A 144,179-nucleotide genomic window follows, 5' to 3' on the forward strand; every position below is an offset into this window, starting at 1 on the left:
GATATTCTACAAACTAAACAAAAAACTGAACCTAAAAGAAAAATGCAGAAGTTATCGGTTGAAACAAATGTTATTGTAATTGAACTGCAGCAGTTGAGCTAACTCCCGCCTTGTGCACCGGTTAAAACCATTTATTAATTAAACATATTATTTTAACAGTTGAACCCCGTGTCTATTTGAACCATCCTGGTTCCCTATGTTGAATAGACAGAAGGGCTTAGCAACCTGAAAAACATAATGTCTGAGTGTTAGGCATTCGTTACTGCATATACTGCTATTTCCTGAAGAGAGAGAGAGAGAGAGAGAGAGAGAGAGAGAGAGAATATTAAGATCAATGCACACAAACACAGGTTGCAAAGGCTAAATTTAAATCCTGGTTCCAACACATGGCTAGGTGTGAGGGTTTGAGGGTTTGAGGGGGTAAGGGGCAATTTAACTAACAATAGAGAGGCGAGTTGCCTTCTCAGGGGGATGGGGGGGGGGGGGGGGTCTGACTACTGGACCTGTGAAGACTGGGACAAAGGGAGTGGGGGGGTTTCACGAGCGAGAGAGAGGAAGAGGGAGAGAGAATGTAACACCGTAGTTGGGCTCCCCGCTGCTCTTGGTCTCTGCAAGACCCAAGATGGCGGACGTCTGGACAAAGGAAACCCACGTCACGAAGACGCGCCGTCTCTTTAACACCACGTGGTTACACTCTACGGCTGCGTTCTATACTAATCAAAATTGCACATTAGACTTAACTGAACCGGGAGGAATCAATCCAATTTGAACTCCTTGGCCAAGCCTCCGTTTTAATATGCAACTAAGCTAGATTAACGTTAAAAACCTGACCTTTCCTCCCCCCACCGTAAAGAGTTTGGAAGTTTATGGTCGGTAATAAATATACCTTATGGTGGCCCGGCTGAACTCGAAGCTTATCACCAAATAAATAACACTTAACACACTGGGGGTCCCTTTGTGCAGGTGTCACGTTAAAATTGTACCGGGGGCGAAAATTGTACCGGCCTACGTCATCGTTTGTTTACATCCTGACAACCTGACAACCTGCCCGGAAACAGACGACGCGATGCAGAAAACATGTTTCCAAACGACGAAATAACATAATACAAAGAGCGGATCGCTATCTGTATTAAGATAGATAGCGATAACACTTGTTTTTACTTTATATTTGTATTGTATTTAATTGTTTAATCGAAACAATAAAAAAGTTTGCCCGCAAAACGGGCGATCGCGTCAAATGACGCGTCAAATCACGTGGAAGGTTCTTGAACATTCTAGACTATGAAACCTGCTTAAAACACTCAGTTTACTAGCTAAATTCGATTAAACAATTCAATACAATACAAATATAAAGTAAAAACAAGTGTTATCTAGCGATCCGTTATCTGTATTATGTTTCAAGAACCCTCCTACGTCATTTGACGTGATCGCCCGTTTCGCGGGCAAAACATTTGTCATTTGACGCGATCGCCCGTTTTGCGGGCAATTTTTTTTATTGTTTCGATTAAACAATTAAATACAATACAAATATAAAGTAAAAACAAGTGTTGTCGCTATCTATCATAATACAGATAGCGATACGCTATCTGTATTATGTTATTTCGTCGTTTGGAAACATGTTTTCTGCATCGCGTCGTCTGTTGCCTGGCAGGTTGTCAGGATGTAAACAAACGATGACGTAGGCCGGTACAATTTTCGCCCCCGGTACAATTTTAACGTGACACAGGCTACCATTGCCTTATCAAACAGCCAGGAGCGCCCAGGTAAACAAAGGGATGGGGAGAGGGGGGGAGAGGGGGTACTCGTGTGTAGGGGGCCTGGAGGGGGGGGGCGGTGGGGACTTCACGTGTGTAGGGGGTCAGGGGGTAACGACCGGACGGTGGCTAAAACAAACTTACACCTAAATGTTCTTATAACCAATCCTATTTCAGATTTAATCTTTAAAACAATGAGTTATACTTACCTCAGACGTGTGGGCCTGTTGAAGTTGTTTTAGCGTCGCGCCCGCCGAGATTCTTGGGACTTTCTTCCAAACGTCGCGGGTCACCAAATATGTTGCATTTTCTCGAAGAAAGTTGTCCAATCCCGGGTTGCTTTAAACTCACTTCATTTATTATAAAGTCGTCGGCATGTTTCGGCATGGTAAATGAAGCTATACGGAGGGAATTGAATCTAAAGAGTGGAACACGTGTGAGAGATAATAACTCTGGCTACTATGGGCCACGGGCAGAGGCCCGTGACCCTTCGCGGGTGTCGCTGCAAATCTCTGATCTATGGGCCACGGGCAGAGGCCCGTGACCCTTCGCGCGTGTCGTTATTAATCTCTGGTCTCTTCACACTGGGTGCACAGGTAAGAGACCGTCAAGTGGGCGTGGCCTAGTGGGCATGGCCGGGGTGCCGTAATGGCTTCGGCTTCTTCGTATATATAAAAGTGCTGCTATCTGTGGCTGGAGCAGCCTCCAATAAGGTATTGCTCCCCTTGTGGCTATGTATGGTATTTACGGCTTATATGTTTGGTTCTGCTTCATTTTGGTCTATGTGTGGGTAGCTTAGATTCTTAAAATACGTAACACTTCCTAATAACTATAAAACTAAAGATCAGACACAATCACTGAATGAAGATTATGCAAGTAAAAAGTATATTTCTTGCTAGAAAGGTTATTAGAAACACGTTTAACGCTGAATCGATCCTAAAATATTGCATTTCCCATTCAGATAATAAAGATCATACACATTCACTGACTGAAGATTATGTGAGGGAAATGTACATTTCTCGCTAGAAATGTCATTAGAAACACGTTTAATTGTGTATCTGTCCTAAAATATTGCATTTCCCATTCAGATAATAACGATTAATATGGCTACGCGCGTCCCGAGCAACCACGAGCGTCCACGAGCGGCCCCGAGACTTCAGAATGTCGTTATTTGCATGACCGCTAGAGGCGCTAAATACGCTCCAGTGGGTCGTAATTTGGGGCGGTACAAACGACCTATGCGGTCGTATTTTCTAGGAGGACAGGCTGATCTCTCCATATACCTCTGACTATATCTCTATCTCTGCATCTATACTTCTATCTCTCTATATGTATATCTCTCCATCTATCTATCTTTCATGATATATCTCTCTGCATCTATATCTCTATCTCTCGCTATTTATATATGCTGAATTTGAATCCTTTGTGAAACAAATTAGAACTGTAACACTGTAATACAGATCTCTGCGTTTGAAATCCTTATTTCAGAAGCGCAATGTGTGCTGGCGTCTGACAGGGATTATATTGTCCGTTGTAGTTCTGATTAGGAGACCGAGAAAGACTTGCGCTCCTCTAAAGTAACAGGACCATTTCTCCATTTTCTAACAACGTATTTTTAGTTAACGTCATTCGTCATACGTCATTGTACTTCCGGATTAGAGCACTTACCGGCGTCTGGATTGTAGACTGCCGCTTCTGTCCCTGTTCGCGTCTATCGTTTTCTAGTGTAGTCTTTTGTCTTATCCCTACGTCTCTGTGTTAGTTTACTTCTTTAAATCTCCGTTCCCACTTATCCGTTCCTTCACTCCTGGACTATCAGCCGCGTTAGCCAGCTAGCTAACTGTCGGCCTGTCAAAACTTATAATCGCTGGATCCTTCTGTCTCCTGAGTGTGTGGATTGCTTGCTCTGGACCCGGGTGGGTACGGTTGTGTGTTTGTGGTGGTGATTGTGCCAACCCGGGACTGACCCGCTGCATCCCTCACTAACCCGGCTGTCCGCATGCACTGCGTGCCTCACTAAAAAAACAAACATTGGCCCAGCTGTCAGGCTACCCAGCTGGCGCTCACGGGGGGGAGCCCCCACTCCCCACCGGCTCGTCAGCTGCAGCCTAGTCGGATGCCGTCATGGCACGGTGGGGCTTGCCTGCCGCACGGGTAAGGTCTGGGGCAACCAACATCACCCACTCCACCCATCTAACTCCATCACCTGGTCCACTGCTGCATCCACACAACTCTCTGCCTACCAGCTTCTAGCTAATCAGCTACTAGCCATTGACAATACACTACTACCCAGACTTCTTTCATCTGCTGTCATGTCTCATCTCCATCTTGGATTACCACTCCTGCTACTCCAGACTCTTTGGACCCTCTCCTCTACTCCACCAACTTCTCGCCCACCCGCCTACACTGCCGTTGACCTTCACCGCCCTAACACCAACCATCGTCTCCCTGCTGCTGCTGCCACTGCAGCTAGCAAAGCCGGGGTCCTTCGCCGATGCCGCTACATCCATCGAAGTTCTGGCCCTTCTCGCAACCAACATCTCCCCCATGGCTCACCTATCCCCTCACTCTGGACTAACTCCCGCCCCCCCGTCACCCCCATCTGCTGTACTGCACACCTCAACAACCTTCGTTCCCCCTCCCCTCCTCCCCCATCCATCTCCCTTGCACTGCTGAACTGTCGCTCCCTCTCCAACAAATCACCCGTTATATCTGAACTGCTACTGGACAATAACACCGATCTGCTCCTCCTCCTGGCAACAGCCCCTGGACTTCTATGCTCTCAATCAAGCCACCCCTTCCAACTACAGCTACATTGCCAAACCCCGCCTCTCTGGCCGAGGGGGAGGCGTTGCCGTTCTCCATAAACGATCCCTGCCCATCACTGAACTGAACCTCAACCTCCCATCTATCTCATCCTTCGAACACCTTGCCTTCTCCCTCCCCAATTGTATCACTACTGTTTTAATTTATCGTCCGCCGAAGCCTCACCCATCCTTTCTCTCTGAGCTATCTGAACTCCTCACTATTGCATCTTCTCTCTCTTCCCGCCTCCTACTTACCGGTGACTTCAACATTCACATTGACCAATCCAACGCCCCACTGACATCTGACTTCCTCTCCCTTCTTGACTGTTTCCACCTTACCCAACACATTGACTTCCCCACCCATACCAAAGGTCATATCCTGGACATAGTCTGCTCCACCTCCCTACCCATATCTAACCCCCATCCTATCCCCTTCCCACTGTCTGATAATCTCTGCATCCTCTTCTTCGCTCCGCTACCTTCACCCCATAGTCCCAAAAAGCGCTCCATTTCCTACCGCAACAACAAATCAATCAATCCACTCTCACTCTCCCAGCTCATATCCTCTACCTTCCCGCCTGACTTTGCCCCCTCTTCCCCTGATGACTACGCCAGCATGCTCAACACCATCCTTTCTGACTCCCTCGACTCCCTTGCCCCCTGGAAAACTTCCTCTGTCTCATTCACCAACTCCGCCCCCTGGTACACCCCGGAACTCCACACCATGAAACAGTCTGCCCGCCAACTGGAACGACTGTACACACGAACCCGCCTCACTGTTGACGCCGAAGCCTACAAGCTTCACATCTCCTCCTACCGCGACGCCCTCCAAGCTGCTAAATCCGCCCACTTCTCCACCCTCCACCCCCACCCATCAACAGCACCAACCAGAACCCCCGCATCCTGTTCTCCACCGTCAACAAATTGCTCCAGCCACCGGACATCAATCCACCCTCCTCATCTGACCTCTGTAACTCTTTCCTCCTCGCCTTGAACAATTAAATCTCCCAAATAAACAGCTCCCTGACTGGTGCCCTCAGTAACCCCTCAACCCCCACCATTCCTGTCATCATCCCCCCCCCTCCCCCCCCCTCCTCCCTGATCTCCCGCCCTCCCCTCCTCTCACTGCCTTCTCCCCTGTTGACTCCTCCCACATCTTGGACATAATCACTGCGTCCAAGACAACCACCTGCTGTCTAGACCCCCTCCCAACGACTCTACTCAAGGCTTGCCTCCCTGTCCTCATCCCCCACCTCACCACCCTCTTCAATCAGTCTCTATCCCTTGGTCATGTTCCCTCTGTCTACAAACTTGCCTCCATCACCCCCATTCTCAAAAAGCCCACCCTTGATCCTGCCGACCTCTCCAACTACCGCCCCATCTCCAACCTGCCGTTCCTCTCCAAAATACTGGAACGCATTGTCGCCGCCCAACTCCACACCCACCTCCAGTCAAACAATCTCTATGAACCCCTCCAGTCTGGCTTCCGCCCACTTCACAGTACCGAAACCGCCCTGGTCAAAGTCACCAACTCACCTCTGCAGACTCCGGTGCCCTCAACATCCTGCTATTACTTGACCTCAGCGCAGCCTTTGATACGGTCAACCATTCCATCCTCCTTAAAAGGCTGCGCCAACAGGGTGTTGAGGGCACTGCACTCGACTGGCTCACCTCCTACCTCACCGATAGGCAACAGTTCGTCTCACTCTCTGGCCACACATCCACCCTCTCTCCTGTCACGCAGGGGGTCCCTCAGGGCTCAGTCCTCGGCCCCCTTCTTTTCATCTGCTACCTCTTCCCCCTCGGTCACATCATCCGTGAACTCAACCTGGACTTCCATTGTTACGCTGACGACACCCAGATCTACATCCCCATCAAACCCACCCAAAATCCTCCCCTCACCCAACTAGAAACCTGCATCTCTACAATAAAAGCATGGCTGACAGTCAATTCCCGCAAACTCAACAGCGACAAAACAGAGCTCCTCCTCATAGGCACCAAATCCACTCTCAATAAAACTGGACCCATCTCACTCACCATCGACACCTCGACTGTCACTCCCTCCCCCCTGGCCCGCAATCTTGGTGTTATCATGGACCTAGTCTCGCAAAGCCAGACCAAACTACAGCAAGTAGAATGGTCTGGAGCCACGCTACCTCGAGCCGTCTATCCGTGGGGAAACTGGGCGGGCCTGTTTTTATTTCTTTAAACCAATCACAATCGTCTATGGCGGGGCTAAGCCCGGGAAGCAGCAGCGGTGTCCATGCAATATAGAACATCTTTCTTCCTCAGCAAATGCTGTAAGCAAATCTTTTGCAGTTCTTTGCAATTTTCGACGGAAAGAGCCAAACATGCCAACTTTACAGCGCCGTCAAAGTCCTCTTCAACACTCGCCATACTGCCTAGTTTCCGAGTTTGAGGGGGAGCAACCGGAAGGGGAGGAGTCGCGGCCAAATCCGACGCTAGGCAATAGACGCTGTCCACTTCCGTTCAGCCAGACTATCATGGACCCTACCCTCTCCTTTGTTCCCCATGTCAGCTCCACAGTTAAGACCTCCTACTTCCACCTCCGCCGCATCGGCAAAATCAGACACTGCCTGTCCCCCCCTGCTGCTGAATCCCTTATCCACGCCTTCATCTTGTCCCATCTTGATTACTGCAACTCCCTCCTCACTGGCATCACCTCTCATTCCCTCTCATTCCCTCCACAGACTCTGCTGCGCGCCTTCTAACACACACCCGGTCTCGTGAACACATCACTCCTGTTCTCTTCACTCTCCACTGGCTCCCCATCAAACAACGCATCAACTTCAAAATCCTCCTCCTGACCTTCAAAGCTCTCCACCACCTTGCCCCGCCCTACCTCTCTGACCTCCTCATCCCCCATTGCCCCTCCCGAACCCTCAGATCCTCCTCCACTCTCACTGTCCGACGATCCAAATTCAAAACCTTTGGTGACAGAGCCTTCTCACGAACAGCACCCCGACTCTGGAACTCTCTCCTCCAACCTGTCCGCGACTCTCCCTCCCTTCCCATATTCAAATCCTGTTAAAAAACATACCTCTTTTCCCAAGCCTATGACCTCCCCTACCCATAACCACCCTTATCCCTATCCCTATCTATTATCACACTCTACCTTGCTTCTGTTCTCTGTTGTGCTGTCTTCCGCTTGTCCCCCCTGATTGTCATCTCCCTCTTCGTGTTTTATTTTGTAATTTTGTAACTTTTCAAACGAAAAAAACAACACCTCCAGGCCCCCCAAGATCGTTTGCGCTGACAACTCCGAACTGGAGTTTGTCAAGTCCTATAAATATCTAGGGCTTTGGCTGGACTCTTCCCTTTCATTCTCCACCCATATTAATAATATTCAGATTAAAGTGAAAGCCAGATTGGCCTTTCTCTTCCGTAACAAAGCATCCTTCACACGCTCTGCTAAACTTACACTTGTTAAAATTACCATTCTGCCCATCGTTGACTATGGTGATACAATCTATAAAATGGCTTCAAAAACAGCGCTACACAAACTGGACGTTCTTCACCATTCAGCTATCCGCTTTGCCACCAATGCTCCCTTTAATATACACCACTGTGAACTTTTCAAACTGGTGGACTGGCCCTCGCTCCAAACCCGTCGACTCCGACATTGGCTTCAGTTTATTTATAAGACACTCCTGGGCAAGACCCCGTATTACCTTTCCTCCCTTCTCCATCCCTCTAGAAGCACTTACCGTGAAACTCCTTTCATTTTGCAGCAGCTTTTGACTGGAACAAAATTCAAGACACCCTCAAACTTACAGCTTTCATATCACAGTCTGCCTTCAAGCAGAAACTTAACTATGTCTTAGTAGACCCCCCCTGCTCCTGTTGATTCCACTGTTTTCTGCATTACACCCTTCACACACAATATAACATTGACCCATCTTAATTATTATTAATAGTGCATTGGTGTTTTCTATTTTCTTTCTGTACATAGGTTATGTATTTGTATATCCGTTTTATATTTGTCTAAATTAGTCATGCTTGTGTTTTTGTTATTTGTACCTTTTATTCCTGGTGGGGCCTCTTGGACCAGATCAATATTGTAAATAAGAAACTGTTCTTAATGTTTTATCTGGAAAAATAAAGGTTAAATAAAAAATAAATAAATAAAAGCGTCTTTGGGTCATTGAAAAGCGCTATAGAAAATGAATGAATTATTATTATTATTATTATTATTTTAGAATAAGTGGGAGGGCTGTGAGGTGGGTGCATGGTGGGTCTTTCTTCTTTTCCTGCTCCGTTCCTGCAGACCGTCAGAACCACAAGGAGCAGAGCCGCGAGTGTTGAGGAGGTTGGCTGATGTCTTCATTTGTACAAAATTGGCTCTTCAGGTTATAGAGAACAGATCCTGTTGATGGTCACCGCTGCAGAACACATGTGGATACTATTCCACTCTTAACCCAAACCCCCCCCCCACCCTCGATTCCTGTCCGACCCCTACCACCCAGCACTTTCACTAACACACACCTCCTCCATCCACATCCTGAGCCACATCCTCATGGTCTCCACATGCTCAGACACGTCCGTCCTCCATGAACGAGTGGTTTTGATGGGACTAGCGTCTATGTATGTCTTTGTCTTTGGACCTGAGCCTCTGCAGCACACAGCGACTGTGCACAACGGCCCCTGAGTGTCACTTCCCACCTCTGGCTACTCAACCCATCTCTGCACGTCTGGCCTCCCGCTCTGCTGCCACTGGTCTGCGGGGCCCTTGTCCTCTCCTGCAGCCGGGCCCCGCGGGGCCTCTCCTCCAACCGGACCTCTACTTCAGCCGGGCCCCGCGGGGTCTCTCCTGCAGGAGGACCTCTCCTGCAGCCGGGCCCCGCTGGGTCTCTCCTGCAGGCGCACCTCTCCTGCAGCCGGGCTTCTCCTGCAGCTAGGCCGCACGGAGCCCCTCCTACAGCCGGGCCCGAGGGGCCCCTCCACAGCCTGGTGTTGACCCCGCTGTAACTCTTTGCCGTATTGTCATGGCCTAGGGTGACAATGAGGGAGGACGAAGGCGTGATTCCATTCAACAATAATCACGGTTTGTTTGATAACCCATAATGAAAAGAGATCAAACCACAACAGTTGCAGCGTGGCAAGCAGGGGGAGATTCCAAAAAAGAAAGGGGCTGGACTGCTGGAACAGGGCGTACCATATAGGCCACAAACAAGGCGACTCTGCCCCTCTTCATCAGTCCTAATTGGGAGACAGGCACACCAGTCCTAATTGGGAGAAAGCCGTCACACGTACATTGCGGCCGTCACACGTACATTCTGGTTAGAAAGTGAAATAGAAATGAAATGAAGACGTTTTGATTAAAGAGGACGGAGAGGAGGGGGAGAGGGAAGCCCACTTACACTCACTATACAAACATGAATGTGACCGGGTCGCATCCATGTTTCTCTCTCCTCTTGCCCCTCCTCTACGTCCTCTTTAATCAAAATGTCCTTCATTTCATTCTGGCTCTCACAACTCAGACGTTGTGCAGTCGTGTGTCAGGTGTGAATAAGGGGACACCTGACCATCTAAACGGGATCCATTATCCACCGTTGAGAAAGGCTGCATTTCATGCACTTGTGATTGACATGCATGGTGGATTCCCACAATCAATCAGAGAAGCAATGCCCTGATTGGTCAGAAGTGAGCCCGGAGCAGTGTAAAATATGAATAGGCTCATACAGATGCAGAACAGGGGAGCCGATTAGCTCTGGCACTTTACAAATGGCATTCAAATAAAAGCCCTTGAATCATACCTACAGCGCCTTCAACATGAATAATTTAAACAGCAGAAAGAAAACATGTAAAAAGAGGATGAGAAGAAACATAAAGTTGTACATTGCACAGTGGTCACAGTGCTGGATACAGACAAGCTGGATACACGGCGGTGGCCGTAATGAGCAGACGAGCCACATGAAAGATTGCACATTAGAATGCACGGTAGAGTGAACGTTAGAGCGCACGTTAGCCCAATAAAAGGACCAGCTGGGAATGTGGAGAGCTCCACTGGACTGGCTAGAGTGCACTCAGCACTGAGCTGTGACCTCTCAGTGGGGGGCATCAGTGGGATTGTTCCCACACAGGGGCGGGCCGCCGGACTGTGCATTGATGAAGAGGGCGCTGGGAGCCTCCTCTAGGCAGGATACGTGATTTCGTGCTGCGAGCCTTTTAGTGAGATCAGAGAGTGTTGAGAAGGACAGTAATGAAATATTTGGTAAGATGGATATAAGAAGAGAGACCCTCAGTGAATTCAACCTGGTCCACTTGACATCGGGTAGGTACATGACAGTGGTAGACCTACCGTAAAACTTAAAAAAGATGGGAAATGCTAACATTTATTATTTAAGCATGAATATTCCTACCGTATGTAGGCCTATACACATTATCAGGCTATTGAATAACGCCCACACACAGGGTGGCGGAGTGGTTATCGGGAGAGTCAGGAGAATTCCCGGTGGGCCGTTAACGTTTCGGGGCTGTCGGGCTGATTACTGCGGGATAACAATGTTGCGTTTATAAAAGTTCCTTGCAGCGCCGTCCGGTAGCCTGAGCAGTGCGCCCGCATCCTCTCACTCACTCAACACAGCCGCAACACTAACAAACTGTCAACGTCGCAACCAAGTCGATTTTGTCTAGAGGGGAGTAACTGAGCGGCCCCTCCCGAAGTGGTACAGCCCAGGTGGGCCTTGAACTGCGATTGGTCAGAAAGAAGTAACAGCTAATGACAACATTGAACACTCGTGCGGCTCGAACAGAGTGACACACATGCACACACACACTTTTAAGGAGTTTTTCACCCGCTCCGTATCCTTGCTTGCCCCAAAAAGTTTGTGCGGTGTGCTTGTTGTTTTGCTTCCGGTGTTGCTAGATCCAGTATGGTGTTGTAGTTTTTCTAACGTGATTGCTAGACAGCAGGTGAAAAAACGACAACGTTTGCCAAGCCAAAAGAGTGTTAATCACGCGATAAAAAAAATAACGTTACCGTTAAAATTGATTTACGTTAACGCCGTTAATAAAGCATTAAACTGACAGCACTAGAAAATATATAGCGATATTACCGTTTTTCTCAGTCGCTTTGGTACATTTCTCGAATCATCCTCAACATTTGCAAAACAGTAAATGCATTTCTCAAAACAATTCGTGCAAATAGCAAAACACCATGGATTACCTGCAAAAGCCAATCTCTTGCTCAATATCCTTGGTTCATCGCTCAAAATTAAATATCTGTGTCAAAGAACATGTCAGTGCCATCAGAATGACAAGTCCTTGTGTCATTGTGGACGGGTAAGACAGTCAAATTGCTTAGTCATGTTGTCAATATAACAGTGTACTCTGGAGGGATGGTCTGATGTAAACTATGGCTAAAGTTTTGAAGAAAATTATTGTAAATTGTAAGTTACACCTTAGTGTATGTGGGAGATTGATTGCAAGAGACTGGACAAGATTCACATTTACTCTTTGACTGTTTTTACTGTCATTTCTTGACAGACCATGTCATTGCTAGAAATGTGAAAATGTGAACAATTTCCTAAAAAGAGTAAACTGTACATGCATTGCTGTAGGAATTACAGTGCAGTCTTCCTACACCCCCTGAATGCCTGTCTGTTGGGCCACAAATTCTCATTCTCATGCAGCCTCACTCCTCTTCCTCTTCCTCTCTCTGGCTGTTGTCCCCGTCCAATTCCATGTCATTCCATTGACAATGTAACATTGTGTTGTGCTCCAGCTATATATATACTTGCCAGTTCATGGTTCATGAGATGCACCTTGGAGCTATTTCAGTAAACTGGTTGATCTAACGCTTCACACATTTCCCTTCTTTAGAGAAAGACAAGATTCACCTGGTAGCAATTTACAAATTCAATTCATTTAATAAGACTGATTATCCCGTTTATTCTAGTTTTTGTACTATTTATATATTCATGCGTTTTACAATCAAAATATAAAGTTTTTCACATAAAAAGGACGGATCTTAGCTGCGACTTGGCAACGGGAGGTATTCTAGGCCGCTGAGCTATGAGCCAGAGAGCTAACGTTATCAATTGTGCATATTTATAATTCGAAATTCGTCCCAGCCTTTATACCACAGATACTCTAGGCTAGGGTCTATAGCATATAACCGCGTTGTCTGATTACAGTTTAATTCATTTTTCATAATTCACCAGCTCTCGTTTTGAAGAATAATCAACACGCCATTTGTTTCAATTGGAATCGTGACGGTCTATACTTTCAACATAAACTGTACATAGTTATGTTTCAAAATTCGTCACAGCCTTTATACCACAGATACTATGGTATATAGCATATAACCGCGCTGTCTGATTACAATTTAATTAATTTTTCACAATTTACCAGCTCTCGTTTTGAAGGATAGTCACCTCGCCATTCGTTTCAATGGGGATCGCGACGGTCTATACTTTTGTAGCCGAGCGTTCTGGGTTCGCCTATACTGTAGTATTATAGAAAACAATGAACGGGACCAGAAACGAGATAGTGTGTTCAGCAGCCAACTCTGCTTCACTTTAATCTCAGACACACCCACGCAACACATCAGCCGTAACACTTCCCTGAAATTCCCCCCTACGGCAACTCACGAGGGACACACCTCCTTTTCCAAACAAAACACAGAACAGTCTGTTACATACGTCCCCTCCTCAATAAGAAACGTCCACGTTTCACTTGAACAAAACAAAACAAAGAAAACCCCAAAAAAAAAACAGGGACAAAACAAAACCCGTATCAAAAAAATTAAAATAACATGTGGAGAGTATCCCCCCAAATTCCCATCACCTGTAATCCCAACAGAACTACAATACAGGCAACACAAATAATCATACATACATTCCACATTTTCATCAATTTCAATCCCTTTTTTTTTTTTAAACCAGCAAGCTTTCACTGCATTGCCCAACCCAGAACACAATAACTTCAAAACATGACAAACTCCCGCAAATGGGACGGAGGTCGCTCCACTCGCCCACTGCGAGACTGTCCGGATCTGAGCTCCGGCGAGTTCCCACACAGTCCATTGTCCAACTCACCAGCCCGAGGCTGATCCCTGCTCTGTGGGAGCGAAGACTCAACCACAGGACGAGACCCAACGGCAACAGGAGTGGCAGAAACAGTCTGTGCCGGCATGGCAGAGTGTACGGTTTCAGTCTGTCATGATGAACCACTTGAGCCCGCTCCATCGGGTCGAGAGCGCTGATAATGCGATATGTCAGTGCAGCCTCTCCACCAGAAACCAGCACTTGCACGACCCGATATGGGCCCTTCCAGTGCAGTGCCAGCTTCATACGTCTTTCCGTGGGGTTACTCAGCCACACCAGCCCACCTACACTAAAGGGACGGTGGCAGCTACTTTCGTCATAGTACAGTTTCTGTCTCTCACGAGCCTCCGCAGAGTTAAGCCTGGCTGTGCTGAAGGCTGACTCCAGCCGCTCTGCAATGGTGGATGCATAATCCATCTGGGACCCAGTGCCCCGGGAGTCCAGAGCACTATTAGGCACCAGCAATTCAGCAGGAACCCGGGCCTCACGTCCGTGCATGAGGTAGAAGGGGGTGAACCGGGTGCTGGCATGTTTAGAGGAGTTATATGCAAAGGCGACTTGCTTCACATAAGTGTCCCATTCACCTCCATGCGAAAGCAACATCTTCGCCAGTTGATCGATCAAAGTCTGGTTGTGACACTCCACCATGCCATCAGATTTGGGATTATAGGCAGTGGTGCGTGTTTTCTTAATCCCCAGCCACTGAAAGAGGCTCTGCTTCGACCTGCCGGCCCTGGTCAGTGTGCAGGATTTCGGGGACACCATGCACCAACACATAATCCTCAAAAAGGCAGCGCGCGACTGAGTGCCCTGTCTGATTCGGTAAGGCATACAGGGCAAAAAAATTAGTAAAGTAGTCCTCCAGAACTAAGATGTACCTGTTCCCCCGAGATGTCATGGGCAGCTCCAGAATATCTGCGGCCACCCTCTGCAGAGGACGGTCAACTTGGGACCCCCCCATAGGAGCCCTCGGCCTTGGGACTGGGCTCCTGCGAGTCTGACAGGCCCTGCATTGCTCACACCACTGTCTTATGTCCCTCAACATGAAGGGCCAGTAGCAGGATTGCCTGGCTTTCTCCCACACACGTTCAGCGGAAAAGTGTGCAGCAGCCGGCCCCCCATGTAACTGTTGAAGGATCTCAGGAACAACAGCCTGAATCAGCCAGAATCCGCTTGTCTCCCGTTGTTTCAGGCAACGCCGTGCGGCACAGCAGCCCCTCAATCACCGACAGACGGTGAAACTCAGTCCATAACTTCCTCAAGCTGGCAGAGGAACCCCCGGGGAGTCTACGAGGCCGCCGCACCCTGCCCTGCTCCAACCAAGTCAACACAGCACTAATGTCAGGGTCTTCACGCTGTTCTGACCGCAATTCAGCTCCACTACCACAAAGTGAATAGACAGGAACTGGCTCTGTTTGTGCCCCGTCTGCAGGCGGAGAGTGGTCAGACATCTCCACTGAGGCCACGGTGTAAAGCCCGGCTGAAGGAGCATCTGGCTCGACAAGGTCTGGAGACACGGGTCGGCGGGACAGAGCGTCCGCATTTTTGTGGCGGGTGCCATCCTTGTGGACCATGACCCAGTCAAACGGGTCCAACTCCAGCACCCACCTACACCTCCGTCCAGTAGGGTAATTATCAATGGCCATGCGCCTAAGGCCTAGCAGAGGGCGATGGTCAGTGATGATGCAGAACGTGGCTAGTCCCACATAGTGTTTGAACTCACGCACTGCCCACACCACAGCCCATAGTTTCCTGTCGAAGGTGGACCATCTCTTCTGTATGTGTGTGAGGGCCTGGCTGGCGTAGGCAATCACCTTCTCACAACCCTCTTCATCCTGCGCTAGCACTGCCCCAACAAAGTCTTTAGAGGCGTCGGTGTACATCTTGGAAGGAAGTGCAAAGTTAGGTAGTGTTACCACCAGAGAGGATGTAAGCACTTGCCTGAGGTAGGTGAACGCCGCCTCACACTCATCTGACCACTCAAAGGGCACATTCTACCCTGCCAGCTGGTTCAGTGGTGCAGCGTGCTGGGAGAAATTACGCACACATCTCCTATAATAGCAGCATAGACCCACAGAGGCCCTGACCTCTGACGGGGTGCGGGGGGTTGGCCAAGTTCTCACCTTAACAGTGTTCCGCGGGTCTGGCTGGAGACCATCACTGGAGACCACGTGGCCCAGGAACACGACATGGTCCCTGGCAAAGTGGCATTTCTCGGGATTCAACTTCAGGCCAGCCAGCTGGATCCTAGAAAGGACTTCAGCTGTAAATCAGTATATCATCAAGATATACCACACAAATGTGCCATGACAGGGCCCTCAGAGTGAGCTCCATCATTCGTTGAAACGTGGCTGGAGAATTGGTCAGACCCATAGGCATAGCCCGCCACTGATACAGGCCCCGGCCGGTGGTGAAAGCTGTCTTCTCGCGATCCTCCTCAGCCATTTCTACCTGCCAGTAGCCATTCGAAAAGTCAAGCGTGCTGAACCAGGCCGAGCCAGCTAGAGCATCCAGGCTATCATCCACTCGCGGGAGGGGGTGTGAGTCTTTGATCGTCACTGCATTCAGTCTGCGATAATCAATGCAGAACCTCCACTATCCCCCTTTCTTCCTCACAAGTACCACTGGAGATGCCCAGGGGCTACAACTCTCCTCCACAACTCCATCAGCCAGCAGCTTAGCCACCTGACGTTCAATCTCTGTCCGTTTCCCAGGTGCTGCACGATAAGCACGCTGCTTCACAGGGGGGTGGTCCCCAGTCCTTATATGGTGTTTGATCAGTGTGCACCTGCCCGTGTTTCTGTCGCCTGGCTGTAAGGAGGTTAAAAACATCAGTGAACCTCTGCAGCAACTCAGCCAGCTTGGCCCTCTGCTCAGCCGTAACAGGAGACTCCTCCAAGGAGACAGGGCCTGCAGCAGCCGGAGGCACAGCTGGATAATTGACGACGACACGAGTTGGCATCAAAATGTCACTCTTTTCGACTCGGTAAAACTCACCCCGGTGTAGACCCTGCCTGAGTTCAACCGCCTCCCCTGTGGGATTGAGGATGCGGGCTGAGGTCACACCATTCCTCATACTGCTCACTGTACGAGCAACCACCAGCCCCGTTGTTTCTGGAATGTTAGGCTCCAGATATCCCTCGAAGTCTGCAGCAGGTTGACTAGCTCCAGCAGGAGGGAGAATGTTCACTGGCACCAGAGCCTCACTCAGCGGGGGAATGGTCATGACGACAGCGAGAGATACGTTACAACAACTTGGGACCAACTCTCCACCCTGAAGCAGGGGAACAGAAACGTCCCATAGTTGTAAAACACCTCGCCCCAAATCCAGCAATGCATGATTCTGCATGAGCACATGGAAAGTGTGCTGCCAGCAGGTCGGGCCCAGACGGAAGGTGATCTCACTGGTACCCACTCACTGGTGTGACTTTTGTCCATTAACTGCCCGAGAGTCAATATAGTTCTTTTTCAGGGGCCTGTTTCGCAGGGCAGGGACTGACATACGGAAGTCTGCACTAATCAGTGACACCGAGGCCCCGGAGTCCACCATCATGGGAACCTCGGTGCCTTCAACCACACCCCTGACGAAAGAAGTTGAGTGGCCAGTATAATCCATACAAGCAATGTCATTGGAAAAGTCATGGCTCAAGGGACCCACCACAAGAATTAGCTGGCGTTTGGGCCTCGACACCAGCTACCGGCCGTTTCCCTGATGGCCGTTGTCAGCATCCTGCTGTCGTGGCAGGAAGTCCACGCCGCGTCGCCTGGGCTCGTCCTCACGTCGCCTCGGCTCGTCCTCACGTCGGGCTCGCCAGTTGGGCTTCTACCCCCAGGCGGCCTGGAGGCATCTCAGACGGATCTGAACAATAGCGGAAAACCCCCCTGGCGTGGGGACCGCCCAGGCTCGGGGGAGCGGCCACGGTGTTCCTCACGAGAGCCTCTCAACTGGCAGCCCCCCTCGCCACAGTTAATGTTACAGCTTCCTCCTGAGGGCGAGCGAAACCTCCGCCCCCTTGTGTCAGTATCCCCCGCCCTCAGTCTCCGATTTTCCTCATAAAGTTCTTTCATTCCCACTCTCATGGTGTGCATGTCCTCTGTTAGCTTCTCAACAGCTCTCTGGAGACCATCAGAGACTGACACGGACTGTACAGATGGGCTCCCAACACCGTAGGCAGCAGCAGCAGTACTCACATAGTCTCTCTGTAGGGTCATTCTGGAGTTCTCACATCGCTCCGCCACATGTAAAGCCTACTCCAGGTCCGTGGCGCCCATCTCCAGACACTTGGCCTTCAACGGCGGGTCAAGACCAGCCAGGAAGCGCCGAAACTTCTCCTCCCTCTGTGCAACACCACCATAATCCGGAAATGCCTCTGCGACCAGCCGGCTCACATCAGCAGCGTACACCTACAGGCTTTCACCAGAAGCACGCGCACGGGCTGACAGGCTTGCTCTGAACCGGTCCATTAACTGTCTCTGTCCAAACGCTGTTCTCAGCCTCTCTTTAATCGCAGCATAATCCGACTTGGTCGCATCAGGAAGACTGTCCCACAGCAGAAAAGCGGACTTGCCGAGACGAGTAGGAAGAATCCTCACCAGCTCCTCCATACAGCCGTGGCCGCCCCCTGCCGTGGCGCTGACGGCCACCTCCAACTGCCTCGCCCAGCTGAGGAAACTCTGGGTCCCATCCCCGGTGAAAGGAGCAGGCAGGTCGATGTTAACAGCTCCGCCCGGCGAGTATCTGCCCAGCATGCTTGCAGTGGGTTTAAAAGGGTCCTCGTCTGCACTCCACATGTCGACAACGTAACGCCCCGTCTATCACGCACCACGTGAGGTCAGCCAGCTAGCTATACAGGGGCAGCTAAACTAATAACTAACTAAAACTAAAACTAACACCGACACGGCGCCGCAGCAGACTAAACGCACAACGAAACACAAACAGCGCTGCCACCAATGTAGCCGGGCGTTCTTGGTTCGCCTATACTGTAGTATTATAGAAAACATTGAACGGGACCGGAGACGAGATAGTGTGTTCAGCAGCCAACTCCGCTTCACTTTAATCTCAGACTAGTGTTGCCACCCGTCCCGTTTTTCCCAGAATTGTTCTCTTTTTTCACCAGCTGTCCCGGGAAAAAATAAATCTCTCCCGGGATACAATTTGTCCCGTTTTTTGGGGGGAAATGCCAACACCTCATTTGATTACTTTCGTTCTGTAGTGAGGCCCCGTCCACACGAAGCCGAAACGGGCGAAACCGTCAAGCGAAACCGGTTAGATCTGTAGAAACGCTGTAGTACACATTCTAGGGTGAGACTCCGTGTGCTCAACAGTCATTGGCTAGAGGGTCAAGGGGTGGGGCGATGACGTACAAGACTTTTGCGGTTTCGCCATGAAATCGGCTTTGTGTGGACGGGGCCCAATACGGTTCCTGTGCTTATATGGCTCTTAAAATTTTCCCCGTTTTCTTCCCGTCTATGCGTACTTGACCGTGACGCCCCCATTCTTGCGCTCCTCAGACAGAGCGGGAACACAATTTCAAACGTAAACATATTAAAGGGGAGGAAAGTCACTCAGTGTGAGTGGAGTCGAGCACTGCGTCTTCATTTGAAATGGGAGGAGAGACTGATGAGGAAGGAGATGGAGCAAATAAAACATCCAAGCCACCAGTAAGAAAAAAAATGATTTACAAGTTACAATCCTGACTGGGCGAAACTTTCTGAGTTCGAATGGGTACGGCCGACCCAGGGAGACCATTTTTCAGCCACGTGCGTTTGTGTCCGGCGAAAAATCTCAGTAAAATATGAAGGGAAAACGCATTGGAAATCCACGCAAAAACAAAAAAACATCAAGTTGTGCTCTCAAACAAAGAAAAACAAGCAGCCATTGCAACTTCTATGACCAAAAAAGCTTCACCAGAAGAAGACAAGATTGCAGCGGCAGAGCTTTGCAGTGTTTACCATGGAGTGAAACACGGCCACAGCTACTTATCAACGGATTGCGGCAATAAAGTAAGTGCGAAGATCTTTAATGATTCTTCGATTGCCACAAAAATGTCATGTGGAAGAACAAAAAGTGAGGCTTTAGTTCAGAATGTCCACCCCTAGCTCCTTACAGCCAGGAGCATTTAGCCACAGAACTGCAAAAGGCACCATATTTTTCTGTGTGTTCTGGCGCATCAAACTCGGGCAACGCAAAACTGTATCCAATATACTGTACAGTATTTCCACGGAGAACAGGGCGTTCAATATGGGCTGTTGGAATTTTATGAAGACCCCAAAGAAACTAGCCGTGCTATCTATGAGCAAATTGTGGACATCACAGAAAAAAATGCGCTGCGTGTAAATCAGATTAGCGCATATGGAGCTGACAATGCATCTGTGAATTTTGGCAAGTTTTCCAAAACTGAAAGAAGTCAATCCACACATCATGAAGGGAAATTGCAAATGTCACTTGATCCACAACACCCTGAAAAACGCTACAGGTTATGATGCTGAAGCTATTGTCTTAAAAATCCACAGCGAATTCTCATGCTCAGCCAAAAGAGCAGATTCTCTGAAGGAGTTTTGCGAGTTTACTGCAGTACAGTATAAAGAAATACTTAGGCATGTTCCAACCCGTTGGCTATCTCTGTTGCCTGCAATTCAGCGGATCTTGGAGTGTTGGCCTGCCTGGAAGTGCTACTTTTTGTCATTGGGAAAGAAGGACTGTCCTGACATTATTTGGAGGGTTATGTGCAAAAGTGCTGCTGATGCTTCTGCCAACAGCAGCGATGAGGATGAGGTGACAGTGTTTGAGTGTGTCCTGCTGTTCCTTCACAATATCATGCAGGAGTTTCACTGCGCCATTCTGAAGTTGGAAAATGAGAGTGCTACTCTACTTGACATTCTGGAAGTAATGAGTCGACTGCGCAGCCAACTAAACTTGCGCCGTGCAGACAGGTACTATGGTCATAAAACAAAGCAAGCAACCCGAAAACTGAGTGCAACAGAACAATCAAAGTTTGCAACACTGATTGTCTGCTTCTTTGAAAAGGCCATTCTGTACCTTGAGGCTAACTTTGATTTTGATGATCCAGTTTTATCTCACACGAGCTGTCTGCGTCTAAGCGGTCCAATGGAGTGGGATGCACTCGAGGGATTGGTCAACAAACTAGCTCTGGACATAGATGAAGACAAACGGTACCAGGACTACACTGTACTGAACAGTGTCTTTGAATTCATCCCAGAAAACCTGGCACTGTGGTAGAAATGAATGATTATATTCTATGGTAAACTGTGATTATTATGCGGTCTTTTATATATATTAGTGGAAAACACACGGTGCCTAGGTGTCTGGGTTTAGAACAGATGGAGCCCCCCTAAAAGGAGCAGGGCTATCTTTGCAGACCATTTGTTGTCTATTTTCTGACCATTCAGGTTAAAGTGGATTTATGACTGAATGGAGGCAGACACCTCAAGGAGAAGCTGTTCTGTTTGTGTGTATAAAAAGACGCCGCAGTTTGTGAACGGCAGTGACTCTGCAAACCCACTCAGGCTGTTGTCGTTGTTGTTTTTCTTCACGATAAAGTCTTTTTCAATTCTTGCTCCGGACCCCTCGATTTCTTTTACACTCTCTCTTAAATTAGTCTAAGTGTTTTAAATCTCGATTAATCTCCGACAGCACCAGACAAGAAATGGGTGTTTTTTTTCAAGAAGGCGCAAACTGCAACCGAACTGCTCAAAGTGGTGTCTTTTGTTTTCGCTGTACCTGTCAGTAACGCCTATACTGAGCGTGTGTTTAGCCACATGGAGGATGTCTGGTCTATCATGCTTGGAGTTTAAAGCGTTCATCGAGGGACAGCACGGACTACTGAAGGCAGCAAAAGGGGATGCCAAATACACATGGAAAAATAGGTGAGTGGCTGCCCAAATTCATTAAGTTAAAATGTTTGTAGTGCATTATAATATAATATTTTCATCTGTATTTTTTAAATTTGTATTCAATGTAGAAAGGGGCAGCAGCAGACACATGAGTCCAGAGTGAGTGCAGGCTCAAGTGCAACCTTGTCAGGGAGAAAATCAGTGTCAGGACGACAAATAGGTAAGGAAAGAAATAAGGAGTCTTACAACTGTCAACCTAGTATATTTTAATGTCCAATCATGTTTTCATCTGTATTTTTTAATCTATTAATGCAGAACAGAGTAGCAGCAGCAGATCAAGGAGTCCATCCAGTGCAACAGAGTCAAGAGCATCTGTGTCAGAGAGTCAACCTGTGTCAAGAAGAAAACAAAGGTACAATAAGAGAGGCAACAGGGATTCCTATAACTTAGTGTAGCCTAGATAACTTGGTAGTCAACAGTATGCCACCATGTATAGTTAACCTAGTATCTGCAATGCAAATATGCTACTGTCACATCCTCCACCTCCACTGCATTTAATTATTTTTTTATTGGATATCCATTTACAGCAGCACAGTAGCATAGCTATTCTTCCTGGAGACCATAAATACAGTTATATTAACAATACATTCCGAGTCTAGTTTAAACATAAACCCATACTAATCTAATCACGTGTAATCAAACACACACACACACACCAAAATAAACAAGAAATACAAAAATATAAATGTTGTAATAATAGCAATGTTGAAAGATTTGTCTCATGTGATGTCTCTCTCTCTGTGTTCTAGTGTGTTGACATGGCTGCTGGACAGAAATTATCTGCTGGTGTACATCCACCCTGGTGACCCCTGAACGAATACATTTATTAACATGACTTTGTTTCTGTCTCCCTTGTCCGAATTGTATGTTCATTGGTCAGTCTGAACTGGTAATAATGCCCGAGCCCTCCGCCCCAAACATTTGATCGAGTGTCCCTTTTTTTCCCAAATCCAAGGTGGCAACCCTATCTCCGACACGGGACTCTCTAAATCGACGCCACTTCGACCTGGGCGGGACTTTACGTCCTACGTCACTCGCTATGGGTTTGCATGTGTGCGCGTAGCCGTTTGTCTCAGGGATCTGTGCACGAACTCCCTTGCACTACAGATTACGAGCGTCAGTGTCGTACGCGATGGAGGGTGGGTGACATTCCTACAGTCTGTGATGATAGGCTATATTTCTACAAATGACTTCATCAAAACTTTGGACTTTGTTATTGTAAGAAATATTGTGTTGCAAAAACACTTTGTGTCTTACCCTTAGCGTTACCCTAACCTTAACCCCAGTAACATTTCTTCATCATAAACTACAAGTTACGCAAAATGGCATACAAACATCCAGTCCAATATGAAAGAAAAAAGCTAGCTTCATTAAGGAATCGAACCCCTTATCCCCGCGTTAATGAGTTGTTCTCTGACCACTAACCCATCAGGTCTTAGTACATGCGATTCAAGAGTTAACCACTTGACAATCTTTAAACTTCGGTTGCCTAGAAATTGTAAAGACAGTGATGTGTGTACATTGTGCAAGTATCCGTCACTCGCGATGTGTGTGCAGTCCAAAATGAAAGAAAAAACCTTGCATCACTAGGGAATCGAACCCCCAATCATCAGTTGGTCGTTGGTAACTGTAAACAAAGAGATCGCATTTTGTTTAACTGCTAACTAACAAACGGGTTTATGCGTTCACTGAACAAAGATTATGGAAATAAAAGACCACTTTTCCATCAGAAAAATCATCAGAACCGTTATTACCAACCCATAGACACTAAAGCCAAAACCTTTCTCACATGCACACCCATCGCGAGTGACGGCTATGCGCACACATGCACACCCATAGCGAGTGACGTAGGACGTAAAGTCCCGCCCAGGTCGAAAGTGGCGTCGATTTATGCCGCTTTTCCACCGCACATGTAGCTCGACTCGACTCGACTCGACTCGACACGACTCGACACGACTCGACACGGTAGCAGCACGGGTCGTTTTCCACCGCAAATAGTACCTCCTGGACGTGGGCGGGGTCGGCTGCGCGAAAGGGCCATGACGTATTTTTGTACGCGACGCAAACAACACCTACGCAACCCACATATGGACAGAACCCACATAACAACAATGGAGGACATCGATAACATTACTATTATTAGCTGGCATGTTGAAGAAGTTGAAGAAGTGGAATATGTTGGCTGCGGCGCTGCTATGGCTGTTACCAGCATGGTTGCCATGTCGCTCTCGTGACTTCGTCACACTCTCTGGCCAATCAGTGGCCGGCCGTCTGCCGACGTCACCTTTTAGCATCGGCTCAACCGCTTGGAACCTAGAGCGAGGCGGTACTAGAAAAAGCAGCCACTTCAGGTACCAGATACCATGTTTTCGCGGTGGAAACGCAAAAAATGCGAGCTGAGTCGAGTCGAGTCGAGTCGCGTCGAGCTGGTACCATGCAGTGGAAAAGCGGCATTAGAGAGTCCCTCTCAGACACACCCACAACACATCAGCCGTAACACTTTCCAAACTTCCCCCCTACGGCAACTCACGAGGGACACACCTCCTTTTCCAAACTAAACACAGAACAGTCTGTTACATTTTCAACCTAAAGTGTATATATTTAAAATTTGAAATTCGTCCCAGCCTTTATACCACAGATACTATAGGGCAGGGGTCGGCAACTGGCGGCCCGCGGGCCATAACTGACCCGTCAGACATAATATATGGCCCGCCAGATTATTCAGAAGTTGTATGATTTTTTGATTTTTTATTGTAGAAGAAGAATAGAATAGAATATCTAATGTCTTAAATGTAAAGGCCAGGATACAGTGAACTTTTTTCTTTCCAAACCGTTTTTGAATTTAATTGTATCAAATCCTGCTAGTACTCCCGGAAGGTTATAGAGACACACTCATCACGGGCACGAGTAAGCTGCGAGGGGCGCAAGTAGCGAGTAGCGTCTCTGATGCTACTTCGCCTACAGCTCTTCTAACGGCGAGTAGGCTAGGAACGGAGGTTTGTGTGTGTGCGCAGTGAGTCGGCACCCGCCATGGTGTGTATATGTGCGTGTGCGCAGTCAGTCAGCACCCGCCATGGTGTGTGTTTGTATATGTGCGTGTGTGTGCGCACAGTCAATCAGCACCCGCCGTGGTGTGTGCGTGTGTGTGTGTGTGTGTGTGTGTGTGTGTGTGTGTGTGTGTGTGTGTGTGTGTGTGTGTGTGCAGTCAGCAGCCGCCGTGGTGTGTGTGTGTGTGTGTGTGTGTGTGTGTGTGTGTGTGTGTGTGTGTGTGTGTGTGTGTGTGTGTGTGTGTGTGCGTGTGTGCGTGTGACTGTGTGTGTTGTGTTGTGTGTGCAGTCAGTCAGCACCCGCCGTGGTGTGTGTGTGTTTTGTTACGTGAAGTGTTTTAAGAATGGTTGGCTGCTTTTTGGGTGCGCACTAATGCCCTCTCTCCAGCATAAGGCCTTTCTACACTGCCAAACCGGTTCGGTCGAGGCTTGGCACGCCCAGCGATTTCACCGTCTTATTTCAAGTTTCCTGTGTAAAACCGAGGGGGTAAAATCCCCCGTTCGTCACGGCGCAGGCTTTCTTGGTTCATTGGAGAAGGCGGGGCTGCGCATGGAGTCTAGCCCTCTTGAATAATTTGCATATTCCGGAATGTTTTTATTTTTTTATGAATGAAGACAATCGCATGCAAGAATGAGTTCACGTCTGAGTGTAGGCTACAAATGCGAATAACTATTTACAAGTGCAAAGACGCCAACATATTCTTTATTTTGCTGACCACTTTGGGTTAGGGACGGGTTAGGTTTTTTTATCCCGACAAAAGCCTCGTAAGGACAGTTCCTCTCTGCGTCTCTCTATAGATCGTACCGTCTTTCAACTTCTTTGTTTAATATGACTGCATCACCTTCTCTCACATGATCAGCAGCTCGCGGATTTCACTTTCTCTCCACTGCTCATGATGATATCGCTGCGTTGTCTCTGTGGAGAGACCTCTACCCAACGTGACCAGGCATGACATTTACGTGATTAGGGCATACTTGTTTATATGCACGTCTTTTAAGAGTCATCTGGTGCTTGGTAGGCATGACTAAGCCAGCTAACGGGCCTGCGTCGCAGTTCCAGATGCAATTTCATTAAGCGTTCCACAGCATTGAGAAGAGCCATGTATTAATTTAGCGATAATGTAAAGAACGCTGGTCATTATCGGGAAAATAAGGGCTTATTCGATAATGACCGGCGACGTTCTATACATTAGCTTATTACACGGCCACTTGCCAGAGCGATAAAATAACTTGGGTTAATAAACAAATCACAACAACCAACATGAATTTGAAGTTTTATTCATGAAAAAAACTATTTACAAAAATAAAACGTGTAGGGTGTGTTTGCTAGAGTCAAAATAGTCACAGCCAGTGGCGATTTTGGTTTGGAAACTCTGGTGGGGCCCATGCAGGAAAATATTATAACGCAATCCAGAAATACCACACATTACTACCATCACAAAAAAAACAGTAGCAAGTGACAGAGGGGACCAAAATTGCAGCTGAATAATGCCATCACTCAAACGCGAATCTGACAACATATATTAGGCTATTATAGCAATAGCACCACCAAATGGCAGCGTTCAAGATCTCACAATATCAAAACTCAAGAAAACAACAACGTGGCAACAATAAAAACACAACGGGGCACACCCTTTACACAGCAATCAATATACAAAGCCACCACTCACAATATACCAAAAAAAGAAGAAGTATGGTTTAAGTTGCATTAAGTTTGCAGGCCACCATACTGTACAATTAACAATGAATCTAGCCTGATAGAGTGGTTGCCTATTCAGACCTGGATAATCCTGGTTGAAAATTTAAGTAATTTTGGGCTAAGATGGTAATTACCTGTGCTTTAAGGACAGTGCTGTCTGGTCTCCTTTGTGTGGCTGAGGTGAAACACAAGCATTTTTTTCCGCTTGAACAACTCCTGGTTGAACGATCTATTCTTGTCCTTTCCCTCTTGAATAATGATTAAATCCGTCGGGCGATGTGGTCCCAAACGTTTTATCTCCAACTTCTGTTCAAGTGCTAAATCTCACATGAGACAGATACTCAACACGATTCATCATTTAATGAATGAAACGTCCATTTGTTGTTATTTACTGTAACAGTAACTGTAACAGTAACTACGTTAGCCAGCTAGCTAGATCTGATCGGCTCCCGCCGTAAACCCCGCCCTTTCTACAAATCAGCCAATGAGAAGAGCTTTGGGGCGCTAAACTTCCAATATCATCCGACTGCAGACACAAATGGGCGTTCCCGTGTCGTGGGCGTTCTCGTTCACGCAGACTAAAACGCCCCCCCGGCGTTCTCGTTTACGCAGGCTGGAACGCCCAGTTCTTCTTCGTCGATCTAGTAGTATGGGCAGCATAAAACTGACGTTAGCGCCCCCTTCTTCTTCGATCTTGTTATACGGGTACGTTAGCCAGCTAGGCCTACAGAATGTTAGCTTACATTTATGCGTCGGATCTCGGCCCAAACTTTGCATCAAACTTGATGCAACACGATCATTACAGGGAGGCTCCATGATCTCATGTTCATTATCTTCTGGGTTAGTATAGGTAGGGTATTAGATATAAGTGAGATGTTTGATATAGTTGTTTAAGAATATGCCCAAATTAAATAATGAATAGATTAAAATAACACTTGGGACATTATGCAGTTCAAATCCAGTTACCACCAGACACTATGAAGGCTCAAACAGTAGACCATTTGACTCCAAGTGTTCACTTACTTTTCCCACTGAATGTTTTCAATAAAGACAAAATACAGTAATTGCTCTGTAACAATTAACCTTACAACATACATCGTAGGCACAAATGCATGTTATACATCGTATAGCATTCGTCACAAAAACAAAAAAGAAAGGAGTAATAAAATACCAGCATTTCTGGGCAGATACATTTACTACAGTAGTATGTACATTTACAAATGAAAGGGATTGCAAAAAATGACGTCCCAAATAAAACGAAAAAGGAGTAATAGAAGAACATTATGCTAGGCAGACATCTTTTATGACAAACCTGCCATATGCAACGTGCCTCAGTACCAGAGGTGCGCTTGGCCAATTCTTTTTTGAGAAGCCTTTGAGGCGTAGCGCAAGGCCACTGCCACAGCCTGCATTGTTGTAAATCTTTCTAACCGTTATGTATATGAGATTGTCTTTATTAAGCTTAATGTCCCCTGCCAAACTGTCATTTATATATATGGAAGGATGGAGAGGCTTGATTAGTTCTCGGAATGTGTTTGAAACCCTGTTGAACACGCCACGCATCGCCATGTCCAGTCTCAGCGTCTCTTGTACAAATTGCTGAAGGACTTCGGGTGGTAAGAATGGCCTGTCCTCTGTTGTGCCAGATTGGAGCGTGTGACTGAGATGGGGAGATGGAGAGGGTGAGCTTGGTGTGCCAGCTAGTCCTGCAGGGCTAGAGAGAGCGAGAGAGCCGAAAAAGAGTGAAGGAGAGCGAGAGAGAGGGAGAGAAACAGGGATTATAATCAACCTTCAATTCAATCACACAAGCCCAGACCAACACTACCCACACCATTAAACAAAAAGGCAATCACTGATCGATCAAAAGTCTGAGAAAGAGCAAGAGAGAATATACGTAAATAGAAAAGTATGGACATAGTATGCAATACCTATCACTGCTTAGTGATTGGAAGGTGTGACTGAGATGGGGAGATGGAGAGGGTGAGAAGGAGCCAGCTAGTTCTGCAGGGCTAGAGACAGAGAGACAAGTGTATTGGCTACGATCTTCGTGAGCACAAAAAATAAATAAATAGCAACATGGACACAGTATATAAACCTTTCAAGCATAAAGGTCTCCAACAGCTGTCCACACCACCACCTCCTGATAGAGAGCATGTCCCCCTGAAAAGTAAAGTTATGCATTAAATGACTTCATAGCCTGATACAAATCCATGTTACAGTACTGTTTAGCAGTGTACTATGGCAGTGTAAATTAAGATGTAGCCATATCCTCCCGTAAGTGCAGTACCTGAAGACAAAGTAATGTGTATGACCTATGATGCATGTTAATTGTAGCCTCCAGTAAGGATGACTAAATTATTAAAAGCCTTATATTTCATGCTACACATCTGATTGAGATTTGAAAGAACTCACCTCACTGAAATCATATTGCTTTTGAGGGTAGAATACATTGCGTACTGAAATTAACATACAAATGAGTTAGTTGTTTTGCAAACTAGTCATCAGTCATCATTTCTGAAAATAATGCATCTCACCATCAGCATAAACACCCCACAGCTGTTGCTCTGATACTGGTGAGGTGCGTCCTGTGGTGGTAAAAGGGGAATGTGATTTGTCAATGATTCTTATTAGTATATAATGCCTATAAACTATAAAGTGATATCCACCCTCATTTTGTAGCTACATACAAAAAGTGCACAATGCACTTTCAACAAGCATTTAGCAGCAACCAGGGCCCATCAGCGTCACATAGGAACACTTCATTAAATCATAATAAACAATCTAGAGGCCTGCCTGTCTACCAGTGAATGCTACTACTAGATGCAATGAATCGTGCGCCAGCCACACGTTTTACCTCGTCAGCCAAGTAAAGTCCCTTCCATGGTCCATTGGACAAAGCATGTGCCAGGGTACTGAAAAGGTTTGGAAGACGTGTAAGTTGCAATTCATATGCATCATCATCAACACGCATTCAGTACACACTACGCTTCGATTTCACCCAAGGAGGTAATAAAGTAGTAACTTCGGGCACATCTGTCATCTGTTTTTCAGAGTGCTAACGATCTTTATTCATTCGTTGCCCCGCGACCGAAATGACAGAATTCTCTGATATGCCATGCATGTAAACATACTAGTTATTAGTTTAGACGTTTACATGCAGTTTAATCCGATGCGTGTGTCACCACAACGAAGCAGAGTGGCCGCGATTTCATGCCTCTTACCATGCCAGCTGACACCTTAACATCCAACTTAACAATGTACTTTGGTAATGTTAACCTCACAGTAAAATAATCGGCAAAGCCTTCGCTGCAAACTTTACCCTACCTACAAACCGTCTTAAACGATGCTGATTTCTGAATAGTATATGCAACGTTTATGGACGAGATAGCATAGCATTCGCTGCTACCGAACCATGCTTGTCACGAGTATTTATATCGGATTCGAATTCGGATACAACGATACCACAGCTAAATCAGTGATTTAAATGAGAATGCTTCACAGCCAATCTTGTCAAATAAACAATATCATATTTACTGACAATCTCTCATCATAACCCTTTCGTTTTTCTGGAAAGTTACTACGAGGTAAAACCGCCAAAAAAGGAAGGGTAGCATACCTTGCGAAACTCACTCACCTCTTCTTGATTGATCGATGAAACGCAACAGGAACGCCTGATGGGCGTTTTTGTGTCACGACGGGAACGCCCGATGGGCGTTTTTGTGTCATGACGGGAACGCCCAAGCCTGCAGCTGGACCCTTCTCTAAACTTCTGGCCCCACCGCCGAAACAGAAGCGGGCGCTGCGCACGCGCTTGCTCGCGCAACAGCACCAGTTTTCTACACTGCAGCAGACGGGGCCATCTCGGCTGTGCCCCACCGAGCGGAAATGACGAGACGGAGCAACGAACTATTTCACACACAACTACTACACTACAACAATTGCGTTCATCAAATTAAAACTGCGGACATGTAATTAATTATTAACAATTAATGTATTATTAACTTATGCTCAATGACATTTTTGAAAAAAAAAAGAAAAGTATAATCGTGCCCTGCACGGCAGCGTTCTCTGGTGGGGACGTGCCCCACTGGCCCCTAATGCAAAGACGCCACTGGTCACAGCTCATCTTGAGCATAGATGTCTCCTGGTAGCGGGGTCCTCCCTATGTTCCCCGGGTCCTATGTTCCCCGGGTCCTATGTTCCCCGGGTCCTATGTTCCCCGGGTCCTATGTTCCCCGGGTCCTATGTTCCCCGGGTCCTATGTTCCCCGGGTCCTATGTTCCCCGGGTCCTATGTTCCCTGTTTTTCCCAAAAAGGGTCCTATGTTCCCCTGTAGCAATACATACCGGGGAGTAGGGCTGGGCGATATGGGCCAAAATGAATATCTCGATATTCTTTTACTATATCTCGATACACAATATATATCTCGATATATTTTGAATCTCCTCTAGAGCACATCATAAATGCTTGATTCAACCATGTCTGGCATAATGTTACGTCAGTAATAATTCTAGTATTCCTGAAATATAAGTCTGCATGTAGATTACATGAAACAACATATTGTTTAAACTCATTAGTGCTTTCTATTGAAACAATTTAGAACTTGCACATAAGAAAAGGAAAATCACAGCAAGTTAGATTTACCAACACAGCATTTATTCAAACCGTTAATTATTTATGAACTGTTTGCATAATAATTATTATATATACACTGCCAGACGACGGATCCAATGCTATTCTTTTTCAAAACCAAATCCTCAGTTTCCATCCTTTTTTCTCTCTCTCGCTGTTCTCACTCACCGGTCGGAGGTACACACACCTACAGCAGCGTGCCGTCCAGACTACGTCACACACGCGCGTCCATGAGAATCTCGCGGACTCGCAACGGGCGGGGGGAGTGAGTGTGTTTGTGCCATTGCATGTCTTTACCTTTTGTGGAAGACGGAGAGACGTCGGAGGCGCACAGAGCTTTTGGCCGTGATATTATACAATTATATTAAATTATATACTATTATATATAGAGCTCCGGGAGTCGCAAACGGCAACAATCACTTTCTCCTCCATGCTGCAGTTCACCCCGGACTGCACTGCACTGAGTTGGCCGGTTGAACGCTGATTGGCTGTGTCCGCCTCCGGATGGCCGTAGCGCGGGGAGCTCTCGTAGGGATTAGGCTTCTCTGGGTTTGTTTACCGGCGTTGCTATGGTTTCCGGTCTTGTGTGTTCTAACGGTTTATTAGGTAGGCCTATCTAATATATCTCTCTCTAATCAATACTTCATTCACTGCCTCTTCCGTGGTCATTACAATATTATGAATAGGCTGCGTCGGGTCCTCCGACGTCTCTCCCTCTTCCACAAATGGTAAAGACATGCAATGGTGGTTATCTGGCCGGAATTTGGTAGTACTAATGGTGGAAAAAGTAACAGACTGGGGAACATGGGACCCTTTTTGGGAAAAACGGGGTACATAGGACCCTTTTCTTAAAAGGGTCCCTATGTTCCCCAGTCTCATAAAAAGAGGGGAACATAGGACCCGGGGAACATAGGACCCGGGGAACATAGGACCCGGGGAACATAGGACCCGGGGAACATAGGACCCGGGGAACATAGGACCCGGGGAACATAGGACCCGGGGAACATAGACACGCTCCCCTGGTAGCCACGGTACTGCCCATCTTGTGCTGGGTAATTATCTAAGAAAGAAAGAGAACAACATTAGCAAAGCAAGAAAAATTATGCCTTGAATAGCCTACACAGCATACAACATTACACAGGCTTCAAGCTAACGGAACGTAGCCTAACGTAGCTCTGCCAATAAGATCGGGTACTTTTTGATAACTACATTGTCACGTTCCCCGGGACTCAAACTATTGTAGCCAATGTTTTAGTAATAAAACAACATCACTTACTCTATGCTCAGACGTCTGTTTTTCCTGTCGGGCTTAGGCTGGCGTTTCCAGTTCACTTTCTGGGTCCGGAAATATGTATCCCATCTGTTCAGATGAAGCGTAAAGCCTAGGTGAGAAGTTACACAAACGGCCCCGTCCTCGCCAGATTCAGCCATTTATTAGACGAAACTGGCATCGCTGAAATTCAAGTACTCTGTGTTAGTGTCTATAGGCGAAAAAGAGCAAACCGGCGCGCTCTGGCTCCTCGTCCTCGGCAACAGGCAATGCTTGTTCAGCTGCATCCGCATCAGCCTCCTCCTCTCCTATTTGTACGAGTCTATTCTGGCTCGTACAAATAGCCCTAAATGTCCGAATCCAACAATAGATTTTCAAAATCCACTTCGGCTGTTTCACATTGCAAAATTGTTCTCTAGCTAAGCGGTGAAGAAGCATGGCGGACATTGTGTTTGCATCTCGTAGCCTACGCGAGCTCCCGCCCCCCCCTCATTCCTTATTGGTGTTCTCACAAACTTGCGGAACCATTGGTTTGTATGCCGCCTTCAAAGCAGCTCGGAGGTTCGGAAGGTCTTACGTGTCTTTACGTAAACCTTCCCTTCTTCCGAAATAAGAGTGTTCAGGAAACGTTTGTAGGACATGACATAAAACCGGAAAAACCTGATCGTTCGTGAGACTAGACTTCATAATAACAACAAGTATGGATGCCTGCAGGGACCTCTTTGCGTTCTTTGCTGAATCAGATGAATCCGTTATTAGGACTGCTTGCGATGGTTGAACATGAGGGGGAATTTATCAGTTGATGTTTATAATCTAAGCTATAATGTATCGTCGCTTAGTGCTTGCTGCAAGTTCACTTTAGTCTATCAATGAAATGGGCAGCCATTGTTGTGACGTCAACTCTGAGGCTCGGGTTGCTCTACTTCCGCACGAATTTCCGAGGGAAATCTCAGATTTAACAGAGTGTTCAAGGTGATTTCCTCCTATTTTAAGGTCCCAACCTCCGAAATTCCAGGAAACTCAGACTGTTTTGAAAGCACCAGTAGTCCTCGCCCCTGCTAGCAGGCAAGCAAAGTTTTACTGAGATGAACGCGTCATTTGACGTCATCTCAGGAGAAAATTAGATCAGGAAAGCTGGGCCAAGGGAAGACTGGGTTAGACTGAGGGAAAAATAAAAATAAAATTACATTACAATAGCGATTTTATAATGATAGAACGCCGGTTCTGAATCGGTAAAGTATCCCTTTAAACATCCAAAAATTAGAGGGACAGACGTGTATGTAGAGCAGGCAAGCCACTATTTAATCATTCAGCACCATTCATCCAAACGGACCCAGAGTGATTTCAGATCAATGTCATTGATGATAAGAGTTAGGCGTTTGGCTCTAGGGGGCTCAGGTTACAAGGACATCGGGAATCGAATGCGGAGCCCTCTGGCTGCTAGTCAAACACCTTGGCCACAAGATCCTCCTTACCAACTGCTGCACCTGGTTTTTTAAACACAAGTTATTAACCTTTTAATAACAATGAATGAATTCCCTTTGAACCAAATCACCTGAAAGTGAATAGAGGAACAGGCTTCAGACTGGTTTGGTGTATCAGTGTGGAGTCATATGCGGACATTCGTGTTGTGTATCCTACAATTCGCCTTCACTAGGCAAGCTGGTTCTGTTTTTGTTTATTTTGTTCTATAGTTGATCAACTCCACTGTGGGCACGGGCACAGTCTCAATCAAACCGCTGACGTTTCTATGGCAACCTGCAACTATGTGCCGCACTCACTCAAGGACATTGACCTTCACTGGGCTGGACTCCCCTGGGCTGGACGCACAAACACATACACATGCATTTGAGCATACACACACACACACACACACACAATCACAAACACACACACACACACTCACACACACATGCATGTACCCAAACACACAAGCACACACACGCTCACACATACACGTAGACATGCATGTAACCACACACACAAGCATACACTCACGTGCATGTAACCACACACAAAAACAAACTCACACCCCCACCCACACACACACACACAACCCTTTGTGCTTGCTTGCATACAAACACACACACGCACACGCACACACACACAAGCTTAGTCAATGAGAATATGACAATGAATGTGAAAGAACCTGATGATTTTAGTGTTAATTGCGCCTTGGTTACCAGCAATTATATTGCACTGAAAAACATACATGGGGACATTTTCACAAATAAAGAAATATTCTGATGGCTGAAGGTAAATTCATACAGAGAAACATGTCATAAGGATTTGTGACCGGCGTTGTGTATTCCTGCCTGACCACACATATTCATGACAGATGCTACTATGTTCAGTTCTTATCTTGTTACTCTGTTTGTGTGTTGACGATGTAGTTGTTAGTATTTAAGCGCCATGGTAACAGGTCGGTCATGAGCAGAATCAGGACCATCTGCTGTGGGGGGAACACGTGGCAGGGCTTTTGGTTTAGTGTCTAGGGCTGGTTCCTTGTTCCTAGTACTCACCTCCGTTCAAAACACACTGGACAGAAGCTTTAAAGTAATGTACACTTTCATTAGTACCTATGGGCTGAAAGCCGCTCTGTAGGGAACAGGCCTTTCAATGTCAAATCAAATGCAAGTGTACATATCTATATGTGTATATACATATATATAGGGTAATATATAGGGTTTTATATATATTTATATATGTATATATGTAGGGCTTCGTACATAGATATTAGGGCCCGACCGATTCATCGGCCTGCCGATTTAATCGGCCGATTATAGCCTTTTTGAAAATAATCAACATCTGCCAAAAAGACGCCGATTACAACCGATTTTTTTTTTTTTTAGAAATGTTATTGCGCTTAGTATCCTGCAGATTGCGCTCCTACTCGCCTTGCTAACTAACAACTTTAAATGGAGTAAAAAAGAGGAGATTGAATTTTATCGTACAACATGAAAGCACGCTCGCTCAGGCAGCTGCGCACTCACCTCACCAATGTACACAAGACGCGTTGTTTGAGCATGTTGTGCCTGTTTTTCTTTAGGTCCCAGGCCACGTTAATTTGTTATACTGTAGACACGTACTGCTCAGCACGCACGTGTTAGTCACTGCTCACGAGCGCAGCACATTAGGAGTTAGTTATTTATGTTACATTTTACATTACACTCATTTTTGAGTGTAATGTAAAATGGTTCTGCATTCAATTCACATATTCGTCAAAAGTGTTTAAAGTATATTAAAGGTATCAAAAACTACGTTTTATAGGCTTTTTTTTTGTTTCGTTTTTAATCGGCCGATTAAATCGTGATCGTAATTTTTCTCTGAAAATAATCGCCATCGGCACTCAAAAATCAATATCGGTCGGGCCCTAATAGATATATGTATATGCGTATTTAGGTAGGCCTGCATATATCAATATCTGTATATATATTTTTTGTATATGTGTAGGCCAATGTATTTTTATATATAAACATTTATTACTATGTGTAGGCTTAAATATATTCATATAAATTTATATATGTATGGATTGACATGTGTCCCGAGAGGACCCACTATATTGATGCACCTAGCCGCTCCAGAATCACTCATGAAAAGGACACAAAACCACACTGTCAACAAGGTTACCTTACATATATATGGGGACCTTACATATCTTATTATGTGGTAAATTGTCCTCCTCATCCTCATCGTCATCCGCTTATCCGGGGTCGGGTCGCGGGGGGAGCAGCTCAAGCAGTGGTAAATTGTGTGCTTTAGATATACTATTATGTGGAAATGTATGTGCCTTATATATCTTATATCATATAGGCTACCTTAATATATCTTATGTAGATATTTAGAAGCACTCGAGATGTCTGTGTCTTCAAAATGTGATCAATGGTAAAGAGCACATGGACGGGGGAAGACATGGGCTGCATAAGGGGGCCACTGTGAGGAATACAAAGAACGTGTCTCTGTAAGCCCCATGATATGACCACCATACGTTGAATATAGCGTGTGATCCTAAGGAGAACACAAACATATTGCAAACCTATGATGGCTGTTGCATCAGCTCAAGCATTATGTGCCGCCCTGCGGGTGAAATAGGAAAAGTACCCAGAGATGTATAACAAAAGAACATTTGTAGAGAAAAAGTATGGAAACACAGACTGCTAGATAACATCGGGCACCCGCCTGTATTGGGCGTAGACAAAAGCTGGACTCGGCATAAAAAGAGAGTGAAGGCCGATATATGCTCTGTTTTAGACGTAACGCGTAAGCACGTAAGATACATAACCCCCCCTTGTGCGGTAAAATATCCCCCCTTACGTGTTTAAGTGCGTCGCCCAGAATTCCTGACTATGCGACTAAAACACTACGGCCCTACGCAGCTCGCAAAGACTGTGATTGGCCAGCTAACCACATCCTTTCAGGAGTCACATTTCCGGTTTTACAGCATAATAGCGCCATTTTTAAAAGGCAAGAATTTTGAAGAAGGAGAAGAAAACACAAGAACGAATTATGATAATTATAAATATAAACAAGCCAGCGATTTCCACTTCCACGCCCACAGATTTGTTCGTTGCTCCCCCTACTGTTCTGGCGGAGAATCCCCTTGCAACACGCGCAATCCTTAAGGAACCTTAAAGGAACCGTAAATCAAAACTTGTCTAAAACAAGTCCCTTGTGTAAATTACGTGCTTACGTCTCTGCGTCTAAAACGACCCTAAATCGGCCTTGATTCAGAGGGTTCGAGGGGACAGAGACAGAGAGAGAGAGAGCTTCTTGGGTTAGTTAGCTGACCACCTTCTTAGGATGGGGCCGTATGATCAACTGTCTTCTGCTTTTCTGCTCTTAGAACTTGACACTGAAAAGTGTCTGGGGAATTTAGCAATAGCATTTTATTTTAGGAACTCTGACATAGCCTCTATTAGTTTATTCTAGCATCGGGCATATTCTTAAATTGTGGCTGAATAAGCTGGTGAACTGAGACAAGAAGTCCATATCAGTTATTCTAGCATGGGGCATATTCTCAAATTTTGGCTGAATAAGCCAGTGAACTGAGACAAGAAGTCCATATTTGTTTATTTTAGATTAAGACATAATCTCAAATTTTTTCTGAATAAGCGGGTGACTGAGATTCGAAGTCTGTCTTATTTTGATTTGGTTAAGATCTATTCCTTATTTTATCTTGTTTATCTTACATTTATATTTCCCTTTCTTTATCTTAATGGGCACTCTCTCAATCTACACTCAATTGTAGAAGATATTGTGTTAACCCTCATAGGGTGTTCGTGTTTTTGTTACACAGGAGGTGCTGCTGGGTCTGGTGGACCCATTGTATTTTAGGCCTTTTAATTCAACATAATCTAACTTTTTTTTTAAATACTCACCAAATGGTTACTTCAACCCAATTGCAAGTAATATAAACAACACATATGTTAAATTTGATCCCTTTACCTTTGTTAAATCACATTTATGAATAGAGGTGCCACTCGTTTTTGTTTCTTTTTGTATTAAAATGCAGCAAAATAAGGAAATGCCTCATAAAACAGGCATAACTGGGAAATAATCAACATCATTAGAAATTGAAACATACTCAATAACATCTGTCTGAACAACACATTAAAGCCTTTGAACACAGCCATTATACGTATATCAGACTATACCACACATGAGGGGCAGAGTCTCACTGTGTGTGTATTGCATATGTATTTTTTGCACTGGTTGCATGTATATTGTGTTTTTCTGTCCATCATGGGTCCACACACTTCACAGCGTTTCTTTTTGGCTGACGGGCTGGTCCTACATCTGGCTGCTTGCGGGTTGTTTCTGGGGCTGACTGCTTGCGGGTTGTTCCTGGGGCTGGCTGCTTGCGGGTTGGTCCTGGGGCTGGCTGCTTGCGGGATGGTCCTGGGGCTGGCTGCTTGCGGGTTGGTCCTGGGGCTGGCTGCTTGCGGGTTGTTCCTGGGGCTGGCTGCTTGCGGGTTGGTCCTGGGGATGGCTGCACGCGGGTTGGTCCTGGGGCTGGCCACTCGCGGGCTGGTACTGGGGCTGGCTACTCGCGGGTTGGTCCTGGGGTTGGCTGCTCGCGGGCTGGTCCTGGCTGCTCATGGGATGTTCCTGGGGCTGGCTGCTTGCGGGCTGGTCCTGGCTGCTCACGGGATGGTCCTGGGGCTTGCTGCTCGCAGGCTTGTCCTGGCTGCTGAAGGGCTAGTCCTGAGGCTCTTTTACGTTTCGGAGCTGGCTGATGCTCATCCTCCTCTTCAAACTCGGTGTCAGACTCTGAAATGTTATCCTCACTTTCCGAAACTATTTCCTCTGCATCACCATCAAAACCCTCTGTCTCTTCAAATATCAACTGTAGGGCAGTCTGAACAGAGAATCGCATTGCCATCTTGATCAGTTGTGGTATGGAACCACGCTGACAGAGCTTTTTTATAGTGTCAGGTGACAGTCCCCAAGCTTGATAGTGTTGGGTGCTCCAATTTTGCAACTTTGTGCGGGATGCACAAGGTTGCAAACAGTGGGTGCACACTGTGGGTGCTCACACCAAGGGCCCATTCACCTGCTTTACTCTTTCCCCCTCTCTCTTTCCCCCCCCCTCTCTCACACACACACACACACACACACACACACACACACACACACACACACACACACACACACACACACACACACACACACACACACACACACACACACACACACACACACACACAGAGGAAGAAGGGAAAATTAGGGTGCACAGAACCTATGATTTCCACACTTAAACAGCTCCGGGTCCACTGGACCCGAACACCCTGTGTGTAATATAAATGTGATGGGGGGGTATACAGGGGGAGTTCATTGAAAATGTTTTCTGATTCATGTTCCTCACAGAAAATGAGCCAAAGCCAATGAATCTTAGTTCAAAAAAATAATTATTTGTATCACTTTTATAAAGCTAAAAACTGAAAACGGGTCCCACAGACCCGAACACCTTATAAGGGTTAATGGACCTAAAATAAATCTACCTGACTACATTTGTAGAAGGTTAACTCTCCCAGCCGATCCCCTTATGGTAAGTGGCGATTAATACAAGCAATGGTTGATTGTGACTGACGTGTCTAGAGGGAAAAAAGGCAAACGTAAAAGAGGTCTTGATAATAAAAAACAAGGCAAAAGATACATCAGGGAAAAACTCCAGACTGAGACACTTGGTGCAGTGAGGGAGGGAAACAGCCTTTAAGTCCAACACGTCTATTATTTGAAGCATGTCTTTCCTGGGTGTGGGGCATTGCGGTGGATCGATGGACGGCAGGCGACCTGCTGTGCGCTACAGGCCCTCTCTGTACTCCAGCTCCCACTCTGTTTGTCAGGTGACTAATAAGCAACACGCGCTTCAGGTGTTGAAGAGGAGGTCGATAAGCGCCTCAAAAACAAACCTTTTTAAGTGATAACAATGAAAACCTTGCAGATCCGGTGTCCCTTACAACTCGGTTTAGGGGGGGAACCGAATCTGCAAGGAAAAATCTTTAATTTATTTTTCTTTAAGGGGCAATCAGAGGAGATGAGCGAGAGAGCAGCATGGGGCGCTCTGCCTCCATGTCGTCTCTGACGGAGCTGGACGAGGGGCCTTTCAGAGTATAATAAACAAACATTATGAAATATGAATTCAGCTTTTTGCTGTCAGCCATGCAAGCCAGTAAGATGTTCCCCATTCAGAGGATGTTGGGGCTCTCTGTGCTGGTGCCAAGAGGGGGTTTGAGGTTGGAACAAGGCCAAGCTGCCTCTAGTGATAAGATTCAGAGATATTAAAAACCCAATCCCTCTCCTTACAGCCCCTGTTGGAGTCAGGACAGGCTGGGAAGGTTTTGATGAAGGGGAAGAATCACACATTAATTTAAAGACATTGCAGAAAAAAAAGCTGTTACCAATGTAGATCCTTGACTTCCTGCCAAATGTGTAATGACTATAATTTGTTCTAATCTTGAGAAATTGGCAAAGGTATCGCAAATCAATTAGTTCACTGTTGAAATCACAAAGGACGGTAAATATCCTCCTTTACTGTACAAAGTAAATATTTACTGTGTTCTCTAGTCCCAGTTGGGATGAGTGGGATTAACATGTGTGATAACAATCACAGAGGACGGCCCAACATTTAAAGCAGATTAAAACTGTCTGTGCAGACACTGTAGTACTCTACACAGCACAGGTGTCAGTGCTTTCTGCCATTACATGGTTCAATCAAAACATATACGTGGCTTTCAAACATTAATTCTCCATCTTTGTCCAACCTGAACAGACAATACAGAGGGATTGTCAGGCTTTCGGTAGAAAAGGATCCAATCGCAGACAGAAGGCTTGGTTACAAGAACTTTCTCTGAGTTTATTCCCAGCAAGGCACAGGTATCATACAGGCACGATCCGACAGAGACTGAATGGGCACACTGAGCTTAAAGGTTGGGTACGGAATTAGCTTTTTTGGCCATTTTTGCAAAATTACTTGAAATCCTTATCATAACCCGCTTACAGCCACTGAGTTAGAAGTACTGACATGAAAATTAAACAAGTCAATCATCTGTGGAACGGGCAGGGCTCGAATAACTCCAGCCAATCATTTGGATTGCCACCTCGTTGCATTGGACAGTAAGTACGTCAATCAACGGTCGTACTGCACTCCCCCTCCCCCGCGCCCCGCGCGCGACCCCTTCGTGCAGTACTCGTGACCCAGAGCTCGTGACCCAGAGCAAGCTCCTGTTTGTTTTTATCCTGCGGTAGCTACTGGAACTAGTTAATCCACATTTGGACCTAGCAGTAAAAGACAATTTCCATGGCAGACAAGACGCCACCATCCCCACCACCACCACCACCACCACCACCACCACCACCACCACCACCAGCAAAGAGAAGGAAAACTCTTTTTCAGAGAGTAATTGATAATAAAAACGCTGAAAGAGAAAAACTGAAATCAAGAATAATCCTAGGCGCTGCTTTCGAACGTTGGCGGCAACTGAAGGACGAGAAGGGTCTAAAAACCGATGCTTGTGTGGCGGTTGACCTAGTTTCAAAGTTTATACCGTTTATACTCGGTAATACCGGTGTTGAGACGAGTGTATTACTCGGTGTGAAAATGTCCACACCGCGGCAACCCTAGTGAAAACCAGGACTTCCAATACAATTATATGAAACAAACATACATTTTCTAAAAATAGTAACGATTTATGTGACCGTTTAATGTTTATAACATCTGGTGCAACCATAGCCGCGAGAACGTATTCTCAGCAGGGGGTGCTGAAAAAAAAAAAACCGGCCTGCACTAGACTCGCAACTCGTCACATTGATAAAAAAAGATATATAGCAGCGCAGCTCAATTACACCAGTGCATGCGCGCACAGTTAAGTTTAGCGCACCACCGCTACCCTCACACTTTTTCATGTAACCTTTTTTCAGCACTAGGTCATATGAGCATTAAATAAATGCTGCGTCTCAACATGCCTTGGACAGCAGCGAGGATGACTCGCTTTGCCACGGGCCGAAACAGTTCGGAGCGACCACAGCCAGAGCGAACACAGCGGGGCAGAGGAGTGTCTTTGGTGTACACATCAGTACGGCCTATTTGCACTACTGTTTAGTGGCAATGCAGTGTTCGCGCTCGTGCATGATTGCGCGTCCAGGTACTTGGAATGGGTGGAGTCAGAGTCAGCGTTGAAGGAGAGGGGGTAGGACCATTTGAGTTGTGTGTTTTCAAAATCTGCTGGCGTTTCGCAAATCGCGTACCCAACCTTTAAGTTTAGCGCACCACCGCTACCCTCACACTTTTTCATGTAACCTTTTTTCAGCACTAGGTCATATGAGCATTAAATAAATGCTGCGTCTCAACATGCCTTGGACAGCAGCGAGGATGACTCGCTTTGCCACGGGCCGAAACAGTTCGGAGCGACCACAGCCAGAGCGAACACAGCGGGGCAGAGGAGTGTCTTTGGTGTACACATCAGTACGGCCTATTTGCACTACTGTTTAGTGGCAATGCAGTGTTCGCGCTCGTGCATGATTGCGCGTCCAGGTACTTGGAATGGGTGGAGTCAGAGTCAGCGTTGAAGGAGAGGGGGTAGGACCATTTGAGTTGTGTGTTTTCAAAATCTGCTGGCGTTTCGCAAATCGCGTACCCAACCTTTAAGCAGCCACAAACCAATCAACACACATTAGCAACAGGTGTGTTCACAAACTCAGGGGATATCAGCAAACCAAAGAAAAGCAGAGGCCTGTTTCAGGTAGCTGGTTTAATATACTCTGAGTTTAATCCTGCGCTCTGAGTTGGTTGACTCAGAGTTCAGGGTTGAAAAGCAACTCTGGGTTTTCGGTTTCAGAACAGGCGATCAGCGTTGGCTTAATCAACTCGGAGTGTGTTCACGCTGGGTTGGGGGCGTGCCTGTTGACTATAAAGAGCCATCATCAATGGATCTCTGATAACATGATCAAACATGGACCAAAAGCGGAGATCCACTTACTTTTCCCCACGGAATTGGAAATTCTAATGAACGCGTATGCCGAGCAGTTACCCCTTTAAACAAAAAAAAAACAATACCGCCGCGGCAGCGAGAGCGCGAGAGATTGCTTGGCATGAAATAGCTGAACAAGTCAATGCCTGTGTAAAATAAATTAGTAAAATAAAATAAGAGGTTAGTTTAATATCTTCCACTCATTCAATATGTAAATTTTATGTGTGTGTGTCAATTTACGCAACCCCAAGTTGCCCCAAGAGGACTTGGCAGCAAATGAAGATCAAGTACAAAAATATACGTAGTTCAAAAATGTAAACTAATGTTTACTTGAAATCAAATCAATTGTGCTGTTTTGCCTGCTCTACCTAATTTAACAGCTATTTTCAACATGTGATGGGCCTATATTTAAGCAGTAAATGTAAGTAGTACATTTCCCAGCCACCCCAACACTGCCAATAGTTAATAGGATTTAGATATATTAGAAGGCTACACCTAGGCAAAAAGCATTACATATATATATATACATGTCTTCAAAATTGCGCTTACTGAAATTTAGGGTAACATTTTTCCTCCATGTTAGCAAATCGAAAAAAAGCAGAGGCCCGGAAGACTGGAGGGGGTCCACCCCTGCAGCCTTCACAGAGGCTGAGGGGATGGCCCTCAGCGAACAGAGTATGCGTCCTGTGGCTGAGGGCATCCCTGGGGGGAGCTCCTCTGACCCCCCCCACCCTCCAGGATAGAAATGCCTTTATAAGAGGTTGGTTAATCAAAATAATTAAATACGTACACGCAACACAGCACGTTACAAATTGGATGGGGCAATATTCTGGCTCAAGTAATAATTTAACTGTCTAATCATCTTCTTCCAGTTACTGATGGCGTCATCGCCCTAGGCTACTTGAACCAGATGCCCTCACCAACCTTCATGCAATTGTAACAATTCAAAAGATGCAAAAGGATGCTTTGGAGATCCAAATTTTGGAACATAAGTTAAAGGTGGGTGAGGTGGAAACTGGGATACTGTTCCCTGCTCTAAAAACATACCCAATATGAATGACTTTGTGCTTTCAGGAAATAAAGAAATGCTCATAAAAAGTAGATTGTCTTTATTAGAACACGGGCTGTGGTGGGACAAGTTATTTTGTTGAACAGTTTACTCAAAGGGTTTTACTTCAGTGAACATTGCATACGATTATGCTGAGCATGTGCGTGTAGGGAAGAACAGCATCTGGTTAAAAGCAGTACCAGGGACTTTTCTGCCTTGCATTCTTAAAACGAGTTTCTTGACTTGCAGCAGTTATAGGTCCGTGGTTAGTCAGCTACTCTGATCATGGGAAAGCCACAACGTTAAAGTGACTGTAGTAGCCTACAGAGCGGGTGGGATGCACGGGGCAGATCATTCTACTCATGCGTTAATTGCGTCAAAAAACTTAAACTTAAACTTCAAGCATGCCCCCGGTGCGTTTGACAGTTAACATGGGGGCTGAGAAGGTGGTCTAAATAAATGATGGATTGCGCTTAAAAACGATAGCGCTCGTGAAGAAAATTATCAGGAAAATAAAGTATATCCAACCGGGGTCTTAATAATCGTTCCTCACGGAGATTCCTTCTGAGGATCGAAGCCTCTACGTACACAGGCTCTCGTAGAAAAGGACATGCCATTTCTAACACTTCCTTCTGTCGGAGAGCTGCCTTCAGCCTTATAGACAACAAACTCAGAGTAGGTCTAACCACCTCCCGAGCAGGTTAGACCCACGGCGTATGTTGCCGCAGCAACTAAAGGCTGGTTTATGCTCGGTTACGTAAGCGTAAGCGCAAGCGCAAGAGGCCCTTGCGCGCCCTTGCGCCCCCCTTGCGCGACTTCTCACGTCTTGCGTGCGTCGGGCGATTTTTCTAGACTTGCGTCATTTTTTACGTAAGCTTTTACGCGAGCCGCCCAGCCTGCAAGGCTGTGATTGGTTTGCTGGTCTGGTTACTACTTCCTGTCTGGAGTATCACCCGGCAGGCTCATATACAAAAGCATTAACCTGAAGTGAAGTTAACTTTGCTGCCAACACATTATGTCGTTTTAAAATGTAGAGAGATATGCACATTTATACAACCCCAATGATCAACAACTTCATCACCCCTGTTCCTCTGTCTGTTGCCATCATTCACTGTGTATGGGGAGAACACGATCTGGCACATAAACAAACCAACGACTCCCACAGACAAAGACGTCATTCTCGAGGTCGTCTTCAACGAAAAACTTTCCTCCACATATTACTCCACCTACTGTTCTGGCGGTAAATTGCTTGGCAACACGCGCAACACGCGCAACCTAAAAGGGAGCATGAATTGCTTTGAGTAAATTTTGCGCAACAACGTAACACCAACGCTGAAGCATGCAGCTGCCTAAGGCTGGTTTATGCTCGGTTACGTAAGCGTAAGCGCAAGCGCAAGAGGCCCTTGTGCGCCCTTGCGCCCCCCTTGCGCGACTTCTCACGTCTTGCGTGCGTCGGGCGATTTTTCTAGACTTGCGTCATTTTTTACGTAAGCTTTTACGCGAGTCGCCCAGCCTGCAAGGCTGTGATTGGTTTGCTGGTCTGGTTACTACTTCCTGTCTGGAGTATCACCCGGCAGGCTCATATACAAAAGCATTAACCTGAAGTGAAGTTAACTTTGCTGCCAACACATTATGTCGTTTTAAAATGTAGAGTGATATGCACATTTATACAACCCCAATGATCAACAACTTCATCACCCCTGTTCCTCTGTCTGTTGCCATCATTCACTGTGTATGGGGAGAACACGATCTGGCACATAAACAAACCAACGACTCCCACAGACAAAGACGTCATTCTCGAGGTCGTCTTCAACGAAAAACTTTCCTCCACATATTACTCCACCTACTGTTCTGGCGGTAAATTGCTTGGCAACACGCGCAACACGCGCAACCTAAAAGGGAGCATGAATAGAGTAAATTTTGCGCAACAACGTAACACCAACGCTGAAGCATGCAGCCGCCTTAAGGCGGCTGCATGCTTCAGTGTTGGTGTTTTTCGTGTTTTTTCTGCTGGGCCTCTGCATTTTTTCGATTTGCTAACATGGAGGAAAATGTTACCCTTTCGTGTTTTTCGTTGAAGACGACCTCGAGAATGACGTCTTTGTCTGTGGGAGTCGTTGGTTTGTTTATGTGCCAAAGTTTGATGATCTCCTTTCGCGAGTCATCCGATATCTTCCCGACTCTCACCAAAACCGGCCCTTGTCCGGGAGCAGCTGGCAGATTATTTTTTGTCAGATGCTGGCGTGTTTCCCCACCAGTACAATGTGCTACGATTGGGTATGCGCACTGACCAATAAATATATATACATTGGTCACTTGGAAGCATGACTTTTGATTCATTAGTTATCATGTTACACAAGTTACCTAATTTGGTTTACGTCAAACTCATTAATTCATATCCATATAAAATGTTTATACAACAGCTACTGCCTTGACAGATGAATGAATTATTTAAGTGTAGGCCTATAGCCAAAGGCTTTAAGCTATAGCGCATAATGTCCACATAAATTATATGGTAGGCAGCATTATTAGAGAAAAGGGGTTTATTTATCAAATACAGAAAATAGTCCCACCATACACGCACACATTTTTCATTCACTACACACTCACGCTTTCAAATTTCATTCACTCAAAGAGGCTACTGAACTTATGTTTCACACAGAACATGAACACTTATGTTTCACATAGAACGTGAACACAAAACATTACGTAATTAATTCAAATAGGCTAACACTAAAACAAATAAGGCCAGTAGGCCTAATAGAACGAATATCGGGTGACAAGATCATTAAAATGGCTCACAATCCCGCATCAGCTGTTTGATGTCGCGCATCAAAATAGCACTTTGCCCCTGTGGAAGGGTTCGCATAAAGGGTTCGCATAATTATGTGCCAGATCGTGTGGTAGGTGGCGGTATGAAAACAGGAAATGTGATACTCCAGACAGGAAGTAGTAACCAGACGAGCAGACCAATCACAGCCTTGCAGGCTGCGCGGCTCGCGTAAAAGCTTACATAAAAAATTACGCAAGTCTAGAAAAATCGCCCGACGCACGCAAGACGTGAGAAGTCGCGCAAGGGGTGCGCAAGGGCGCGCAAGGGCCTCTTGCGCTTGCGCTTACGCTTACGCTTACGTAACTGAGCATAAATCGGCCTTTAAGGCCGATTTATTAACTCTCGGTTGCGCTGAACCTGCTACCTGAAACGCGCTGAACCTGCTACCTGAAACTGCTACCAACCTGCCCAGCAACAGACGACGCGATGCGGAAAACATGTTTCCAAAACGACGAAATAACATAATACAGAAAGCGGATCGCTATCTGTATTATGATAGATAGCGATAACACTTGTTTTTAGTTTATATTTGTATTGTATTTAATTGTTGAATCGAAACAATAAAAAAAATTGCCCGCGAAACGGGCGATCGCGTCAAATGACACGTCAAATCACGTAGGAAGGTTCTTGAACATTCTAGACTATGAAACCTGCTTAAAACACTCAGTTTACTAGCTAAATTCGATTAAACAATTCAATACAATACAAATATAAAGTAAAAACAAGTGTTATCTAGCGATCCGTTATCTGTATTATGTTTCAAGAACCCTCCTACGTCATTTGACGCGATCGCCCGTTTCGCGGGCAAAACATTTGTCATTTGACGCGATCGCCCGTTTCGCGGGCACATTTTTTTATTGTTTTGATTAAACAATTAAATACAATACAAATATAAAGTAAAAACAAGTGTTATCGCTATCTATCATAATACAGATAGCGATCCGCTATTTGTATTATGTTATTTCGTCGTTTGGAAACATGTTTTCTGCATCGCGTCGTCTGTTGCCGGGCAGGTTGTCAGGATGTAAACAAACGATGACGTAGGCCGGTACAATTTTCGCCCCCGGTACAATTTTAACGTGACAGTTGCCTCAAAACCAGCTACCTGAAACAGGCCTCTGACCTACAAAATGTAAATAAATAATAAAAAACACATGTTGCTGAAAAAACAGGAACTTTAATATCTGGATCCCTTACAGGGATTGGTGAGGTTCATCCATCACTAACATTCAATACCTGCCTGATATTTCCATTTTAGATTATTGAGCTGCATGTTGAATTGCCTTTGGTTATGCTGGGTTGGCATGTGACATACTTTACCTGCATGCAATTTTACCCGTCACTCAGAGTGGTGGAGGTGGAGGATGGGAGTTGTACTTGCCTGGAGCGAGCGAGAGAGAGAGAGCGAGAGAGTGAGATAAGAATACTCAGGGCTGTTGCGGACCCCCCAATGAGTTCAACATCTTATTTATTTTGCATGAAAAGCTATAATTAATTCATGCAGCAGTAGGCAAAACCTACGTTTCTTGGCCACAGTAGCATCTTGTTGAATCAGGGTCGGGCATATTAACTGTTAAACAGCCACTAGAAGAAGAGGTGGAGGGATATGGTCCAAGTACAAAGTCCTGGATCGGCATAGGGATTTTCAACGCTGTGTTGGTGTCTGTGGGTTAACATCCAAACAACCAAGGAGTATTAGTCAACTTACATGTTAATGTTACTGCTCCTGACCCCTAAGTGGTGCTTAAACAACTCCAAAAGATATGATGCCTTGAATCCACCCCTCTTATCAGATACTCCTACTCCTGAACCCGACCCTCTCCACCCTAATGACATTTAAAAAACAAACCAGCCATCCTTACTCTTACTCTAACCAGTTAAAACTCTAGAACGGAAGTTAACCATCCAAGATTAACGGAAGCATCTAAAACTCGTATTACCTTAATGGGTGAGGTCTGAGACGTCTGAAAGGGGGCCATCAAGTTTGAGCTGCACGCACCCTCAGGTGGAAATGCGGCAATAGTGAGTGAGGTCTGAGGTCTCGTAGTGACGGGAACACGAGGGAGGTCTGCAGTCTCATAATGGCGTGGTGCCGCCGTTAAACGAGTCCCGGCTCCGGACCGTAGGCCACTACAGAACCAGGGGTCCTACTGCTCTCCTCAGAGCCGCCCTGTGGCCGGGCTGCTCCTTAATGACTCTGCTCCAGGGGAAAGAGGGAAGGCCGCGGCGACAGAGGCGGTCAGAAACATAAAAGATGTCCTCTCTATCATGCCAGGTGAGACTTTGAAAAACACTCAACTGGGGGAAAGACCGGGTTGGAGGTTAGGGTTAAGGACGTCCAAGTCAAAAGGCACTAGGTTTGATTCCCAATGTCTGCAGTGTATCTGTAGGCCTTTTCTCCTCTTCTTCAAATTAACTGTCAATTGCTTTGGATAAAAAGCTGCCTGTCTCTAATCCCCAAGTACCTAAACAAAAGGCTCTTTAGCAGCGGTGCAATACTAGAACCGGGGGTAGGGGGATGGGATCTCTCTCTCTCTCTCTCTCTCTCTCTCTCTCTCTCTCTCTCTCTCTCTCTCTCTCTCTCTCTCTCTCTCTCTCTCTCTCTCTCTCTCTCTCTCTCTCTCTCTCTCTCTCTCTCTCTCTCTCTCTCTCTCTCTCAGACAGATCACCTCTCAGCAGTGCACTGAACTGAATCCTGTTCCAAAGGACTGACAGAGGGAGGGAGAGATGCCTATAGGTATCCTAGAGTGATGAAATAGCCCTTACCTGCTCATGAATGGATCTGAATTCTAATTGATGGATCCATCCATTCATACAGCCATGCAAATACACACACACACACACACACACACACACACACACACACACACACACACACACACACACACACACACACACACACACACACACACACACACACAAACACACACATAAGCATCTCATATGCTAGCACTCCACCATGATTGGTTAGGATCCACCTGCATGGTTGATAATCCATCTCTTCCCTTCCTCATCTCTTATCTAGATACATGCAGAGCCGAGCCCAGGGAGATGCGCCTGCAACCTCATATTCTGCCCACATGGAAAATGATCTAGATTAGATGGTGGTTGCAAAGCCCTCAGTCATCAATCGATCGCGCCATTGATCCCCTAAGTCCCATGACCCAGTGGCTGCTCAGTATGCAACACACACATATATGTATGTGCAGGTTCTGTGAGCGTGCACGCACAGACACACACACACACACATAGCAACTTGTTCACATGCAGACCAAAACATTTACAGTTTTTTTCAATTGCTTGAACACTATAGACACATGCTTAGACCAAAGTAACACAACTTGAAGTTTTTGTTTCTATACCTTAAACACATGTAACCATTCCTCAAACAAAAGCGCTGCTTTGTACTTTAGTTGCAATTGTGCAACACACATGCTCCTTTCTGCAACACACTTGCTCCTGCACACTACACACTATTTCATACATAAGACACTTAATTCAAAAATGACATCTCATTGTACCATTGGGAAAACACATCTATTCAAAATCCTAAACACATTGGTTCATTGAAAATACTTACATACACACCAGAAAAAACTTTCTTCCGAAACTGACCACCAATCAGCCAGCTACAAAAAGGCCTCAGTTCAGCCATTTTGAGAACTTTGCCAGCATGGATGCAGGAAGAGCAAGAGGCAGAGTTAGAGAAGGAAGAGGAGGATAGAGACATAGAGGTGGACATGGTGGAAGAGCCCGTGCACGGAACATTATTTCCAATGACATAAAAGCAACTTTGGTCTTATGACAAATGTACTTATTGTAAGTCGCTTTGAATAAAAGCGTCTGCTAAATGCCCTGAATGTAAATGTAAATGGTGGACCATGTCATAAACCAAGGTCTGACTATAAGGGAAGCTGGGCAGAGAGTCCACCCTAATCTAAGGCGTTTCACAGTTTCATCCATAATAAGGACATTTAGACTGGAAAACAGGTATGTCTTCAACTCTCTACTTTCTACTCTACTCAGACTGTATCTAGAGTATTTGCAGTACAGTACCATATCACATGAACTATTGAACGAAAGTGGTAGTTTTGTGACATACTGTGATTACCTACATTGAGGTGTTTCAGTACTTTCTATATACAGTAAAGTACAGTATATACAGTACTGTAAAAAAGAAGCAAACCAATACAGTAACATTTCGTGGTTGCTGTACGCCTGTTCCAACGCCTGTTCATCCAACAGCAGGAACTTGCCATTGTGGACCTGGTCAGAGCAAACAATGCAATCCGTTTCAACCAGCTACAGCAACAAATACTTGCAGATAGAGAAGTATTCAATAACATAGAGCGAGAAAGCATTTCCACTATCAGACGCATCTTGGTAAAGCACCAAATTACCATGAAGCAATTGTACAGGGTCCTATTTGAGAGGAACAGTGTCAGGGTCAAAGGACTTCGACGTGAATATGTACAGGTAAGTGTTACAGTCCTTTACATTTACAATACAGTTTTGGTCATCCAGTTACAGCTGAATATATGCTATTGTATCAGTACCACTTAGTACTTATAATAGATACATTCAGAGAAGAACCAGGTACCTGTTTGATGGGGTGGGGGTTCTGTATGTGTAGTACTGTAGTTGAGTGTTTTGAGTAATGCCATCCAAAATATGTATTGCATGTATTTTGTTTTGTTACAGAACATCTTGGAGATGTATGGAGCTGCACAGCCTCATGAATTTATTTACATTGATGAGGCTGGATTCAACCTCAGCAAAACAAAACGATGTGGTCGTAACATAATTGGCCAAAGGGCAATTGTGCAAGTCCCGGGGTAGCGCGGGCGAAATATCTCATTGTGTGCTGCCATAAGCCTTCAAGGGCTATTGCACCATCAAGCAAAACTAGGTCCCTTCAATACCGAACATATAATAACATTTCCGGATGCACTTCACGATGCAGCTGTACAGGACAGACCAGAGCAGCCCATGTTTGTTGTTGTCTGGCATAATGTTAGTTTCCATCGGGCTGCTCTGGTCCACAAGGGGTTCACCAACCATCATCAATTTGAAGTCCTATACTTGCCCCCTTACACACCATTTCTAAACCCCATAGAAGATTTCTTTTCGGCTTGGAGATGGCGCGTATATGACCGCCAACCACATGCTTGCATGCCTCTTCTGCAGGCAATGGAACAGGCCTGCGGAGACATCGACTTAGGGTCAATCCATGGATGGATTCGGCACACAAGGCAATATTTTCCCCGATGCTTAGCGGGAGAAAACATTGCTTGTGATTTTGATGATATCCTATGGCCAGACCACAACAGACGGCAGTCTGTTAGTCTCTTAGTATTTGATATTTTGGTTGTGGTGAAAACGTGCCCTCTGTGGAAGTGAATAAAAACAGTGAACATGAAAGACTGCAATGTTTTACATAAAGTAGGCCAGTGTGTTGCTGCTGATCTGAAAGTGTATTAATATGATGCAAGTGTGTATCATTTTGTCATCAGATTGCCATTTTTACAAAGAATTGTTAGGTTTCGATAGCCGAGTTTCAATTTGACACAGATGTGAACTGTTTATTTCCCAGTGTCTTATTTGCTTGTGTGTTGAGTTTTGACACAATGAGCCAAATTTTGCAAAAAATGTTCAAGCAATTGAAAAAAAACTAAATATCCACACCACTCTGGTCAAACAGTCTACTAGAGTGTCAGTGGAATTCTCTCTGCATTAAAGGTGTTCTAGGTAGAATCGAAAAAATATTATTTGAGTGTTAGATATGTTATTACCAACCTTCTGATTACTGAGTGAAATATGCGGTATCGTTTGAGTTGACTGTGGCCGATTCTGTTCGGGCTCATCGAGACTGCAGACTGTTATAGGCCTATAGTATTATTTACCTTCATATTAGTAGAGATCAGGCGTTTGATCATTTACAGCAACTGTTGATCTGCTTCAAATCCAGTTCCATAAAACCCAGAATAAAGGATCCACTGCTCATTGGGCTGGAGTCGTGTTTTGCCCCTTTAGTTTAGTTTATTAGAACAGAAAGGAGTGGATATCCAATTTGTCACAATACAAAGCCCTAAATGCCCACGCACCTTTGGAAGGATTGCAGTTTATGTCTCAGGTGATTTTCTCACCTGAAACTGATGAAGAGGCGCTGAGGGCCCTTACCTTCTGCTCACCCAGCAGACCCAGATTAAAGCCTTCTACTGGGATCTCTCCACCAGCCTCATAACTTGGCACTTTAGTTTGGATTTATTGCTTTTGTTTGATTAACATAAATTCATGAGGAAATTAAGGATGCATAAATATATCCTTCGGTTTGATAAACACATAGCATCAGAGAGCATGTCTGGATGTCAGGAGCACCGTAGGTCTTCCGGTAGGGCTGAGTGGTAGAGCTCTGGCGCCACCAGGTGGCAGCAGACGGTATCGCAATCAGACTTCTAAATATTAAAAACTAAGATCCCATCGTATGCATGCTTAGTGGGAGAGATGAATGCTAGGCAGTGACTACTCTCACTAAAAAGATGGCTATTGCTACACTACATTACCAACATCTTATCAAAAAAGATGTCCAGAAGAAATCCTGCAATATACACATTTTTTAATCCAGACAACAGCAGATGAATTTAAGGCTTTTAATAATGATCAACACATTTATGTACAAAGCAAGCAATGTCATACCCAAGTGAACAAAAAAAAAAAAGAATCCTAAAATGTTTTTTGTCATTAAAATAGCTAAAGATTACATCAGGAACTCAACAGGTAAGCACTATAGGTACAGCATCACTAGTTTGACAAAAAAAAATATCTTCACGGATATCCATGACGGTTTAACAGCCCTGGGCTGGGCCGGGCAGGGGGTGACCGATGGACAATATACAAATGCATGGAATATTAAAAAGACGCGAGTGAGAAGAATGTGTCTCTGGATTTGGGTGGGGGGGAATTTGAACGAACAAGCTCAATTAAAGCCACACTCCCCATTGTTTGTCGGGTGTGAGCCGTTCTGTAAGTTACAAAACGGTTAATACTCGTACACTGGCAGCTCACGCACACGACAACGCTGAAGGTGTCCTGGGTTTTGGCGAATGACATTCAGAGACAAAGAGCGAGCACTCTGTCTATGGTTACACAAAGGGCTTTTCAGGATATCATCGGGCCATCTTTCTCTTTATCCAGCTCACACCAAAAGGTGTCGCCCAGCTCTGAAACACTCAAATAAAAATAAAACATCTCCTGCACTACCACCTTTAGCGGCAAGTTCGCCTCTGTACCATAGGACAAAGATCTCACTATTCTGAAGGTACAGGGAACAGATCATCAAATCAACTCACAAGCTCAATGATCCCTTGGTTATCTTAACACGCTATCATAGTGTCCCGACTCCCCACCCCCCACATCACTAACGCAAACCCTCAATTGATCGTGAAAAACCTGAGACGAGTCCACCTGACGGGAGTGATGGGGGGAGATGGGGGAGATAGGAGCGTTAATATGCACAAGGGCCAGCACATAACACCACGCTACCGGCATTCTGATTGTCCCAAACAAAATGGATTCGTCCATTGGCCCAGGGGAATCTAATCGAGGAGACATGTTGTACTGCTCCTTCATTTGTTTGAAGATGATCCTGTTTGTTTACTCTTCTGGATTTAAAAATATATGCATCACATAGGACAAAACCAAAGGATCTCAATTTAGGAATCACCAAATATGCCCCAACTAAAGGTATGCCTGTGAGGCAGACGTTTTGATTCAATGTACCTTTAATGGACATGGGAACAGTGGCTAAAACAAGGTTGACAATCAGATCACAGGCCAGGAAACGTTTTGTGCTGCCAAGGAGTGCAGAATGTTGTGAAGTCAAACAAATGAAATGTTTAGCACGTCAAACCATTGCATTAAGGTTGGATCTGTAGGCTTTAGTTGTATACCATGTAGGGGCTATGGGAGAGCAATCTTAATTTCAGTGGGCACAAGGGATCATAAAGGAAAGGCAAGTAGAAACATCAGGATAAAACGGGATCCAGGACAGAGCATTTGGATTAACGGTTTTGTATGAACCCACATTCTGTGCTTCAACCCATCCACATTCATGTCCTGCTAAGGGCAATAACCGTGTCATCTTAGTAACCGCGGGGAAGCGTGTCGTGAAACAACTCATCTCACGCATGCCGCCAATCAAAACCATCAGTGATCTCAGGTCGTTAGGAGACAAGAGGCGTGGGCGGGCCCGGTACACAGCGAGACACAACGCAATTAACCAGAAGATTTTTATATTTTCTTTTACAAAAACAAGTAAAACATATTCGTAGGAGGAACTCATCTTTTACAAAAGCACTATCACCGCGAGGTGGGTGCTTCGCCAGCCTCCGTCGTATAAACAGCGAGCCTGTGAGGAAGAGGAGGTGGGGGGGGGGGGGGGACCACTGCACGGTGAGTTAGTAAAGAGTCACCACTATGTACACTTATGCACACTCCCAGCTTTCACATTACAGTCAAACTACTGTGCGTGCACACACACCGGAGTGTGTCCCCAGTGGGGTCACTGCAGCATCTCCTCGCCGGTCCCTCGTGCACCGCACACACACGCACAAATAAACCAGGTGTGACTGCTGCTCCTCTACTGTTACCATGACAACTAGGGTGCTCTTGTCACTGATAGAGGAGGTGGAGTCGGGCGAACTGTGGGATAGGTTAGTCCTCAAGTCCAAACTATAAAACACAGAACATCCACTCCGGTCCATTAGAGGGAGCTCCGGCACCTGGGAAAGCACAACGGGGATATTTAAACTGCTGTGGTAAAACAATGACGTTAAACGCGAGTCTACAGATATTTTTCAGGTGGGGCATACTCATGGCTAGGTTGTTTCAGGACAGACAGTATTTTGAGTTGCTGAGATGTATAAAGTTCGATAATAAACCAACTGAAAAACGTAATGCTGTTATAGCATCAATTACATTTTTTTGCGTGTAAAAGATAAGTGTTTATAAATCCACCAAGTAAAAAGCTGAATGTACAAGACAGCAAATCAAACAAGAGAACTACTCTGATAGGCAGATAACATAGCCACTGACACAATTATAATAAATGCTATTGTAATACATAATAAAAGACCCAAAATAACTTCTTTAAGTTGGTCATCTTACCGCGAGGACACACGATGCTCTAGCTCTCATCATCCGAGACGTGGGGTTTAGCGATGGCCATCTCCTCCTTGCTGTTGGCGATCATCTTGCACTTCTACAACACAATACAAATGCTGGTGAGCTGGTCAGCAATAAAAACACGTGGGTGCATTCACATCAAAATAACAGCAGGATGAGACTTCATTCTCAGCAAGCAAAGACACTCATAAGACCCTGCACTGGAGATCAACAACAAGCCCCCGACCTCTGACACATCAACAGGGGTGTCTCTGGGAGGACCAGTCAGCTTACCTCGGTGAGCTCCTTGATGGTGTGTATGTTGGCCTGCTGGGTCACCTTCCTCTTCACCTCCTCGATGTGGCCCAGGTTGAGGGGGGGTGCGGGCGGCGCCAGGCAGGGCGGGGGCTTGTTGGTGATGGTAGGCAGTGGGGCCAGGGGGGGCATGGAGGCCAGTGCACCCATGTTGGACAGGGCCGCCGTCATGGTGGCCGCTGTCATGCTGGCCATGGCGGCGCTCATGGTCATATTGGACATGCTGCCCATGCCCATTGGCCCCATGTTGCCCATGCCCATTTGCCCCATGTTGCCCATGCCCATCCCCATGCCCATGGGCATGGGCAGGGGGAGGGGCAGGGAGAGCGGGGTGGGGGAGGGCGTGGGGAGCGGGAGCTGGAGGATGGCTTTGGGTCGCAGGCTCTCTGGGATGGGCACCCCAGCCTTGGCGCACATGGCAGCCGCGTTGGCCTTGGCGATCTCCAGCAGCTGGTCCTTATCTGGAGGGAGACGACCAGATGATGAGGATACAGGGCAGGACGTCATGTTTTGTTTTTTATTAACGGCCAAGGAAAATTAAATGCAATTACGAGTCTTTCATCTCAAAAGAGCCAATGTTAATTTTTCAGAACTTTGACTGTTAATTTAATTCTACCAGGATCCCATTGTCACTGTTTATGGAACCAAACAATGGCGATACTCGATACGTGAATCTTCCTATAGACATCAGTTAGTTCAAATGAAGACACACCGCTATGAATATATTGGGTTCTTCAAATGATCATAAAGTTTAAGAGGTGGTTTAAACATTGTGAAATGTTTCCATTAATCTGCACCGTAGCACTTGCGCTACTCAAGAGCATGTGGAGAAATGCACTATTGTAGAGGACGAGACGCCATACTAGAAATAAATCCGAACTTTGGTATATCACTTTAGCAACCCGTCTTCAGTAGGTAGAGCTTTTGATGGAGGAGAGCCAAAAGGTGGTTTGTAAGGAAGGTAATGTCGATGCGCTTGCGGTAGAAGACATAAAAGGACCACGTATGCAGTAAATACCTTCTACAATTCTGCGATAAAGAGGCAAAACATTGTGCAACCACATCTGTTGGGATGCCTCCAAATGAAAACAATAGAAGTGTGAGTCTTGAGCCCTGCCGAGACAGTGACTACACATCCGTCCAGACTGGGACGCTTCTCTGGGTACCCTAGTTACAACACCACACCTTTTGAACCGGGTGAACCGAACAATAGACAGACCCCCGAGCCGATCTACAGAAATAAGACCGCTCTACAGACAGAAGGTGTATTACCCAGGTCTGTGAGCCGCGGCGGGGTTTTGCTGCCGCTGCGGCGTGAGCGGGACCCGGAGCGACGCTGCTTGCGTAGGATGAGCACGGGGGAGTGGCTGGGCTCTCTCTTCCACCGGTCCCGCCGGTCGAAGGAGCGGCTACGGAATGCAGGCCGCCGGCCCCGCCCCCTGGAGCGCGAGCGGCGGCGGCGGCTCGGGGAGCGCGAGTGTGAGCGCTTCCGCCGGCCAGCCGAGCGGCTCTTGGATCGCTTGGGGGTCTTGGATCGCTTGCGGGCACGGCCGGCGGGGGAGCGGCTGCGCCTCTTGCGTGCGGGGGAGCGGGACTTGGAGCGGCGGGTCCTGGCCCGGGACTTGGAGCGGGACTTCCGCCGGCGCGCAGCCGAGCGTGAGCGGCTGGCCCGCCGACGGTGGGCGGGGCTCCGGGACTTGGAGCGGCGCTTTTTGCGCTCGGCCGGTGACGCCTTCTTCTTGCCTGGAGACTTGGACCTGAAACGGGCAGCAGCGGGTCACTACATGGAACAATGCTTGGAATAAAATAAGCTTGCCTTTTACCATCTATAAGTGTGCGTATGCCGTAACGTCCTGCTGGAGGTCAGGATAACAGAGATCCTGACCTGCAGCAGGATGTGCAGAATGCTGTGGTGCATGTGAATGTGTGAGCTCGTTTGGGTTAGCCGTTGATTTGAATGATGGCGTCTGAGCGAGGGAGAGGCTTCCAAAGTGTTTGAATTTCAAGCTGAAAAATTAGGTTCTCATCATCAATAATGCCAACTTCAATCTGAGGTGGCGGGGCCAAAGAAGAAAAGCCATGTGCACAAGACCCACCTGGACTGCTTCCTCCTGGACACCGACCTCCTCTTGGACACCGACCTCCTCTTGGACACCGACCTCTTCTTGGAGGACGAGCGCCTGGGGGAGGGCGACGTCTTCCTGTGGGGCGGGGCAGCGGGGGAGCGAGACGGGGAGTGCTGCTTCTTCTCCGTCCGGACGGGGGAGACGGAGCCCGAGGAGCTCCAGGGCTGCTTGGGCTTTAGAGGAGAAGCTGCCTTCTCAGCCCCTCCCTCCGCCGCCTCCTCCTCCTCCCCTGTGGAGTCTCCAGAAGCCCCGGAGCCGGCAGGGCCCGCCGCGCACTCAGGAGAGGCAGAAGGGGAGCGGGAGCTGTCCCGCTCGGAAGGAGAGCGGGCCCCCTGGTGGTTGGGTGTGGGCCGGGGCGAGGAGCCGGCGGGCGCGGCGCTGGGGTCAGCGTTGGATAAGGGCAGGGGCTTCCAGGGGCCTACATGGACACAAAGGGAAAAGTCAATACCTTCCCAGTTCAACCCATCTAAAACCTCCACATTCAGGACATACGGCGCCGCTGGACCCGATTAGAGAGGACATTTCTCCACTGAAATTTACAAAAAAAGCGCAAGTGAAACGTCCAAGTCTAGATCGATCTGTAGAACTGTGGCATCTTTGTCAGACGATTCCTCTTTGGAGAATCGTAGCGGCCTTTAGCCGATTACCTTTAAAGACACGACTAAAAGCCAGTGAAAAATAGATAAACTCCATTCCCCCCTGCGTTTTCATGTTACGATTCATAAGAACCCCAGATACACAAAAGACGACGTCATCGTCCACCCACCAGGTGGGTAACGTTCGATTCCCGTCTAATTTGTTTTTGTTTGATTTGTACTATTTATGTAGCTTTAAATACAGCCCCTTGGTAAATAGGATTACTAACTGCACATTCAAGTATATTCTGCTCAATCTACAAGGTTCAACAAATGCTGTTGATTTCAACTTCGACTGTTTTGTATGTATTAGGGATGGGCAACAATCGTCGAATAGTCAGTCACGTAGAATATCGAATAATGAATGTGACTATCGTTATTTATTACACGCTCTTCTTAATAAGCGGATAATGTATAGAACGCAGCTGGTCATAAACATTATTCAAGTTCATGTTGTAGTCCAAGCCTACTGTCATTCCTGTAGTCTAAAATCATCAATGCTTGAGGCAACATTATGAAATTAACAGTTTTTAAGATGATTTTGCAGTTTTTAGGGGTCCAAGCCAACAGGTTGGATCCCTATTGTTTTTGTAGCGATTTTTCTTTTTATTATTATACTTCCTTCCCTAAAAGTGGGCCCACACCCCAAACCGTAAATGGTGTGGACACGCCAATTGCATGACTAGATCCAGGTCTGTGAGGTGTACGCAGACTACAAAATCCAGACATGCCGGTCACTAGGTGGCGCTATACCAAGGAAAATGCGTTTGGGGCCGAAACTCCCACACCAAACCTCTCAGTCAAAACCTTCATATCCACAGGTTCACGGTAGCGTTTTGAACACATGCTTCGTGTTGTGCCGGCGAAATGCACATTTCTTGGACCCCTGCTTAACTGCTTGCAGTTCTAGTTAAAATTGAAAAGGTTATGAACAATTACCGATTTACCATATTTCCATATGCTAAAGACGTGTCTAGTTCACCGTCATGCAGGCTGTGTTCAGTAAAATAAATAGCGATCTGTTTTCGGCGCATGTAGGCCTATCTACCTAAGCTCACGTTGAAATAATTTTGATGTTGATGTTGTTGAAATGAACAAATTGATTTCATACAAATCATGCGGGGGGTTCTTGATTGACAGATTTTCGAATATTATTTGAATACAGACTTGATGCGCATGATCCGCCAACCCTTCTTTTTTTTGGTGGAGTTCTGTAGCAGAAACAGCGCCAAATATAGGCCTGGAATATGTAGCACAGCGTTTCTACAGCTAGAAGCATTTTTGCAATGAGTCAATCATTACGGAGAAATTCTGCCACGCTGTCAAGGAAAACGCGGAGGGGGGAAAAGATCATTTTTCGCAGGTGTGGGCAGAGCAAAAAAAAAGAAGGAATGTGTTGTCTAAAGCCTAGAAGAACCTAAAGGACGGTGTGTGGTCTAAAGCTACGAAGAACCTAAAGGAAGGTGTGTGGTCTAAAGCTATGAAGAACCTAAAGGAAGGTGTGTGGTCTAAAGCTATGAAGAACCTAAAGGAAGGTGTGTGGTCTAAAGCAATGAAGAACCTAAAGGCAGGTGGGTGGTCTAAAGCAATGAAGAACCTAAAGGCAGACGGGTGGTCTAAAGCTGTACCTGCTGCGGGCGCGGCGTCTGCAGCTCCTTCAATGTCCTCTGCCGTCTCTGCCTTGGACGGCGAGGGGGAGGGCTCCCTGTCCTGCCCTGGGGAGGCGCTCCCAGACACCCTCTCACTGGAGCCAGACAGAGACCGGTTCGGGGCAGGCGAGGCGGACTTAGACAGCGACCTCCTCAAGCTCTTACTGGGGGACTTGGACTGCCTCCCGGCAGGGGCCGGTGTGTGGGACTTTGACCTGTACCGCCTTGACAACGAGCGCGACTTGGAGCGCTTCAAGGACCTGGGCGGCGAGCGGTTCCTCTTGCTGGGGGAGTTCGATCGCCTCCGGGCCCCAGGGGACCTAGACTTGGAACGCCGGCGGGAAGGCGGTGTTCGGGACTTACTCTTTTTCCGGGGACTCCGGGACTTGGTGCGGCGCTTGCGTCTGAGCACCACGACGGAGCGTGAGCGTGTGCGCCTCGAACGCCTCGTGGACCTTGAGCGGGAACGCCGCGTCCGAGAGGGCGGTGGCAGCGGAGACCTCCGCCGCCGGGTCTCGGGTGAGCGGCTCCCGGAGCGCCTGGCGCCCCCCCGCCTCACCGGGGTGCGGGACCGCCTAGCGGGCCGCCGGGTCCGGCCCACCGAACGAGAGTGCGAGCGGCGGCCGACGGCGGTACGCCGAGGAGACCGCGTCCTGGAGCGTCGGGCAGCGGACCTGGACTTGGACCGCCGGTTTCTACGCGGGGAAGGGGACCGACGCAGCCCGCGTTTAGGAGAGAGCTTCCTCCTCGGGGGGCTCGGGCGCCGCCGCTTGGGTGACGCCGACAACGTCCTCCTCCTTCGCTTGGGAGAAGCGGATAACGACTGGCGCTTGGACCTCTTGGGGGACTTGGCCTTCTTCTTTCTCTTGGGGGACAGGGAGCGCGACGTGGAGCGGGAGAGCTTCCTGTCTCTCTTCGGGGAGCCGGTGTGGCGGAGCGGTCTTTTGGGAGACAGAGAAGCAGACTTCCTCTCAGACTTGGGGGAGTGGGAGCGCGAGCGCTCCCTGGCCTGTGGCGGTGAGACGGACCCGTTGGCCTCCGATGAGGACCTCGATCTCGTTTGGGAGCGCTCTTTAGAATCCTTGTCTGTGGCGGCTGGAGCCCTTGTCTGCTGGCGTCTTGGGCTGGGCGTGGAAGACCGACTGTGACTCGACCCGGAGCGCTTGATCCCAGGGGCACGCTGGGGGGACGCGGACGGGGACCTGGAGCCCTCCCGCTCTGCCCCCGGGGCCCTTTGGTTCACGTTGACCTCATCTTTTAGAGCAGGGTCGTCTTGTGACGCTGTGCCTTCCTGTTTAGGTATGATGTCGGGGAGCGCGTGGCTGAAACTGCCATCACCGTGGTTCCCCTCGATTCTGACGTCAACCCCAGCCGGGTGGGCTTGGTCCTGGCCAGCAGAGGGCGACATCACCAGCACCGAACCGTTGGTGCTGCCGTTCTTCCCTGTGGAGGAGAAAACGTTGTTCTCCGTGCTCTCGTCCTGCTTGGCGTGAGGCGCTTCGAGTTTCTCTGCCCCTCGCTTGCCCTTGGGCAGCAGCTTGGACACGGCCTCGGGCGCATCACGCGGCCCCTTGCCTTCGTCCGGCTCCGAGTCAGAGCCCGACGCGGAGCTGCTCTCAGACGCCGAGTGGGACGGGGATCTGCGGTCCTGCTTCTCGTCCTTCTTCTTCTTCTTCTTCTTCTTTTTGGAAGCGTGCTTTTTGTGCTTTTTGGTCTTGGCGTCTACCTCCGATTCTGTGACAGAATGGAAGTGGGTGAGGAGAGTACAGATGATTAAGGTCACAAGGAAACTCTTCCTAGACCGTCTGCTGGGGGAGCACCGGTCATTCCTTACCTGTGATGCCGTCCTTTTTGCTGCCCTCCTTTGGCCCGACTTGGTCTGCAGCCCCCGTGGTAGAAGCTAGTCTGGCACTGTCCATTAAAAACGGAAAAACAAAATATAAATTGTAATTATTGACCTCCGCGATTAGTTTGGAATCTGTGAATATTTTTACCAAAGAGAATCCCATTTTAAAGATCCCATATCATGCTTTTTAGGGTTAAAAATTGCATTTGGGGGTACTACTAGAATAGGGTTTCATGCCCGTTTGTTAAATATTCAGCGTTTCCGCTAGAATAAATTGGTGGCGGTCTGGAAGGGTTAATTTTAACGTTTTTAGATCAAGCCCGACCCGACCCCGTGCACGTTCTGTCCGAGCCCGGCTCGACACATTAACTGTAATTATGAGCCCGAGCCCGATTTCAACCTGACTTTTTTTTTTTAATACATGTGTAACTTTGTACACATTTGTTACTTAGGCCTACTATGCAAAATATGTATGTAAGGAATAATGTATAGAACGGCGGTCATTATCGAGAAATTAAGCCCAGACAGAAGGGGGCTTATTTATTTTCGATAATGATCAACGACATTCTATACATTATCCTGCTTATTACACGGCTACTTGCCAAAACAAAATATAACTTCACATGGTGTGTCTTTTTACAATTTATTCGTTACCAGCATTCGTAGTGTTGATCAGCAGTGAAATAGTCCGCCAAAGTCGTTGACGTCGTTTAGCAACCAAAGACGCTCGGGTTGACAAACTACCGGACTACTTACTACCCATTAGTGGTGCAACGGTTCACGGGTTACCCGTGACCCTCACGGTTCGGGATGCAAGTGATCCACGCATCGGCTGATAAAAAAAAAAGTTGTGCGTTCACTTGATCAGCGCATGTTTAAAGGACAATTCCGGTATTAAAAACAAGTATCGTAGCGAAATACAGTTTCTGTTGCGTTTTATGCTTAAAGGAAGCAGGATTATTACCTAATTTTTCATTTTATTTTGTTTTTACACATTTGAAGATTTTATTTAAATGCACATTTGTCTTGTTATCTTTTTTGTTGATCCGAAAATGATCCGACCCGTGACTCAAAAACCGTGACACGATCCGAACCGTGAGTTTTGTGATCCGTTGCACCCCTACTACCCATGAAAGTGAACGGAGCGTTCCACGGCATTGAGAAGACCTGTGTAATAAAGGCCTATAATATTTCTGTTTATGGCATAGACTTCTCTTCAGATTAGGCCAATAAAGCAAAGATTTAAAATAAACAGCAAACGCTCGATCAAAGGCCCGGCCCGACCCAGCTCGAGGATAGTGGTGGGAAATATCGGCCCGACCCGGCCCGGCTAGGCCTGTCACGATATGCAATAAATCAATTAATTGCGCGATAAATTTAAATGAGCGATAATATTCTGCCGGCCGCAATAATTTCCATTCGCACTATTTTTTTTTTTTTAAATCATTGCTTTATTGGCCTAATCTGAGAAGAAATCTATGCCATAAACAGAAATATTATAGGCCTTCATTACACGGGTCTTCTCAATGCCGTAGAACGCTCCGTTCACTTGCATGGGTAGTAGTCCGGTAACTTGTCAACCCCAGCGTCTTCGGTTGCTAAGCAACGTCAACGTCTTTGGCGGACTATTTCTCTGCTGATCAACACTACGAATGCTGCTAACGAATAAATTGTAAAAAGACGCACCATGTGAAGTAATTTTTTCGTCTTGGCAAGTAGCCTTGTAATAAGCGGGATAATGTCTAGAACGTCGCCGGTCTAGAACGTCGCCGGTCATTAAGCCCCTCAAGGCAAAGCAAGACACCTCCGCTGCGCGTCGGTCGCCTGTTCGCCCTGTCGGGGCTTATTTTCCCAATGATGACCGGCGTTCCATGCATTATATATATTTATATATATTTAGCAGGGTAGGACTAAGTAACAAATGTCGGGTTGAAATCGGGCTCTGGCTCATAATTACTGGGCACAACGAGTAAACCCCCTCGTCAAGTGTCAATCACTTGTTGCATGGTCTGTGTGGGAGGAGGAGCCCTGGCGCGTGTTTATTCTTTTTTGAAGCGCAATCGCGTTTACATCTTTTTTATTTAGTGTTTCAATTTTATTTATTGTTTTTGGTGTTGTTTCGTTTTTATTCAAGAGCATATTTTGTTAATAATAGATTGTTTTTGGTTATTTGTTAATTTATTCTGGATATTTTAAATGTCTTCCAGACGTCCAGTTCCAGTGTTTTTTAAAAAATAAAAGTTTATTGATCTTCGAAAGGGTGTAATTTATCATTATATTAGTTGAAAAACTGCAATATTATCGCTTATCGCAATAACTTCTGGGGCAATTAATCGCCCAGAAAAATGTCTTATCGTGACAGGCCTAGGCCCGGCCCACGTCAATCAAAACCCTCATTGTTTTACATGAATTGGCTAAACAAATGAAACGGTAGCATATTTAAACAATTCAAATTGTGCAGAGAGAATTATTTCCATTGGTCATTGGAGTGGAGACATTTAGAATTTTCGGTCCTCCTAATTTTTTTCCGGTCTATGACTGGTAATTACCGGACAACGGAAACTCTGAAATATACCCCTTATTATTCTCACTAGGGCTGCAACAACGAATCGATAAAATCGATTGCTAAATGCGTAGGCAACGAATTTGGTTGTTGATTTGTTGTGTCGCGCGATAAATAAGCTACTCATAGGCGCAGCACTTACAGCCAGCCGCCGACAGGTTGGTTCATGGTTCATGCACACCCACAGCGAGCTTTAGTGTGAGCGACCACAGCTTGTATTTTGGTAATATCTTAAAACTGGACTGTAGGCCTACATAAAAGTGTTGTACCTTCACTGTCTTTGGGTTAAAAAAACTCCTTCAACTCAGTATCCTTCTAGTCCAACCGAAAACTCTGCCAGCTGCTGCTGCTGCAGACGTGCAGACGGGCTGGGAGTCGGCACCGCGTGCATCAACAGTCATTCAAAGCAGCAGTAGTAATCACACAACCGGACGGTGTAGAAATTCCCATCAGTTAAAAATAGTAATGCAGTTATTAAATCCATGTTAAAAAGCAGGATATAGAGCTAGTTAGCTTAAAAAAAAAAAACGGACCACATGGTCCGTTTTTTTTTTGGTGGTCACAAACAGTGTCAAATGTGATGTGTTCAGGCCGGCTCAGTAATATGATTGATGCGTTCAAATGCAACAGAAAAATAAAAATAAAAATTGCGATTTTGGTGAAAACTTGTTTTCCCAGTAATATAAAATAGATAGTAAAGATAGAATTATGACCTGTTTAATGTCCTATCTTGAACTATCATCATCTTATCAGCAACTAAAGCAATATTACAAGTTCTATTTCAAGGAGTCTCGAAAATGGTATCAATTAGGAATGCGCGATATAAACGATATACACGATAAAAAATGGCCTACGATAGAGATTTCAGTTATATTGCTCTATCACGATAATGCATGTTTGACGCGATCTATCCATGACCCGCGAAATATAAAGAGCGGGTCATCGGTAGAGCTACGAGCTGCAACCGTCTGCAACGCATCGTCCGCGCCCCGCGAAATTTAAAAAGAGCCACGAGCTGCAACCAGCTGCATCGCATCATCCGCGACCCGCAAAATTTAAAGAGCCACGAGCTGCAACCGGCTGCAACGCATCGTCCGCGACCCGCAAAATTTAAAGAGCCACGAGCTGCAACCGGCTGCAACGCATCAGCCGCGACCCGCGAAATTTAAAGAGCCATGAGCTGCAACCGGCTTCAACGCATCATCGTCATCCAAGCAAATATGGCTGAAAGCGAAACGGAGGAGCTGGTGATTGCCCTCATTTCATGTTCATTTTAAAATTGTATGCGTTCACTTTGCACTTTTATGTTTTAATATCAAGTATCTGTGCACACACTTGGAAGATTTTTCTTTATTTAAAATAGCCATGCCTAATACGTATTTCCCTAATTCACAGTATCCGTTTCTTTATTAACAAGACACCACCAGTTTGAATTTAATTAAGAGAAGTATACGTCATTGCACAGAAGATTTTTTTCTTTGTTAAAGTCTCTGCAGCTACATTATGTTGTATGATTACTAGAGCTGTCAGTTAAACGCGTTATTAACGGCGTTAACGCAAACCAATTTTAACGGCGTTAAATTTATCGCGCGATTAACGTAAATGGTATATATTTAAAAAATAATATATTTTTTTTTTTCTTTGGCTCAAAACAAAGAAGCAGTAGCCTGACTGCTATGTTTAAATGACATTTGTTCAAAGCAGTCGTTTAATTGCACTATAGGCTCTTTTTTTGTATCGTCCAGTTTTGATCAGTATATGCCAATGTTGTTATCAATAAAAAATAATTTGCACAAGGCAAGCCGATGCACTTCACCATGTTGATAAGAGAATTAAAATAAGAATTATGGGACAAATAATCAAGGAATATTTAGCATAGAAAAATAATTTGTGATTAATTGCGATTAATCGTGAGTTAACTTTGACATTAATGCGATTAATCACGATTAAATATTTTAATCGCTTGACAGCTCTAATGATTACAGTTTTGCACAATAAATGTTCTCAAAACGACATAGGCCTACGTTTCTTTCTTTTGTTTTATACATTTAGCAGTTTGGCTTTCCTTAGTCTATGTAACCTGTTCTGAAATGGTTCTATTATGATTTATATATCGGGATATATATCGTTATCGCAATAGGTTGCAATGTATATCGCAATATGGATTTTAGGCCATATCGCCCATCCCTAGTATCAATAGGTTTGACCGGTTAACCATGGACATCCCTTGTATACATATAAAATGATATCATACATTGTATGTTTTTTTTTTGTGTTATCCCAGTTATGTTTTTTAATTTTTTTTATTATTTAAAATTACTTTTAATAGTTCCGGGACGTTGGAGCAATATCCTGGTGTTTTTTATACTTTAGTCTGCACTGTGAATTTGAAGTAATATTCAGTTTTTGAACAAAGATGCGGCAATTCCAAATGTTTCTTTTTTTTTAACCGATTCATCGAAAAAATAATCTACAGATTAATCGATTATTAAAATAATCGTTAGTTGCAGCCCTAATTCTCACCGTTCATTACTGCAAAACCAATTTCAGCATCTTTCAAAAACGCTTTAAGGCCCCCCTCCCAAGTAGCCCAGTCTGCTGTGATTGGTCAGCACGCCCACTCTGTTACGATTGGTCAAACACCTTGCACGAGCGTCTGCCAATTCACACCCCCGAGAAGTTGTAAACATGGCCTCTGCCCTTCAGCAGCGCCCACTGCACAGTATTAAATACACACTTAGACTTTCCTATTATAACATGTATATTAGAGCCCGACCAATATATCGGCAGGCCGATATTATCGGCCGATATTAGGCATTTTTCAAACTATTCGGTATTGGCATTTATAATGGCCGATAAATGAATAGATTTATCGGCCATTATTGGCGCTCTAACGCCCCAAACCCGCTGATTCAGCCAGAGAAACGCCCCGTGCCCACTACATGCGTCCGTTGCGTGATCCCCATTGACTTTAATGGGGACGGACGCGCAATGCATTGTGGATCCGTCCGTTCCGTTGGAGCCTTCGGCTCCGTCAGAAAGTTGGAAAATGTTCAACTTTTTGGCAGCGACGGATCCGTCATCCAATCAGATCGCTGTACGGTTGCTGATCGACACCCCGCCCTCATGGGTAAAATCCTAAGTTTGTCGATGCTCATGCTAATGATCATGTGTTTTTCCCCGCGTGTGATTTGTTGACCATTACGTTAATTTTGATGTGCCTGTCCCCGGACGTGATTGGCTGCTGCATCGGAGGGCCGAGGATCCGGGAGGATAAAGCACGGGCGAGCTCAACATCCACGGCAGCTGGCCTTGGATATGAAGCTTGCCATATTGGGTCTTCGAATGGTTATTTGTTGGTTGATCGAGGTTCTTGTTAATTGCTACACGGGAACTTATCCCATGCTCTGGGCTAAATAAACAAATAAACAACTTCCAGTTAAACAAAGACATCTGGTTTTATGTTGCCACCCCTTCCCCTAGCGGGGGACGTAACAATCGCGTATGCAAATTTAAGCACTATGACGCGACTCGGCCTCTGACGATACTGCATGGAAAGCGGGTCATCTTGCATCGCAACAAGCAGGAAGTAGCGGGAAGAACCCGGCGAAGCGATTTGATTGGCTGACGGATGCATCTGCAAAGACTACTCCCCCATCAGTCAGCCACGCCTTCCCACATCAGTCAACGGACGCATGTAGTGGGCACGGGGCGTTAGGCAGAGTGAATGACGGAGATCGACGGAGACCATCGGTGTTCATGTGTGTTCATGGTAAGTTGGCAACTGTCACGAGACATACATTGCTTGAATAACAATTAAAAGAACATCCCCATCAATTCTCTAAAGTCGATAAGCATGACTTAATTCATGACTACCATGTCCAGTTTTGCTGTTACGTAATAGCTGAGAGTGAAAAGGATTTAAAGGATAACTACAAATAACCAATGTTAGGGAAATCTGTTTGTTTTGTTGCGCGTTTCTGGATTCTTTTTTTATATACAGGTCCTTCTCAAAAAATTAGCATATTGTGATAAAGTTCATTATTTTCTGTAATGTACTGATAAACATTAGACTTTCATCTATTTTAGATTCATTACACACAACTGAAGTAGTTCAAGCCTTTTATTGTTTTAATATTGATGATTTTGGCCAAAAAGTCAAGAAAAACCAAAAATCCCTATCTCAAAAAATTGGCATATTTCATCTGACCAATAAAATAAGTTTTTAATACAAAAAAAGTCAACCTTCAAATAATTATGTTCAGTTATGCACTCAATACTTGGTCGGGAATCCTTTTGCAGAAATGACTGCTTCAATGCGGCGTGGCATGGAGGCAATCAGCCTGTGGCACTGCTGAGGTCTTATGGAGGCCCAGGATGCTTCGATAGCGGCCTTAAGCTCATCCAGAGTGTTGGGTCTTGCGTCTCTCAACTTTCTCTTCACAATATCCCACAGATTCTCTATGGGGTTCAGGTCAGGAGAGTTGGCAGGCCAATTGAGCACAGTAAACCATTTACCAGTGGTTTTGGCACTGTGAGCAGGTGCCAGGTCGTGCTGAAAAATGAAATCTTCATCTCCATAAAGCTTTTCAGCAGATGGAAGCATGAAGTGCTCCAAAATCTCCTGGTAGCTAGCTGCATTGACCCTGCCCTAGATAAAACACAGTGGACCAACACCAGCAGCTGACATGGCAACCCAGACCATCACTGACTGTGGGTACTTGACACTGGACTTCAGGCATTTTCTTCTCCCCAGTCTTCTTCCAGACTCTGCCACCTTGATTTCCGAATGACATGCAAAATTTGCTTTCATCCGAAAAAAGTATTTTGGACCACTGAGCAACAGTCCAGTGCTGCTTCTCTGTAGCCCAGGTCAGGCGCTTCTGCCGCTGTTTCTGGTTCAAAAGTGGCTTGACCTGGGGAATGCAGCACCTGTAGCCCATTTCCTGCACACGCCTGTGCACGGTGGATCTGGATGTTTCTACTCCAGACTCAGTCCACTGCTTCCGCAGGTCCCCCAAGGTCTGGAATCGGCCCTTCTCCACAATCTTCCTCAGGGTCCGGTCACCTCTTCTCGTCGTGCAGCGTTTTCTGCCACACTTTTTCCTTCCCACTGAGGTGCCTTGATACGGCACTCTGGGAACAGCCTATTCGTTCAGAAATTTATTTCTGTGTCTTACCCTCTTGCTTGAGGGTGTCAATGATGGCCTTCTGGAGAGCAGTCAAGTCGGCAGTCTTACCCATGATTGCGGTTTTGAGTAATGAACCAGGCTGGGAGTTTTTAAAAGCCTCAGGAATCTTTTGCAGGTGTTTAGAGTTAATTTGTTGATTCAGATGATTAGGTTAATAGCTCGTTTAGAGAACCTTTTCATGATATGCTAATTTTGAGATAGGAATTCTGGGTTTTCATGAGCTGTATGCCAAAATCATCAGTATTAAAACAATAAAAGCCCTGAAATATTTCAGTTGGTGTACAATGAATCTAAAATATATGAAAGTTTAATTTTTATCATTACATTATGGAAAAGAATTAACTTTATCACAATCTGCTAATTTTTTGAGAAGGACCTGTATATATATCGGGCGATATATCGGCATATCGGATTTCTAAATCACAAAATATTCGTATCGGTATCGGCCTTAAAAATCCTATATCGGTCAGGCTCTAATGTATATATACCTCAAACAGTCTAAAGCAAAGGGAAAAGCCGAAAAAGCATGCCATCACCCCATTAAAAAAGTCTCCTGTATCCAACAGAAGATGTCCGAATGGTCCTCACCTGGCTCTGGTGTTCCTCACCGCCCTCTGGGAGGGGGGCAGCTCCGCCTCAGATTCTGCGCCAGATTCAGAGCTGCTCTCCTTGTCTCCTTTCCGGCGCCGCTTCTTCTTCTTGCTCTTGTGTTTCCTGTGCTTCTTGTTCTTCTTGTGAGGGGTGTCAACGCCCTCTTCCTTGGCGTTGAGGTCATCCCTCTCCGTGGCCTCGTCCTCACCTGCTCGCAGGGTCCCAGGCCGAGGGTTAGATATGCAAACATTCACCACACAGCATACACAATACAACTACGATATATTTTTTTTTTTTGTGTTTTTCCCAGTTTCTCTCTGCATTTTGCATTTACATTATGCTTGTTGCCGACAGCAACGGCATGTTGCTATGGCAACACGACTACTGATCTCACAAAAAATACAAGCGCGTTGGACGAAGGAGTGTTAAGATCAACCGAGACATATTGGAAGTATCACTAGAATAGTCAGATGTAGAAGGAACTCAAAACCCATAGACGTGCATACATTCCAATGCTGTGTAGTGTAACCTAGTCTCTGTTCCCTAGCCTTAGAGGCACAGGAACAGAGACTAATGGTCGGCATGAAAATGAAAGCACTCTAGAGTCCGTCTGTGTGTGTGTGCGAGCCATCCCTCTGACAGATTGTCACTCGGGCAGCCTATTTACGTTTCTCAACACAGTCCTCTTAATTGCAACCATAGTGGTGAACTACATTCATAGACTTATAATTAACACCATCTGATTTATGTGCGATTCATCTCAATAGTCTATGCTACAAGCCAGTGTTTACTGGCCCTGCGGTACGTGAATATAGGGTACCACTAACACATTACTCCACCTCATTGCTGGTTACCACTGTTTGTTTCGTATTATTCCTTACTTTATTATTATGTTGTGCCAAGTTGGCACAACATAATAACGTTTGTGCCAAGTTGTTTCATATCTGACAACACGCGGTACTAAACGTGGAATAGTGGACCACAGCACAGAGCCAAAATCAATCGCTCTGACCCCGAACAGACTAGCTGTAGCATTGTCTGTTTTGACCTGGCCTCTTTCCCTAATCTTCAATGACTGGAATGGTAACCTCATGATTGAGTACAGTACACATGTTGCATAATGTACACACAGGCGAACGCACGCATGCAAGACGAGTTATAAATATAAACCTTCGAAAGTGTCCTCACCCACAACTCTTCCTGGTCCATGTTCATAACCCAAGAAATTAGCTTTTTACGTATTCAATAACTATATGAAATCATGGCTCAACACCGACTGCTTTCGTGCGAGCACTGCTCTTTAGTTGAACATTTTAGGGGCCCAATCCAACAAGTAGGGCCACAACTAAATTAAATGCACACAAGTCAAACTAGAGGGATTAATACGTTTTTCAGTCTTACAATATAGAAGTGTTACATCTAATTAAGTGATAAACAATAAATGGTTGGGTGTGCGCTCCGGCTCCAGGGTTTAACACTGACCGACTCACAGTGGCACGGGACCAATGCTTAAGCAGCGGCCGCTAATTTTAAAGAGCCAGTCAACCCAAAATCTTTATTTTTTTATTAAAACATGATCATTTGTCTTATATTGTCAAATTACATATCCTCCATGCTTGTTGTGTTGTGGGGGGGCGGGAATGAAGCGTCTTTGCACACGGCACGTTCGGAAAGACAGTGGGAGGGGTCTTCCACTTATGCCATGTTCCAGCTTTATTCACTTTAACTAAGTAGTATCCACATTGAATATTTCACTTGCACAACAATCTTTCTATTGGCACCAAGATGACACATTATAGCCCTTGCAGTTTTGGAGATACACACTAGGGATGAGCGTGAGGAATCGATTACTCGAGTACTCCTCGTTGCAAATGAACTCGGTTGGTGGACAGGCAAACTCGAGTTTGCATATACACACAAACAAATTTTTCTGAAGCAAATTAATCAATTTTCGGTCGGCGCCACCAACGCATGGCGTGGGCACAAAGCAAATGAAATGTATCCATTTCTGTGTGGCGCGTTCCGTTCCGTGTGCAGGCACGCCAGAATTCAAAAATGTAAGAGGTGTTGGTTAAAGCAAAGCGCAGCGAAGAATTGAAATACTTTAAAGTAATAGGAGATCATAAGGTGAAATGTAAAATATGTCAAGCGAAATCTAGCTACCAGAAAGTACTATGCGGCACATGCTCCTGAAACACAACGGTGAGTTCGGGAAAGCAGACCCGCAGCAACAAAGTGTGTCGGCTATTTTCACTGCCGCAAGACGCAGCTGTAATCCTGGGCGTGTAGAGAAGATCACAACGCTGAGTACTTCCATAGTCCATTTGCTGCCTTTTTATTTGCAGCTTTAAATTATTTGCAATGGTTGGGCTACTTGTTTCGTTTTTGTTTTTTTTAAACCGTTACAGGCCTTGGTTCGACGTGATCTAAATTGTGAGACGCATATTTATTTTTGTAAGGAAAATGTGTTTTGAACGTTTGCAAAAATAAATATTGAATACTCTGATAACTCTGACTGTTTTGATGGAGGATAAGCATTTCATGTTTGGTTGGTAATATTGCCGTTCATCATCAGGCCTATTCCTGCTGCAGATGCGTTGCATTCTAAAAATAGATTTGATTAAACGAGTACTCGATTGATCCTCGAGGAATTCCTTCGATCACTCGAGTTTGGAATTTACTACTCGTGCCCATCCCTAATACACACTATTTTCTTTGGTGGTGCAACGGTTCACGGGTTACCCGTGATCCGTACGGCTCAACCCTCACGGTTCGGGATGCAAGTGATCTGTGGATCAGATAATAAAAAAAAAAGTTGTGCATTCACGTGATCAGCGCATGTTTAGAGGACAATTCGGGTATTAACAACATCATCAAGTATCCTAGCGAAATACAGTTTCTGTTGTGTTTTATTTGGCATTCCGTTAATCCCATACAGGAACCGGAACCGGACATGTTTATGTTTGGTTGTAGCCTTTTGCAGACATCCTGAATTGTAAATCCAGGGTTAGGGATTATTTACTATCCATTAGGGATGGGCACGAGTAGTAAATTCCAAACTCGAGTGATCGAAGGAATTCCTCGAGGATCAATCGAGTACTCGTTTAATCAAATCTATTTTTAGAATGCAACGCATCTGCAGCAGGAATAGGCCTGATGATGAACGGCAATATTACCAACCAAACATGAAATGCTTATCCTCCATCAAAACAGTCAGAGTTATCAGAGTATTCAATATTTATTTTTGCAAACGTTCAAAACACATTTTCCTTACAAAAATAAATATGCGTCTCACAATTTAGATCACGTCGAACCAAGGCCTGTAACGGTTTAAAAAAAACAAAAACGAAACAAGTAGCCCAACCATTGCAAATAATTTAAAGCTGCAAATAAAACGGCAGCAAATGGACTATGGAAGTACTCAGCGTTGTGATCTTCTCTACAAGCCCAGGATTACAGCTGCGTCTTGCGGCAGTGAAAATAGCCGACACACTTGGTTGCTGCGGGTCTGCTTTCCCGAACTCACCGTTGTGTTTCAGGAGCATATGTTGCCGCATAGTACTTTCTGGTAGCTCGATTTCGCTTGGCATATTTTACATTTCAACTTATGATCTCCTATTTCTTTAAAGTATTTCAATTCTTCGCTGCGCTTTGCTTTAACCGCCATCTATTCACTTTTTGAATTCTGGCGTGCCTGCACACGGCACGGAACGCGCCATGGAAATGGATGCATTTAATTTTCTTTGTGCCCACGTCATGCGTTAGTGGCGCCGACAGAAAATTGATACATTTGCTTCAGAAAACTGTGTATATATGCAAACTTGAGTTTGCCTGTCCACCAACCGAGATCATTTGTAACGAGGAGTACTCGAGTAATCGATTCCTCACGCCCATCCCTACTATCCATGTTAAAAGAAGGAATAATGCCTCAGATTTAAAAAAAAAAAAATAATAATAATATTGACTGCTTAAAGGTCCCATGTAGGCCTGTCACGATAACAAATTTTTCTGGGCGATTAATTGCCCCAGGAATTATTGCGATAAGCGATAATATTGCCGTTTTTCAACTAATATGATAAAGTACATCCTTTCGAAGATCAATAAACCTTTATTTTTAAAGAACACTGGAACTGGACGTCTGGAAGGCATTTAAAAAATCCAGAATAAATTAACAAAACAACCAAAAACAATCTATTATTAAAAAAAAAATGCTCTTGAATAAAACCAAACACCACCAAAAACAATAAATAAAATTGAAACACTAAATAAAAAGGATGTAAACACGATTAAGCCAGGACTCCGCCTCCCACACAGACAATGCAACAAGTTAGTAGCCGCGTTTACATGGCACATCTGATCCGCATAGATTTCTATGCCGCATAGATCTCTTCCTAAAATGTGTTCCGAATGTAGGCTACTGTATACATGGCAGTAACAAAAGTGTCCGTTCTGTCTCTCGCGCACCCCTGACACATCTCTGGACCGGCAGCGACATAATGGATGTCTTATCACTATCGGGGATTTTAAATTTGATTTTAATGAAAGCACAGCAGGAGAGAGCTTTTCTCTGCCTGCTCCTTCAATTAAGGAGGAGGACAGCGCAGCAACGTCAATTTCTCGTCAGATCTTTATATTTACCTTAAGCTCCGCCGCAAACAAGAGGAATTTGGATGCGAGTCTGCAGCCAAGACTGGTGGGAGAGAGTGGTCTTACAGGAATTTAGTGACCAGGAATCCTCGAAGGTCCTTTTGCGAACTACTGCAGCTGCCATCTCTCTAAGTTAAGAAGTATTTTAACGTTCAGCCTGCAAAAGTACTACTAGTAGCCTACTCATTTACAGTTACCTCGGACGCGCGCGGACACTACGATACGCGAACACGTCATTAATAAACACCCATGTCCCGTCGCTTAGCAACCGGACACGCTTATCGGACTACTTTTACGGAGTGATAACAAAGACGTGAATCAGGCAATAAATCCACTTTCCTTGACAGCGGTGAAGTTCGGTGTGCTTAAAAGTACAGACGGAGCTCAGTGGACCAATTGCGAACTACTGCGGCTGCTCTAAGTTAAACCCCAATCTATTCGGAATAAGTGCATACATGGCGATTGCATACAGTACCTCTTCTATTCGGCATAGAATCTATGCCGAACATATGGAGTTAGATTCATGCCAAAACCCTGCACACATGCAAAACGTGTTTTGCTCACGCATAACGATTCACACGCACACAAAACGTGTTTTACTCACGCAAAATGATTCACACACACGCTCAGTGTGGTTTGCAAATACAAAACATCATTCACAAACTAAAGCATTTTGCTTCAGAAACAAATACAGTATGTTTTACACAAAGTACAAAAAAAAATCCTTCAAGTACACAAAACAATTCTACAAGTACGGAACACGAAAGCTGCGCGTGGATCGGAATCCATTTGCGCACGGATCGGATTGCATTTGCGTACGGAACAGCAAGGCGGAAGATTTGTGCCAAAAGTCACGTGACAAATAAATGTCCTGTTATTCACACTACACAACAGCAGGTGGCGGTGTTGAGTCAGTTTAAGGCCGCCAGGACGATCTTTTTTCTCCCCAAAATCTTTATTTGATGCCAAAACAGAGTGGCGACACTTCCATTGGACTCACCTGTTGGCCGCTCATTTTGTTCAATTTAATCTCCCAAACTAGCTTTTCTCCGTGTCGTACGATTCCGTGACAAAGGGGCGGCAAGTCGCATAGTATGGAGTTGAATCCACACACGTTTGGCCGGCATCAAATAACGATTTTGGGGAGAAAAAAGATCGTCCTGGCGGCCTTAAACTGACTCAACACCGCCACCTGCTGTTGTGTAGTGTGAATAACAGGACATTTATTTGTCACGTGACTTTTGGCACAAATCTTCCGCCTTGCTGTTCCGTACGCAAATGCAATCCGATCCGTGCGCAAATGGATTCCGATCCACGCGCAGCTTTCGTGTTCCGTACTTGTAGAATTGTTTTGTGTACTTGAAGGATTTTTTTTTGTACTTTGTGTAAAACATACTGTATTTGTTTCTGAAGCAAAATGCTTTAGTTTGTGAATGATGTTTTGTTTTTGCAAACCACACTGAGCGTGTGTGTGAATCATTTTGCGTGAGTAAAACACGTTTTGTGTGCGTGTGAATCGTTATGTGTGAGCAAAACACGTTTTGCGTGTGTGCGGGGTTTTGGCATGAATCTAACTCCATACGAACAGATAATTGTATTCCGAATGAGGCGTATACATGATAATTTTCTGTTCCGCATAGATTTCTATGCGGAACAGATGTGTCCATGTCAACGCGGCTACTGACACTTGACGGGGGGGGTTTACTCGTTGTGCCCTGTAATTATGAGCCGGAGCCCGATTTCAACCCGACATTTGTTACTTAGGCCTACCCTGCTAAATATACATAAATCTATATAATGCATAGAACGCCGGTCACTATCGGGAAAATAAGCCCCGACAGGGCGAACGGGCGACCGACGAGCAGCGGAGGTGTCTTGCTTCACCCTGAAGGGTCTTATTTTAGATTATGACCGGCGACGTTCTATACTACATCATCCCGCTTATTACAAGGCTACTTTTTTACAATTTATTCGTTAGCAGCATTCGTAGTGTTGATCAGCAGAGAAATAGTCCTTCAAAGACGTTGACGTTGCTTAGCAAACGAAGACGCTGGGGTTGACAAGTTACCGGACTATCTATGCAAGTGAACGGAGCGTTCCACGGCATTGAGAAGACCCGTGTAATAAAGGCCTATAATATTTCTGTTTATGGCATCTAGATTTCTTCTCAGATTAGGCCAATAAAGCAATGATTTTAAAAAAAGAGTGCGAATGGAAATTATTGCGGCCGGCAAAAAATTATCGCTCATTTTAATTTATCGCGCAATTAATTGATTTATTGCATATCGCGACAGGCCCAGTCCCATGACATGAAAATCTCACTTTATGAGGTTTTCTAACATAAATATGAGTTCCCCTAGCCTGCCAATGGTCCCCCAGTGGCTAAAACTTGCGTTTGGTGTAAAACGAGCACTAGCTGTTCTGCTCGCCTTTGAATAACCGGAGGCTCAAGTGCGCTGATTTGGAATGTCTATTTAGGGCGTCACCAAGAATCTCAGCTCCTCCCTTTACTCTGCCTGGCCCGCCCAGAGACGTTGGCCCGCCAATGAGACTCGACCGTGCGAGCGTGCGCGTGCGTTTCCACAACGAGACTTGTGGGCAGGGCTCTACAGTGCGCCCATTTCACTCGCATTTGCGAGTGAATATTTCGGCGTGCGAACGAGAAAAACAAAACAGGAGCACGCGTGCGAGTGACTTCTGCACAGCGCACTATACTGTGCGTTCACACCAAACGCGAAGGGGCGAAACGATTCCATACAAAGCAGCGATTCCATTTGCAGCGCGACACTTTTGCCCGGCACGGGCGAGCACGTTCACGTGGATTTCAGGTGGATTGAAATATTTAAACTTTGCCGCGACATTCGCGTGATGCCGGCCACTAGGGATGTGTCGGTCGCGACTGATTCGTTACAACGAACGAATCCCGAACGTGAACGACAAGAACTGGTTCCCCAAAACAAGAAGAACTGGTTCTTCAATTCTTTTTTTTTTAACATCAACCAAACATATGTTCACGTAAATAAAATACACAAACGAACAGAGCTCCGTCTCCCCGCGAATTATATTGATTGAGTCTACAACTTCCTCAAAGATTCAGCCAATGAGAGGTAGCAATGGTGTTGGAATGGCACCTGGGTAAACCAATGACAAGGCGGTACCGTCGAAAAAGCGCGCTCTCTCTCTGACGTATCTTGGGTCATACCATTCGACTCATATATCCCCCTACATTTTTTCGAAAATAGACTTGACCTCCATCTGTTTATTGGATAAACGCATTTCCCAATCCCAGGAGTCTTTGCTCCATTCTACGTCAATTTAAGAACAAACAAAGAAATTAAACTGCAGTTCGTATTTTTTATTTATGACCATGCAAGTTCTGTAATGCCTGAACAATGAAGAATTAAATGTAAAGTAAAATAAAATTATAAATGTAAAACCATGAATGAAATATAGAGAGTAAGCAAGTGGTATAAATATTGGTGGGACGTTCGACATACTATATAGCAGGCATCTCCAAACGGCGGACTGCGGTCTTGACGGTCCTATCCAGACCCACGACCAATTAAAAAAAATATATATATATAAAAAAAGTTTTTTTATTTTTAATTTTTTTTAAGATGTAATCTGACGTAACGAACGAATCAAAACGAACGAATCAAATAAACGAATCGTTATAGTGAACTGAACTGAAAGAACTAGTTCCCGGAAAATAATCATTTTGCCCATCCCTAGTGGCCACTGAGTGACGTGCGTTACGTAACAGCCAATCAGTTTTCAACCGGCCAACCGTTCCCTGCAGTGCAGTCCGGGGTGAACCGCAGCATGGAGGAGAAATTGCTGCCGTTTGCGACTCCCCGAGCTCTATATAGAATAGTATATTATATAATTTTATTGTATTGTATATACAATATCACGGTCAAAAGCTCTGTGCTCCTCCGGATAGCCGTAGCGCGGGGAGCGCTACGGGAGGGTTTAGCAGGGTTTGTTTACCTACGTTGCTATGGTTACCAGTCTTGTGTGTTCCAACGGTTTATTAGGTATCTAAATCGCTGTCTAATCAATACTACATTCACTGCCTCTTCCGTGGTCATTACAATATTATGAATAGACTGCGTGGAGAAAGTTAATGCTGTTATGGTAGACGATAAAGTCTACAAATTCAACCCCTGACTGGTTGAAGGATTTCGGGTGGCTAGTTTATAATGCTAAGAACATGAAAATGTTCTGTACATTTTGTAAGGAAGCCCCATCGGCAATTGCAGGCTCCTCTTTGTTTATAACGAGGAACCCTAATCTGAAACGCGATGCTGTGGTGAAACACATCGAGTCCACTAGGCATTCTCGCTTCCCGATTTCTATATAAATCACACCCAGCCCAATAACCCTGGTACGGTGGAAGCCGAAATTGGTGCTGTTTTGTGTAGCCTGAATGTAATCTTGTCTATTTATTTGTCTTAATTTGGCTTTATTAAGTGAGTTCTGTTGGTGTGTGCAATTTCTGCACGCTAATAAATGTTCTAAACAAAAACCTATTGTGCCCCCATTATTTTTCCTGTGCTCCTAAATTTTTTAACTCGGGGGCACGAGTGCTCCTGAAAAAAAAAGTTAGCGTAGAGCCCTGGTTGTGGGGGTTATCTGAGCCATGGTTGAGAAGGAATTGGGGGAAAGGAACTTTGGCTTTCACTCGCTGAAGTACATGAACTGCGACATGCTGCCAGTTGCCGCGAGGCACCATCGCCCGGCAGTGGGCAGCCGGCAGCAGGCAGCGCGCGTTTCAGTCGACTTAAGGTTAATGTGGAGGTGGAAGAACCAGAGACGTCGCAGAACCCGACAGTCGTTTGTGATTCATAATATCGTCTGGAGGCGCACACAGCTTTTGGTCGTGATAATATGTATTAAATTATATAGATTTCTATGTATGATATTATTTAGATATAGAGCCCCAGGACTGTAACGCAAGTGTTGTACACTTCCTTGTTATTTGGATAACCGTTCTGCTTTTGGTGTTATGGCGCATAACACGTCGGACTCTCGTCTCTGGTATTTCTACAACGAGACTCTTATTGGGGGTTATCTCAGCCAAGGTTGAGAATGAATTGGGGGGGAAGGAACTTTGGCTTTGACTCCCTCAAGAACATGAACCACGACATGGAGGAGAAAGGGATTGTTGGCGGCAAATGTCTCCCGCTTGAGCCCCGCTGAGGGACCACCGCCGGAGGCGGAGGTGCCTAAGCGGTTGTTTCAGAATTTCGGCTCACACAGCTTTTGGCCGTGATAATATACATTATATGATATAGATATCTATGTAGGCTATATGATAATATTTAGATATAGAGCTCCAGGACTCCCGTGTGTTCTAGAATATTTACAGAACACGGCTAAAGGCTGTGTGCGCCTCGCCATTGCGATACATCCACTGTAAACAAGAGCGCATGGTAGCGTGGCTGCAAGCTGCTCAGGGCCACACTTCCACCCTCCTCCTTGACCCGCCTCGCTCCTCATTTGCATTATAGCTACAGACACCAAAACAGCGCATTTGGGGGGAGCTCAATGTGCGACTGGCTCGGAGTGGCTGTAACTCTGCACCACGGCTGAATTTCGGGAACGTCTTTGAATACTGGGTTAGTTGCCCACTAATACCTACAGGGGTTGACACTAAGGTTTCAAAAGCACTTGCCCATCGGGCAAGTACAGGTCAGGTTCAACTTGCCCAAATGTGATGCTCACTTGCCCAAATTATAATCAGAATCGTGAACAGGCCTCTTTTTGCCAGGCACGTGGCCTGGTTTTGGGGGGGCTCAGAAAAATCATCCTAGCTCAGACTGAAGCTGAATGTTAGCTTCCACACATGTGTTTAAAAAATAACAAACTTCTTTGTTTACTTATTTATTGACCGGTCACATCGTGCCATGAAGTGATTTCAGTCCACCGTTGCAACCTATTAAAGCTATCGCCAAGTTATATGTAGACCTGCATGATTTCATGCAAATGTACTTAACTAAATGTCAGAGGTAGTAGCAAAGATATGTCTTTTTTAACTTTCACGTTTCTTGTAGCTCTAACTGAATAATCACAATCGCGTTTCTAGAAGTGTTGTCAGTCACGACACTGGATTTTCTAACTTTCACACTATACCTGGAAAAATATCGATATTCTATACCATTTTCGATATCAGGGGAAACATTTTTTTCAGGAAAGAACATACCCAAAGTAAATAGAGTATATCTCCACAACTGCAAGGGCGATAATGTCCTCTTTGTGACAAAAGAAAGATTGTTGTGAAAGTGAAATATTCAATGGGGATGATACTTGGTTAAAGTGAATAAAGCCATGGAACACAGCATAAGTGGAAGATAACATTTCCACCTGAAATAATTATCAGTTGGTCGTTATCAGTTGGGAGCGATGTATTACTATGAGACACAAATAAAAGGTAGATATCTTACCATTTTGACACTTGACACCTCTATTTAAAGTTCAGGGCAAATATATTCGAATGCACCAAGCCAAACACTCACAAATAAACATATGGCCACTAGATTGCGCTGAAGAATATGTTTTCTGATTGAAGGCAATTTACCTATTTCCTAAGAATCCTTCTCTTATTCATTGATTGAAAACACCATGTTTAGTTGCAAATTTTGGCCAAGACCCTGGGTTATCTGTTTATGGTGGTTTTATTCGACCAGAATCAACTTTGTGGACAAAAATCACAAAGGTAATACTTCATTTTTGGTTGTTAGGGCCAGGTGCCTAGCGAAAAGAGGCCCGTCAACGATTCTGATTGTAATTTGGGCAAGTGAACATGACCTGTACTTGCCCGATGGGCAAGTGCTTTTGAAACTTTAGTGTCAACCAGAAACAGTTGTATAGTAGGGATGGGCAACGAATGTCGAATAGTCACGTGGAGAGACACGTGGAAAATCGAAAAAATGAATGTGACTATCGTTATGTATTACACGGCTCTCCTCAATGCTGATGAACGCTCCGTTCACTTGCATGGGCCTTCACAACTTCCGGTGGTGAAGAATTTTTTGAGAATTCACCGTTGCTAAGCATATAATGAACGCTGTCAAGGTACGTGGATTTTTTTATTTTCTGTCGTATCGCTCCCTAAGTTGTCCGGTCAACCCCAGAGTCTTCGGATGCTATGCGACGTCACCGTCTTTAGGGTACTTTTTCTCAGCTGATCAACAATACAAATGCTGGTAACAAATAAATTGTAAAAACAGTTATTTTTTTCGCCAGTTTCCATATGCTAAAGACGTTTCGAGTTCACCGTCATGCAGGCGATGTTGTAAATAAATAGCGATCTGTTTTCGGCGCATGTAGGCCTATCTGCCTAAGCCCACGTTGAAATAATTGTGATGTTGAATGTTGATTGCACAGTTGACTTCATACAAATCATAAAAGTCGCTCCCTGTATCATTGTGTATACGAGGTGCGTGTCTGCGTGGGGGGTTAGGGTTTGTTTCCCTGGCACAAAAGGGGGAATAAATAACAAAAAAACATCGGTATCGGCCAAATTGTTTTTTTAAAACATCGGTATCGGCCCAAATTTTCACAATCGGTGCATCTCTAGCGTCAACCCCTGTGTGTGGATGTGTGGAGCTCTGCCTGGGCGGTTTGTGTTGACTTGTGGAGATCCACGCACATTAGGGCTGTAACGATACGCGTATCAAACCGAAAATCCCGATACTCAAAGCCACAAACCTGTCTCGCGGTTTGAGAAGGCAGAAGCGCGATATGCCCTTTCCAACTCTTCGGTCAAATTGACACGAAAAACTTTGACGCGAATTTCGCGTGACGACAGCCAATCAGCGTTCAACAGCGTGGCCACTGAGTCACATGTGTAACGTAACAGCCAATCAGCGTTCAACCGTCAAACTCAGTGCAGTTCAGTCCGGGGTGAACTGCAGCATGGAGGATAAAGTAGGGATGCACCGATCCGCTTTTTTCACCTCCGATACAGATACCGATATCTGAGGTTTAGTATCGGCCGATACCGATCCGATACCGATATAGAAAAACAGCGCGAAATTATGGCTACAAACTAAGTTTCATTGAGGGGAAAAGACTGGGATCATGAGACTTGAATTTTTGGAGGTGCTTTATAAGGTTTGTGGTATTAAAGCTAGAAGGTTTAGTACCACCCCTCGGGACATTTACTTTGCATATGTTGCATGTAGCCGTGGAGCTTGCTGGCTTAGGTAAAGTGAAATAGCTCCAGATAGCAGATCCTTTTGCTCGCTCCATTTTGCAATCACTGTAGGCTCCGCACGGCGTGTTGCTTGTTTATGACGTCACTCACAGCGCACAGCATAGAAACTGAATAGATCAGCCAATAGATAGATAGATACACTTTTATTAATCCCGTGAGAACAATTTCGTGGGAAATTAAATTATCAAAGCAGCAAGGTAGTAGGAATAGGATTCAAGTATGTACATAAACGGAAAAAAAAAAAAAAATAATAATAATAATAATTTAAATATGGATCGGCCCATTTGTCACCGATACCCGATCTAGAAATGTCTTCAATATCGGTACCGATACCGATACAAATATCGGATCGGTGCATCCCTAGGATAAAGTGAATGTTACTGTTTGCGACTCCCGGAGCTCTATATATAATATAATATATAATATTTGTATATAATATCACGGCCAAAAGCTCTGTGCGCCTCCGGGTGGCCGTAGCGCCACGGAGCTCTTGTAGGGATTGGGCTTCTCGGCGTTGCTATGTTTCCGGTCTTGTGTGTTCCAACGGTTTATTAGGTAGGCCTATCTAATAAATCTCTGTCTATTCAATAGGGCCCGACCAATATTGATTTTTGAGTGCTGATGCCGACGCCTTTCAGAGAAAAATTACGATTACGATTTAATCGGCCGATTAAAAACAAAAACAAAAAAAGCATATAAAACGTAGTTTTTGATACCTTAAATATACTTTAAACACTTTTGACGAATATGTGAATTGAATGCAGAACCTTTGAGTGTTTTAGAATACATTTACAGTAAAATAATTAGTGTAATGTAAAATAAATAACTAACTCCCAATGTGCTGCGCTCGTGAGCAGTGACTAACACGTGCGTGCTGAGCAGTATGGTCTCACCGTTAGAGTCTACAGTATAACAAATTAACATGGCCTGGGACCTAAAGAAAAACAGGCACAACATGCTCAAACAACGCGTCTTGTGTACATTGGTGAGGTGAGCGCGCAGCTGCCTGAGCGAGCGTGTTTTCATGTTGTACGGTAAAATTCAATCTCCTCTTTTTACTCCAGCTAAAGTTGTTAGTTAGCAAGGCGAGTAGAAGCGCAATCTGCAGGATACTAAGCGCAATAACATTTCTAAAAAAAATAAATAAAAAGAAAATCGTTGTAATCTGCGTCTTTTTGGCAGATGTTGATTATTTTCAAAAAGGCTATAATCGGCCGATTAAATCGGCAGGCCGATGAATCGGTCGGGCCCTACTATTCAATACTTCATTCACTGCCTCTTCTGTGGTCATTACAATATTATGAATATACTGTCCCTCCCTCTTCCATAAAAGGTAAAGACATGCAATGGTGGTTATCTTGTGGCGCGACAAATTCGACAAAACTTGCACAGCGACAGATTAGGATGTGTGGCGTGACAAAACTTCAACGACAACGCGAACGGGCGAAAGATTTCGCGTTTGGTGAGAACACACAGCACACGCATTACACAGGAATATCTGGACCACGGCCAATCAGAGGGGGGTCCCGCCCTTCATTATCTCTGATTGGTTTACACCATGATATGGGCCTACATGCGTGTCTGTTGTTGAAGGTTGACCCACAGGGAGACTTTCAGAGTCGCAGAGGTTTTTTCTTTGTGAACAGCTGGTTGCACCGGTGCGACCTCTGATTTTTTTTAGTCGCACCATTGAGAAATTAGTTTGCATGTGCGACCAAATTGGTCGCACTTTAGAGCCCTGCACTCCACAGTCCACACTAACCGACAAGCAGCAAGATTGATCGGTTAACGTTGATACGCTCAACCAATCGGTCATCATCCCTACATGCAATGCACTTTTCTAATGTTTCATCAAGTGATAAAGCAGACACATTTCAGAGCCAGGTTGCACAGGCCCCCCCTCGATGATGGATTGTGGTGTGAGACGTAGAGCGTTGCAGGGCTGCAGGGCTCACTCACCTGAGGGAATGTCCACTGCACATTCCATTATGCCAGATGCTTGGAGCCAATTGACTGGAGAGCTGCGCTCTGCTGGTTCCCTCTGAAACAACAACCTGAATTTCAATATTCATTATATGTTAACTAAGTCAGTGTAACCTTTATTATATACAGTCTATGTTAAGTCAGTGTAACCTGTATTACATACAGTCTATGTTAAGTCAGTTTAACCTGTATTACATAGTCTGTTAAGTCAGTTTAACCTGTATTACATACAATCTGTCAAGTCAGTTTAACCTGTATTATACACAAGTATGTTAAGTCACTTTAAGCTGTAGTATAAACAGTAGGGGTGTAACGATTCATGCGATGCATCGATGAATCGATTGTCAGTCCTACCGATTCAACTAAATCGATCTGCTAAAATAAATAGAATGAATCGCTTTGGCTTCACCAATAATCGATATAAATGCTTTCAATCGTATGAATCAATTATGATTAATGTTTTAAGACTTAGTTTACACGTTTATTTTGTGAAGTGCAGCTCGGTAATCCGTAACTCTGTCATCAGCTAGTCAGCTTGCAAGGAAGTCCCACGAGAGTTTTTTTCTCCCTCACCCTCAACTGGTGCATTTCAAACATGGCAGAGAGCGGCAGCGAGATAGTTAATGCACCAGCAAACTTGAAATCCAAAGTGTGGAAGCATTTTGGCTTCGCAAAGAATAATGGTAAAATTGACAAGGGGTGTCACATTATTGCATGTTTATTTCACGGATATAGAATTTTGGTTCAAAGTTACTGAATCGAATCGTGGTTTACATAATCGAAACCTACTAAATCGTTAATCGAATCGTCTGAAGCCAAAGATTCACACCCCTAATAAACAGTCTATGTTAAGTCGCTTTAACCTGTAGTATGCACAGTCTATGTTAAGTCACTTTAACCTGTAGTATACACAGTCTATGTTGAGTCACTTTAACCTGTAGTATACACACAGTCTATGTTAAGTCACTTTAACCTGTAGTATGCACAGTCTTTTTAACTGAGTATAACCTGTATCATACCGTCTTATTTAGGGATGGAATTTAGGGATCCGAATTCTGTTATTATAAAGACCCACTATGCAACATTCTTAGCCAAAATTACATTAATTATGCAGGTTGAGTTATTCTGATGGTTCTACAACAATTTCTGGGTCGTTTGGTGGGTGTTTCATTGCCCCTTGTCGCTTCTCCAAGGAAGAAACGAAAATGCAACTTGCTCTGTTCGGACCGACACCATCCGGATGTGACGCAGTGGAAGCATCCATTCGCGCCTCGAAAATGTAGTCAGATTGTAGTTTCGAAAATACTTTACGGCATCGACTGATAAGGGACCCAAGAGGCGACTGTCGGTGCTATCGTTATGTATTATGATGGCCAACACTCTTACACTGATCGTTCTGTTCAACCAAAGATAAAACAATTATAATCTAGGATATAAATTCTCCCGTCAATTATAAAAAAGGATGGATTTACAGTGATGTTGATAGGTTTTCAATGTAGTGAGTCCCCGGGACCCACAGGTGGCGAGTTGGGTGGGTCCCTGAGAAATTCAATGGGTCCCGACTCCCCAGTTTGAAATCAGCGGTGACGAGCTAGTTGTTTTGGTAGCGGCTAAATTAGCATGTCGCGATACTTTGTACAGGGGATCACGTCTGCGCCGAGTAGATGCGCAGAGGGTTGAAACAGCGCTTGTCCGGTCTGCTCACAAGAAGGTTTCTTTGGCCAGTTACTGTGATTAAACACGAGTTGTTTAATGTTCACAATGTATCGTTTTTCATGGGGAAGATGAGATGCGTCCCCGGGACGCATGGATAGTGAGTTTAGTGCGTCCTTTCAGATTTTAATGCGTCATGGACGCAGGACGCGTACCTAGCAACATCACTGGATTTATGTTTATTGCAATACAAATACACCATTTTGAAAATGTATAACCTTGTCTACACTTTATGAACATCTACTTTGGACCTGGCTCCACGCATTAGCCAGCTTCTTTGAAAACAAATGCACATGGCTAGCGTAGAAGTGCATGGGAAAGGGTCGTCAACGAGTTGTTACGACAGTGTTGTAAAATATCTACTACGAAGTGGTAGGGGGCGCTATGTAGAGAAAAGTGTGTGCGCAAACCAAGAAAACAGCGAAGAAATGGCCGATCCTGCATAGTGGGCTAATACATTTCTTGTATTGTCACATGGCTAGTCATTACCAACAATTACTGAGTGAACAAACTCATAGCAGTCCAAACCTTCAACTAGACAAGGGGGAATCTGTCTGACCATTGCATTTACAATCTGGGATAGATTTATGTTTGATCAAAGTGGGAACCGTTGTCGATAGCGTTCAACAAAAACATCAAAATAGTGTCACCAAGCAATACATGAATCACCATTTATACATCAAGATATGTGCTGTTGAGATCTACTCATTTCAGACAGGTCTACACTTCATTAGTTTGCCTGCAGCGACAACAAGTCTGTCCTGCTGCTGTGTTTCATTTGATTCATGTAATAATAATACATATAACCTTGTTAACTTTTCTAATAGTTTTAATTTAAAAAATGCCTTTGCCTCAATTATCCTTGTTACAAGAAATATTGTGTCTTCTTCCCAATTAAAAGGGTGTCATGTTAATAAGCATTTTCATTGACACAAGAGCAGTTTAAATGTTTGCATCGTCGAACATTGGATTTAAGCCTAAACCATGAAAAAAAACATGCACAACTAAACGAGTAGTTGTCAATGCTTACACAATGACCAATAGCACATTTTCGTGCTTCACTAAAAATGCACACGGTTTGGTCAGGTCGTTGGGCATCGAGGCCAGTTTGGAGACCAAATCTACACTCATTGGTTGGCCTTAGACCAAATATAAGGCATCCAGAAAATAATTTCAAATACACAACGAGATTAATGGAAAAACAGTTGGCACCTAAAGTTATATCAGTTGTTTTAAAAATACTACGTGGACCATTTATCTTACGATACTTAAAGAGTTGGAGAGGGTTTTCACTGGAACTTTAATTATTTGCAAAACAAAACATAACATGAGCCGAAGCCGGGAAATACCGGACATCATTAACACAAAACATCGGAAACAAAACAGCAAATCCAACCATTTCGCCAGGTCCTTAACGTTACTGAACAGAGTGCTTATCCGGTCTCCTCCGGTTACGGAGCACCTGAACGGATAGCCACACGGCGACGGATAGCCACACGGCGGCGCATAGCACATACTAGCTCTTGTTGTAATGGCACATCAATCTAACGCATTCTGCATTTCACAAACACTGTTAGGTTACGGAACAAATACAGTTATCCTGATCTACAAACACACCATCGACATGAGCACACAGAGGACAGATGTCGACGTGACGGCTAACTATGTAGCGGCTAACCATCTAACAGTTAACTGTAACAGCTAACCATGTAGCGGCTAACACGCTGGCCGAGGACCCGAGCTAGGCCTGTGAACTATAAAACACTTCACCGTCCCTTGACGTCCAGCCTACGTTACACCGCCGGCCACACAAGGTCGCTTTAATTACCCTTGATGATGGCTAAAAGATTCGCCATTGTTGAGGCGAGATTGCTGCCCATTCATTAGTTGTTTAAACGTGAGCCGCTCGTGAAGCGGGTTAACAAAGCGAGGCACGCGCGGAGACACGCCGCGGATAGGTGGCTAGCCCACCGACTAGGTGGCTGATCCGCAGGGCTCTTACCGTATTACGGCTGATCCCGCAGTCTAAACATACACCCGACACATGGTCGGACACGGAGAGATTCAAATTGTAAACTTACCCAGGTTACGCTGAGTTACTGCCGTCCGAGAGGAAGTGGGACTACCACTAATCCAGATAACCGTTGTGTATGCTAATCGTTAACGTTAGCACACCACCAGATCCGCCATGACAGTAGTGCGCTTCCCAGAATGCATCATGGCGCGGTTTGAATAAAGCGTCAGCGTCTCCTTAGTAACTCCACAGAAACACAACCTCAACTCATTAGCTACTTGCTTATATTAGGATTATTAAAACCAAAAAAACACACGTAAACTCCGACCCTTGAACCAGAAGAGTGCTATGCTGCTTTCATTAACGAGGTTATAAATAGGAAGGAAACGGCAGGTGGCTACTTCTGTGATGTTCACATCATAGTCACACTTATTAAAGTTACACAATTAAAACGTATAGGTTGATATGGACGTGAACATTTGATAGATATACATGTAAGAGCCATACGTATTCAAGGTCTAGTTTGCATATTTTGAGTTACTTTTTGTATTATATATGATTATTATTAAGATTGCTTAATAGCACGGACCCATAAGGCTTCCGTATAGTCATGACGTCAGAAGTAGTGACGCGGGAAAACAGAGCTAGAAGCCTGCGGAGCAACACAGTTTTCTTTCCGAGAAGTGCACTCATCATGTCCATTTCTATGTGGCTTATTGGACCAGTTGGCCTTCACTACAGATATGTCAACGTTAGAATTTAGAATTCGTACTCAAATGAATTACCCTAATAATTTATTTACCCCATACAGTTCATATATTTCTGGAGGCCTACCAATTTATTACAGCACATAACCAATTGTTTGAACTTACTTCTAGACAAAACAAACACATAAATATATCATCAATTCATTATTAAAATAATCATTATTTGGATTTTCACAATCCACTTCGACTAGTTTGGGCTCTTTTTTGTCGACATCGACTTCTCGGCGACCGTCTCAAGAGTCTGGCTGTTTTTTTTTAACTGGTTTGTTCAAATTGATCGGACTCAAGTCGACCCTGTAGCGGACTGGTAAATTAATCTCACGTCTCATCCTGTAGCATTGATCTCAGTAGTATGGAGAGGCGAAGGTTTACTCTCCACCTGGAGGACTCTGCACCGGTCAGTACCGCTCCTCCAACCCGGTGGTGCCAATCTCTGCTCCCTATCTAATCGTGCCAGTGGTATAAAATACATGCATACATTGGCAGAACAAGGGTCTATCGAATCATGCAACCTTTTTTGTTTGGTAGCGTATTTGATCTGTCGACCAATTGCCTCTATCAAACGATGCTCCCACTACAGAATATAACACCCTCACTCACTCCATGTTCACTAAGAATACGGGAAGCATATATTGATACTGTATTAAAACGTCTTTATTGGAGATTTCAGGGGTAAATTATGTTTATTTCGCACCACGGATCAATATTGTCGGCATGCGCAGCGGCAGAACCACTAGGTAGGTAGGACGATTTGATAGGTAGCACAGATTGGCAGAACACCGGCTCACCTGCTCGCACGTAAACATTGGAACAACTCAAGAGAAATACTTTACTCTGTTTACATGATCCTACATTCCAGAATACAAGTGCTTTATCCCATGTATGTTATGTATTCCACTTTAGATCAAGCCTCCGCCTCAGAGCTCGACCCAGGGAACGGCGGACCCTGCCCGCCCTGCAGAGGGCCAGACCGACGTGTCAAATACAAACCAGGATGAAAGTACTGCGATGCTGAGCAGCTTTGAATTAGCACCCTCCACCTCTGTGGACCGTACAGCCCTGCAGCATGAACCCCATCAAAGCATTCTTTGTGTGGACAACAATGTACCAAGTGAGCACATGGACTTGACTGGGACTGATCAACCCCAGGGAGCTGACCAGAGGACAGAGCCAGTTTCAGTGATGGCTCCTAAACCAGTGGGATCTGGTGGTAGTATTATTGTCAGTCCCCGGCAGGTAAGCTATAGACCATGGACTTGCTCCCTCTTCCCTGTGATATTCACCCCGGACTTGCTAAGCTAACTTAACTCGTGTTTTTAATGGCTTTATTCTAAATGTATTGTTGTCCCAAATGTTTTTCTACCATGTCTCATCACAGAGGGGAAACCCCATTCTGAAGTTTGTCAGGAGTGTGCCTTGGGAGTTTGGAGAAATTACCCCCGATTATGTGCTGGGACAGACGACGTGTGCTCTTTTCCTGAGGTCTCACACTGTGTGTGTGTGTGTGTGTGTGTGTGTGTGTGTGTGTGTGTGTGTGTGTGTGTGTGTGTGTGTGTGTGTGTGTGTGTGTCCACACATTTTTCTAATCTCACAGTTTGCTTCTCTTGTCTTATTTACATGACTGGTTGGGATGACCTTCGGATTTAGTTTGCGGTACCATAGTCTCAACCCAGATTATATTCACGACCGCCTCAAACTGCTCGGACAGACCTTTACTCTACGAGTGTTGCTTGTTCAAGTCGATGTGGTAAGTAAAAAAATTAATTGCAATCAAGTCGTACGATTGTTGAAGTCATGTTTGCCCCCGTAGAGGCAATTCTAACACAGTTTACCCTCAAAGGGAGAGTCTTGATCCTTCTAGTAGATTAAGTTAGAAAACGTTATTGTCCGTCAGAAAAGTAGATGGTAGGATGGGATTGGGCTCCAATCAAAAAGGAGCGAAACATTGTTGATATTGTTTTCGAGAAAAAAAACAAATGTGCAATAAGGAGATCAGATCATTATTTTACTGTTTTATGCAGAAGGATCCTCATTCACTGAAGGAGCTGGCTCGCATGTGCATCCTTGCTGACTGCACCCTCATCCTGGCATGGAGGTAAGCAAAGTCTGCAAAATACTCTTTGTTGGGAAATTCTAGTTAAACTATGCATGAGCATGGGAGAAGTGTAGCATGCGTTTACTTTTAAATACACTGCCAGGGTTAGTGGATGGGTTCCCACTGGGGCCACCCATGCTAAGCCTGCAAGCACTCTGTATCAATGTGCATGCTACAACACGCCACCTAGCAACCCGCTGCCCCACGCCATCTGGTTTTCACTGGGCTCCTCCAGACAAAGGACGCTCGGGTGGTGAGTTGAAGTATAATGTTACATGGCCTGGTGCTCAATGTTGCCATGCAGGAGATCTCTTCCTGAGTGAGTGTGGATGGGAGAGACCAAGTTCATTTTAAATACACAATGGGGGAAGTGAACATCTTTGGTATCGGTACAACAAAGAAGTCAGTCGATTTGCCTTAGTATCAGACTTCGTGGCTGCAGTGGAATTGCAAAATGCAAACTATCTTATCACCTTTCAATTAGAGAGAGGAAGGGAGATATCTCTAGGTCCAAGGAGAATGTTTACAAATCCCTTTCAATTGACTAGTAATTATATAAACCGTGTTTACATAATTTGATATTATAGCTCCGATTGATTTAAATCCAGTGATCCTCTTCTTGCGCCTCTTGTGTGGCAGTCCAGAGGAGGCCGGGCGTTACTTGGAGACATACAAGTCCTACGAGAAGAAACCAGCGGACCTCCTGAAGGAGCATGTGGAGAAAGACTACCTGTCCAAGGTATAATAATAATAATAATAATAATAATAATAATAATAATAATAATAATAATAATTTATTGAATTTATATAGCGCTTTTCTAGACACTCAAAGACCCTTTACAGTGAAGGGGGGGACCTCACTCACCACCACCAGCACCCACTAGGGTGATGCACATCAGCCAATCTGCGCCAGAACGCTCACCACACAACAGGGGGTGGAGTTGGAGAATGACGGAATTGTTGAGGATGATTAGGGGGCCAGATTGAATGAGGCTGGTTGGGAAGTTTTAGCCAGGACACCGGGGAAACCCCTACTCATTGCGATAAGTGCTTTGGGATCTTTTAAGACCTCAGTGAGTCAGGACCTCGGTTTTTACGTCTCCTCCGAAGGACGACTAGACTAGTGTCAACAAAGATTGTTTGGAAGGTCCTCTTCAGTCTGTCTCTAATCGAGAGTACCGTTTTAGTTGACCTTCCTTATCTCATGAGATCCCATTCTGTGTCCCTGCTCTCCATCTGCCTGGCCTCCAGCCTATTAAGATGGAACTAATTCAGCAATGAGCGCCAGTCTTTCAACAGCGCCTGAGAACAGAGAAGAAATCAAAACAGTTTTATCCAAAATGCACTGAACTAAAACAACCTCCCCCTAGTGCTGATGGCACCTTTCACACTTAGGAGAGGCTTTGAAGTGACTCGAGGACACATTGATCTGCAGAGCCAATCAGAATCTGAGGATGGTCTTGCGAGGCTCGTACCGCAAAGATAATTTCCCATTATTTCATACTATAAAAACCTTGACCTTTGATTGCTTATCCGACCCAAAGTACGAGTCCTGCGGTTGTTCCTACCTTTTCTACTATGTCTCTGTAGGTGACTGACTGCCTGACCACGGTGAGGTCCATCAACAAGACGGACTCCATCACTCTACTGTCGGCCTTCTCTGTCGGTATTATTGAACTAGCTGGAACAAGTCATGCTTTGTATTAGGGGTGTGACCGGGTACACGTGTACACGGGTAACCGGTTAGTAAATCATAACCGTTTAGGAAAAATCAGTAAACGAAAACCGAAAAAAATAAATAATAATAATAATTGTATCAAAAATAACACATAGGCTTTATTTAGCGATTAATAAAGCTACAAATGTTCCACTTGCACAATATTAAGGAGCTAATAAATGCATGCGATAATTGTTAGGTAACTGAACACCGGGCATAGGCTACGTCATGTAACGTGGCCACTGAGTCACATGTGTAACGTAACAGCCAATCAGCGTTCAACCGTCAAACTCAGTGCAGTGCAGTCCGGGGTGAACTGCAGCTTGGAGGAGAAAGTGAATGTGGCCGTTTGCGACTCCCGGAGCTCTATATATAATATAATAGTAGGCTATATAATATAATATTTGTATATATAATATCACAGCCAAAAGCTCTGTGCGCCTCCGGATGGCCGTAGCACGGGGAGCTCTCATAGGGATTGGGCTTCTCGGGGTTTGTTTACCGGCGTTGCTATGTTTCCGGTCTTGTATGTTCCAAATGTGTACAAAGTTACACATGTAGTATGAAACCGGGCTCGGGCTCATAATTACAGTTAATGTGTCGGGCCGGGCTCCGACAGAACGTGCACGGGCTCGGGCCGCCTGGTCGGGCTTGATTTTCTGGGCCCGATCTAAACTCTACCCTCCATTGGTCGTATAGCGTGACTGCGGTCCACTTAAAAAATTTTTTTTTAAAAAAACGGTTAACCGTGTACACGAAAAAAAAGGGGTCGTGTAACCGTTTACAATTATTTGTAACCGTTCACACCCCTACTTTGTATCAATGTGGAACTGCTGTTCCTATGTTGTCTTAAACCAATGTTTCTGTCCCCTACCCAGTCTGTAAAAGGGATCATCAATGCTTCGAAAGAAGACTTGGTGCTCTGTCCAGGACTGGGACCACAGAAAGTGAGTGGAGAAAGTATATCAATGCGTCATTCCCATGAGTCAATATAGGAGCAGGATAGATGTGAGCTCCCTGGATGTTGTGTGTCTGCAGGCAAAGCGTCTCCATGATGTTCTCCACCAGCCGTTCCTGAAGTCCAAGAGGAAGGAGGTCTGAACCCAAGGGCCATGCCCCATGAAGACGAAGACGACACACCTCACCCAAACACTCACAAACAGGCATCTTAAGGTCCCAATGTGGAAGAGGGAGCCCCTCCCAGTTAGTAGGCGGCAGACTTTCACAATTCAAAACATGAAATGCGTATTGTGTCCACTAACCGGCTGTTCACAAAGAAGGAGGGAGTAAGCATAGCTCGGCGGGCAGGGAGTGGGAGCACCGTATGGGGGGCCACAGTAAGGGTCTTTAGATAAAGAGAGAGGGACGGGCTGGATAGCCTTTCTCATTTGCAGAATATATCATTGGCGGGGTGTACTATGATTTATAACATTGTTGAAATCTAGCGATTTAGGATTGACTACAGATATGTCCACATCATGTCAAGCTAGTTTAAATATTCTGTATTACAACATTAAGGATGGGAATTTGGGAACCAGAACTGTTTGTGTTGATCTGTTTTAATGGAGGATTAGAAGAAGGGTTAGGGTTAGGATATCTGCATTGTTATTGTATGCAATAAAGGTTGTCAACTGTACTGATAGAAATTGTGTGATTAGAACATATCTTTGCATTCGTGGGCAAAGACAATTTATTGGTCGGTGTTGTTTTGCTGTTACAATAAAATACTTTTCTTTTTATAAAATACCAGCATTGCTATGAAATTAGCTAATCAAGCAAGCCATGTCAGCCCCATTTGAATTAATGTTTACGTCTGTTCAAATAATTGTATGATATTAAAGGATAACTGAAGTTAAAAACTGATTGCTAATTAGTTTGTCCCTAAGGAGGCACCCAGTGGGCATTCTTACCAGATGAACCAGCTCAACTGACTCCTTTCTAAGCGGCTCTACTCCCAAGTTCCCCCGGATGGCTGAGCTTCTCACCCTATGGAGATGCCAGCCAACCTTCTGAGGAATCCCATTTTGGCCCATATCTTACAGATTCTATTTAATTACACAGTCCTACATGTTGGATCAGCAAACAATCATTGTATAGGATGCAGAAGTGTTAATTCATCACACAAATTTAAGACTGGTAGATTTAGGATTAAATTAAATAGAATAGACTAGTTTCTAACTCCTTTGACGTTCAAGACAGTTTTATGGTCATGGATGAAGAAACAAAGGCTTGGAAAGGCCGAGGCCTGCATGTGTTTTTTCTTGTATTCATTGTTTTACATTTTTATTGCAATCACAGCAATATGTATTGAAAATAAGCACATGCAACAATTCATTCATGGTACAAAATACCATTTTAATTTAAAAAGGATTTTAGGTGTCAGGTTAAAAAGTGCCAGTTAAGTGCTATTAACTGCTATTTCTAATTGGAAATATTAACTTAAAAATAATTTCACTGTATCCGCATTGCTAACATAATAGGCGGCATGTCAGTCAATCTATTCATCATGTAGTAATGAAATGCAATACATTTGTTTGATGTTTCTTAAACACAAATAACAAAAACTAGCAGAAGAAAGAAGGTGTGTTCTATTAGGGAATCTACCCCCCCATGTAGATGATTCTATCCAGACACTTGGCTGGAAGACATAAAATGAAATCTTGGGGGCCTTCTTATGAGAGTATCTGGCTATGTTCTTCTGAATCAAATGTTGGTGTTCATCTAATGGGTACATCTAAAAATGATCTATGTTTACCATGAGGACCCAAGACATGACCATGACCTCAGCCTCATGTGGTCGGTTGGGGAAGCCATTAGCTGTGCTTCACAAGGTCACGGCTCCATCTTAACCCTGGCCCTGGTTCTGGAGCGAGTGGTGACCTCCGAGGAGAGGGCCCCACTTGGCGACGGCGGAGGCGGGGGAGGCGGTCGGGACAGTGGGACAAACAAGGGAGCTTTGACCACTTTCTCTTTAACCTCCTCGCTCCCACCTTTGACCTTCTTATGCCTCAAGTGTTTATCACAGTGGCTGACAAAGGTATCCATCTTGACAAAGGTTTTGTTACACACCTTGCAGTGGTAGGGTCGCTGGCCCTTTTTGAGGCGCACGTACAGCCGTATATAAGAGGAGCGCACAAAGGTGCGACAGCAGACCCCGCAGTTCAGGCACTCGGGGGGCGGGTCCAGCGGGGTGTGGCGCTGCCGGGCCGTGGGAATGGACCCATGCGGGGGCGCTGCCGGCTCGGGGGACTCCTGCGCTCTATGGCACAGCAGGTTGGACAGGGAGCGGAAGGCATCCCCACACCTGTCACACTTGTAAGGGCGTTCCCCCGTGTGCAGGCGAACGTGCGCCATCAGCCCAGCCTTCTGAGAGAAGGCTTTGCTGCAGTAGGAGCATGAGTACGGCTTCTCCCCCGTGTGGAGCCGCTGGTGGGTCTTGAGGTGCGAGGCCCGGCCAAAGCTCTTCCCACACACCGGGCACTTAAAGGGCCGATCCCCGCTGTGGATCATTTTGTGAGCCACCAGGTGGGAGGACTGATGGAAGGACTTGCCGCAGGTCCCGCATTTGAACTTCCTCCCCTTGCTGTGAGAAGCGAGGTGAACAGTCAAGTGGGTCAGGGAAATGAAGGTCTTGTCACAGTCAGGGCAGCTGTGAGGGTCCGGGCGGAGGCGCCTCTGGGGGCGGCGTCCCGGGGGGGATCGGAGACAGGACGGGCATCTGGAGGGGTCGTCGGTTCTGTGCCGTCCTCGCCCGGCTGGAGGGGTGGAGGGGGCTAACGGGGTCTGCTCCTTTCGTAGTCTGAATTTACATCCACATTCTGAACAACGTCCAGCGTCTTTGTCGTCGACTTTACCCAGCATCGTGCAATCTGCAACCATAAGGATGAGGATAGTGGCGGCTTTACTCTATGGACACATCACGTCTCTATCCGCATCACCATGAAATGAATCGAAACGTCAACCATGCAGTGAACTCTCCGCATTGGGTCAGAATGTGAGATCTGGCGTAAAGCTCCACATCAGCAGGACATAAAAGTACATATTACGCATGAATGGTGAGGCTGGAGAACACAATATGTAGACCGCTGTCAACGCCCCCCACCCCCCCATTCCTATTGACAACAAAATCCAAGAGGAACCCCGAGCATCAGACATCTGATACCCGGGACACAGAGAAGAACGACCACAGCACCGTCTAGTGAGGTGGAGGAGGAACGACCACAGCATCATCTAGTGGAGGAGGAAAGACCACAGCACCATCTAGTGGAGGAGGAACGACCACAGCCCCATCTAGTGGAGGAGGAACGACCACAGCGTCATCTAGTGGAGGAGGAACGACCACAGCGTCATCTAGTGGAGGAGGAACGACCCCAGCATCCTCTAGTGAGGTGGAGGAGGAACGACCACAGCATCCTCTCTAGGACTAGGAGGCCCAGGAGGACTAGGGGTCCTAGGAGGACCAGGAGGACTAGGGGTCCTAGGAGGACCAGGAGGACTAGAGGGCCTAGGGGGACTAGGAAGACCAGGAGGACTAAGGGGGACTAGGCAGCATCATCTAGCAAGGTGGAGGAGGAACGACCACAGCCTCATCTAGGTAGGTGGTGAGCGACTCTGCGGTCCTGACATCGGCAGGGAGCTTGCAGTGGTGGAACGAGCTCCTTCTGATGTCTGGACCACAGAGTCGCGAGTCACAAGCTTCCGCAAAATACTCAAGACTCACTTGTTCAGAGTTCACCTAGACCAGGGGTCGGCAACCCGCGGAACGGGGGCCTCATGCGGCCCTTTGGCACCGACCTTGCGGCCCTTTTGCCATAATTCGAAATGAACGTTTATGGGATTAAATTTCCTATGATTGTTGTAGGCCAAAGTCAACCATACATCCTCAATTTGTAAAAATATATTGCTTGTATATGGCATGAAAAATGTTTTTTCAGCATAAGTTGTGCATCACAAGTCTATCCTGGCACCTACTTTCTGAGCGGTTAGCTTGCTAAAATCGCCTAGCTATGGATCCAAAGGCAAAACATATAGAAGCTGAAAACAACATCATACAGCCCTGATATTCAGAAGCTCTGCAATGAAATTCAGAAACAAAAATCCCATGAAACTCGAAGACAAAGGTAGGGGGTGTTTGATTTTCTCATTCATTATAGGAGGTTGTAAGGTTTAATATAGATTTTTCCTCATGCAGGCCGCAAGTGTTGCTGGGAATCAATGCAACAAGAAGACTCATAATTAATTTTTGTTTACCAGTGTTGTTATTTTCAATGATGCAATGATATTCATCTCAATTGCACAAACATGGACTGAAACCGAAGAACTAGGCCTGCTCAATTTCAACTTAAAAAACAGATTTCACCTCCCTCATTTCTTGTTAGATGTACCATCCACTCAAATTATTTTTTTGTGGCCTATGTTTTATTGCAATTGCATCTATTCATTGCATATATCCAATTGTTGTATATGCCTATACAGGCTATTTAATTGCTAAAGTAGCTATATAGCCAATTACAACAAATATGCGGCCCCATACAGCTACCCCACTTCTAACCAAAAAATGGCCCTTTACAAAGATAAGGTTGCCGACTCCTGACCTAGACTCTGCATAACCACCCCTGCCCACCCCTCCAACTGATTGTATTTTGTACATCCTGAGACTTAATGTATGCACCTATTGTATGTTGTATTTAGTTATAATAGGCCTACTCAGTTGTGTAACCAGATCATTAGTGCTTGGCACTTGGTTCTATGAATATCCTTAATGTACCAACAGAGATGTAATGTTTCTCTTTCTTCTGACAAATGTCAGAAGAAATTGTAAGTCGCTTGTAAGTCGCTTTGGATAAAAGTGTCTGCTAATTGCCCTGAATGTAAGGCTGCATCCCATTTCTACCCCTTACCCCTCCCCCTTACCCCTCCCCCTTGTTTTGAAGGGGTAAGGGGTGTCCCAATTCTCATTTGGGTTAAGGGGTAGGGCCAAGACAAAAGGCTACGTAGCCCTTGAAACAAAGCTTTCCAAGGACCACACTTTAAAGGGAGGACTTCGAGGAAAATCCGGCCGAAAATGCATTTTTACTAGTTGTTATCATTCGGACTCATGCTGTAAAGTTGACTGTAATATTCGGCTCAAAGTCATACACGGACAATGCGATCTCTGAGCTCGATATAAAACATGACATAACGGTCAATAACCGTTGAACTATACATACAAGCTTTTGGCGCTCTCTAGTGGCCAACCGAAATCGCCAAATAAACAAACAGCAGCGATGGCTCAAGCGAAGGACACGCACAAATGTAAGTATTTTCAGCATTTTAATTACGGCAGACTGGTGTAATAATACTATTTTCGAGCGTTTTTTAATTGTGAAGTTAGTTTTGAATCACTAGTCAAGTTTGTTTTGATTCACTCGTCAAGTTTGTTTTGAATCACTAGTAGCCGATGCTAATGTGTTCCGCTATCGCTATTTGTTGAGATAGATATCCGATAACCCTTGACATGACATGTTAAGGTTTCAAGTAAAATTTGTGTGCAGTAGATTTGCTTACTATTACTATTCCAGAGTTGATTATACCGGCGCACTGCTTTGATATCGGTAAACCTGCCACCTAGGCTACGTCACTCGCCTGTCAAACTGAAGATTTCCCTTCCACTTTTAACTCAGGGATACCACAGGAGACCAGACGGCTCATTAATTTCAGAGCGACCAGGGAAAACGAGTCCCTAAAATCTAAAATGATTGCTAGAAAACAGTGGGAGTGAGTCTTTCGTTGTTCAATCTTTTCATTCTTGCGTCTGTTTTCTACTTTGGTATTTCTGTGTTGAGCTAAATAGCATACTGAATGTCTGTGTCGTTATACTGAACATCGGTTATTGTCTACTTTTAATAAAGAAACCAAATGCAATATGTTCTTGTACTGTTGTGCTTTGATATAGTGGTCAGTTAGAATGAAGATGAAATCACATTCCAGTGACCTTAATGTGTTTGTGCATGTAAGACATGGATTTTTGTAGCCTATCAACAAATTATTCACGACAAGACACAGTCTTCTTTTGCATAACTCCTCCAAGCGATGTGTGTGTACTCTATCGATTGAAGGAGCTTGGTTAGATTTCATTCCAACCAACTATGGCAATCTTTTGATATGTTGAGGGGAGTGTCTTATGTCTGCATTTATTTGAAAGAGCATATGCACAGAAAAGCAGACGGAGGGAGTTACAATGGAGATCCTGTGAGTTTTTAATGCCATGTGACGCGTCACATAGGGAAGTTAACGCCAGCATTTATGTTATGTTATGTTTACCCTCCGATAAAAACACTAGACGAGTCTCTGAAGACAGACCAGGAGGACTAGAGGGACCAAGAGGACTAGAGGGACTAGAAGGGCTAGAGGGACTAGGAGGACTAGAGGGACTAGGAGGACTAGAGGGACTAGGAGGACTAGGAGGACTGCGGGGGACTAGAGAGACTAGAGGGACTAGGAGGGCAAGAGGGACTAGGAGGACTAGAGGGACCAGGAGGACTAGAGGGACTAGAGGGACGAGGAGGACTAGGGGGATCAAGAGGACCAGGGGGACTAAGAGGATTAGGGGGACCAGGGGGACTAAGGGGGACTAAGAGGAGTAGGGGGACTAGGAGGACAAGGCGGAATAGGTGGAGGACTATAGGAGGACTAGGGGGAGTAGGAGGACTATGTGGACCAGTAGGAATAGGAGGACCAAAAAAATATCCTTGTGTCGATATATATATATTTTTACAAACAACAAAGTCCGCCAATACAAACAAATCAAACATATAATACGACAATATAAGTGCATACCCAGACAGCAGGCAAATATTGAAGAAACCTTGATGGTTGAAATTTCAATGCAAAATAAATGTTGAATCACCATTACCGTATCGATGAAACCTGATGTTATCAATGTTGATGGCAGCAACATTGGAACAACATTGATCTATTGTTATCTTTATGATTGAATGAATAAGCATTGATATTTGGGTTACCGGGCGATATTGCCAATGTGTTGAAAAGTCATTGATTTAGAGTTGACTGGGAAACGACCTTTGTTGAAAAGCCATCGACATATAGTTGACCGGAAAATATGGTTGAAAATGCATCGATATATAGTTGACCGGGAAATATGATTGAAAATGCATAGATATATAGTTGACCGGGAAATATGATTGAAAACCCATCGATTTTTGGTTGACCGGGAGATCATCGGGTGGTAGACCAACGTACTTCACCGGACACATCTAATTTCTGGACCCTTGACCCATACGATCAGGTAAGCTTGCTTACGTAATGTTCGATATGAATGAATTGTGCCAAATCAAATACTGTTACTCGTTAACATGGTGGTAACCCACGCAGTACTGCAGTCATTGAAATAGATTTTGTTAAATCAATGTCAAAATCTGCCAAAGTTAATGTAACTTCGTGCTGATGGCTATCGTCGTTAGCTTCCAACAGGTTACAATAAGTTAGCAAAACCTCAGAGTCCAGTTTGTTTTTGTGGCAGCTAGCTCAAAATTCATATCTGTACCATTATAACAATTGCTAAGTAGGCAGCAGATACATGGATGTACGTCGTGAAATCTATTAAATCTTAATCTTGGGTTACCATGGCGCTGTGTCGAGCGGCAGCCAGCAACAGTTGCTCTCTCTCTTTTCTTCACTTTTAGCTATTTGTTTCATATTTATTGTTTTCTATTACCGTTTTTTTCTTGAGTTAGTTGTTGTACTAACCTTAGCCAACTATGTTTGGGAACTTTTTTTCGTGTTTTTTGTCCGTGTGTCTCATTCTTTGGACAATTTTTTTGGGGCGCAACAATGCGGCGTATCTATTGTTTACACCCGAGATCAGCTGTTGTCGCTACAACCATCGGCGCTGATGCGGGAGAGACCGGAAATCCCCAGAGAACTGAGAAGGAAGTTCAGGGGATGTAAGGCTGGACGTAAACACCGAGAAAAGAAGCGGAGATATAAACCATCTCTCCCTTCCATCACCATGGGGAATGTGAGGTCGTTGGCTAATAAGACGGACGAGCTGGCAGGCTTGGTGAGGACTCAGCGGGTGTATCGTGAGAGCAGTGTGCTGTGTTTCACAGAGACGTGGCTCCATGAGGACATTCCGGACGTTAATGTTACTGTGGACGGCTTTACTGTTCGGGCGGACAGGAATCACCGAGAGAGTGGCAAGAGGAAAGGTGGCGGACTTGCTATTCTTATTAACAACAAGTGGTGTCACCCTGGTCATGTCACGGTGAAGGAGCGGGTGTGCAGCCCAGACATTGAACTGCTTGCCGTGAGTCTGCGGCCATATTATCTGCCGAGGGAGTTCTCACATGTGATATTCCTGGTTGTTTACATTCCTCAGACTGCAAACGCGGTGCACGCGAGTGACGTCATCCACACCGTCGTCGCGGGACTTCAGACACGGCACCCTGACGCATTCATCGCGATATCTGGGGACTTCAATCACATCACTCTGGCTGCAACACTGCCTACTTTCAAGCAGTTTGTTGACTGTCCTACCAGGGAAAACAAGACACTTGACCTGCTGTATGCAAATGTTAAGGATGCTTACAGCTCCACTGCCCTTCCTCCTCTTGGAAAATCAGACCACAACCTCATCCACCTGCAGCCCCGCTATAAGCCCCAAGTCCAGCGGCTACCTGTGACCACCAGGACTGTGAGGAGATGGTCACAGGAGACCGATGAAGCTTTGCAGGGCTGCTTTGAACTAACAGACTGGGAGTTGCTCTGTGATTCACATGGAGAGGACCTTGATGATCTCACGGACTGCATAACAGGGTACATCAGCTTCTGTGTGGACAGTGTTGATGCAAACTCCAGCAGGACAACCTGAAGGATGTGTGGAGCGGCATGAGGAGCATCACTGGCTACAAACCATCGGGCAGCCAAACAATAGGAGGTGGTACTGAACGAGCCAACGAGTTGAACCTGTTTTTCAATAGGTTTGATGAGAGGGCTCCGGACTACCCCTCCCCCAGCTACTCTACAACCATCCACCTCCAAACCTCCAGCCCTGCTGCCCACCCTCCATTCCTTCCTGACTACACCCTACCTGTTCTCTCCCCCCCGCCATCACCTCTCCCCACACCCTTCAACAAACACGGCAGACAGACCTTCACTGCAGAGCAGGTGAGGAAGGAGCTGTGCAGACTCCGACCAGGCAAGGCAGCAGGACCCGACGGTGTCAGCCCTAGGGTCCTCAAAACATGTGCAACCCAGCTGAGTGGAGTTCTGCAGCACATCTTCAACCTGAGTCTGGAGAGGGTCCCTGTACTGTGGAAGACATCCTGCCTGGTACCTGTACCGAAGAAGGCGCGTCCCAGCATCCTCAACGACTACAGACCGGTGGCACTGACGTCTCACCTGATGAAGTCACTGGAGAGGCTGGTCCTGTCACTTCTTCGGCCCTTGGCCAGCTCATCATTGGACCCTCTTCAGTTTGCTTACCAGCCGAGACTAGGTGTGGAGGACGCCATCATCTTCCTGCTCCACCGTGCCTGCGCCCACCTGGACAGTCCGGGAAGCACTGTGAGAATCCTGTTCTTGGACTTCTCCAGTGCGTTCAACACCATCCGGCCTGCTGGGGAGTAAACTGATGGCGATGCAGGTGGACCCTCCCCTGGTTTCCTGGATTACGGACTATTTGACAGGTCGACTGCAGTATGTCAGACTGCAGGACGGTGTGTGATGCTGTGGTCAGCAGCACTGGGGCTCCTCAGGGAACTGTTCTTTCCCCCTTTCTGTTCCCTGTACACCTCAGACTTTCAGTTCCTCTCTTTCAGTCCTGCCACCTGCAGAAGTTTGCGGACGACTCTGCAATTGTTGGCTGTGTTAGTGAGGGGAATGAAGAGGAGTACAGGAGCGTTGTGGACTCCTTTATCGAGTGGTGTGCAACTAACCATCTGCTTATCAACCCCACCAAGACTAAGGAGCTGGTGGTGGATTTCCGCAGGAGGAAATCTGCCCCTACACCCATCTCCATCAACGGTGTGACTGTGGATGTTGTCCAGGATTACAAATACCTTGGAGTATTCCTGGATAACAAACTGGACTGGGCCAAGAACACTGAGGCTGTTTACAAGAAGGGCCAGAGTCGACTCTATTTCTTGAGGAAGCTCCGGTCATTCAAAGTATGTAACATCATGCTGAGGATGTTCTACCAGTCGATGATAGCCAGTGCCATCTTTTTTGCAGTTGTGTGCTGGGGCAGCAGATGCCAAGAAGATCAGTAGGATCATCAGGAAGGCTGGCTCCATCCTGGGGGTCCAGCTGGACTCTTTGGTGGTGGTGTCTGAGAGGAGGATGCTGTGTATACTGCACAATATCCTGGTCAACAATGCTCACCCTCTCCACCAGGTGCTGACCTCGAGCAGAAGCACCTTCACCAACAGACTCATCCTCCCCCGGTGTAACACAGAACGCCAGAGGAAGTCTTTTCTTCCTGTGGCCATCAGACTGTTTAATGCATCTACCTCCGGCTGCAGAAGGGACCGTGGAGACACTATGCCCTGAGACCAATGTCACTTTATTTATTTATTTATTTATTTTTACCCAATTTATTAATTAATATATTTATTTATTTTTACCAAATGTTCAATTAATCACTTTAGTTAATATATGCTGCCAACAATTGCTGCTATAATATTTATCACTTTACCACTTTTACCACTAATACCACTTTTATCCAATCGCTCCTTTTCACTTATTTAGTTTGTACTTATTTTATTTCCATCTATTTTATCTATTATGACTCTAACCCTGTATTACTTTCCCATCTTTGTATTGTAACTATTGCACAGTAATTTCCCTCGGGATAAATAAAGCACCTTGAATCTTGAATCTTGAATCTTGAAAACAGCACCGCTTTTTCTTCTGACCTCCGGTGAACACAGGCCACCAACGCTAGCATAGTGCAACCTGCCGGTGTGCTACCAATTTCTGCTCCGTTGTCAGTTATATTTCATGTAGGCTACGCCGTCTAGGAAAAATTTCAACTATGCACCAATCAACGTGGGCACCGCCCAGATTTCCAACGGTACCGTGCATATAAGGGGGCGCAAACCGCCGCCCATCCTCCCTTTTCTTTCAGCAATTTGTTCTGATCAACGGAAAACGAAGATATGACTTCCAACCTTAAGATGGTGGCAGCGGCGTGGGCGAGGCCACGGACCAACAGCCCTTTTCAGGGCCACTGGAGAGCGCTCCTATAAGAGCTGGGGGCCTCAGTGCGCCTCCTGTCCCGCTTCCCTGGGGCCGGGTGACGTGTTTCAGGTGCCTCGGCGCTGAACACGCCGCGGCTGCCTTGGTTGCTCCCGCCTCCTGCGTCGCCTGCCGCGCGCTGCCTGAAGAGGGGCTCCTCTTCAGGCACCTCTTTTTCTCCCCGTCGGTGGACCTCGCTGAGGCCATCGACATCTTCAGGGCCGGAGTTCCGGACGCCCAGGACGCCTACGACGAGCACTTCGAGGTTGACGACGTCGCCTCCTTGGACGACGTCTTTGCTGGTTCTGCGTCCGAGTTCTCCCGCTCCAAGGCTTCCACCGAAGCCACTGTTGTCCCGAGGGAAAAACCACGCCGGATGGCCGATCTCTTCGGCGAGATCATGGGTGAGGCGGCGGCCATCAAGGGCATCCCTATGCAAGCCCCGCCTCTCACCCCCATGTCGTATGACATGCAGGGCGAGTGTTTTCGCACCCTGCCTTCCTCCCGACAGGCTACCTAGTGCCCCCTGTTCCCACCGGTTCAGTACCTTTTCACCGCTGCGGGTGGGGACCCCTCTACTCTGAAGGCCCCGGTGAGGGCCTTCACTGACTTCACCAACGTGGAAGGGTGGGCTGATACTCAGGCGAGGGGGATCCCTCGCCTGGAGCCTTCCCTAGCAGCGCTTCTCTGAGCGGGCCAGCCTCGTCCAGGGCCCATTAGCTCCGGATGGACTAATTGGGCCCCGGTTCTCGGAGGTGCTCGCTCACCAGCATTCCGTCTGTGAGCATCATTCCCGGTTCAGGGCGATTCTCACGGGCTCCTCCCACCAGCAGGCCGGGAGGAAGCGGGGTCCAGGCTGGTTCCAGCGCTCCAGGGGGCCGCCTCCACCTCCAACCCCGATGCCGCAGCAGCAGTCGCAGCCGCAGCAGCAACAGCAGCCGCCACCGCAGCCGGGGAGAGCAGCACCGCAGGGCAAGAACTTCCGCAAAACTGCTCCCTCTTTTTCTTATCCCAACCTCTGGTTTGCTTGCTTCCAAGAAGCGGCGTCCCTTTGAGCTTCGTGGGCGGACTGGAGGCTCATTACACGAGCCCGTGGATACGGACGCTTGTACTAGTTTCCTAGTTTCCCACATTATCCCCTCTACCTCCCTTATACAGTCTGTGGAAGGTGAGAAGACGGGTCTGCGCGCTGTGGTTACAGCCAGCGGACAACGTGCGGGCACGAGTGCTACGGCTAGACGGCTCGTTGCCTGTTCAGCGGACAAGAGCGCGGAGTCTAGACAGCTCGCTGTTTGTACAACGACTAGCTCAGTAACGTCTACCACGCTCGCTAAGCCTCCTCCCTTTCATGGGATGCCCCCCTTGGTCCATACACTGTGTGGAGGCGGTTGGGGCCGAGGAATACGGGTTATTCCTGGACAGCGTTCCTCAGCTGTCAGCTCGCCCTCTCTCCGACCGCTATGCGTGTTGGCTAGAGCGGTGCATCCTACCATCGTGGTTTGACAACAAGTATCGTGGATTTTAACCGAGATATAAAACACTTAGGGCCCTATTTTAACGGTCTGAAACGCAAGTGGGAAGCGCAAAGCGCAAGTAGCTTTGTGGGCGGTTCTACGGCGCTATCGCTATTTTACAGGCGGATAAATGACACTTGCGTCGCGGCGCAAGTGTCAAAAGGGTTGGTCTGAAGCAGCCTAGTTACCCGTAGGTGTGGTTTGGGCGTAACGTCCAACAAACCAATGAGAGTGCCAGCTCCCATCCCCTTTAAGAGCCATGAGTGCATTTGAATCGGACGAGTTGATATTTTGACAGCGCGTCTGCAGTCTCCGATGAGACAGATGCACATGATTTTCAAACTGCAAATGGCTCAGTTTATTGCCAAATAATATGGCCTAATTCACACATGGAATAAGGAGTTTTCTTCCACAACTTCAGAAATACTGAGTCCTCAAATAAATTTCAGCAAAGAAAACGTATATTATATAACATATGATATGCGGCAACTGTGGTTCTATTTAATGATATACGCAATACATTATAAACATTGTTTCTTATCAGTATTGTATGCTATCCTAATATGCATGTGTCCCCGCGGTAATAGACATTGCCATTGATTGTATTATGAGTTACGTGTTTAGTTTGCGTGTGTTTAAACAGAGCACACACGCGCGCCCGCATTCATTCATTCTTTTTAACACTCACTCGCGGTAAAACAATGTTTTTCACGATCAAATACTCATCAATCCTAAAAGTTATGGGCATGTAGGCCTACACGATGTCTCTGTCAAGAAAATATGTGTTTGCTGTACGGTGTTTGCAGATGCATTGATTTAAAAGTACAACTTATTACCGCTGCATCAGCTGTTCTTTACCAAATAATTTACCAAGAATGACGGCTAGGTAGATGGGAGAAGCAAAGTGTATGCGCGAGGTGCACAAGCAATCCGTATGCATCGCATGCACATGTATGCATGCGCCCTTAAAATAGCATCTGAACAACGCGCCACTGACTTTAAACCAGGTATTTCCTGGTCAGTAGCGTAATGGTATTCAGAAACGGCAAAATACCGTTTGCGCCAGAACACGCCTCCTCCGAACCGCACCTTGGGGCCAACCCGGTATCACGCGATTGCGTGCTCCTGCGCACGAACGTTAATCTATTGAAGCGTGTTCCCGAGCACGATAGTCCGACTTTTTGCGTGTTACACAAATAGAAATGTAAACCAATGCATTCTGAATGGGAGTGTTCTAAGCCAATTAACGTGCTCCACAAAACGGTACGAGAGAGAGAGAAAGAGAGAGCGGGAGGGACAGAGAGAGAGAGAGAGAGCGAGAGAGAGGCTTCAGAAAGGGTGTGCGCAGATAGTACAGTGCACCCTAGTTATGTTTATGCCAAAACCTATATATATAATTAGGCTGTGGAAATTGCAATAAGTTAAGAACACAACTTCGCACGTTGAGCACACAGCCGTGTGACTCGTTTATTTTGTAAAAAAGAAAACCGGAAAACAAAGCGTGCTGAAGGTAAACAAATCCAGCATGGTCTGTGACGTCATGAGACGCACGTAATCCTGAAAGGGACCGCGATCCCTGAACCACCAAGAACGTAAATGACATGCAGTAAACAACAACACAATTGAAAGAACAACACATAACGAAATACTGTAGGTGAAGTATGTTACGGTCACTACAAGGCTATAATTATATTATTTAGCGTGTAATGAGACAATCTATAGCCAAATTGTCGGGGTTTGGGTTTCACGGCTTTCGCGGCAAATTGTGGACACGATTGTTTAGGGGGGGGGGGAGACTGTTGTTGACCGGGGAGGGGGGGGGGGGGGAAGACACGTTTGTTGAGGGGGGGACGACACACGATTGTAGGGGGGGGGGGGGGGGGAACACGTTTGTTGAGGGGGGGGGGGGACACGTTTGTAGGGGGGGGGGCACGCGAGAGTTGGTTTTTATTGAACGCTCGACAACGAGAGTTGGTTTTTATTGAACGAGACTTCAACACGGAACAGCTGCACGAAACGATGGTAACGTCACTCTCGGTGACGGTGTCGACAATAATGAACACACGAACAATGTTAATAGAACAACACACAACCACATAACATCCCGAACCCATTAACCCCACTTAATCCTAACAACAAAACAAGTTAACAAAAGCCCCATTTGTCAACTGAGAACCCCAATTCCCAGAATCCCCCGCGGCTCCGGAACACGGCGTAGCTTATATTAATCTTTATTATCTGAATGGGAAATGCAATATTTTAGGACAGATACACCATTAAACGCGTTTCTAATGACATTTCTAGCGAGAAATGTACATTTTCCTTACATAATCTTCAGTCAGTGAATGTGTATGATCTTTATTAATCTTTATTATCTGAATGGGAAATGCAATATTTGAGGACAGATGCACCATTAAACGCGATTCTAATGACTTTTCTAGCGAGAAATGTACATTTTCCTCACATAATCTTCAGTCAGTGAATGTGTATGATCTTTATTAGGGGTCCAAGCCAACAGGTTGGATCCCTATTGTTTTTGTAAGTATTCTTCTTATACTTCCTACCAAGAAAGTGGTACCACAGCCCACACCGTAAATAGTGCACACACGCCAATTGCATGACTAGATCCAGGTCCGTGAAGACTACGCAGACGACAAAATCCAGACACGCCGGCCACTAGGTGGCGCTATACCTAGGAAAACATGTTTGGGGCTATAACTCCCACACCGAACCTCCCAGAGTCCAAAAACTTGTACCCACATATTCACTGGAGTCTGCTGCATCTTTTGGCCTAGGCCACGCCCATTTGCGTCTATGAATATTTTTCGCAAAATCGCGAAAACCACAAAACTGTATTTTTGCTACTCCTCCCACATTTCTTGACCAATCTACACCAAACTTTGCACACGGCATCTTCAGACGCACACGCAAAGAAATCCTCGGACACTTTTTTGATCCGACCTTCGACGACGAAACAGTAGCGTTTTGAATATTTGTTTATTAGCTACGTTTTACGTCGAAACGCAAAAAAATAAAAAAATACCAAGATTGGACATCGGATCAGGTCCAAATTTTAGACACATGTCGGTGCTACCCTTAATGGCTTACAATAAAAAAAATCTGAAATCGCCATTAGGGGGCGCAATAAACGAGGAAATTGTATATCTTATACAAAATGTTGCCATTATGGGCCGCCATAAACGAGGGAATTGTTCATCTCCTAACTGGCCAAAGGAATGTTCTGAACACGCGTTTGGGGATATATCTCCCACACCAAACCTCACACAGTCAAAACCTTTATATCCACAGGTTCACAGTAGCGTTTTGAACACATGCTTCGCGTTGTGCCGGCGAAATGCACATTTCTTGTCACGTTGTGCCGGCGAAATGCACACTTCTTGGACCCCTGCATAACTGCTTGCAGTTCTAGTCAATCTTTATTATCTGAATGGGAAATGCAATATTTTAGGACCGATTCACCGTTAAACGTGTTTCTAATAACATTTCTAGCGAGAAATATACTTTTTACTTGCATAATCTTCAGTCAGTGATTGTGTCTGATCTTTAGTTTTATAGTTATTAGGATTTGATCGGCTCGCTCGCATGTTTCAACAACGTCAGGTTGCTTTCGCTAAACTAGCAGCTCACGGGCTTCCTGCGTTTGTGTTATTAAACTGTTACTTTATGTAACTTTTAATGATATCATCTTGTTAGAAACACGTATATCTGAGAGCCAACCCAGTCGCCAAAAGCATACGTTGACAGTGTACTTTTCGTGAACACTAGATTACGTCGCATTTCAACATAAAATAGCGTGTTATACACACACACACACACGCACGCACACGCACAGACACACACACACAAGCACACACAAGCACACACACGCACGCACAGACACACAGACACAGACACACACACACACACACGCACACACGCACACGGTGCATTTCGCTGCTATAACAACAACAAAAAAATATTCCCTCAAATATTATTACTTTCAAAACGTTAGACCATGTCCTAGACCTAGGTGTACCATGTAAAATACATGTTACCATTAGCTAGAGTGTCGTTCTTGGTGTCATTGGACTCAGCTCAACGTGTAGATGCTAAATAACATGTCATTTGTGACAAATCTTTATCGGGAAGCAAATCAATAGCTGCTCAGTATTGATTAAGGCCTCCAATTTCGACAGCTAATTACTACCATTAAACATGTTCGAATATGCTCATGTGTGGCACCGTTCAAATCTCCTGGAAGCGTAGATGTTGAAGGACACCTTGTTCGTCCTCTTACGCCACCGGAAAGATATTTACATGCTTCTGATTGACTAATGAATTGATTCAGCTATTCCCCCAGAAGTCTGGGGTCAAAAGGTCAAAAGGAGACGGCACCACGCCGGGGTGGATCCAGATCTCGGGCAACAGCGCAGGGTTGCCAGGTCCTGCAAAAAACGTGCCCCCCACATACCGTTCAAAATCCACCCAAAATGTCCTAGAAGCATCCCAAATAAAAAATGATATTATTGGCCATTTTGGCCAACGTTTTGAAAGTAATAATATTTGAGGGAATATTTTTTTGTTGTTGTTTTAGCAGCGAAATGCACCGTGTGCGTGTGTGCGTGTGTGTGTGTGTGTGTGTGTGTGTGTCTGTGTCTGTGTGTCTGTGCGTGCGTGTGTGTGCTTGTGTGTGCTTGTGTGTGTGTGTCTGTGCGTGTGCGTGCGTGTGTGTGTGTGTGTATAACACGCTATTTTATGTTGAAATGCGACGTAATCCAGTGTTCACGAAAAGTACACTGTCAACGTATGCTTTTGGCGACTGGGTTGGCTCTCAGATATACGTGTTTCTAACAAGATGATATCATTAAAAGTTACATAAAGTAACAGTTTAATAACACAAACGCAGGAAGCACGTGAGCTGCTAGTTTAGCGAAAGCAACCTGACGTTGTTGAAACATGCGAGCGAGCCGATCAAATCCTAATAACTATAAAACTAAAGATCAGACACAATCACTGACTGAAGATTATGCAAGTAAAAAGTATATTTCTCGCTAGAAATGTTATTAGAAACACGTTTAACGGTGAATCGGTCCTAAAATATTGCATTTCCCATTCAGATAATAAAGATTAATAAAGATCATACACATTCACTGACTGAAGATTATGTAAGGAAAATGTACATTTCTCGCTAGAAAAGTCATTAGAATCGCGTTTAATGGTGTATCTGTCCTAAAATATTGCATTTCCCATTCAGATAATAAAGATTAATAAAGATCATACACATTCACTGACTGAAGATTATGTAAGGAAAATGTACATTTCTCGCTAGAAATGTCATTAGAAACGCGTTTAATGGTGTATCTGTCCTAAAATATTGCATTTCCCATTCAGATAATAAAGATTAATATAAGCTACGCCGTGTTCCGGAGCCGCGGGGGATTCTGGGAATTGGGGTTCTCAGTTGACAAATGGGGCTTTTGTTAACTTGTTTTGTTGTTAGGATTAAGTGGGGTTAATGGGTTCGGGATGTTATGTGGTTGTGTGTTGTTCTATTAACATTGTTCGTGTGTTCATTATTGTCGACACCGAGAGTGACGTGACCATCGTTTCGTGCAGCTGTTCCGTGTTGAAGTCTCGTTCAATAAAAACCAACTCTCGTTGTCGAGCGTTCAATAAAAACCAAATCTCGTTGTCGAGCGTTCAATAAAAACCAACTCTCGTTGTCGAGTGTGCCCCCCCCCTACAAACGTGTCTCCCCCCCCCTCAACAAACGTGTCCCCCCCCCCCCCCCCCCCCTTCAACTAACGTGTCCCCCCCCGCCGATTTCCCATGCTGATATCCCCGAAGATTCTCGGGCATCTTCGACAATTTGGCTATAGATTGTCTCATTACACGCTAAATAATATAATTATAGCCTTGTAGTGACCGTAACATAATTCACCTACAGTATTTCGTTATGTGTTGTTCTTTTAATTGTGTTGTTGTTTACTGCATGTCATTTACGTTCTTGGTGGTTCAGGGATCGCGGTCCCTTTAAGGATTACGTGCGTCTCATGACGTCACAGACCATGCTGGATTTGTTTACCTTCAGCACGCTTTGTTTTCCGGTTTTCTTTTTTACAAAATAAACGAGTCACACGGCTGTGTGCTCAACGTGCGAAGTTGTGTTCTTAACTTATTGCAATTTCCACAGCCTAATTATATATATAGGTTTTGGCATAAACATAACTAGGGTGCACTGTACTATCTGCGCACACCCTTTCTGAAGCCTCTCTCTCGCTCTCTCTCTCTCTCTCTGTCCCTCCCGCTCTCTCTTTCTCTCTCTCTCGTACCGTTTTGTGGAGCACGTTAATTGTCTTAGAACACTCCCATTCAGAATGCATTGGTTTACATTTCGTTTTGTGTAACACGCAAAAAGTCGGACTATCGTGCTCGGGAACACGCTTCAATAGAACGTTTGTGCGCAGGAGTACGCAATCGCGTGATACCGGGTTGTTGGGGCGCATGATCAATCCCTAATTTACCGGTGAGTGCCGGTGGTGGGAAAAGAACGCTCTGCGGCAGTTGTAAACTAGCAACGACACATGCGCCAGTGACTAAGTCACTTGCGCCGGATGCAAGATAGGGCCCTTAGACTTATTTAAGAGAGAGTAAAAGAAAACGAGGGGTCCGGAGCAAGTATTGACAAAATACTTTATCGTGAAGAAAAAAAACAACGATAACAGCCGAATGGGTCTGCAGAATCACTGCTGGACCATGGATCTCAGCTTCTTCTTATCCACACACATACAACAGTTTCTTTGTTGAGTTTTCCGCCCACATCAATCCTGAGTTCGTCTAACCACATTTTCAACCAAGTAATTTAGGACACCAGTCTGAGGTCAGCACGCATTAACCCCGTAGCTTCCTTCTCATATCATGGGTTCCACCATCTGTTCTGACCCCAGACTCACAGGCACCGTGTGTCTTCTACCATTAAGATATACAGGCCTAATAATAATCATAGTTTACCATAGAATATAATCATTAATTTCTACCCCCCAACCCCCTCTTGTGGCTGCCAAGACACAACAAAAACATAACAGTCGTTTAGGTCAGATTTTGCACTACATTTGATCATCGTTAAAAACCTTTAAATATGTTCAGGGATCTCAACCTGCATAATTCTCAGGAATCTCAACCTGTTGTTTAAGGCAAAAAAGATCTATCAAATGTCTAACTAGAATTCACACATAACATAGTATTTTCAGCATGCATTGAAAATTAGCATTTCAGAATATATGACATAAAAATATGAAACTCAAAAAATGACATTTCAAAAAATAAGTAAATAATATAAATAAAAAATTAAGATTGTCCGTAAGCATGCATAGATTCAGATAGCTCTGATTACAGTCATGCTGTATAAATGTGGGGGGTTCGGGTTGTCCTATTTTATCAATTCTTATGTTCTCGTCTGGTCCGTATGCTCTCTTCCGTTTGTTTAGTTTATTATTTTCTAAGTTACCGACAACATCATTTATTGATGGTGGTATTGGTTTCAAATTCTCGGCATCTTTCCATAATTACGTTCCATGGCTCTGGTCATATTTATCTTCAAGATATTTGATATGGTGACTCGATCCTAACAGCGGAAAACATTTCATTGAACATATAACATACTTTTTCTGATATGGGATACCTTCTGTTCGCGTTCTATTTAGATTGACCTCTAGATCAGGGGTCTTCAACGTTTTCCCGGCCAAGGACCCCCAAACTGACGGAGAGATGGAGCGGGTACCCCCTACTATGGTATAAAATTGTGTTTCATATTAAACTATCCTTTTTCTTAATTGAAGGAGCAGGCAGAGAAAAGCTCTCTCCATCGGATCAAAAGTGTCCATGTAAACGCGGCTAATGTGTTGGATTCATGTTAATGTGTAGTTAAAGACATTTCTATTTGTGGAAACAATTAGGGGGGGAATATAAAAAAAATGTCTAATCAACAAAAACTTTCGCGACCCCCCTGCAGTACCTCCGCGGACCCCCTAGGGGTCGCGGACCCCCTGTTGAAGAACTCTGCTCTAGATCATACTCCTGCTGTGTCCGTTCTTTTAAGCTAAATTCAAAATCCTATTTAGTATTTACGACATATAGGCTACTGCATCCTTACAATTTTTGCTACACAAATAAGTTATTTGCCTTGGTGGTTCTCATAGGTAATACAAATCATTGTTAACAATACAACAATGAACACATATCCTGGTTATCATACAATCATCTGGTCAAAGGGCACATAAACAAAAGTATCCATAGGAATCCAAGCTAATACTTTTGGTTATATGTAACAAGACCATAAAACTGTCGGCATGTGCAAAAGTAAAGTACAAAATTAAGGATTATTGATAGGCTAGCATGGATTTGGGTGGTTCAGGTGATCCGACGTGTATTGGTGCGCTGTTGCATGTGGGTGGTTTTGGACATTGTTATAATCGCAGCCATTGTTTCTTCTGTTGCCGTCGGGGCCTGTAATTCATGAACCCAAGACTCGTCCCTTCTTGTCAAGGGCTCAGCTCACACTAGGTAGATTTAAAAATCTACCAGCCACTCATCTTTTTTACCAGCCACTTTTTATGCGCTATATATTTTTTTAATGTATGCGTACATTTTAAACAATATAATAGTAACAATAGATAAGAAAAGTGTTTTTCATACACATCATTTTTTCCATCAGAAGTGATTCTTACTGTAAGTAGGTGCTACCAAGGAACTGAGTTGAAAATGTTACACTCTTACCGCATATGATAAACAATACAGAGGTATCTGCCATGTTAATGTCAAAGGTGTTACGATGACAAGTTTGGGGATAATGCATCTATACAAAGTATTTTCAATAAAAAACGAATTGACATATTAACAATAAAACAACATGCATGGCTACACCATCATAAGTCAATCTAATTAGTGCCTGAATACAAATGTGTCCACAGACATGGTAACTAACGTATGATATTAAGCATTATTGGCCCTTAACACTAATATTCAGAAAAAACACTGCCTCAAAAGGCTATTGGCTTAAGCAATACAAGTAGAGGCATATACTTGAACTTTATACCCTGAACTTTTAAACGTTGCAAACGTGCAAAAACATATATTTATTTATTTATGTGGCATTCAGTCCAATGCTGGAAATATATCTGTGGCATTCAGTTGGCCAATGCTGTGGTAAAGTATGTAAAGTATGACCAAGTGTTTCTTTCTGTTGAATAGATAGAACGTTATCAATCCCCTGTGGGAGAAATTTGTTAATGTTTGTCCCTACAATACAATAATGGTAAAAAAAAAAAAATACACGACGGTAACTGCGGAAGTCATACCGTCCAATCTGAAGGCTCTACTTAACCACGCCCCCTACTCACTTCCACCAATGCAAAGCGAACAGAACTGAGTAGGGAGGGCGTAGCCTAACTAGTTTGTGAACGACCCAGAGAAACTTAATGCAAATTCAATGTGAACATGTACGAGGCTTTAATAAAATCCCGGACGATTTTTTTAAATTCCGCCACACATTCTTTAAAAGTGTCTCAAAAAGAGGGCATGTCCGGGCAAAAGAGGACGTCTGGTTACCCTATGTACCGGAAACCCATTTGATTCCTACCTGTAACACTGTTAAATAGCGGCCAAAATTGGTGAGCGCTATCCTGGTAATTTCTCTGCGTGAGAAGTGTGGCGTGTGAGCGTGTGCATGGGTTGAATTGCGTGTGTCAAACGCCGAATGCGTGAGACTTGAGAGCCCTATTATCCCGGATGCCGGACAGTCGCAGTTCAGCAAAAGAGGCGTAGAAGAAGATGGGGGCTGGATGTTGACAGTCATGGTTGTGGAACTGAGCAGCGCCGTATAACGAATGTATTAAATATGCATATTTGATCGGACCTTACTGGAAAGTATTACCCGACACAGTGGCGGGTGAAGTGACACAATTCAACGGCCACCATACAAATCCACCCGCAAATGGCGGGTGGCGGGTGTTAATTTCCATCCCTGGTACAGTGTCAATGATGAATGCTTTTGCGTCGTCCACACCTCTGCCTGCGCGGTAAGCATACTGTAGTGAGTCCATCAGGGTGTCGGTTACAGTGAGGATGTGTTTTTTAACGACCCTCTCCATGGCCTTCATCACCAGGGATGTGAGGGCCACAGGCCTGAGGTCGTTCAGAGTGTTGATGGTGCTTTTCTTTGGGATGGGGATGACTATAGAGTGTTACCAAAGCTGGGGGACTGTGCTGGTGTCCATGGATCTCTGAAACAGGGTTTGGAACACTCCCCCCAGCTGCTCAGCACATAACCTCAGGACGCGGCCACTGATGTTGTCTGGGCCAGGAGAGCTGTTCTCCCTGGTCTTCCTGAGGGCTCTGACCACCTCCTCTGTTTTAAAGGTGAGGGTGGAGTCACCAGGTTTCAGTGTTGTTAATGTATCTGCCAGTTGGGTGGAGTTGTCAGTCTCAAACCTGGTGAAAAAGGAGTTGAGGTCGTTAGGGAGAGATGTAGAGCTACTACCCGCCACCTGGATGGTTTTGTGGTTGGTAGCAACGGTGTTAACAGCAGCCATGGTTTTGAGGCCCTGCCAGGCTGAGCGGAGGTTCCCCTGGGTGAATTTTTCCTCAACCTTGTTCTTGTACTTCAGCTTAGCAGTTTTTATGGCGCGCTTAACTTCCCTGTTGATCTCCTTCTTTTCAGACTCTGAGCCAGTGAAGAAAATCCTTTTTTTCTTCTTAAGAATTTCCTTCAGTTCTTTTGTAATCCAGGGCTTATTGTTTGGGAAGATGGTGACCGTTTTGGAGGGGATGATGTTGTCCACACAGAAGTTGATGTAAGATGAGACGGTGTCCACTTGCTCCTCCATGTCGTTTGAAGGGGTTAGGAGGTTATTCCAGTCTGTGGATTCAAAGCATCCTTGCAGCGCTTGGATGCTGTCGCTAGTCCACTGCTTGATGTTTTTAATAACCTTCTTTGCCCTCCTTATGACAGGTATGTAAGCTGGAGCAAGCAGGATGGTGTCGTGGTCAGCAGTGCCAAGAGGGGGGAGGGCTATGGACCTGAAAGCATCTGGTACAGAGCCATAGCATTTATCCAGTGTCCTCCCACGGCGAGTGGTGTATGTTACATATTGTTGAAAGCCTTTGAGTGATTTATCAGGAGAGCAGTGGTTAAAATCACCCAGGATGAATTTTGGGGAGTCTGGTGAGATGTGTTCTAGTCTATTTAATGAGCTTGTGATGTGCTCAGTGGCAGTAACTGCGTTTGCTCTGGGATGGATGTAAGCCAGGATGATAAAAAGTTGAGGAAACTCTCTGGGGAGGTAAAAGGGTCATGTCAGGGGTGCACAGTTTCTCTCTCACTACAACTGTGGAGCACCAGCGGGTGTTTACATAGAGCAACCCGGTATCACGCGATTGCGTGCTCCTGCGCACGAACGTTAATCTATTGAAGCGTGTTCCCGAGCACGATAGTCCGACTTTTTGCGTGTTACACAAAACGAAATGTAAACCAATGCATTCTGAATGGGAGTGTTCTAAGACAATTAACGTGCTCCACAAAACGGTACGAGAGAGAGAGAAAGAGAGAGCGGGAGGGACAGAGAGAGAGAGAGAGCGAGAGAGAGGCTTCAGAAAGGGTGTGCGCAGATAGTACAGTGCACCCTAGTTATGTTTATGCCAAAACCTATATATATAATTAGGCTGTGGAAATTGCAATAAGTTAAGAACACAACTTCGCACGTTGAGCACACAGCCGTGTGACTCGTTTATTTTGTAAAAAAGAAAACCGGAAATCAAAGCGTGCTGAAGGTAAACAAATCCAGCATGGTCTGTGACGTCATGAGACGCACGTAATCCTTAAAGGGACCGCGATCCCTGAACCACCAAGAACGTCAATGACATGCAGTAAACAACAACACAATTGAAAGAACAACACATAACGAAATACTGTAGGTGAATTATGTTACGGTCACTACAAGGCTATAATTATATTATTTAGCGTGTAATGAGACAATCTATAGCCAAATTGTCGAAGATGCCCGAGAATCTTCGGGGATATCAGCATGGGAAATCGGCGGGGGGGGAGACGTTAGTTGAAGGGGGGGGGAGACACGTTTGTAGGGGGGGGGCACGCTCGACAACGAGAGTTGTTTTTTATTGAACGCTCGACAACGAGAGTTGGTTTTTATTGAACGAGACTTCAACACGGAACAGCTGCACGAAACGATTTGTCACGTCACTCTCGGTGACGGTGTCGACAATAATGAACACACAAACAATGTTAATAGAACAACACACAACCACATAACATCCCGAACCCATTAACCCCACTTAATCCTAACTACAAAACAAGTTAACAAAAGCCCCATTTGTCAACTGAGAACCCCAATTCCCAGAATCCCCCACGGCTCCGGAACACGGCGTAGCTTATTAATCTTTATTATCTGAATGGGAAATGCAATATATTTTAGGACAGATACACCATTAAACGCGTTTCTAATGACATTTCTAGCGAGAAATGTACATTTTCCTTACATAATCTTCAGTCAGTGAATGTGTATGATCTTTATTAATCTTTATTATCTGAATGGGAAATGCAATATTTTAGGACAGATACACCATTAAACGCGTTTCTAATGACTTTTCTAGCGAGAAATGTACATTTTCCTTACATATCCTTCAGTCAGTGAATGTGTATGATCTTTATTAATCTTTATTATCTGAATGGGAAATGCAATATTTTAGGACCGATTCACCGTTAAACGTGTTTCTAATAACATCTCTAGCGAGAAATATACTTTTTACTTGCATAATCTTCAGTCAGTGATTGTGTCTGATCTTTAGTTTTATAGTTATTAGGATTTGATCGGCTCGCTCGCATGTTTCAACGACGTCAGGTTGCTTTCGCTAAACTAGCAGCTCACGTGCTTCCTGCGTTTGTGTTATTAAACTGTTACTTTATGTAACTTTTAATGATATCATCTTGTTAGAAACACGTATATCTGAGAGCCAACCCAGTCGCCAAAAGCATACGTTGACAGTGTACTTTTCGTGAACACTGGATTACGTCGCATTTCAACATAAAATAGCGTGTTATACACACACACGCACGCTCACGCACAGACACACACACACAAGCACACACACGCACGCACAGACACACAGACACAGACACACACACACACACACACACACACACACACACACACACACACACACGCACACACGCACACGGTGCATTTCGCTGCTAAAACAACAACAAAAAAATATTCCCTCAAATATTATTACTTTCAAAACGTTGGCCAAAATGGCCAATAATATCATTTTTTATTTGGGATGCTTCTAGGACATTTTGGGTGGATTTTGAACGGTATGTGGGGGGCACGTTTTTTGCAGGACCTGGCAACCCTGCACTGTTGCCCGAGATCTGGATCCACCCCGGCGTGGTGCCGTCTTCTTTTGACCTTTTGACCCCAGACTTCTGGGGGAATAGCTGAATCAATTCATTAGTCAATCAGAAGCATGTTAATATCTTCCCGGTGGCGTAAGAGGACGAACAAGGTGTCCTTCAACATCTACGCTTCCAGGAGATTGCAACGGTGCCACACATGAGCATATTCGAACATGTTTAATGGTAGTAATTAGCTGTCGAAATTGGAGGCCTTAATCAATACTGAGCAGCTATTGATTTGCTTCCCGATAAAGATTTGTCACAAATGACATGTTATTTAGCATCTACACGTTGAGCTGAGTCCAATGACACCAAGAACGACACTCTAGCTAATGGTAACATGTATTTTACATGGTACACCTAGGTCTAGGACATGATCTCGGTGTAGCAAGAGGCCGAGCTTGATCTCATTGGACTCAGCTTAACGTGTAGATGCTAATTAACATGTAATTTGTCAAAAATCTCCATCGGGAAGCAAATCTATAGCTGGTCATTATTGATAAAGGCCTCCAAAATCGACAGCTAATTACTACCCCGAAACATATTCAAATATTATCATGTGTGGCACTGTTGCAATCGTCTCGAAACGTAGATGTCAAAGGACACCTTGTTTGCTCTGTTGCACCACCGGGAAGATATTTTCATACTTCTAATGGATTGATTCATATTTGAAGGTTCTCGGAGTGAGACATTAAGTGGCTGCAGCAGAAGTGTTGAGACGAAAGATGATATCAAGAGATTTATAGAATATTCCCATTCACATTATGATTCTTCGTCGTAACATCCGACCAAACATCCTTGACATTCACAGAGCGAAGATTATGAAAGTCCAGGCTCAGCAAGTGCTCCATCTCGTTGCACCTGCACCCAGCGGCTCGCTTGCAAGATTTTGGCCTGAAGTTCTTCCCAGACCTACACCCTAGCCATCCAACATGCATATCTGAGAATCAGGCCTCTCTTTAATAATGACAAAAAGTTATGAGAGAAACACACATCAACTTTTTGTTATCTCATAAGCGCCGTGGTGCCGGCTCCTTTTGACCTTTTGACCCCCGACTTCAAAAACGTGGCCACAGGCCAGCTGTGTCTACACACCTTTAGCCACAAATGTACACCTCCATCCCACAAAAAATGGGGACTAGAAACTAACCTCTGTCTTATGTACATTTACTGTACTGTTGGAGGTCACGCCCCTTTGCCGACCTTTTCGAGATAGCTAGGGATGCTAAAATGTTTACACACATTTCCCGGGGCCCCGGGTACGACATATCCAAGATTTGGAGTTCTAGCCCTTAGAGAAAAAAAGTTTTCCCAAATGGAGTGTCATTTGGACAAAGCCCCTCAGAAGTGTAGCCTGCAAGACCTAATGGTTCAGAATGCAAATGACACTCCATTTGGGAAAACTTTTTTTCTCTAAGTTGATGTGTGTTTCTCTCATAACTTTTTGTCATTATTAAAGAGAGGCCTGATTCTCAGATATGCATGTTGGATGGCTAGGGTGTAGGTCTGGGAAGAACTTCAGGCCAAAATCTTGCAAGCGAGCCGCTGGGTGCAGGTGCAACGAGATGGAGCACTTGCTGAGCCTGGACTTTCATAATCTTCGCTCTGTGAATGTAAAGGATGTTTGGTCGGATGTTACGACGAAGAATCATAATGTGAATGGGAATATTCTATAAATCTCTTGATATCATCTTTCGTCTCAACACTTCTGCTGCAGCCACTTAAAGTCTCACTCCGAGAACCTTAAAATATGAATCAATCCATTAGAAGTATGAAAATATCTTCCCGGTGGTGCAACAGAGCAAACAAGGTGTCCTTTGACATCTACGTTTCGAGAGGATTGCAACAGTGCATATTTGAATATGTTTCGGGGTAGTAATTAGATGTCGATTTTGGAGGCCTTTATCAATAATGACCAGCTATAGATTTGCTTCCCGATGGAGATTTTTGACAAATGACATGTTAATTAGCATCTACACGTTAAGCTGAGTCCAATGAGATCAAGCTCGGGACCCTTGCTACACCGAGATCATGTCCTAGACCTAGGTGTACCATGTAAAATACATGTTACCATTAGCTAGAGTGTCGTTCTTGGTGTCATTGGACTCAGCTCAACGTGTAGATGCTAAATAACATGTCATTTGTGACAAATCTTTATCGGGAAGCAAATCAATAGCTGCTCAGTATTGATTAAGGCCTCCAATTTCGACAGCTAATTACTACCATTAAACATGTTCGAATATGCTCATGTGTGGCACCGTTGCAATCTCCTGGAAGCGTAGATGTTGAAGGACACCTTGTTCGTCCTCTTACGCCACCGGGAAGATATTAACATGCTTCTGATTGACTAATGAATTGATTCAGCTATTCCCCCAGAAGTCTGGGGTCAAAAGGTCAAAAGAAGACGGCACCACGCCGGGGTGGATCCAGATCTCGGGCAACAGCGCAGGGTTGCCAGGTCCTGCAAAAAACGTGCCCCCCACATACCGTTCAAAATCCACCCAAAATGTCCTAGAAGCATCCCAAATAAAAAATGATATCATTGGCCATTTTGGCCAACGTTTTGAAAGCAATAATATTTGAGGGAATATTTTTTTGTTGTTGTTTTAGCAGCGAAATGCACCGTGTGCGTGTGTGCGTGTGTGTGTGTGTGTGTGTGTGTGTGTGTGTGTGTGTGTGTGTGTGTGTGTGTGTGTGTGTGTGTCTGTGTCTGTGTGTCTGTGCGTGCGTGTGTGTGCTTGTGTGTGTGTGTCTGTGCGTGTGCGTGCGTGTGTGTGTATAACACGCTATTTTATGTTGAAATGCGACGTAATCCAGTGTTCACGAAAAGTACACTGTCAACGTATGCTTTTGGCGACTGGGTTGGCTCTCAGATATACGTGTTTCTAACAAGATGATATCATTAAAAGTTACATAAAGTAACAGTTTAATAACACAAACGCAGGAAGCACGTGAGCTGCTAGTTTAGCGAAAGCAACCTGACGTCGTTGAAACATGCGAGCGAGCCGATCAAATCCTAATAACTATAAAACTAAAGATCAGACACAATCACTGACTGAAGATTATGCAAGTAAAAAGTATATTTCTCGCTAGAGATGTTATTAGAAACACGTTTAACGGTGAATCGGTCCTAAAATATTGCATTTCCCATTCAGATAATAAAGATTAATAAAGATCATACACATTCACTGACTGAAGGATATGTAAGGAAAATGTACATTTCTCGCTAGAAAAGTCATTAGAAACGCGTTTAATGGTGTATCTGTCCTAAAATATTGCATTTCCCATTCAGATAATAAAGATTAATAAAGATCATACACATTCACTGACTGAAGATTATGTAAGGAAAATGTACATTTCTCGCTAGAAATGTCATTAGAAACGCGTTTAATGGTGTATCTGTCCTAAAATATTGCATTTCCCATTCAGATAATAAAGATTAATATAAGCTACGCCGTGTTCCGGAGCCGCGGGGGATTCTGGGAATTGGGGTTCTCAGTTGACAAATGGGGCTTTTGTTAACTTGTTTTGTAGTTAGGATTAAGTGGGGTTAATGGGTTCGGGATGTTATGTGGTTGTGTGTTGTTCTATTAACATTGTTTGTGTGTTCATTATTGTCGACACCGTCACCGAGAGTGACGTGACCATCGTTTCGTGCAGCTGTTCCGTGTTGAAGTCTCGTTCAATAAAAACCAACTCTCGTTGTCGAGCGTTCAATAAAAAACAACTCTCGTTGTCGAGCGTGCCCCCCCCCTACAAACGTGTCTCCCCCCCCCTTCAACTAACGTGTTCCCCCCCGCCGATTTCCCATGCTGATATCCCCGAAGATTCTCGGGCATCTTCGACAATTTGGCTATAGATTGTCTCATTACACGCTAAATAATATAATTATAGCCTTGTAGTGACCGTAACATAATTCACCTACAGTATTTCGTTATGTGTTGTTCTTTCAATTGTGTTGTTGTTTACTGCATGTCATTGACGTTCTTGGTGGTTCAGGGATCGCGGTCCCTTTAAGGATTACGTGCGTCTCATGACGTCACAGACCATGCTGGATTTGTTTACCTTCAGCACGCTTTGATTTCCGGTTTTCTTTTTTACAAAATAAACGAGTCACACGGCTGTGTGCTCAACGTGCGAAGTTGTGTTCTTAACTTATTGCAATTTCCACAGCCTAATTATATATATAGGTTTTGGCATAAACATAACTAGGGTGCACTGTACTATCTGCGCACACCCTTTCTGAAGCCTCTCTCTCGCTCTCTCTCTCTCTCTGTCCCTCCCGCTCTCTCTTTCTCTCTCTCTCGTACCGTTTTGTGGAGCACGTTAATTGTCTTAGAACACTCCCATTCAGAATGCATTGGTTTACATTTCGTTTTGTGTAACACGCAAAAAGTCGGACTATCGTGCTCGGGAACACGCTTCAATAGATTAACGTTCGTGCGCAGGAGCACGCAATCGCGTGATACCGGGTTGCATAGAGACACACACCGCCACCATGTTGTTTACCAGTGCGCTCACTGTCCCGGTCGAGTCTGAGAGGGGGTGCGAAGCCATCAATATGCGTCGTGCTTTCTTCATCGTTCTTATTTAACCACGTTTCGGTGAAAGCAAGAATAGAGGCACTTCTGTATTCATGCATGTGGTTAACGTTGGCTTGTAACCCATCCATTTTGTTGCGGAGGGAGCGCACATTGGCCAAGATGATAGACGGAAGTGGCCGTTGTTTAAATTTCTCCCGTTTAAGCCTAGCTTTAATTCCTCCTTTTTTCTTGCCCCTTCTAGTTACCTTTTTTTTGCGCTGGATGAATTCTTGCGGATTATTTCATCGGGAAAAGTATCCGTGGTGCAGGTGAGATGAGATGAGAGTCCGAGCTGCAGCAAAAAGTCTCTTGTGTAGGTGATTTTGCCGTCGGGAATATTGTTCAGATTTGCAGAAACAGACTCACAGATAATCCACATTTGAAGAATAGTCCATATGAGTGTGCGGATATCCATGCCGGAAAACAGTTAGTCCAGGGAGCTTATCCTCGGCCAGGTAGCGATTCAAAAACAAACGAACAGTGATACTTTGTATCACTGTTTACAATGATGTTTACAGTGATACAAAGTACGCACCGTACAGGCAAATTGACAAAATCCGTCCAGTATTTCTTTACACAATGCGTAAAGTAGGGTAAGAGACAAAAAGTAGGGTAAGAGACAAAAACAAGGAAAAAAGCTGCTCTACTTGCCGACCGGTCAACCGCATGAGCAGTGACCATGGTAACCATAGTATTGTAATCATGCCAGCTCCCTGGCCACCAACCCATCCGGAGCTGTGTTATTGGGAATAAAAGTACAACTGGTTGTGCCTATCATCGCATACACCCCTCCTTGCTCTGTCAATAACATATCCATATCTTTATATTCCTTTAACCTTATTCGTGGAAAACTGTACGAACTGTTGCTGATTATGATATGTAATTTATCCAAATAATATTTTTTCTAATTGTGGACAACCAAAACAGAACCGATTCAAATCCTGCCGTTATTTGATTTCCTCATGTGACTGTTAATCCTTGCTCGGCGGACGTAGTTTGTAGGCTCCGGGTGTGTCTGCATCGGGCTCTGGAACTCTGTGTTTCTATTGTAGAAATACAGACTCATGTACAGCAGTTAGTTGTTCAAAAGCATATTTTCTTTAATTCTATTTTTAATTGTTCTAATGGAAGTCCCTTTTGGGACCCTCGAATGATAGGTGAAGGCATGGGTCGACCCTTAAGCATTTCATGCGGGGTTAGATGCGTCGTTCTGTTAGTTTTCATGCGATAACTCATTAGTGTCAACCGTAGTGCATTAGTCCTTTAATTTAGTACTCTAATTTAATTTTGTTAATTATTGTCTTGAGCGTCCCATTCCTCTCTCCACCATACCTTGTGGTTTGAGGATTGTAGACACGGACTAGTCTTTATTTGACATGCAGATGTTAAATCATTTGTTTGAGTGTTTTCTGAATAAACGCTGCTCTATCGTCTGAGCTAATTTGTGACGGAATTCCAACCCTTGGCATGACTTCTCTAGTCAGAAACTTGATTACTGTAGCTGCACTTTGGTCTTTTGATGGGACTGCTTCTACCCATCTGTTGAACACTGTTTTTTTCTAATATTTCACACTCATTTAGCTGGATGTCAATCATTGTTTGCAAGTATAGTGAAGAAAAACCTTGTTTTCTAATTCTCCTCAATACCTCCCCCCTTGCGCAATCGTCAAAACCATGCGCATTAAATGATAAGCAAACCTAATAACGCTGTTGGTGCAACCAACGTCGAAACGTCGAACCTTAACCATCAGCAAACTAAAACCAATCTATTGGGAAGGGAAATCGAAACCAGTATGTCCAAATCCAAAGCCCAATATGGGTGGGTTTACCATCATCCGCCTGAAACCCCGCTGAAACTACATGCGTTAGTGGGCTTCTATACCACAAAGAAAAATAAAATAAAATAAAACTCGACATGCCCCATTCCAAGACCACCTCTGCTGCCAGAGCTGACATATCTGACTCCTGTTCCCCCTCTACCTTTCACCAGTCGGCTTTTCCTATGATGGTTGCAGTTCGTCACTTCATGATCAAGTGAGCCAGTGCTCACAGTGACTCTGCCAAGTAATCGTGACTGTGCCTGTTTTAGGTTGTCCCGGGCTTCAAGGTGGGATCTTACCCGTCGTTGGCTAACCAGCCTTCCATACTGGCTCATTGCAGGATGCCGTACCTGGGATACGATCAATCCCCACCTATATGGTGGTGATTGATCGGTATATCACTCTCTCTCTTACTCACTCACTCACTCACTCACTCACTCACTCACTCACTCACTCACTCACTCACTCACTCACTCACTCACTCACTCACTCACTCACATATACACCTTAAAATAATAATTCTCAGATTGTCATCCTTGGAGCTGTCATAGGTATTAACTGCGTGTGTCCCGAGAATCCTAAAGTTTTGGTGAATTTTCCTGCCATGGGGAGGTGAGAGGCCTAATTTGGACCTACGCAAGTGTAAGTGGCTCCAGTGTGGGCCATCGTTGGCGTGCCTCTGTTATTAATCAGAATCTGCAGTATTGGTTCCTCATTAGCTTGTTTTGTGATTGCTACAAGCTGACCCTCCCCCTGTGGATTCTCTGGGCACCCCTAGTATCCCTGACCCATAAAGGGACCCGCCTGTCCCTGGTCGCTGTTACCCTGTGTTTGCTTTGGTGGAAAAGGGTTAATCAAACAATCCTTCTTAGTATGTCCTTCCTGGTTGCACCCATAACATATTAAAGGACCTCTGCGTTGTACTTGGGATTCCTGTTTTTGATTGTTTTTATACTGTCCTTGGGGCCCCTTATACTGATTCTGCCTATTTTTATTTGTGGGGTTCCCATAATTATGGATGTGTACATGTGTGACAGTTGGAGTAGGTGACAGTTGGCTCTGAGGCTGTTGTACTGGGAGAGAGAATGCCTGTCATGGATATTGGTTTTGAGGTGTGCCCTGCTGGAAGGCTTGCGATATTACAGCAGCTGGTTCTAAAACACCTGCCTGTCTCTTCTTATCTCTTTCCTTCCTTGTGAGATCATCCAGCTGAAGCTGATATAGCTTCCTCTGGAACTCTTTGCTTTGTTCCTGTATTCTTTGTTCATTCTGACGATATTCATCCACTGCATGAACTAAATGGTCATTAAAATCTCTATGAGATCCTGATGTAAACAGTCCAACCACATCCTCTAGCTTGGCTTTGATTTGGCTGGGAAGTGTCTCCATCACAGAGTTTCTAAACAAGACAGAGAACACCGGATGGATCTCAGGATCCTCATCCGTCTCCATGCGCCATCTGTCTACTTGGGCCTGCAAGTAGGATGCAGGGTTCTCTATGTCACCAATGGGGAGACCTCTCATGTTTTTAGGATCCATGCGGACCGGGAACTCCCTCCTGAGTGTGGCCCACATCGCCCCTCTGTAATGATCAAGTGTAGTCTCATCATACTTTCCGTCCAGTATATTCAACCCTCCATTCCTCAGTACAAACTCCATCTTGGATAACCCCAATACTCTTGCCAACAGAGCTTTCAGGTCCCCCACTGCAATTAGCTTTCCCACTGTGAGCTCCTCAAATGTTCTAATCCATTTTGACGCCCCGTTATGTATTTTAGGGAGTTTAGAAATGACTCCCTCCAAGTCCTGTGAACCCCACGGTTGATAGTGGACCTGTTGTCCTTTGACTAGAATAGGATAATTTCCTGGGGAAGTGTCGGGTGCTTTTTTTTCTCTCTGTGATCTCCTTGGTCTCCCCTGTGTTTCGAGTGCCAGGGAGTCCCGTATTGCTGCACTACAGCAAGGCTCCTCTGGCCCTCGAAACGCACGGAAACTCTCTTCCCCATCTCTATCACTCCTTTTTTTCTGCCTCCTCTGAGCCTTCGTTCTCTTCTTTGTGTTTTTTCCTCTCCTTTTCTTTCCAGGAGAAGGCCCTTTGTAATTTTGCTCATTATCACCTTTAAGCAATATACGGTCTCTACTCAAAATCTCTACCACTGTTGGTGCCATATTCAATTATTATTTTATTACTTTATTTATTTTGAAACACACTATTTATTAATACAATTTATTTGAGTTTATTCTACTAGTTAGTTTAAATATTTTATTATCTCTAAGGCTACAAATGTTAACTCCTCCCCGGTGCTCGTCTCCCTCCCTGCTTTGCAGGCTCCTGCTCGTCCCCTGTGTTTGCTCGTGCACATGCAGTTAGAGTCAGCGCGATTATGTTTAAGTCAAAGAAGATTTACACATTTATTCATTACTTCAACAAATTAACTATTCTCTATCCGTCTAATTTATTTATGATTATCAATTACTTCAAACAAATTAACTATTCTCTGTCCGCCTAATTTATTTATGACAGAATCAACAAAAAATAAACCGGGTCGTAAAAATCTCTGAGGTAACTTAATCCTAACACGATTTAAATACAGACAATAAACCGATTCATACAATTTTTAATATTATATTGAAAAAATGTCTGAATTGTTTGTAATTAATTACAAATAAAAGGTTGACCGAGCGTAGAAACTGGCCTTTTGATTAAAACATGAACAGTCGAGTACTCCAACTCTGAGCTACTCAACCAGAACTTAAAACAAAAACCCTATTCCCGGACGGATCATACGACCATCTTCGCGTGTTCAACAGATTCGTTGCCGCGAGGAAATTCAGAATGCTCACTGTCAGAGCGCTGCTCTGATGTGTGAGAGAGGGCGACTGGTTCATATCCCTGGATCTCAAGGATGCTTACTTCCACGTCCCTGTTTGGCAAGCGAACAGGAAGTTTCTCCGTTTTGCCTTTATGGGGATGGCGTACGAGTACCAGTGCCTGCCATTTGGCTACTCCCTGGCCCCGCTCACCTTCCAAGATCCCAGCGTGGTGTAAGCACGCGTGAAAACAGGCCTAACCCGTCTAGCCACACGCAAGAATCTCTTGACCAGTGGATGGCTGAAGATCGGTCCACCATCACAGCCTGCATGGCCAGCCGAAACGGCTGCCGCATAGACCTTGATAGTGGAGAAGGCCAAACCTTTTTCCATTAAGTTTTGCAGAAACGAAAGCACGCTTCCCACCTCGCATTGAGATGGGACAGCGTGGTTCCTCTCACACCAATTAGAGAATGCGCACCGCTTCGCCGCATAGAGGGAAGAAGTAGAAGGCGCACGAGCGCTCTGAATAGTGTTGATAACCGTCTCAGGCAAACCTTTGCCCTGCAGAATCAACCTCTCAGGAGCCAAACCAACAGCCGTCCCGAGACATCGGGCGGGTGGTGCACCGTCCCGTGGGCCTGTGAAAGCGCATCCGGCCTGAACGGTACTGGCCACGGCGCTGACCGCGAGAGCGCGGCCAGCTCTGGAAACCACAGAGCTGAACGGTTCTCCGGGGCCACTAATATCAGGGACAGACTCTCCTGTCTGACCCGTTCCAGAAGAGGAAGGATCAGCTGGAGCGGGGGAAACGCATACAAGAGAGCCCGCGGCCAAGGTGTGTGTGCCAACGCATCTACCCCCAACGGGGGAAGATCCCGAGGGCTGAGGGAGAACCACCACCTGCAGTGCGTGTTCTCCCTGGACGCGAAGAGGTCCACCTGCGCTGTCCCGAACCTCTGCCAGATCAGTCTGACAATGTTGGGATGTAACCGCCACTCGTCTCGGCGGGGACCGCCTCGAGACATGAGGTCTGCCCCAAAGTTCTGGGCGCCCGCGATATGCAGGGCTCTCAGACTGAGGAGATACTGATGAGCCCAAAGCCAGAGCTCGACCGCCTTTCGGTGGAGAGCAGGGGAGCGGCGTACATTGACCCTGTCTGTTGATGTACGCCGCCGCCGACACGCTGTCTGTCCTGATCAGAACGTGGCGGCCGCGCACCAGGGGAAAGAAATGCAACAGCACTTTCCTCACAGCGTCAAGCTCCAACACATTTATGTGTGCTGTAGAGGGCGTGCGCCACTCGTCTCCGACCGAGTGAGAGAGGCACGTTCCTCCCCAACCCGTCAACGGGGTGGGCAGCTGCCATCAGCCCTAACAGGAGCATGGTGGACAGTGAGGTCACGTTTCTGCGAACGCGAAAAACGGGAGAGCGCCGACAGGATGGCGTCTCGCCGAGGAGGCGAATGCATCGCAGTCATGGTGGCTGAGTCTAGGCAAAGCCCCAAGTAGACTGTCTGTCGGCTGGGGAGCGGGGAGCTCTTCTCCCAGTTGATGGCAAAACCCAGGAAGGCGAGATGGTTTATCACCAACATGGTTTCCCTTCTCGCGGTCTCTTCCGAGTTGCTCAGAATAAGCAGGTCGTCTAGGTAGAAGAGAATCCTCTTTCCCTGACGCCTGAGCGGTTCCAACGCCGTCTGCACACACTTCGAGAAGGTGTGCGGAGCCAGGGAATAGCCGAACGGCAGACACTGGTACTCGTACGCCAACCCCATAAAGGCAAAGCGGAGAGAAACTTCCTGTGCGCCTGCCGAACAGGGACGTGGAAGTAAGCATCCTTGAGATCCAGGGATGTGAACCAATCGCCCTCTCTCACACACACCGGAACAACGCTCCGACAGTGAGCATTCTGAACTTCTTCGTGGCAACGCATCTGTTGAACACGCGAAGATCCAGAATAGGTCTCTTTTCCCCTGACTTCTTGGAAACCAGGAAGTAGCGGGAATAAAACCCTAGGTGAGACTCGTGGGGGGGAACGACATTGATGCCCTCCTTTACCAAGAGACGTGCCACCTCTGCTGCCAGAGCCCTGCTCGCAGCCGGGTCCCGTAGCGTGGTCTTCACCAACCCCTTAAAGGGTGGGGGACGACGCTTGAACTGTATGGGATGGCCCCATCTCAACGTGGTGTCCAACCACGATGGCAGAACGCACCGCTCTTGCCAACACGCATAGCGGTCGGGGAGAGGGCGAGCCGACAGCTGAGGAAGACCGTCCAGGAATAACCCGTATTCCTCTCTGATCCGTCCACGAGGCCCCAAGGGACGCCGCTTCTTAGAAGCAGGTGAACCAGAGGCTATGTGAACACGCCGTCCGACCGCCACCCTACAGCCACAGGGCTGAGAGGAGGAAAGAGGCAACATGGAGGAACGCACCACAAGCGTAGGATGCAGGTGGCCTGAGGAATATCGCTCTTTAGGTACCATGTACTGCCGTTCGGCCGAACGGTCTTTACTTTTTTCCTTAATAGTGAAAGAAAAAGTCGGAGCAAGCTTCCGGAACTTACCGGTCCGTGGCGCTGCTCTACCCGTCTGCGGCGGCTGCTGCTGCGGCACCGGGGCTGGAGTCGGAGGCGGCCCCCTGGAACCTGCCTGGACCCCGCCTCCTCCCAGCCTGCTGGTGGGAGGAGCCCGTGAGAATCGCCCCGAACCGGGAACGATTCTCACGGACTGACTGCTGGTGCGCGAGCACCTCGGAGAACCGGGGACCAAATAGGCCATCAGGCGCTAGTGGACCCTGGACGAGGCTGGCCCGCTCTCGTTCCGGCACCGCAGTGTGGGAGAGCCATATGACCCTTGAATCATGGTAGCCCACGCCATATGCCGGCCGGCCGAAACGGCTATCGGCTGGCATAGCTGGAGGATGGCGCTGGAAAAAGCGGGAAACCGCCAGCCATCTCGCGGCTTCCTCCGGGCCGTAGGCCTCCCTGTCAGACGACAAGGAGACCATGGCAGAGGAGAGCAGGGCGATGTTGTTGGCCGCCGCCGCGGATTGTCGGCCTAACCTCTGTTAGGCCGACAATCTGCTTCTGGAGGCGGTCGGGGGGCAGCGGCTTTTCGTTAGGGCGCCATCCGGCGCCCCGGACAGAGAAGCGCTGCCAGTGGAGGCTCCAGGCGAGGGATCCCCCTCGCTTACCGGAGCCTTCAGGGTAGAAGGGTCCCCACCTGCAGCAGTAAACAAGTGCTGCACAGGCGGGAACAAGGGGCCCTGGGTAACCCGCCGGGAAGCAGATGGGGTGCGAAAGCACTCGCCCTGCATATCGTCAGATATGGGGGCGAGAGGCGGGGCCGGCATGGGAAACCCTTTGATGGCGGCCCGCCTCACCCATGATCTCCCCGCGACGGTGGCGGTTGTAACCCGAGAGCGGGAAAAACCGGACGCAGAGTCGCCGTCCATGGAGGCGTCGGCGTCGATGATGCCATCGTCGTCAGGTCCACCGCAGGGGAAAATAAGAGATGCCTGGAGAGGATCCCCTCTTCAGGCAGCTCCCGGCAGGCGACACAGGAGACGGGGGCCGCCATAGCAGCCTCGGCGTGGTCGGTGCCGAGGCACACAAAGCACGCCAAGTGCCCGTCACCCGGTGCCAGGGAGGCGGGACAGGAGGCGCATAGGAGTCCTGAAAATGACCTAGCTCCAGGAGCGCTCTCAGGTGGCCCTGAAAAGGGGCCGTTTGTCCGCGGCCTCGCCCGAGCCGCTGCCACCTGCTTGGGAGATCCGTGTTTAAGTCTTCATCTTCTTCTTAATAGTAGTTCTCAATTTCTCGCTGATAAGCACAAGTGCTGAAAGAAAAGGGAGGATGAGCGACGGTATACACCGCGCTATATACACGATACCGTGGGAAATGTGGGTGGTGCCCACACTGATAGGTGCATAGTTTGAATTTTCAGCAAGCCCATAAGGCGAAGCCTAGACGGCGTAGCCTACATGAAATAGAACTAGGGTGCACTGTACTATCTGCACGCACCCTTTCTGAAGCCTCTCTCACGCTCTCTGTCGCTCTCTGTCCCTCCCTCTCTCTCTTTCTCTCTCTCTCGTACCGTTTTGTGGAGCACGTTAATTGTCTGAGAACACTCCCATTCAGAATGCATTGGTTTACATTTCATTCTGTGTAGCACGCAAAAAGTCGGACTATCGTGCTCTGGAATACGCTTCAATAGATTAACGTTCGTGCGAAGGAGCACGCAATCGCGTGATACCGGGTTGGACATTCACTTGTTCTCCAGCTGAACCTCGAGGCCAAACATCGCTTAACCCCACAGTTGAGGAGTTTTTATCCACAAGCCAAAGAGGCTGTCCCAGAAGTGTGTGAGCCTCATCTTGTTGAAGACGAACAGGCCCACACAGTAGCTTTGGACGACAGCGCAGATGAGGCTGCTGGTGTCGATGAAGTGAGCTCAGAGGATGAAATTATTGAGACAGAGCTGCGGGACCCATATCCAAAGAGACAGAGGAGACATCCCCAAACACTGACTTATGATAGACTTGGCCAGCCGCACTTCCCAGAACGAATAGTTTCCACCCAGGGGATAGATGTAAGAGGCTACTGGCGGCTCTGGTAGTGAACTAAAAGGGACATTGTAAACTGAAAAGACACTCCTTACCTATTTTGAATTGTACCGTGATGTATCTTGTGTTTTATTTTGTAGTAGGAAACACAGACTGTTGGCTGATTGATGTGCTGTGTGTGTTGGGTATCAGTTATAGAGAAAATAAATGACTCAACCAAATGTGTGACTTCAGGGATGTGTAATATGCATTAAATGTGTTTGGGCACGAAGACTAATGACATCACATTAGCAGTATCCCTGACTGCAGTGCAAGGTAGTCTGGGTATCTCATAAACAAGGTTAATAACCTTGATGTTCCCATTCAATTTTATGCATGTTGCGGTATTTGTGTGAAAGGCAAGAAGGTATACTAAGATGTCGGGACGACTTTTTTTCAAGTGGGGGAGAGAGTGTAGAGGTATAGGTTTACATGGTCAAAACTGTATTCATTTAGTTTTTGTGTGCAATCTAGACGGTTAATTCAGAGCCCCTAAGTTATTTAATATATGTTCTATAATTGTATGATTGAGTTTTTCCTGTTTCATGCCAATTAATATTCGAAGATGTTATGACTAAGTTCCGCCACTAAGCGATGCTATTGAAGTACTGAGGAGGTTTGGAGCAGAAGAAGAAAGCTCCGTGGTTGATGTGTTTTTATTACGGTGTAGATGAAGTTTTTCACACTGTGGCACACTGTATTGTTGGAACATATCGCTTCTGTTTTTGCGTTAAAATAAACGATAGTTATGTTATTATAACTCTGAAAATTTCAAACTATGCACCAATCAGCGTGGGCACCACCCACATTTCCCACGGTATCGTGTCTATATAACGCAGTGTATACCGTCGCTCATCCTCCACGCTTTTCTTTCAGCATTTGGAGGGTACAGCAGGTGGGAAACTAGACGGCTACGCCTAATCATAGAACTAGAGTTATAATAACATAACTATCATTCTATTTCATGTAGGCTATGCCGTCTAGGCTTCGCCTTATGGGCTAAGGTGAAGCTGCGAGCGGAGCCCGATCAATGTACTCCTGCTGGACCCCAGTCAAAACAAAAAAAAGTCACCAGAGCACATTGAGGCCCCGTCCACACGAAGCCGAAACGGGCGAAACCTTTCCGGTTTCGATCCATCCGGTTTCGGAGTATCTCCGTAAGACGGAGTCAAGCGAAACCGGGTAGATCTGTAGAAACCGCTGTAGTACACATGCCAGGCCCATAAGGGGCGCTGCTTCTGCTACAGAAATCCAGAAGAAGATTTAATAAGAAGAAGAGGCGAGCATGCGCATAAAGGCTGCCCCCCCGGACCACTAACAACACAAACAAACAGTCAGTCAACAGTCTCAATGAATAAAGTCTAAGAAACCCAACAAGGGACATGATCTGCTGCAGAACAATTACAAGCCTGTAGTCCGCCATCATCTTTGTTGTTGTGAGTTCTGAAACTCTGCGGGCCTAACAGTCATTGGCTAGAGGGTCGAGGGGTGGGGCGATGACGTCATGGTTTACGGTTTTCAGTCGGTTTCAGGCGTCCACACGAATCCAAAACGAAACCGGGTAGAATTGAAACCACCTCCGAGGGTGGTTTCAGAAGTTTACGGTTTCGGTCAGCGGATTCGCCGGCTTCGTGTGGACGGAAGGCCGAACCGTACAAGGACCTTTGCGGTTTCGCCATGAAATCGGCTTCGTGTGGACGGGGCCTAAGTCTCAAAAAGCCAAGGAAGTGTAAAACACATCAGCTTAATAAAAAACGAATTCCTCCTAGATCAAGCAAGGCAATGATCAAGAGAGAAAAAAGTGAGACTGTAAAGACTCCGGCTCTAATCCATGCTTCATGGAACCCATGAAAAGGAAAAGAAAAAACAAGAGCAACACGGTTTCCATTAGGTCCGCTACCACCGGGGGCGGAGCTACGGAATCCGGCTCTCCAACTCGGCCGTTTCTTATTTGCAAGAAACGGCGGGAGTGCCATACTGGCAAACAAAACCACCTGACAATTGGCGGGCCAATGGAAAAAACCCCTAGCCTGTTTTTCATTTGAAAAAAAGGTGGGAGATTAAGACTGGTAGTCAAGTCCAACTCGCCAGCCGGCGAGAGGAAATCCAACCACGCCGCTTTAAAGAACATGTCTATATTATTAAGCCGTAAAAGGGGGTCCCGGACTCCAGCACAGAGTTGCCGAGTGAACCCCTGTACATGTCTAACATGTAACAAACGGACAAAGGGGCCGGGGGATGACCAAGAGGCAGCCGCGCAGATGTCTTCCACCGAAACGCCTTGAGTAGAGCCGTTGAAGCGGCCACGCTCCGTGTGGAGTGAGCTTTAACGCCCAACGGTGGCGCCAAGCCCTGCCGAGAGTAGGCTAAGCAAACACCCTCACATACCCAGCGAGGAAAACCGCTGCTTAGAGAGAGTGCGGCCCCTGCTAGCGTTGCTATAACACACAAACAACTGTTGTGTGGAGCGGAACGTGGCCGAGCGATTCACGTACATAGCCAATGCCCGAACCGGGCACAGGAGATGCAACTCCGTCTCCGCCCCACTAGAATGAGGCGGGGGGTGAAAAGCCTTAAGCACAATATCCCTCGACCGAAAATAACTATTAATGTTCGTCGGGAGGAACGCAGGATTAGGTCTGAGCAACGCGAAGGAGCTGTCCTCGTTTAGCAACAAGCAACTCGGGCTGACAGACAGAGCGGTTAGCTCACCATTCCGCTTGGCAGAAACCAAGGCCAACAAGAGCGCCGTCTTAAAGGACAGGGCATCCAAAGGAGCCTGAGAAAGAGCCTCGAAAGGATCCCTGGACAATCCGCGCAACACGGTGGGGAGATCCCAGCGTGGTGTAAGCACGCGTGAAACAGGCCTAACCCGTCTAGCCCCACACAAGAATCTCTTGGCCAGTGGATGGCTGAAGATCGGTCCACCATCACAGCCTGCATGGCCAGCCGAAACGGCTGCCGCATAGACCTTGATAGTGGAGAAGGCCAAACCTTTCTCCAATAAGTTTTGCAGAAACGAAAGCACGCTTCCCACCTCGCACTGAGATGGGACAGCGTGGTTCCTCTCACACCAATTAGAGAAGGCACACCACTTTGCCGCATAGAGGGAAGAAGTAGAAGGCGGCACGAGCAATCTGAATAGTGTTGATAACCGTCTCAGGCCAACCTTTGCCCTGCAGGATCAACCTCTCAGGAGCCAAACCAACAGCCGTCCTGAGACATCGGGCGGGTGGTGCACCGTCCCGTGGGCCTGTGAAAGCGCATCCGGCCTGAACGGTACCGGCCACGGCGCCGACCGCGAGAGCGCAGCTAGCTCTGGAAACCAAAGAGCTGAACGGTTCTCCGGGGCCACTATATCAGGGACAGGTCCTCTCCTGTCTGACCCGTTCCAGAAGAGGAAGGATCAGCTGGAGTGGGGGAAACGCATTCAAGAGAGCCCGCGGCCAAGGTGGGTGTGCCAACGCATCTACCCCCAACGGGGGAAGATCCCGAGGGCTGAGGGAGAACCACCACCTGCAGTGCGTGTTCTCCCTGGATGCGAAGAGGTCCACCTGTGCCGTCCCGAACCTCTGCCAGATCAGTCTGACAATGTCGGGATGTAACCGCCACTCGTCTCGGCGGGTACCGCCGCCCCTAAGTTCTGGACGCCCGCGATATGCAGGGCTCTCAGACTGAGGAGATTCTGATGAGCCCAAAGCCAGAGCTCGACCGCCTTTTGGTGGAGAGCAGGGGAGCGGACTACCCCCTGTCTGCTGATGTACGCCGCCGCCGAAACGCTGTCAGTCCTGATCAGAACGTGGCGGCTGCGCACCAGGTGAAAGAAATGCAACAGCACTTTCCTCACAGCGTCGAGCTCCAACACATTTATGTGTGCTGCAGGGGGCGTGCGCCACTCGTCTCCGACCGAGTGAGAGAGGCACGTTCCTCCCGCGCCCGTCAACGAGGCGTTCGTGAAGCCCACTACGTTGGACGCCACCCGTTTTTTTTTTTTCAATATTCCAGGTCTGGCGACACCGAACGGGGAACGAGGAGCACCCTGAGATTGTGTCGCCTGGGGTCCAACCGTTGGCGAGCAAACCACCACTGGAGTCTGCGCATAAGAGCAGACCCAGAGGGACCACGGGACTCATGTTTAATTTAAAGACTCATGTTTAATCATGCGCAAATAACCATAACACGCATGATAACCATAACATGCATTTATTTCGAATAGGCTTGATTATTGTAATGGTCTTTTGACAGGCCTTTCAAAAGGAGCTGTTCGTAAATTGCAACTTGTACCAAAACGCTGCTGCTAGAGTCCTAACAAAAACAAAAAATTTGAACATATTACACCTATTCTCAGATCTCTACACTGGTTACCAGTCTGTCAGAGGATTGAATTCAAAGTACTCCTAATAGTCTATAAATCGCTAAATGGTCTCGGGCCAAAATACATGTCAGACCTCCTTTCACCTTACACTCCAGCTAGACCCCTAAGGTCAGCTGGGACCAGTCTATTAATCACTCCAAGAGTGAAAACTAAACCCGGTGAAGCAGCTTTTAGTTATTCTGCCTCGTGCAAGTGGAATAAACTCCCTGATGAACTAAAAAAAAGCCGAAACTCTAAATACCTTCAAAACCAGGCTTAAAACCTTCATGTTCTCCAGTGCCTTCGACTAAACACTAGCACTTTCTTTCACTCTTTTATTTTCGACTACAACACTAGCACTTTGATTCACTCCTTTATTTCGAGCTATATTCTTATTTATTTTAATCTTTTATCTTTATATACCCTCTATTTTATAACTTTATCTTTTATGCTCATTTGTATTCTCTGATCTATTCTCCCTGTTTTGTATTTCTTATGCTCTATGTAAAGCACTTTGAATTGCCATTGTTGTATGAAATGTGCTATACAAATAAAATTGCCTTGCCTTGCCTTGCCTTGACAATAACAACATAAACAAAGTTTCAATATAATGCAACAAAGCTACGCACAAGCTTCAACTTTTAAGAGGATGAGTGACAGACACAGGCTCAGTAACAGAAAGCACGGTTATTTTCAGCCGCATAAAAGAAAAATTGCAGCAGTAGGCCTATTAAATGACAGCTAGCATCATCATCATCATAACACAACGGTTATGGAAATGAAAACGACAGTATATTCAATTAAATTGCAATGAAGTTACAAACGATCCACAACATTAAAGAGAATAGGCTCCGAAACAGATCAAATAATCTGTATCGCCGATCCAAGTGAAGCCCAGACCCAGATAATTGTCATCATATTTCCTTCTTTTTTTCCCTGTCTGGTGTTCACCCTCATGATCTCTTTTTTGCCATCTCCTTCCCTACTCTTCAGTTTCCTCCGGCGCATCGTCTGACTTCCGCTCATTTTCTTTCTCTATTCTCTCCGTCTCTGTTCCCTGCAAATCCTCACTCTCTCTTGGTACCTCTCCTCCTTCGTGACTAACAACTTTATCACAGGATGTCCCACTTGACAGTTTCCCTGATTTCAGCCAGTGAAGCATATTTATATATAATACATAAGGAATGAATGAAACGATGTTGGCGCGCATATAGCCTAGCCTGCAGTGCAGGCAGGCTTTTGGATTTAAAATAAAAGGGATTACAAAGGACATGTTTACTGTTCATGTTTTTTTATTGCATGGAAAAATCCCACTTAATAAACAGCACTGTAATTGTGTAATATTACACCAGACCGCCATTACTTTTTTCATCTCATGGACCCCCTGGTGGCAGCTCGAGTACCCCTGGGGGTGCGAGTACGACACTTTGGGAATCCCTGGTCTAGGCAAAGCCCCAAGTAGACTGCCGGCTGGGGAGCGGGGAGCTCTTCTCCCAGTTGATGGAAAAACCCAGGAAGGAGAGATGGTTTATCACCAACATGGTGTCCCTTCTCGCGGTCGCCTCTGAGGTTGCTCAGAATAAGCAGGTCGTCTAGGTAGAAGAGAATCCTCTTTCCCTGACGCCTGAGCGGTTCCAACGCCGTCTCCACACACTTTGAGAAGGTGCGCGGAGCCAGGGAGTAGCCGATCGGCAGACACTGGTACTCGTACGCCATCCCCATAAAGGCAATGCGGAGAAGAAACTTCCTGTGCGCCTGCCAAACAGGGACGGGGAAGTAAGCATCCTTGAGATCCAGGGATGTGAACCAATCGCCCTCTCTCACACACCGGAATAACGCTCCGACAGTGAGCATTCTGAATTTCCTCGTGGCAACGAATCTGTTGAACACACGAAGTTCCAGAATAGGTCTTTTTTCCCCTGACTTCTTGGAAACCAGGAAGTAGCGGGAATAAAACCCTAGGTGAGACTCGTGGGGGGGAACAACAGTGATGGCCCCCTTCACCAAGAGATGGGCCACCTCTGCTGCCAGAGCCGTGCTCGCAGCCGGGTCCCGTAGCGTGGTCTCCACCAACCCCAAAAAGGGTGGGGGACGACGCTTGAACTGTATGTGATGGCCCCATCTCAACGTCTTGTCCAACCACGATGGTAGAACACACCGCTCTTGCCAACACGCATAGCGGTCGGAGAGAGAGCGAGCAAAACAGCTGAGGAAGGACCGTCCAGGAGTAACCTGTATTCCTCGGCCAGCTACCGCCTCCACACTGTGTTTTAACCAAGGGGGGCTTCCCATGAAAGGGAGGCAGGCTCAGCGAGCATGGAGACGTACCAGAACCAGCCGCTGTAAAACAACGAGCTGTCTAGACGTCACGCTCGTGCCCGTTGAACAGGGAGCGAGCCGTCCGGTCGCCGCACCTGTGTACGCAGGCTGTAGCCACAGCGCGCGGACCCGTCTCCTCACCTTCCACAAACTGTTGAAGGGAAGTAGAGGGGATAATGTGGGGAACCAGGAGGCCGGTACAAGCGGCCTTATCCACGGGCTCTGGTCCGTCCATACGAGGCTCCAAGGGACGCCGCTTCTTAGAAGCAGGTGAACCAGAGGCCATGTGAACACGGCCGTCCGACTGCCACCCTACAGCCAATGGGCTGAGGTGGGGAAAGAGGCAACATGGAGGAACGCACCACAAGCGTAGGACGCAGGTGGCCTAAGGAATATCGCTCTTAGATACCATGTACTGCCGTTTGGCCGAAACAGTCTTTACTTGGGAGAAAAAGTGGGAGCAAGCTTCCGGAACTTCCCGGTCCGTGGCACTGCTCTTCCCGTCTGCGGCGGCGGCGGCTGCGGCTGCGGCTGCTGCTGCTGCGGCACCGGGGCTGGAGTTGGAGGCGGCCCCTTAGAACGCTGGGACCGGCCTGGACCCTGCTTCCTCCCGGCCTGCTGGTGGGAGGAGCCCGTAAGAATCGCCCCGAACCGGGGACGATTCTCACGGACAGACTGCTGGTGTGCGAGCACCTCGGAGAACCGGGAACCAAATAGGCCATCCGGCGCTAAATGGACCCTGGACGAGGCTGGCCCGCTCTCGTTCCGGCACGCAGTGTGGGAGAGCCATATGGCCCTCTGGATCATAGTGGCCCACGCCATATGCCGGCCGAAACGGCTATCGGCTGGCATAGCTGGAGGATGGCGCTGGAATAGCGGAAACCGCTAGCCATCTCGCGGCTTCCTCCGGGCCGTAGGCCTCCCTGCCATCCGACAAGGAGACCATGGCAGAGGAGAGCAGGGCGAGGTTGTTGACCGCCGCCGCGGATTGAGAGGCACAAACAAACACCCTGTCCGTTAGGCCGACAATCTGCCTCTGGAGGCGGTCGGGGGGGGCAGCGGCTTTTCGTTAGGGCGCCATCCGGCGCCCGGACAGAGAAGCACTGCCAGGGGAGGCTCCAGGCGAGGCTCCCCCCTCGCCTGAGTATCGGCCCACCCCTCCACGTTGGTAAAATCCGTGTAGGATTTCACCGGGGCCTTCAGGGTTGAAGGGTCCTTACCGGCAGCAGTAAACAGGTGCTGCACAGGCGGGAACAGGGGGCACTGGGTAACACGCCGGGAAGAAGATGGGGTGCGAAAGCACTCGCCCTGCATATCGTCAGATACGGTGGCGAGAGGCGGGGCCGGCATGGGAATCCCCTTGATGGCCGCCGCCCTCACCCATGATCTCCCCGAAGAGATCGGCATCCGGCACGGTTTCTCGTGTTGAACGAAGGTGGCGGTTGTAATCCGGGAGCGGGAAAAACCGGACGCCGAGTCACCGAATGATGCCGTCGTCGTCGTCCAGATCAGGGCCGGCCCAGAACAGGTCGATGGCGTCAGCGAGTTCCACCACAGGAGAAAAGAAGAGATGCCTGGAGAGGATCCCCTCTTCAGCTCCCGGCAGGCAACACAGGAGACGGGGGCCACCATAGCAGCCGCGGCGTGGTCGGCGCTGAGGCACCGAAAGCACGCCAAGTGCCCGTCACCCGGTGCCAGGGAGGCGGGACAGGAGGCGCATAGGGGTCCTGAAAAGGAACCTAGCTCCAGGAGCGCTCTCAGGTGGCCCTGAAAAGGGCCATTTGTCCGAGGCCTCGCCCGAGCCGCTGCCACCGGCTTGGGAGATCCTTGTCGAAGTCATTGTATTCTCGATTTTCGCTGATAAGCACAAGTGCTGAAAGAAAAGGGAGGATGAGCGACGGTATACACCGCGTTATATAGACACGATACAGTGGGAAATCGTGGGCGGTGCCCACGTGATTGTTGCATAGTTTGAAATTTTCAGCAAGCGCGCGCATGGGACAAGCCCATAAGGCGATGCCTAGACGGCCGTAGCATACATGAAATAGAACGGAGTGTTACTCCAACGCAATTGCAGCCTCCGCCTGCGTTTCTGTGAGCCTGCAACATGCACGGTACCGTGGGAAATGTGGGCGGTGCCCACTTGATTGGTGCATAGTTGACATTTTTCAGTGCGCGCAAACGTTTGTTAAATGAGAAAATTGGTCTGGGTCACATTGAAACAGTAACAGTTGTATAACAGTAATTATACAAACATTATACCAACATTGCAACAGGCAAGCTTATTCAAACATCTCACTAACAAGAACACAATAACAACAGTAACTAATAAAAAAAAATAAAAAAAAGGATAAATGATTTAACAACACTGAACATACTGAACAGAGGCAGGGAAAAAGGACAGAGGAAGAAGACTTGTCCGTTGTCAACAGCATCAACGGTCCAACTGTAGAGATCAAGAAAGGAAGAGGCTATGAGGAGGAGTACAACAGAACACTGCTCTCTAGGAGATTGTTTACTGATGTAAACTAAGTTGATGCAGTCTTAAAATTATGATTCTAATCCAGGTTTTCTATTTCAGGAGAGAAAGAAATGGCTCATAATCATTACTAAAAAAAAAGCTTTATCATCGGCACTAGTGAGGATTAAAAAAAAACATTCTCTGCAAATTACATACATATGTAAAACAT

At 46.0% G+C, this 144,179-nt stretch overlaps 2 protein-coding genes and 2 long non-coding RNA genes across 7 annotated transcripts; 1 reads left to right on the forward strand and 3 right to left on the reverse strand.

Annotated features, from left to right (window-relative positions):
• Positions 1–26,821: 26,821 nt before the first annotated feature.
• LOC130373503 (uncharacterized) lies at positions 26,822–29,898 on the reverse strand. 2 transcript variants are annotated; one of them, XR_008893520.1, is made up of 6 exons: positions 29,147–29,898; positions 28,827–28,877; positions 28,705–28,748; positions 28,388–28,452; positions 28,221–28,301; positions 26,823–28,006 (listed from the first exon to the last, which is right to left on the reverse strand). It is a non-coding gene; the product is annotated as an uncharacterized LOC130373503 (long non-coding RNA). The 2 variants fall into 2 exon arrangements; XR_008893521.1 differs by having other exon boundaries at positions 26,822–28,006; positions 28,705–28,877.
• A 2,028-nt stretch (positions 29,899–31,926) lies between these two features.
• On the reverse strand, positions 31,927–32,625 carry LOC130373506 (uncharacterized). Its single transcript, XR_008893525.1, has 3 exons — positions 32,428–32,625; positions 32,201–32,284; positions 31,927–31,984 (listed from the first exon to the last, which is right to left on the reverse strand). It is a non-coding gene; the product is annotated as an uncharacterized LOC130373506 (long non-coding RNA).
• Positions 32,626–51,177: 18,552 nt separating this feature from the next.
• Positions 51,178–89,558, reverse strand: sona (SON DNA and RNA binding protein a). The gene is made up of 10 exons (XM_056580044.1): positions 89,269–89,558; positions 85,451–85,532; positions 70,621–70,831; positions 62,266–62,342; positions 60,411–62,165; positions 58,118–58,565; positions 57,294–57,778; positions 56,001–56,482; positions 55,710–55,803; positions 51,178–55,324 (listed from the first exon to the last, which is right to left on the reverse strand). Exons 2-9 carry the CDS (start codon positions 85,476–85,478, stop codon positions 55,729–55,731), a joined length of 3,561 nt encoding a protein of 1,186 aa, XP_056436019.1. The 5' UTR covers positions 85,479–85,532; positions 89,269–89,558; the 3' UTR covers positions 51,178–55,324; positions 55,710–55,728.
• Positions 89,559–89,819: 261 nt separating this feature from the next.
• On the forward strand, positions 89,820–95,650 carry ercc1 (excision repair cross-complementation group 1). 3 transcript variants are annotated; one of them, XM_056580046.1, is made up of 9 exons: positions 89,820–90,365; positions 90,872–91,204; positions 91,347–91,450; positions 91,616–91,715; positions 91,990–92,063; positions 92,703–92,802; positions 93,654–93,729; positions 94,659–94,727; positions 94,819–95,650. In XM_056580046.1, the coding sequence occupies exons 1-9, from the start codon at positions 90,321–90,323 to the stop codon at positions 94,833–94,835; spliced, it is 918 nt and encodes a 305-aa protein (XP_056436021.1). In that variant the 5' UTR covers positions 89,820–90,320; the 3' UTR covers positions 94,836–95,650. The 3 variants fall into 3 exon arrangements, with proteins under 3 accessions (XP_056436021.1, XP_056436020.1, XP_056436022.1); XM_056580045.1 differs by having other exon boundaries at positions 93,654–93,725; XM_056580047.1 differs by lacking the exon at positions 89,820–90,365 and adding an exon at positions 90,701–90,766 and having other exon boundaries at positions 93,654–93,725.
• Positions 95,651–144,179: the final 48,529 nt, after the last annotated feature.

The sequence above is a fragment of the Gadus chalcogrammus genome, chromosome 20 (genome assembly GCF_026213295.1).
Source record: "Gadus chalcogrammus isolate NIFS_2021 chromosome 20, NIFS_Gcha_1.0, whole genome shotgun sequence".
Taxonomy (NCBI): Eukaryota; Metazoa; Chordata; class Actinopteri; order Gadiformes; family Gadidae; genus Gadus; species Gadus chalcogrammus.

What these genes read in the sequence shown, in the direction of transcription:
- sona (XM_056580044.1), bottom strand. Translation starts at nt 85,478, where the DNA reads ATGGAATGTGCAGTGGACATTCCCTCAG. An exon ending in GTGAGGAACACCAGAGCCAG is followed by an intron (nt 62,343 to 70,620) that starts GTGAGGACCATT and finishes TTTAATGGACAG; the next exon opens with TGCCAGACTAGCTTCTACCA. An exon ending in CCATCAAGGAGCTCACCGAG is followed by an intron (nt 55,804 to 56,000) that starts GTAAGCTGACTG and finishes ATTGTGTTGTAG; the next exon opens with AAGTGCAAGATGATCGCCAA.
- ercc1 (XM_056580045.1), top strand. Translation starts at nt 90,321, where the DNA reads ATGGAGAGGCGAAGGTTTACTCTCCACCTGGAGGACTCTGCACCG. An exon ending in AGAAAGACTACCTGTCCAAG is followed by an intron (nt 92,803 to 93,653) that starts GTATAATAATAA and finishes ATGTCTCTGTAG; the next exon opens with GTGACTGACTGCCTGACCAC. An exon ending in CTCTACTGTCGGCCTTCTCT is followed by an intron (nt 93,726 to 94,658) that starts GTCGGTATTATT and finishes TCCCCTACCCAG; the next exon opens with TCTGTAAAAGGGATCATCAA.